Source organism: Rattus rattus, chromosome 16 (genome assembly GCF_011064425.1).
Source record: "Rattus rattus isolate New Zealand chromosome 16, Rrattus_CSIRO_v1, whole genome shotgun sequence".
In the NCBI taxonomy this organism is placed as follows: Eukaryota; Metazoa; Chordata; class Mammalia; order Rodentia; family Muridae; genus Rattus; species Rattus rattus.
The window spans coordinates 23,967,479-24,102,376 of NC_046169.1; the positions used below are offsets into that span (position 1 = coordinate 23,967,479).

Below are 134,898 nucleotides of genomic sequence, written 5' to 3' on the forward strand. Positions count from 1 at the left end.
CCATGTTCCTATGCTGGTTCCCGGTAACGCTAGACCTCCTGCTTTGGAAATGACCGTGATAGACTGAAGGAAGCCCTGTGTGTTAACTCTCACTGACTGTTAAGATCCCTTTCTAGACTCTAGAGAATACCAACTGGGCTACATCCCAACTTTTGGGGTTTGTTTTTTAGTGCTTGTCTTTATTGTTTGTACATCTATTTATGTAGCATGTGTACGTGTGTGTGTGTGTGTGTGTGTCCTGTATAAGCGTAGAGTTTAGAGGAACTCTAAATTTGGTGAAGTCACTCTCTTTCCACCATGTGGGTCCTGGGATCAAACTCAGATTGTAAGACTTGGCAATAAGCATCTTTCCCCGTTGAGGGATCTCACTGGATCCATCTTTTCTCTTAAGTACTGATGTATCGGGGGTGGGGGAGGGGAGTGTATGCACCGCTTGCCACAGAGCATGTGTAGAGGTTGGAGAACAGCCCTCTGGAATCCGTTCTCCCCCTGGAGTCCGTTCTTGCCTTCCCCCTTATTGAAGCAGGGCTTCTCTTGCGTTTGCACTGCTCCGAGTTCCAGACTAGCTGCTCCCCAAACTCCCTGACAGTCCTCCAGTCTTGAGTAGGAGAGCTGAGACAACGGATGAGCCCCACAGATGACCTTCCATAAAATTTCCAGGGATCGAACTCAGGTTGCCAACCTTTCGAGGCTAGCTCTTTTTGCCGAACCATCTCTCCAGGTCCTGCATTCAAACTCTCGACATCCCCACCTCAGGCTCCCGACTGCTGAGGTCACAGGTATGTGCTATCCCAGGAAACTTGGCATTTAGCAGTTCTCTTTCCACAGTCTGACTGACAGCCTTTTTTTTTTTTTAATATTTAATTGGAGATAGAGTCTATAACCCAGGCTACCTTGAGCTACCTTATGCAGCTTGGGATGACCTAGAACTTCTGATCTTCCTACTTCAATCTCCCGAAAGCTGAGGTTACTGGCATACACACCATGCTTCGTTAGTAGTCTGTGTTGGCCTAGAACCTGCAACAAGCCTTTTGCCTCAGCTTCCAGAGTACTGGAATGATCAGCATACAAAACCATACCTGATTTAGCACGTGACCTACCTTCTGCCCACTATTTTGAGACAGGGTCTCACTATCTAGTACTGGTTGGCCCATAACTCACTATGCAAACTAGGCTGTCTTAGAACTGGCAGATCCGTCTGTCTCTGCCTCCCAAGTGTTGAAATTGTTTTGAAACAGGTTCATCTGCAACCTAGGCCTGGAACTCCCAGCAATCTTCCTGCCTCGGCCTCCCAGGCGCTGCTGGGATGGCAGGCCTGTCATCTGTCTTCGCCCCAGCACAGATTTTATGTGCTTGCCCCTCAGTACAGCTAGTGCTGACTCCCTGAAAAATCACCTCTTCCTGCTATGAGTAGCTCAACCAGAGATAGTCCCGCCCATAGGCGTGATTGATGAGTCACACCCACCTCTCCCAATTGGTTCTATTCTCCCAGGAGGCGGGGACAAGGCAGAGGGGCAGCAGACGCCATCCGGACCAGAAAAAGCCAGGAGAGACCAGAAGGTGCCTGGTCCCTGAGAGTCTGGTCCACTAAGTCCAGGGACTGTGGGACAGAGGAACAAACAAGAGAGAACGCGAGGCCTCTCTGAGTGGCGCGCTTGTTGAGTGCTGCCACGTCCCGCAAGCTGAGCAGGTACCCCAACTCTGTTCCTGCCCGGTAGACCACCGGAGGCGGTGAGTGTGGTCTTGTCTTCCAGATTCGTAGGACAGAAGCTCCAGAAGGAGGACCCGCCCAACATGGCATCGGAGGTGTGTAGGACTGAGGGGACCTTACAAAGGGGCGGGGAGGAGCCGGTCGGGTTGAACCGCTTTTGGGGCCACCTCCTGCCACACAGGCTAGCAGTGATCTTGAAATTCCCGACCACACTTCCAAAGACTGGCTTTGGGATTAGACTCAGGGATGTCCTCGTCGTTAATCTGCCCATCGAGCGCCGCCAAGTGGTTCCTGTGATGATCTCACTACTGGCCACTATGCCCGGCTGTTTCCCCCTTTTTTGTTTCTGTTGTTTTGTTTTGTAGGGTTTTTTTTTCTTGTTTTGTTTTGTTTTTGAGACAGGGTTTAAATATGTAGTCCTGGAACTCGTTTTGTAGACCAGGTTGGCCTCGACCTCAGACATCCACCTGCTTCTGCCTCCCAGAGTGCAGGGTTAAAGGCTTGAGCCACTAAGCCCGGCGTTTTCCCTTTTTAAAAAATAATTTAAAGTTTATATCGGTATGGGTGTTTTGCCTGCACGTCTAGACGTCTGTGCACCACATGGGTAGCTGCTCCCTAGGGAGATCAGAAGAGGATGTGGGATCTAAAGGAACTGGAGCTGCAGATGTGGGAGCCACCATGTGGATGAGGACCAAACCTGAGTCCCCAGGAAGAGAAGCCACTGCTCAATGGCTGAGCCATCTCTTCCAGCCCCTGTTACTCTTTCTTTGAGAGAGCAGCTCACTTTAGCCCAGGCTAGACTGGGGGCTCACCTCTACCCAGACTGGCCTCAAACATCTGATAATTCTTCTGCGTCCCTCCCTGAGTGTTCAGATTCCATGTGAGCTAAAAACTTTCCGTTTACTTTCTTTTACTCTTAGCATTGTTTATTTGGTTGTTCGTTTGTACACGAGTGCATATACATCTGTGAGCACAGCACACATGTGGAGATCAGAGGATGACTTGTGGATTCTCTTTCCAACAGGCTTGGTACAAGGGCCTTTACCCAATGAGCTACCTCATCTTCCTCACACCCTGCTTTTCACCCCACATCCTTTTATCAGGCTCTAGAGGATACCTCCCATGCATTTGTTCCCACATATAGGAAAAGTTGAGCCCTTACCACCAGGAGATAGGGACCTCTCTCCATGGCCCCAGTGACCCCCTAGTGTCGCTGTCCTCTCCTTTGGGCCAGAAACTCCTGGCTTCTCTTCCTATTTAGTGAAAGGTGTGCAAGACATAGGTCTCCCGTGGACTTGACAGATTTGTCTGGTAAATGGGATAATTGCAGCTATTGGGTTTCACCTGTAAGGGACGTATGGTGGAGTCATTACTTTGAGCTCTTAGGGGAATGAATGGTGGCTGTAGGGAAGCAGATGTCTGCATGTCCAGTCCCTTCTGATCTTCACGTCCCCTCCTTTCTCTTAGCTCATCATTCAGATTAAAGATTTGACATCACGGGGTTGGGATTTAGCTCAGCGGTAGAGCGCTTGCTTAGCACGCGCAAGCCCCTGGGTTCGGTCCCCAGCTCCGGAAAAAAAAGAAAAAATAAAAAAGATTTGACATCACTAGAGTTACAACAGCCTTAGTTACTTAGCTGCCGGGTCATGTGGAGCGTCAGGAGCGAGGGCCGGACTTTGGAGCCAAACAGACGTGATTAGCACACCGGGGTCAGCCTTGACCTCTTAGCTCCTTTGTGAAGTAGGGGTGTTGGTGTCCACTTTGTAAAAGGATGTAATTGCAGTGTTAGCTGCAACTGCACATGCCTCTAAAACCAGCACTTAGGAGGCAGAGGCAGGAGGATCTCCATGAATTCAAGTCCAGCCTGGTCTATAGAATGAGTTCCAGGACAGCCAAGACACAGAGAACCTCTGTCTTGAAAAACAAACAAACAAAAATCCCAGAATTATTAACCCTCCTACGTCTACCTCCCTGATGCTGGTATAGCAGCTGAGTACCACCACGCCCAGATAACAGTAACTATCCTGTTGCTTCTCTTGTGCGTTTGAATTGAATCTTGCTCATGCCACTCAGCCTCCTCGTGTCCTTTGCCTCTTCTCTCAGGCTCCTAGCCTGTAGCAATGCCCTCTCTTCTCTGTCCGCACTGCTCCTTGCCCACTTACTGGCCAGCTGGCGACACCTCCCTCTGACCTCCCACGATCTTTTCACAAGTTTTCCAGAGCTAAGTGTGATGGCTCACACTTGTATCCCCAGCCACGGGGAGGCTGAAGCAGCAGGATCACCAATTTGAGGTCAGCTTTAACTTTGTAATAAGTTCTAGGTCAGCCTGAACTACGGAGCATGACCCTATCTCCACAAACCAAAAAATATGGCTGGGGTTGTAACTCAGTGGTTAAACACCTGCCTAGAATCTCCCTGTAAGGAGCTGGGGCGTGGCTCAGTGGTAGAGCCCCTGCCAAGAATCCCCCAGGGAGGGGCTGGGGGCGTGGCTCAGTGGTAGAGCACCTGCCTAGAATCCCCCAGTGAGGGGCTGGGAGCGTGGCTCAGTGGTAGAGCACCTGCCTAGAATCCCCCAGTGAGGGGCTAGGGGCGTGGCTCAGTGGTAGAGCACCTGCCTAGAATCCCCCAGTGAGGGGCTGGGGGCGTGGCTCAGTGGTAGAGCCCCTGCCTAGAATCCCCCAGGGAGGGGCTGGGGGCGTGGCTCGGTGGTAGAGCACCTGTGTTTCTCAAACAAGGCCCTAGGTTAAATTCCAGATATAGGAAGGAGCGGGGTCAAGGGGAGTGTGTGCCTGGAAGCTTAGAGTTCATTCCTAGAACACAGTGGTCTGCACTGCAGATGACCTCAGCTTGCCTTAAGCCATTTTGTGGGTTGGTACTAATTGTTCTGGCAGCTGTCCTGCTTATTAAGGAGATGTTATTACCAACAAACCAGGCACGAGGCCGGAAATCTGGAAAGGAAGGCAGTGGCAGGATCCTTCCTGAGCCTTCCCCTACAGGCTCCTGACTTGCTCCCCATTCTGACTGTCTGGCCCTGACCCACAGGCCCCAGGGACCCGTGGGGGAAGAGCTTTGAAGGAGATCCAGCTTTTGTTGAGGTTGCTAGAGGTCAGGTGTAGAACTTCTCTCGGAGCTGGGGGAAATGCTGGAGGTTGCTTCTGTGGCTCAGAGGCCTTTTGACTGTTGAGCACCAAGGGGGCGGATTCAAAGCCTGGAGCCGGAGCAAAGCGAATGCTCCTATGATATGCCTCAGGCTCAGGAGGCATCGTTGGTAAGGTGCAAGCGGTTCAAACGTAAGGGCCTGAATCTGGGTCCCAGTGCCAAAGAAACTGAACATGTTGACGGGCCAGCCCAGCCGTATTGATGAGTTCAGGATTAGTGAGCGATGGTGTCTCTAAGAATGAGGTGGTACGGGGTTGGGGATTTAGCTCAGCGGTAGAGCGCTTGCCTAGCGAGCGCAAGGCCCTGGTTCGGTCCCCAGCTCCGGGAAAAAAAAAAAAAAGAATGAGGTGGTACATTTTAACCCCAGCACCTGGGAGGCAGAAGGTGGCGATCTCTATAGTGAGTTCTAAGCCAGCCAGAGCCACATAGTGAAGCCCTGTGCGATGATTTGAATATTAACTAAGACACCCTGTCTCAAAAAATAATAAATATTAATCATAAGTAATGTGGTAGAGCGCAATTAAGGGAGACACTCAACACTGACCTCTGGTGTACACACAGCGAGTTCCAGGATAGCTAGTGCTACAGAGAGAAACCCTGTCTCGGAAAAACAACACAAAACAAAACAAAACACCAACAACCACACCATGTGATCTGTCAGTTAAAGAAAGGTAGTTTTGGTGTGATCCCAGGAAAGTCACCATCCCCCTGGTCCGTCCATGTGGTGAGAAAGAACCCTGACTTCTGTGTTTATCATATCCCTTACCCCCACTAGTTCCCGAGCCTCTGAGTTTCGGTCGCCCTATTTGCCCAGTGAGAATAATGTCTAATGCCTACACCGCCGTCGCTGCCGCTCCCCACCTTGCCCGGCCCCCGTCCCACCCTCTCTGACTAATTCTCCTAAGGGTCCTTTCTGAGAATCTGTTCTGTTCTGTCCTCTTGGCCAGAGCGGGAAGCTATGGGGTGGCCGATTTGTAGGCTCCGTCGACCCCACCATGGAGAAGTTCAACTCATCTATCGCCTATGACCGGCATCTGTGGAATGTGGACCTGCAGGGAAGCAAGGCCTACAGCAGGGGCCTGGAGAAGGCAGGGCTTCTCACCAAAGCCGAGATGCAGCAGATACTGCAAGGCCTGGACAAGGTAGTCACGAGTCACAAGCCACACCCTACATCCATTGCCATGGGTACCCAGGCTCCTGGCCAAAATCCCTAAGCACTACATTCAGTTATATTTACTCCTTCTGATGTTGGAGATCGAACCCGGGGCTGTGTGCGTGCTGGGTAAATGCTCTACGCAGAGCCACGCCCCACGCCCGTCATTGGGAGATTTCTAGGCAAGTGTTCTGTTCTATCACTGAGCCTTGGCCCGGCTCTCACATCCTGGGGCACAAGCTGTAGAATTCCAGGTTTGTTGTGTGACCTTATCGTAAGTAGATGAGTACTATACTTAACTGCTGCAGATGACTGGTGCTATAGTCTTTTTATTTATTAATTTATTTTTCTTTCACATGCATTGGTGTTTTGCCTGAATGTATGTCTGTATAAGGATGTCGGATACCCTAGAACTGGAGTTACAGACAGCTGCGATCTGCCGTGTGGGTGCTGGGAATTGAACCAAGATCCTCCGGAAGAGCAGCCAGTGCTCTTAACCCCACCCCCACCCCACCCCAAACTCTCTCTTTTAATGACTTCTCATTGCTCATGACCAAGGTGGACTGGGTCTGGGATCATCCCTCAGGGATGGGGAAGTATTCTATAGGTCAGCTTCCATACAAGGGCATTTAACCACAGCGGAAGCGGGACCAGGGCAGGGAGACGCCTGGCTCCTGATGCCTAATCAACCTGATACCCTGGGTTGCTGCTACGTTGTTCAGGTGGCTGAAGAGTGGGCCCAAGGCACCTTCAAATTGCACCCTAATGATGAAGACATCCACACAGCCAATGAGCGGCGCCTGAAGGTATGACATACCCTTCTTTGTAATTGGTCTCTCCCTATCTCACCTTATCCAGGCACTAGGCATCCTTGGCAGAGTAGAAATAGCAAGAGATTTGGGCAGGATGGGGGTCCCTGGCATAGGGAAGGAGAGCCACTGGGTTGGCGAGGACCCCCACCTTGACTTGAACGTCACCGCTTGAGCTGCGAAGAGGGAGCTCCTAACCTTCTGCCTCTCCATTCCAGGAACTCATTGGCGAAGCTGCAGGGAAGTTACACACAGGCAGAAGTCGCAATGACCAGGTGTCCCCACCCCTCCTGCCCTCTTCAACTGCGGGAACCAGGAGGCTCTTGGGTGCTCAGCTACCGCCCTGGTTCTCTAGGGGAGCAGCAAACTTTACTCCCTGAGTTTGGCCTTCTCCTCTCCACAGGTGGTCACGGACCTCAGGCTGTGGATGAGGCAAACCTGCTCAAAACTCTCCACCTTCCTCAAGGTGCTCATTGAAGCCATGGTAGACCGGGCAGAGGCGTAAGTCTCCCGGGGATACCGTCACAGGAATTTTCTCCTTGGAGGGGAGCTAAGCAAGGAGTCGAGTGTGGGTAACCCTAAACCAGCTATGCCAGAAGGTCTGCACACAGCATGGGTGATGGTTCCCCTAGGGCTGCAGAGTAGATAGGGGCCTGATCTTCCCTCGGCTTCTCTGGTCTGTATATTCTAGCTCCTCCTGGGACCAGAGGTGAGTCCATGTCCAACTAGGGCAGAATTGCATATGAGTGGCTGGAAGGAAGAAAATAATACTCAAGTGAAGGTCCAAATTTCCCACACCCTCCTAAAGGAAGAGAATGTCAATATTCCACAGGCCCAGTTGGGTTTGGGTTTTTGTTTTTCAGGGTATTTGTTTATTTTATATGTATAAGTTTTGTCTACATATATGTATGTGTGTTACCTGCATGCCTGGTGCCGATGGAGGTTAGAAGAGGGCATCAGATCCCCCTTTCACTCAAGCTGTGAATAGCCATGAGCCACCATGCGGGGTCTGGGAATCAAATCCCAAGTCTTCCTGCAAGACCAAGTGGTCTTAACCAATAAGCTGTCCTTCCAGTCCCACAGGCCCAACTGTGCCAGGCTCAGTTCTTCTCATAAACATGGCAGCAGTTTGGTTCAGAGGATAGAGTCTTACAGCAGACACCTGGAGTCCCAGAGGGCCACCAGGCTCTGTTCTCCTCTGAATGTAAGACCTAGATGGCATGGGTGAGGAGAATTGAACATGAGGCCCTGAGGTATATTAGATGGGCTCCGAGCTCCCAGGACAATAAGGAGCGGGGTGTGACTTACCAGCTCCATCCCCTACCTAGGGTGACCCAAAGGCCACCAGATGGCAGCCAGTGACTGTTTAAGGATTTTTGGAGACTGAAGCTCCAGGTGCCCAAGGAAAGGGCCTGACTGAGCCCAAAGCAGGCAGACACTCTTCCATCCAGACTGTCCCCTCTCACTTCGCACCCCACCCTACACGGAAGGCAAATGACAGAGCCAAAGGCTGCCTCCTGCCAGCCCCATCCCATGCATCCACGTTCTAATGTCCCTGGGACTGGCTGCGTCCCCCCTTCAGACTTGACAAAGGAGACCCTGAAATATCTTAGGTGGCATCAGAATCAGGGACAGCGTCTCCCCTTTCCTAACTCTGTGTCCCCTGTTCATAGACCTCAGCTAAGTGTGAATACAAAGGGACATGAACTGAGGTAGGCGTGGGCTGCTGGGAAGAATAGGGATGTGAGGGTTAGTGAATACAGGAAATCGAAATAGTTTTGGTTAGACAATAAGGGTAGCCTGGGGCTTGCTATGTAACCCAGGCTAGCCTCAAATGTCCTTTCTTCCTCTTTCTCACTTTCCTGTCCTGTCCTCTTCTTCTTTTTTTTTTTTTTTTAAAGCCCGCCCAAGCTGGCCCCAAATCCTATGTAACTGAAGTTGTCCTTGAACTCCTGGTTCTCCTGCTTTAGCCTCCCAATCGCTAGGATTACAGGTGTCTACCACCACACCAGGGTCTCCTCTGTAACCTAGGCTGGCATCAAACTCACCGTGCAGCCAAGGCTGGTCTCAATCCTATGGCCGTCCTCCTGCCTCAACCTCCCCCCCCCCCGCCCCCTTCTCCCTCCCCCCCGCACTGGGACCACAGACTCCATCATCATGCCCTCCCTGGTTTAGTCTTTGAATTGCTGACTCACTTTCAGGTTTTATCCGGTGGTGAGCATCTGATCCCTTTTTTTTTTTCTTTTTTTTTTTTTTTTCCGGAGCTGGGGACTCAGGGCCTTGCGCTTGCTAGGCCACCCCCCTACCACTGAGCCAAATCCCCAACCCCATCTGATCCCTTTTTTAGGCAGAACACCACAGGTCTATTCTTACCTTCCCTGAAAAGAGCATGCCCAAGGGCAAGGCCCTGGGTTCGGTCCCCAGCTCGAAAAAAAAAAAAAAAAAAAAAAAAAAAGAGCCTGCCCTGTAGGGGTTTCCAGGGGTCCTAAGCAAGTCCTGTTCCTTCCCCTACTACAGGGAGTGTGAAGTCCTCTTCCCTGGGTACACGCACTTGCAGAGGGCTCAGCCCATCCGCTGGAGCCACTGGATCCTGAGGTGAGCTGTGCGGAGCAGGGGGTTGGTAGGAAGCTGCCCCGACCAGGGGCCAAGGGGCTTTGATGGACGGGGAGGCTCCCTGGTGTCCGGCCACCAACCATCCACCCCTAATACCTATTTCCCACAGTCACGCCGTTGCGCTGACACGAGATTTAGAGAGACTGAAGGAGGTGCAGAAGCGGATCAATGTCCTGCCACTGGGCAGGTAAGGCAGTTGTCCTCCATGTCCCCCAAGGCCTGATGGAAGCTGAGGGCGTATCGCTACTCAATCAACAAGGCTGAGGAGAGCATGGTGATTAGAGGGGAGGGGCTTGTGAGGCCCTGCCCCTTCCTCAGGGTCTATATTAGGCAGTCGTGGTTGCTAGGGGAGGGGCATTTCTTCAGTGGTTAAGTTGACTATGCGCATGCGCCTGTTAGCAACCTTAGTGACACTCACTGGGTCACCGACAAAGACATGAAATATGGGAGTTGAGAAGAAGGACTCTTCAAGGTAGGAAGAAGACAAGAGAGGGTAATGGAAGAGCGAATATGATTAAAATACATCCTACATGTGTATGTAAATGCCATAATGAAGTCATATGTAACATATACACGCTAATTAAAAACTTTAGTGTGGGGGTTGGGGATTTGGCTCAGTGGTAGAGCGCTTGCCTAGGAAGTGCAAGATCCTGGGTTCGATCCCCAGCCCCCCCCCCCAAAAAAAAAAAACAAAAACAAAACTTTAGTGTGGGCCAGAGAGACAGCTCAGTGGTTAAGAACACTTGCTGCTCTTCCAAACGACTGAAGTTCAATTCCCAACGCCCATACTGGGCGGTGTACAACCTACCTGTAACTCCAGCTCCAGGAAATCCAGCGCCCCCTTCTGTCCTCCACGGGCACTGCACACGTGTGGCATACACTCACACATGCACATATACACACACATAAGTAAAAATAATAAAAACAAGTCTTTGAAAATAAAGCAAAACCCTAAAGCAAAGCCAAAAGCACCGGCTGCTTTCACGGAAGACCCAGGTTCAGTTCCCAGTGCTCACACTGGGTGGCTCACAAGTGCCTCTAACTCCAGTTTCACAGGCTCCGAGGTCCTCTTCTGGCCTCTGTGGATGCCTAAATGCAGACATACATACAGACAAGAAAGCACACACACACACACTATTTTTAATAAAAAAGAACTAGACCCCACTCTACCTTTCAGACATGGAGATAACCAAACAAGAAAAATGCTGACACCCCAGCCAGCTTCCCAGCCCACACCATGTTCCATGCATGGTGAAAGTCTTTGGGCCTTAAGGTGACCAGCCAAGAAAAGGGCTAAGAAACTAAGGCTTGCTTCTGGGGGTTGCATGTGTATGGTGCCCAGAACCTCAGTCTCTGTGAACCCTTGTCTCTACAGTGGGGCCATTGCAGGCAACCCTCTGGGTGTGGACCGGGAGTTCCTCTGTGCAGGTGAGGCACCTTGCTCATCCTTCTCTGGAGACTGTCACTCTTAGCTTCCGCTGGTCTCAAAGACACACAAGGTGACATGTGGGAGGCCCAGACAACTTGTGCCCACAGGAAAACACTATGGGACCAAAGAGTATCAAACACACAGGGCCGTAGGTTCAATACCACTCAGCAGCTAGTGTTGGTTCAGGCTTCGAGAGTTTGGCCCCGATGCTTTATCTTAGGCATATTTAAACACAGCACAGTTTGGTGAAAAATTTTCCCGATGACAACTAACTCAATCCTATGTGCACAATAAAACTTAAGAAACGATTGCATTGAAACTCTTTGTAAAGTTCATGCAACAGCTTCCATAAACATGGGTTCTACAGATTGACCAGCTCCTGATCAGGATCTGGGGGAGGATCCAGTGTGGTCTCAGCTACACAATGCAAAAAATCACCAGGTCACCAACCACAACCATTCCCAGGCTTCTGGGCAGAAAACAGGTTATAGTATAACCTGTGTGAAATTTCTGGGTCCCCAGTGCTTACCTGTAAGGACCAGAACCTCGGCTCCGCCCACAGTGGGAGGCCCATGGGTATTGAGATTAATGGAGTTGCCTATGTCAGGGGTCCCTATTGTTGAGAATATTTAGGCCCCCTTCCATCCTTGTAAGCTCTATATAGAGACGCTCTTCCCCACCTCATACCCTTCTTTGATTCCCATTTCTAAGAAGGGGTCAAAGGGTGAGGCCGGGCATCCAGGTTTGGGCACTTCTTGCCTTCCAGCTTAGCTGTTTTTCCTCCCTCACCTCCAGAACTGAACTTCGGAGCCATTACGCTCAACAGTATGGATGCCACCAGCGAGAGAGACTTCGTGGGTAAGACCTAGAGGTCCAGGGCTGGGGATGTACGTCAGAGAGTAACGTGTTTGCTTAGTGTGTGTGAAGCCCTGGGTTCAATTCCCCCAACATTGCATGAACTGCGTATAATGGTCCACACCCATAGTCCCAGCACTTGGGAGGTAGAGGCAGGGATACCGGTAACCGATGGGCATCCTCTGCTAATTCATCTGAGGCTAGCCTGGGCTATGTAAGACCTTGTCACAAACAAACAAAACCAAAATAACGACTACCAACCAAAAGGGACATGGAGATTATTACTCAGTGGGTAAACAGGCACATACATGCCACCAAGCCTGATGATGAACCAGAGTTTGATACCCTGAACCCTGAATGGCGGACGGAAAGATCTGACTCCTGCAAGTTGTCCTTTGACCATCTCTGAGTAAACACCCACACAGAGAATAAATGAAGAGAAAAGGCCTGCTGTCCCTTCCAGCTGAGTTCCTGTTTTGGGCTTCTCTGTGCATGACCCATCTCAGCAGGATGGCAGAAGACCTGATTCTCTACGGTACCAAGGAATTCAACTTTGTGCAGCTCTCCGATGCCTACAGGTAAGGCCCATATCTCGGTGGGTGCCAACTGGAACCTTTTCCTCCCATCCCATTGCACCCCAGCCTTTGTCCACATCTGCCCAGTGCCTCCGCCAGCAGACCAGCCAGGCACTAACAGACCCATCGGTCCTAACACCTCTGTCCCCCAGCACTGGAAGCAGCTTGATGCCCCAGAAGAAAAACCCAGACAGCTTGGAGCTGATCCGGAGCAAGGCGGGCCGAGTGTTTGGACGGGTGAGCTGAGCAGAGTTGGGAGCTAGGCTTCCTGACCTCAGACCCAGTGGGGGTCCTCAGGGGACTACATGTCTGGCTCTGCTGTCCCAGTTGCTCAGCGTCACTCTCCCCTTAGTGCGCAGGACTCCTGATGACCCTCAAGGGACTTCCAAGCACCTACAACAAGGACTTACAGGTATGAAGCTGGGGATGTCTGTACCACATAAATACTTCTCAGAGCTCCGAGAAGCCCGACAGACATTTCTAGAAGGACTCTGTCCAGTCCTGGGCACACAGTCTGTGACCACCCCCAGAAGTACCCTGCCTCTCCTTGGTAGCACGGAGAGGTACTAAGGGTACCCAGTGAAACAAGGAATGAGGCCTGGGTGAAGGGCGGGGCTGAGAATCCCTTATCTGCCACACCCCTCTCAGGAAGACAAGGAGGCTGTGTTTGAAGTGTCTGACACCATGACAGCTGTCCTCCAAGTAGCCACTGGAGTCATCTCTACACTGCAGGCAAGACTCGCCTTCCTCACCTCACCTACCTCTCCCCCACTACGCCCAGACAGGGATTTGCAGGGGAGGCAGTGAGGCCAGAAAACCTGGGAAGGGGAAGGCAAATGTGTTTCCAAGGAAGAGGGATGGGATGGGTCAGACACCAAAGCCCCAGGTTTGGGCTAGAGTAGGTTTTTTGTTTTGTTCGTTTCCTGGGACGTGGTTCCTCTGTGTCCCCCTGGCTGTCCTAGAACTCACTGTGTAGACCAGGCTGGCCTCAAGCTCAAGAGATCCACCTGCCTCTGCCTCCCTAGTGCTGGGACTAAAAGCGTGGGCCTCAACCACTGCCACGTTGCCAAGTCGTTCTTTTTTCGGAGCTGGGGACCGAACCCAGGGCCTTGCGCACGTTGCCAAGTCTTAACCCTATCTCAAAAGACAAAAGCAAACTAATAATAAAAACGTTCGAGCGGAGAGTGGGTTGCTTGGGGGGGGGGGCATAACTCAGTTGCCAAGGACACAGTAGGGCAGGCTCCAGGGGATCCCCCAAGCTCACCTTCTACTGGACCTAACGCCTCCAGATTCATCGTGAGAACATGGCACAGGCACTCAGCCCTGACATGCTGGCTACCGACCTTGCCTACTACCTGGTCCGCAAAGGGGTGAGTGTGAAGTAACCGGGCTTGGGGACAATGGTGTCCCCAAAGCCGGGCACTCGGGTCACAGGAGAAAACAGGCTCCTGACCACCCTCTGCCTATGTACGCAGATGCCATTCCGCCAGGCCCACGAGGCCTCAGGGAAAGCTGTGGTCATGGCAGAGATGAAAGGGGTGGCTCTCAACCAGCTGTCACTTCAGGAGCTGCAGACCATCAGGTATGGCCGACGCTTACCTCCAACCTCCCCTCACTCCCTACCCCTCCCAGTCCCACCTCTGCGAGGTGCAGCAGCCTGGAAGCTGGCCCTAGGTTAGGCAGTCACAGGCTGGGACGCCCTGGCTACTCTGACCCCGTCCTCTTTCTCCCCAGTCCCCTGTTCTCGAGTGACGTGAATCTCGTGTGGGACTACAGCCACAGCGTGGAGCAGTACACAGCCTTGGGTGGCACAGCACAGTCCAGTGTCGAGTGGCAGATCAGCCAGGTGCGGGCCCTGCTGCAGATGTAGCAGCCCTAGATTCCACCCAGCCAAAGCTGCGCCCCAATAAAGTGGAGCCCTGGAGAGGCCGCCATAAACATCTGCCTCAGCCTGTCGTCCTCATGTGTGGGCTTGGGGATTGGTTGAGCTGGTCCTGAAGGAAGTAGAGGAAAAAACTGAATACCAATGCTAAGAGAGACAGGAATGAGAGGCGAGAATCACATCTGATTCTGTCCTTTCATCCTATACCTTAAATCCCAGACACGCACGCACGCACGCACGCACGCACGCACGCACGCACGCCACCGCTCACTCCAGCTATGTGCAGGCAGCATAGCTATGAATGCAAGATCAACATAAGATCATAAACTTAAATCATCACAAAGGGGTGGTGAAGAGGTGCATCAGCGCTTACTCTTCCAGAGAACCCTAGTTAGGTTCCCAGGAGCCTCCCAAACCTCCGGGAACTCCAGCTCTGGAGATCTGATGCCCTCTTCTGGCTTCCATGGGTACTGCGCTCATGCCCATCACACACTCCTTATCACATACACATCCTTTTTTAAAATTAATAATCTTTTTGATCTAGGCTGTGGTGGCACTCTCTCTCTCTCTCTCTCTCTCTCTCTCTCTCTCTATATATATATATATATATATATATATATATATATATATATATATATATAGGCATAGGTGTGTAGGTTTATGTGCTGTTGGTGGTAGGCAGAACCCAGGGCTTTATGGATGCCAGGCAAGCATTCTACTGGCTGAATTACATCTCCAACCCTTCAGGCACACGTGTCAAAAAAGTAGACTGGGGGTTGGGGATTTAACTCAGTGGTAGAGCGCTTGCCTAGGAAGCAAAGGCCCTGGGTTGGTCCCAACTCAAAAAAAAAGAACCAAAAAAAAAAAAAAAAAAAGTAGACTGGGAAGATGGTTTCCACCAAGCCAGAGACAACCACTTACCAATCTTCATAGTCGTCCTCTAACTTCCACATGCATGCCACAGCCTGAGCACTCCTGGGCATGTAATTCAGCCCACACACAAAGGGTGGGTGGGTCGGTTGGTTGGTTGGTTGGTTAATGGCCCAATTAATTGCTCTTCCAGAGGACCCACATTCTGTTCTTAGAACCTACATGGCAGTTCATAATTCCAATTCTAGGAGATCCAACTCCCTCATCTGGTCACCATGGGCACAAATATGTGGCATCTATTTACACACACTCAACTAAATAAAACACTTCTTTAAAAAAAAAAAAAGTACTGGGTTGGGGATTCAGCTTGCCTAGCAAACGCAAGGCCCTGGGTTCGGTCCCCAGCTCCAAAAAAAAAGAAAAAGAAAAAAAACAGTACTAAGGGGGCTAGCAAGAGGGCTTAGCATTTAAGAGCACTTGTTACTGTCACAGAGGACCTGCGTTTGGTGTCTAGCACCCACCCAGTGGCTCCCAATCAACTCCAGTTTCGGAGGATCCAACATCCAGTTTTAACCTCTACCTGCACAAGGCACACGTATGATGCCCATACTTATACGCAGGAAAAACACCCAGACTAAAATAAATCTTTAAAAAAAATTTAGAATAAATAAGACTAGATAAACGACACCTACGATAAACGACATGCCTAGTATGTTAATTAGGGTTTCTTACCGAGACACGGGCAACTTTCTTACTTTTTTAATTTATTTGTTGGTGGTGGTTTGGTTTTTCAAGACTGTTTCTCATTATATAGCTCTGCTGTCCTGAAACTCACTCTGAAGCCTAGGCTGGCCTAGAACTCATGGAGATCTGGGATTAAAGGCATTAATCACCACCACCGGCTACGTGGGTCGTTTATTACTGGTCACTCCACTGAAATAAAAAGGCCCACACCCTTAGGGGATTCCTGCATGCTAGCCAAGCAGACAAGCTATGTCTTTAACCCTGAATTGTTTCCCTTTATTTTTATTTTTAATTTTTTTCCTCATGCTTTTTGTTTCCTTGCATTTTGGGGTTTTTTTTGTTTTTTTGTTTTTTTGTTTTTTTTGTTTTTCTTTTCTATTTTTCGGAGCTGGGGACCGAACCCAGGACCTTGTGCTTGCTAGGCAAGCGCTCTGCCACTGAGCTAAATCCCCAACCCCGCATTTTGGGGGTTTTTTTTGAGGCAAAGTCTCCTGTAGCAGAGGCTGGCCTTTCAGCTCAGGATGACCTTGAACTCCTGACCTTGATCCTCTTGTCTCCTTCTCCCCAGCACGGAGATCACAGGTATGCACCACCATGCCTGAGTTACAGAGTGCTGACAATATAACCCAGGACTTTCTTGCATGCTAACCCTGTTATAATGAATCATCTTTAAAAAAAAAAAAAGATTAATTTTGGCTTATGTATAAGAGTTTGTGTGCGTGTTCAACTAAAACCAGAAGAGGACATCTGTCCCCTGGTGCTGGAGTTACAGGCAGTTGGGAACCAAACTGCCGTCCTCTGAAAGAACATCAAGGGTTGGGAATTTAGCTCAGTGGTAGAGCGCTTGCCTAGCAAGTGCAAGGCCCTGGGTTCCGTCCTCAGCTCCGGGGGGCGGGGGGGAGAAATATCTCTCAAATAAATAAAGTTTATAAAAAGAAAGAAAGAACATCAAGCCCTTTTCTCCCCCATTTCCCCCCCCCACACTCACCCCCCAAGACAGGATTTTTCTGTGTAGCCCTGGCTGTCTTGGAACTCTGTAGACCAGGCTGATCTCGAACTCACAGCTGCTTGTCTCAGCCTCCCGAGAGCTGGGATCAAAGGTGGGCAGCATCACCACCCAGCTGCATCAAGCCCTCTTAATTGCTAAGTCATCTCTCCTGTTCAGCGTCCACAGTTCCTTCCTACACAACTTTTCTCTCCTGTCAGTCTCTAGTGACTTCCCACAGCTTTGCCTACCCTGCCAATTTTTACCAGATCTTGAACCAGAAGCATTTTGAATTGTTTGTCATCTGTAGTTACCTGACCATTCTCTTCCTTAAAACATCTACTTCACTGCTCACTTCAACAGTCAGCCACATTTGATGTTCCTAGCCAAGATTCAAGTGTGGATTGTCTCCTGCCCCTAGAGGCATTACGGGTGCAGCTGCTGCGAGTCACATGTGCGTCAGGAGGTAGCAGAGAGGAGAGAGGCCATGTCTATGCGCAGTGTTCTGATCTGTGAACATCTGGATGATTAGTAGCCTAACATTCCCTGAAGAAAGCAAGCCTGAGGTGACCAGCAGTCCAGCACCAGGAAGGCCCAGGCAGGCTCCCACAACAGGAAGCAAGCTGGAGGCGAGAAGAACCACACCTCAGACCGCTGGTCCTGGGCGGGAGTGTGCCTGAGACAGATGACCCTTGCCTGGGGCCACATGGGCAGGGTGAGAAGCAAGCCTGAGACAACCACAAGACTGCCACCATAGAGCCCCAAACAGGAAGCTACCCTGAAATGGCCACCAGTCTGGCACTCCACAGGCCTCAGGGGGCAGACCATGCCCAATAGGACCCCTGCTTGGCACCATAATGCACAAGTGGGATAAAACAATTCTAAGGCCACTGCTGAGATGACCCCAAATATTCAAGAGACCCTAGGAGCTACCAAGGGATGCAAGTAAGTGGTGGAGAAATGGAAGAGAGAAACAGAAGGATGTGGACACAAGAGAGGCAGAACTAGAGACCTGAGGGTAGTCAAGACTGGCCTGATGTGAGTGACCGATGATGCCATCTGGGACCATGGTGGGGTTCTAGCTGGGCTTCCACCAGGAGCCATGTTTAGATCCATGGCCTTGCAGCAGCAGGAGTCTGTTACCACCAAAAGCCAGGTGAATGTCCCTGATCTGGGCTGCCAATTGGGGACATGTTGCTATCTGAGGGCTGTGCAGAACTGGCCCCATCCCTCACCTGGGCATCATTGGAGACCTTGCCCTGGAGTCATGAGAGCAGAAGAGCTGGCCCGGTCCCTCGCCAGCTGGGAGAGCAGAGCTTCAGAGAGCAGGCCCTGCACCTTGCCTGAGCAGCACAGTAGAACTGACTCTGGTTGTGGGGATTTGAATGATCTGGCCCCAAGGATGTGAGCAAGAGCTAAACCTGCCCCTTGTCTGCCATGTGGTGATACAGGTGAGGGGGAAGCATCCCGTCACCTATGGCAGAGAGAAGAACTGGTCTGGAGGTCATCAAAGTGGGAGAGCTGGCCCTGTCCCTTATGTGTTGTAGCACCTAAGCGGTATGGCAGGGAGCCGGTCATGGACGTGGGGGTTATACCTGAGCCGCAAAGGTATGAGTATGGGAGAACTAGCCCCACAACTTGTCTGCCATGCCTTGTGGCAGTGGGGGTGAGAGAGAGATGCCTTTCCCTATCCTTGCCCCTTAACACCTAAGCAGGCAGGAGAGCTGGCCCTGAGATCATAAGAGCAAGAAAGCTCATCCTGGCCCTCACCTGCTGCAGTACTTGGAAGATCGGGTCCTGTACCTCACCTGGGCATCAGGGTAGAGCTGTCCCTGGATGTGGGGGTTGCAGGTGAGCTGGCATGGAGGGTATGAACACAGGAGAGCCAGTCCTGTCTTTTGTCTTCTGTACCATGGCACAGACGAGGGAGAGATGCCTTCCTCCCCGCCCCCTCACCCTTTGCCTTCTGTGGTAGCTGGCCCTGTGAGGTCCAAATTGAACCTCTTCTGGGACCTCTTGAATGAGACTCACAGAGGCGGGTGATCGATGCAAAAGCAAGAGGATTTTAATCATTCCAACACGTTGGGGTCATCACACTTCAAGGGGAATACGACCCTGAGCAGACTCTAACAGGGAGTTATATACCTTGAAAAGAATTGGGGCAAAATTCAAACAATTGGGGCAGAATTTGAACAGTGGTAACTAGGCAGGGTACTATTGGTGGGGTCCTGTACCTCAACTGGGCAACAGGGTAGAGCTGGCTCTGGCTGAGGGGGTTACAGGTGAATTGGACCCAAGGACAAGGACGTAAGAGTGAGAGCCAGTGGGCTGACCAGCTCAGATACATCTCAGGCCCAGATCCAGGCTTTGAATTGGCCCACCACAACATCTATGCCACCAATGAATTGTTGGGGTCCACAAAGGGACTGGTCCTATAGATCCAATACTACAGGACCTCAATGACACAGGGCAGCAAAAGGATATCTAAGAGCAGTCTCAGTGAGGTTCCAGTATTGATAGAGTAGCAGAAGCCAGAGGCCTCATACGAGACCTAAGAGTCATGGCAATGAACATTTGCAAACAACACTGCAACACACTATAGCTTCCACAATGAGATTGTTTTTCTCTGTCGTGGGAAGGTTCCAAGGGTGGAAGGTGGGTACAAGTCTAATTTCCTCTTCAGTGAACCTTTGGTATCTAATCATTTATGAAGCAAAGAACAGAGCACGTGTAAATTTAGCTGTGAGATTGGAGACCCAGTCCCTTCCTGTGGGGAAAGGACCCAGGACTCTCTCCAGTATCTGTTAGATGTAAATACTTTTGTTTGTTTTTTGTTTCATCCATATCTTCTTTTATTTTATTTAGTTTTTTATAATTGAAAATCATTTTTTTTTCAAGACAAGGTTTCTCTACGTTGCCCTGGCTGTCCTGGAACTTGCCCTGTTAGACCAGGCTGGCTCAAAACTCAGAGATCTCCCTGCTTCTGCCACTGACCACCTCCCATATCTCCTCCCAACTTCTCCCCACCCATCCAGGAGTCAAAGAAGAGGGAGTCTTTAAGGTCCTTTAAAAAAAATCTCTTAGGATATTTCATGGGATGTAAGATCCCACTTACTGTGGGCCTGGCAGAGCATTGGTCCCCAGGGTCCATTATTTGGCTAGATGTAGAGTATAGCCTCTTGTATCTTTTCTTAGAGTCAGCTTCAAGCTGCATACTTGCCAAACTCTAATTTTTCAAGTGAAAGGAAGAGGACATAGGTCCGTATTTTTATTTCTTCTCAACTTACCATGAGTCCAGGCTACCTTGAAATTTGTGGTCTTCATAGCTCAGCCTCCCATGTGCTGAGATAAGAGTCATGGATCAATACATCAGTTGGTGATAGAGACGCAGTGTCCCATGCAGCTCTTACAAGTCCTCATCCTGCTCAGTTTCTCTAGACCATGAGTCAAGCTAAATTAGGACTGTTGGGTTCAATATTGGAATGACTTTAAGGGCTAGCTAGTTAAGCAAGTGGAGTAGGAGAATATATTTACATACATACATACATGCATACATACATACATGCATACATACATATTTGCATGCATATGTACATACTTACATGCGTGCATACATATTACATACATACATACATGCGTGCATACATATTACATACATACACACATACATACATATTGTTCGAATTCGGGAATCATCACACAAACCATATGAACACTGATCTCAGTTGAGCAAGAAGAGTTTATTGAATGCACACCCCAAGACTGATTGATCAGAACCACAGAGAGGATAATTTTGTGGTACCAGTCTGTTGTCAGGACAGGCCTTTTGTAGGAAAAACCAGGTTGACCAAAAGTTCAAAAGGCAAGGCAGGGAAAGGATACAACATTTTGGCTTCCCAGACAGCCTATTATCAGCTAATCTTTAAGGTGATTGGTCCTGAGTGAGGTAAGCGGTGTGGTGGATGGGTGAGGAACAGGGGAATTCCAGAACATTGAGATAACAGAGCATGAGAATTATAATCAGAGCTTTTTGGCTTATTAGCAGCATTCTTCTATGTCAGCCATGAATAATTACATCTGGGAAGTGGAGTCTGAACCTGAGCTAAACTTCATCTTATGAGCAAGATGGAGACTGAATACAGAATTGCTACACTTATGTTAAAGGGAACAGGCTTCAACATACATGACTGCATAAACACACACACACACACACACACACACACACACACACACACACACTTCTTCAGTCTGTAGTTTCCTGACCTGGTTAGGTCAGGTCATACATATTGCAAGGCAGAGAGGATCATGACAGAGAAAAGCTGCTCATTTCACAGCAACCAGGAAGCAGAGGGAAAACAAAAGAAAGAGGAGTGGTCTGGGAATAAAATATAGCCCTCAAAGACATTCTACGAGTGACATATGTCTTCCTAGGTTCTGCCTCATTAAATTATGGTTCCTTCTGTAGGAATTCATGAACAAACTAATCCACTGGACATAGTGTGTCACCCCTCAGAAACACACGTCTTCCAACAAGGACACACCCAATCCTTCTAATCCTTTCAAATAGAGCTACTTCCTTGTGTCTAAGTTTTCAAATATAAGAGCCTATGGGGGCCATGCTTATTCAAACCACCTCATCCTCCTGCATCAGTCAATGAGATAGTTCCCTACAAACATGCCCACAGGCCAGTCTGATCTTAGGCAATTCCTAAGTCTTGGCTTTCCGCTTAGATGACTCTAGGACAATTAAAGGTACCTAAGACACCAAGCATAGCCTCAGATCTCCTCTTTCCCTAAGTATCACCAAGAACTCCCTAAGGCAGCTGTCCACATGGGCATTGCTCCTTTTGGCTGTCCCTTTAGAGAGACTCAGAAACACAGGCTCCTCTCTGACCCCACAACAGGCCCAAGTGTCTCCCCAGCTTGTCTGGTTTGAATACAAAAGTGTCTTCTACATGCTCATTCTTTGAAAACGTGTTCTCTAGCATAGGCTGCTGTTGTGGGGGTGGCCATAGAGCCTTCTGGAGGTGGGACTTACCTGGAGAAAGTGAATTGTTAGGGGCCCGTCTACAAAAGTTATATTTATTTTTCCTTTATCACATCTTTTACTTTGAATCTGTGAACCAAAACAAATCCTTCCTCCTGCAAGTTGCTTCTGTCAGTACTTTATCATAGCAGCATCAAAGTAACTAAGGCTGTACTCTGACCCCCTACCCCCACCCTAGGATATCCGTAGCCATTTTGTTCCATGCCCGCCAGCTATTTCATATCATTGCTGTAACATGTCTGCCAGTCACTGACTCAGAGAACTGACTCTGCTCAGTGCTGAACCTGTTGCCTGTCTGTGGATCCTGTTTCCTTAACTTGCCTGCCTTCCCTGGCCTCAGTAGGAGAGGATCTGCCTTGTCCTGCAGAGACTTACCAGGATGGGGTGATAACCCATGGTTGGGTCTCTCCTTCCCAGAGGAGAAGTGGGGGAATTGGGGGAAGAGCTGTGAGAGGGGATATGAGAAGGGGGCCAGGTGATTAAATGTAGAATGAATATATAAACTAATGAGAAATCCCAAACAAACAAATAATTGTAAGGATCTGTGATTCACCAAAGAATGATACCCAAGACTCAAATAGTATGCAAAGGTAAATAGTAAAGAACATTCTGTTCTGCAGATGTTCACCATGCAGGGTGGCACATTCACCAAGATGGTACTGCCTAGGTGAGCTCTCAGGCTCAATTTAAAGCAGGTTAGGGGGTCGTGGTGGGGGAGCTGAAAACTGTTGCTGGGGCAGCCTGGAAACTGTTGCTGACTCACTGCTCTTGCCTCGGGTCAGGTGGTGGGATAGCTTGTGATGGCTGGGCGGCTTCTGATTGGCTGTCCGTGGGCTGTGGCTTTTCCAATAACCGACTTGCCCAGTTTTGGGAAACAGAAATTTAAGCCGGTTTGAAACCTGTCATGGAGTCAGCCTGCCTCAGTCCTCTCGAATAAGTAAATAAATGAGTAAAATCACACGTGTTTACTTGTTTGTATATGGAGGTGTGTGTGTGTGTGTATGCCATGGTGTGAGTGTGGAAGTCATGGATAACTTGTGGGAGTTGAATCTCTCCCTCCACAGAGCCCTGGAGATTGAACTCGAGTCATGACACTTTGCAGCGAGCGCGGCTACCTGCTGGGACATCTCGTTAGCCCTGTCCCCGATTTTGAGCTGGGGTCTCATATATTTCCTACTGGCAGCAACTCAGTAGCTACTCTAAAATGACCTTAACTCTTAGCCCTCCTCTCTCCCACTCGGTGCTGAGATAATGGTGAAGCTTAAGTTAAATTACTCCAACAAACGCCACTGAGAACCAGACTCGAGAGGATTGATCAGAGTTTAAACTTTAAGCAGAGTTTAAAGGTTGTTTGAAAAACGAGCTTGCTCATGTATTCCTCTTACCTTAGAGAATTTTCTTTTGTAAGTTAAACTGTTTTCTTTAAGTTCCCCCTTCCCCTCTGGGGTGCACTGTTTCAATCCAGGCATAGAGAGCAGAGCCGGTAAGTCCAAAATCAAAGTCACAGACATTCTGGTTGTAAACAAGGGGTATTGGCTATTTAAACTCGCCTTTTTGAGATACTTCTTGGGAAAAATAGAACAATGTTTCAACAGGAAATCTTGACAGGAATTTGGACTCTGTCAATTGTGTCCAAGTTCTTGATTGGCCAGTTTGAAGCAAAAACCAGAAGCCAAGGAGTGTGTCATAGTTAGGGTTTTTAGTGGTGTGATAAAACCATCACCAAACAGCTTGGGGAGGAAAGGGAAGTTGGGACAGGAACTCAAGGCAGAAACTTGGAGGCAAGAACTGATGCAGACACCATGGAGTGGTGTTGCTTACTGGTTCCTCCCTTTCTCCCTCTCTCCTCTCCTCCTCTCTCTCTCTCTCTCTCTCTCTCTCTCTCTCTCTCTCTCTCTCTCTCTCTCTCTCCCTCTCTCTCCTTCCTTCCTTCCTCCTCCTCCTCCTTACCTCTCCCTTCCCCTTCCCTTTCTCCCTCTTTCTCCCTCCCCTTCTGTCTCACCATGGCTGTCCTGGAACTCAATCTGTAGACCGTGCTGGTCTAGCGCTCCTAGAGGCCTAGCTGCCTCTGCCTCTTCAGTACTGGGGTTAAAGGTGTGCACCACCACCCAGCTGTAGGTGATCTGTTCTGTCACACTTCTTGTCCCTCACTCACCAAGAGATGGGATACCAGATGAGGAGAATTAGGGATGAACAATCAGGCCCTTCCTTTCCTCAGTCTCCTTCTCCCACAAACTTTACACTCTACTCTTCTCCGTCATTTTAAATTTTATTGATTCTTTGTGACTTTCCCATCACAAACCCCAATCCCACTCATCTCCCACTCTTCCTTCCACCCTTGGAACCTTCCCACAACAGAGGAAAAATAATCAGGAAACAAGTTGGTAAAAGGAAAATGAATGAATTGATTTTTATAGTTTGGTGATGATGAGCACACACGAACACCAAGACCACATGCAGTTAAGTGAGAACGACACACCAATGGGCGGGAAGAGCATCTGGAAGCTTGGACGAAGATAGCTCTCCTTCAGGAGTTCGCCAGCTGTTTTTCCAGTGCGTTAACTTTCCAAATAAGTAATGGTGTTTTTTATTACTTACTTTTAACTTTTACAAAAATACGTACCCGGGGTGTTTTGCCTGCATGTATGTCTGTGCCAGATGCCCACAGAGGCCAAAAGGGAGTGTCAGATCCCCTGGAACTGGATCTATGGACAGTTGTGAACCTCCATGTAACTGAACCAGAGTCAGCTGCGTCTGTGTTCTGAGCTGCCTTAAAACCAAGATACGGGCACATGGTTCCTATCCCAACAGTCCACAGGACAGAACTGTGGATGGGTCTAAGGTCATCCTGGTCTCATCGACTTCCTGGCCAGTCTGGGGTATGTGAGAATCTGTCTCAGAAAAAGAAGTCCTCTAGCCAGATGTGGTGGTGCACACCTTTAATTCCAGCACTTGGGAGGCAAAGGCAGGCAAATCTCTGTGAGTTTCATGTCTCGGTGGGTCAGTTGCTCAGCTGCTGAGTTTTAGGGAGATGATTGAACATGACATAAGCATTTAACTTGAATAATGGCTTGGTATATTCATGAGTTCTCACTGAATGGACTATACTGAGGCAGGACCTCAGTAGAAGCATGTCCCTCTAGGTATGTTTCGAATGCTTATTCCCAGACCTATTCTCTTTGCTCTTTTGGTTTTGTTTTGCCTTTTTTACTTGTTTGTTTGTTTAGTTTTTCAAGACAGGTTTTCTCCATGTAGTCCTGGCTGTCCCAGAACTTCCTCTGTAGACCAGGCTGGCCTTAAAATCAGAGATCCACCTGCCTCTGACTCCTGAGTGCTGGGATTGAAGGTGTGAGTCACCAGTGCCCTAAAGAATTGGATCACTTATAAGATGATGGCACATTTGTGGAGACATAGAGAAGCAGCTCCCAGGCAGGGTCAAGTAAGGACTGGCGACAGGTGCAAGTAGGGGCTGGAATGAGAAGAAAATGTTTTTCTCGCTTGGCCTTAAACTGTGTTCTGCTGTGTCCTGTTTCTGTGGAAGCGGTTCTCACGCTCTCTTGGTAATGGCGAGTATACTTTGATAATAAGAAGAGGGGTGGAGGCTGGAGAGATGGCTCAGCGGTTAAGAGCACCGACTGCTCTCCCAGAGGTCCTCAGTTCAATTCCCAGCAACCACATGGTGGCTCACAACCATCTGTAATGAGATCTAATGCCCTCTTCTGGTGTGTCTGAAGACAGCTACAGTGTACTTATATATAATAAATGAATAAATCTTTAAAAAAAAAAAGAGGGGTGATTTGTTATGTGACTGTTTTGAGAAGCCTTTGTTTAGTCATATTTCTTTGTTTAGTTTTGCCTCAGTTGTTCCTGGTATCGTGGGAATAATGATCTCATGGTATCTTGCCAAAATGGAAATTGAGGTAATGCATATTCATATCTATATAAGGATTAATAAAGCTTGCAACTGCGTGCAGTTGCTTCTGCCTTTGCTCTGCATCCCCTGTGTCCTAGTGGTGTGCAACCCCACCCAGGGACCCCAACGTACTAGACGTTGACAACATTAACTTGTATGGCCTAATTATCCTTAACACTTTATGAGAATTTAGCAGCTTTAATAAGATTAGGATGTTACAATTTTTTTAAAATAATTTTTAAAGACGTATTTATTTATGTGTATGAGAACACTGTAGCTGTCTTCAGACACACCAGAAGAGGGCATCAGATCTCATTACAGATGTGTAAGCCACCATGTGGTTGCTGGGACTTGAACTCAGGACCTCTAGGAAGAGCAGTCAGTGCTCTTAACCACTGAGCCATCTCTCCAGCCCAGGATGTTACAATTTTTATCCCTATTAACTTTTGGTCTTAACATTTTAAATTCTGGAATTGAAGGTCTCTTAGGATAAAATAAAACTCTAAATCATAAATGTAGCCCAGAGAGTGATGAGGAAATTGATGAAACCATAAATATAGTCCACAAAGAGATAGGCTACTCATTTTACTATATTTCTTTATAGCACACCATTACAGAATATTATAGTTTCTTGTATGACTCAGTTTATCCAAATAGCTCAAACTTAATGAGTTTGCCAAAGACGAGGAGGCTAGACACACATCTTTAAATCAGTTACTCTCAATCCAAGTAGACCCTAGGGGTTTATAAACATTATTTATCTGTCCTGGAACTCACTCTGTAGACCAGACTGGTCTCGAACTCACAGACATATGCCTGCCTGTGCTCCCAGAGTACTGGGATCAAAGGCGAGTGCCATCAACACCTGCCTTACCTATATGGTTTTTAAAATTTTCAGAACAAAAGAGAAATCATCATATAAAAAAAAAATCTAACCTAATCTTACATATCCCAAGGACCTGTTGTCTTCTTATTCTAAAACAGAGATGACCAGAGTTGATTTTAAATTATGTATGAGCATGCATCGTAAATTAAGATTACCCGTGTGTAGATTATTGATTATTAATATATTGTTAACTTGGAAATTTTATGGTTTTCCTCTGCCCCACCCTCCTGAAATGGTTTTCCAGATCCCAAGAGAAAGAAAGTTTACATTTCATCAAGAGTTTTGACTATCCAGGACCTTGAATGAGGGAACAATGCGGATAAACAAGAACCAACAAGTGTAGATTGTTGTCTTCACGCCGGTGAGGGCGGGTACAGGTTAAAGCAAGGCCTGTGATTGGGCAGTGAAAAAGTAAGAGTGTTGAAGGGAGGAAAGAGGAAAAGAAGGAGACAAACCAAAATGGAGGCTGAGAAGAACGACCCTTAAATGGCCACAGGTAGCTTGAATATTTCTTTTTTCTCAGGGTGCAGGACAGGGTTTGGTTTTTTTGTTTTTTGTTTTTTTTTGCACATTGCATAAGCATATATACAGGGCATGAGCCAATCTCAAGCCTCTAAATCCTTCACTAATTGTATCTCGCCACACTGTCACCATCGCCATGTTCCCAAGGAAAGCCCTACCTGTTGAGGTGACTCAGAAGGAACGGGTAGTTACGAATATTTCTTAAGGGATGGATTTTTATGGGTCAATTTATCTTATTTAAGTGGGAGGTTTATATCCTTATCGATTGACTCTGAATTCACTGTGTGGACATTTTATGGAGTATAAATTTACCGAGATAAATTGCTGAGATAATGCTGATGACTAAATTGCAAGCTATTCCAGTTTTGATTTTTAACAGGTTGCTGGGAGTTGTGACTATAACCACTAGGGGACAGAGGCTGGGAATGTGAGCAGAGCTCTGCTGCAGAGAGCCAGGAGGACAGCCACTGTTGACACCAAAGACTAGCTAGAGGTAGCCTGGCGAGCATGGTGCCCTAGGACCGCCTGCGCCTGAGAGGAATATACCCTGCAAATGCCAAATGGCTCGAGCAAGGACTTGTGGTTATTCTTTATATTTACTGCAACAAAGAAGGGCTGGAGAGATGGCTCAGAGGTTAAGAGCACCGACTACTCTTCCAGAGGTCCTGAGTTCAAATCCCAGCAACCACACGGTGGCTCACAACCATCTGTAATGAGGTCCGAGGCCCTCTTCTGGTGTGTCTGAAGACAGGGACAGTGTACTCATATATAATAAATAAATAAATCTTTAAAAAAAAAAAAAAAGAACCAAGAAAGAGGGAGAGGTCAAAGAGTTAGACATCTGTAATTACAGTTAGCCATCCTAATTGTTAGGCCATAGCACTAACGAGTAAGTTTACCTCTTGTCGTAAGCAATTTTTCCTGAGCAGATCTTAGACAATATCTGAAGCCTCTGTGTGGCATATATAACAGCTTCTTCATTGTTGCATAGGTGGACTCCATCTTTCCTCTTAGCTTTCACTGGGCTTCAGAGATTGCCACACAAACCCTTGGAGCAAGAGATATCTTTTCCTGTCAGCATAGAAAGGAAAAGAAACACAATGAGTTCATATGTACATGCAGGAAGTGCTGCCCAATGGTCAGCTCTGACCCAAGACATTTGAAACATAACAATTTATATTGACCTTTGATTTCCTATGTAAGCTTTGTGGAATTTCTTTTTTTTTTTTTCAAGTATCATTCTGTTTTATTTGTTAACTGGAAAACTAGACAATCCTCCAGTGCAACAAGATATTAATTAATTAATCCTCTTCTCATTATCACCAGCTCCAGCACCACCCTGGCCTTTCTTGGCATTCTTTCTCTTCACTCTGCCTGGGCGGCCACCACCATAAGGAGAACGGAGGGAGAAGTCAATGTGCTTCTGAGAGTCCAGGCGAACAATGAAAGATGGGATGTTTGCCTGCTTGCTGACCCTGATGTGACGTTGGCGGATGAGCACGCGGGCGTGGTGAATAGATTTGGCCAGGCCCAGCTTAAAGACCCGGGTCTGCAGCCTTCTCTCCAAGAAATCCTCAATCTTCAGGCCCAGAATGTCATCCAGCTTCATCTTGCCCTCATCCAGCACCCCAATCCAAACAAGTCATCTCAGCAGAGCGTTGCCTTCAAACAGACGCCGAGGATCCTTCTCAACCAGCGTCAACAGCTCCCGGGCAGCCTTACGAATCTTCGCTAGGGTAAATTTGACCCTCCACACCTCACGTTTGTTCCGGAGTCCATACTCTCCAATCAACTTTAGCTCCTGGTCGAGACGCGATTTCTCAAAGGGTCTCCGTGGGGTCACATAGGTTTTGCGACAAACCCAGCTTCTGGCGACCGGTATGTTGACTAGGCTAGGCCCGCTGCGCCTACGAACTCAGGCCCGTGACAAAGAGAAACGTCGCTTTGTGGAATTTCTTAAGGTTACCAAACCACACACTGAACATTCAGAACAAAACAGGGGATATGGTCAGCATGTCCTGGCTCTGAGCCACTTCATGTTAAGTGTCAGTGACTGGCAGGCATGTTACAGCAACGCTGTGAAATGGCTGGCACACCTTCTTGTATAAGCACTGTGCTAAAATTGCAGAAACTAGGATTATGTCTTGGTTTTTGTAATAATGCTAGCAGAGTACACACGAGAAGAAGAGTAATTAACTACACTGGGTTCCAAAGACTGGGGTGGACCTCTTTCCTAATGTCCAGTGTCCTTTGTCATAAGATTCGGGGCAATAAGTCAAAAAAGAAGAAGGAGAAGGAGAAGGATGAAGGAGAAGGAGGAGAAGGAGAAGGAAGAGGAGAAGGAGAAGGAGAAAAAGAAGGAGGAGAAGAAGGAGGAGGAGAAGGAGAAGGAAGAGGAGAAGGAGAAGAAGGAGGAGGAGAAGGAGGAGAAGAAGGAGGAGAAGAAGGAGGAGAAGAAGAAGAAGAAGAAGGAGGAGGAGGAGGAGGAGGAGGAGGAGAAGGAGGAGAAGAAGGAGGAGAAGAAGAAGGAGAAGAAGAAAGAGAAGAAGAAGGAGAAGAAGAAGAAAAATGAATGAATGAATAAATAAATAAATGAATGAATGAATGGCTGGCACGCACGGAACAAATGGCTGCAGCTATGTTGGGGGTGTGGGCTAGACCATAACAGTTTTTTGTCTGGATATTCTTCTTTCTCTAGAAAACCTTGAAGCTTCATCCTATTGAACGCGTACAACCAGCTGGTAGGGGTGACTGGAAGCAGCTTAGGTGACAGTCCATTGACCTTGCCTATCTCCTTCTTTTGCAGGAATATTAAATCTCAACGAGCCCAGCTCTGACTCTTTGAAGCAAGCTCATCTAGGGTTATTGCTGAGAAATAATTGACACAAGTGATTTAGACACAAGCGTTTGTTTTATTTTATACCCAGTCTGTGTGGTGTCTACAGATGGAGGCAGACAGCCTGAAAAGCTCAAGTATTCGTCATCTTAGAACGTCGTTACGTTATAGGATAATATAAGTACCCACAGCCCAGAGGTTATTAAACTGGAAAGAAGAAAAACCACACATCTACAAGAACTCAGGAAAGGTCGGTATCAGGTTGTCTTGTTCTCTTTGTAGATTTTTGTTCTACAGATTTTTTTTTTCTTTTTTCTTTTTTTCCGGAGCTGGGGACCGAACCCAGGGCCTTGTGCTTGCTAGGCAAGCGCTCTACCGCTGAGCTAAATCCCCAACCCCTGTTCTACAGATTTTTAACCATATCCAACAAGCTCACGAACCTTCACGTACAGAGAGCTTGTATTTTAGCTTTTGAAAAATATATGGTGTCTTTTTCCTGGGCTGTTTTGTTTTCTTTCTCTTTGTCCAAGGGTCAGATGGCCTTATGAGCTGGGACAAAGATTTTGTAGGAGTTTTCAAACAACTGTGCTTGGGTTGGAAGAGGAGATCAGAACTCAAAGCCAACCAAATAATAAACTTCAGAGCCAGCTTAATAAGGTCTGGTCCTCAACTGAAAAAGAAACAAAAAAACAATATCGTATTAATAACCATACTGAAAAATACCTAGTATCTGCAAAACTAAACCCAGTGATTTGAGGGAAAGACCAGAGAAAGGTGAATACAAAGAAGGCTTGGAGATAAGAAATTCTGGGTACAGGCCAGCTGAGGCAGCTCAGAAAGCAGCAGGCAGTGGAACTCAGGGCCTATGGTGTCCAGGAGGGTTGCAGGCCCAGGCTGCCCATATTGTCCCAGCTTAATTCCGGGGAGGGAGGGTGGCCACAGCCAGATTTCCATGGTCAGAGCTCTGGGAACAGCTGGGAGATAGAACAACCTGGAAAAAAATCCTTTAGAAGCAGAATGAGGGAAAAGGATTTCAAACAGGAAGGTGTAGAGAAGTAGCTGTGGGACTTAAGCAGCCGAGTCCTGCAAGCCAACGAGAGGATCAGAGCCAGAGCCAGAGCCAGAGCAAGCTTCAGTGGGGAGCGAGTTTAGTCAGGAGCAGGTTACCACACTAAAATCCTGAAATGATAGCGTGCAACTCAGGGGGATTTGATTCCCATCTCTTCAACAAAACCTGAAACAAAAATAAACAGAAAACAGAGAACAACAGAAAGACAGTACAACAGTACAACACAAAACAACAACAACAAAAAACCTAGATGAATTTAGACATGTGGTGGCCACCTCCACTTACACACTAAAATCGGGACTTGAGACTGGGTCTAGAATCCCATCAGGTTTCACCTTCTGCCTTTCCAAATGTCTAACTAAACACCAAAACAGAACAATGGGTCGCTAATGGGTCCAAGCTTCAGAAGCCTGTTGGATAGCAATTCTTCCTTTCAAAAAGCAAGTTGGGGGGGTTGGGGATTTAGCTCAGTGGCAGAGCGCTTGCCTAGCAAGCACAAGGCCCTGGGTTCGGTCCCCAGCTCCGAAAAAAAGAAAAGAAAAAAAAGGCAAGTTGGGGGGGGTTGCAGTCTGACACCCCCAGGCCCTATCAAGTGCACTTTAGGTCCTCTGGGGGCCTTTTGAACCCACACCCTAATACTGGGCAGACCACTGCTCAGAATTATCTGACATATGACAAGAGATATCTTTTTCTGTCAGCTTAGAAAGGAAACACACACACACACACACACACACACACACACACACAGAGTTCATTTGTAGGTGCAGGAAGTGCCACCCAACGGTTGGCTCTGACCCATGTAGACATAACAATTTATACTGTCCTTTGATTTCATGGATCCTATGTAAGCTTTGTGGAATTTCTTAAGTTTACCAAACCACACACTGAACATTCAGAACCAAACAGGGGATATGGTCAGCATGTCCTTGCTCTGAGCCACTTCATATTAAGTGTCAGTGACTGGCAGGCATGTTACAGCAATGCTGTGAAATGGCTGGCACACCTTCTTGTATAAGCACTGTGCTAAAATTGCAGAAACTAGGATTATGTCTTGGTTTTTGTAATAATGCTAGCAGAGTACACACGAGAAGAAGAGTAATTAACCACACCGGGTTCCAAAGACTGGGGTGGACCTCTTTCCTAATGTCCAGTGTCCTTTGTCATAAGATTTGGGGCAATAAGTCAGAAGAAAGAAAGAAAGAAAGAAAGAAAGAAAGAAAGAAAGAAAGAAAGAAAGAAAGAAAGGAAGGAAGGAAGGAAGGAAGGAAGGAAGGCAGGCAGGCAGGCAGGCAGGCAGGCTGGCAGGCAGGCAGACAGACAGACAGACAGACAGACAGAAAGAAAGATAGAAAGAAAGAAAGAAAGAAAGAAAGAAAGAAAGAAAAAAAGAAAGAGAGAAATGGCTGGCATGCATTGAACAAAATGGCTGCAGCTATGTGAGGGGTGTGGGCTAGACCATAACAGTTTTTACTCTTGTTTCTCCAGAAAATCTTGAGGCTTCATCCTATTAGGGCCGAACGCATACAATCAGCTGGTAAGAGTGACAGGAAGCTTGGGTGGTGTTGTAACACCCTGAAGTGGCCCTACCTCAGGAGAGCAACCCACAGATCACAAATAGACAAAGCAACTGTTGCAATAGCAAGAGGTTTAATGATCCATGTACGTGGGGTTGCTCATCCACACAGGGAGAGGCAACAATGAACCCAAAAAGCACACAACTTTTATTCGTTACAGAGGGCAGACTTCAGCAACAGGGTTAGCTGGCTCATTCTCATTGATGGTACACAGGACAAAGATCTTGTCAGGTATTGCCTGGCCTACTCAAGGGGCTGTTCTTGGCTCAGTTGGTCACTTTCCTCATCCAGCCCCACGCCTGGCCTTGGAGAATCACTGGGAAAGGGCTAAGTTGGCAAGTCCCTTGGGGATTTGGGGGGAGTATCAGGGACCCAGTGGTCCGGCAGGGTCAGGATGACATCTTGTGGTTGTTCTTGGGATTTGCCAGAGGGAGGGGTAGGGGGGTCTTTCTGAGAATGGTTATCTTGGACTGGTCGTTCTTTTTTTTTTTTTTTTTTTTTTTTGGTTTTTTTTTTTTCGATCTGGGGACCGAACCCAGGGCCTTGCACTTCCTAGGTAAGCGCTCTACCACTGAGCTAAATCCCCAGCCCCGAGGACTGGTCATTCTTGACTCAGTATCTTGATCACCAAAACTTTGTCATAACATTAGGCAACTTGACATCAGATGTATTTCTCAAACTGTGTTTTTACAACTTTGTTTCTCATATTTATGAAACTATGAAACTTTATTTCTTCAGTGACAGTCCATTGACCTTGCCTATCTCCTTTTGCAGGAATATTAAATCTCAACGAGCCCAGCTCTGACTCTTTGAAGCAAGCTCATCTAGGGTTATTGCTGAGAAATAATTGACACAAGTGATTTAGACACAAGCGTTTGTTTTATTTTATACCCAGTCTGTGTGGTGTCTGCAGATGGAGGCAGACAGCCTGAAAAGCTCAAGTATTCGTCATCTTAGAACGTCGTTACGTTATAGGATAATATAAGTATCCACAGCCCAGAGGTTATTAAACTGGAAAGAAGAAAAACCACACATCTACAGGAACTCAGGAAAGGTCGGCATCAGGTTGTCTTGTTCTCTTTGTAGATTTTTGTTCTACAGATTTTTTTTTCTTTTTTCTTTTTTTCTGGAGCTGGGGAGCGAACCCAGGCAAGCACTCTACCACTGAGCTAAATCCCCAACCCCTGGTCTACAGATTTTTAACCATATCCAACAAGCTCACGAATCTTCACGTACAGAGAGCTTGTATTTTAGCTTTTGAAAAATATATGGTGTCTTTTCCTGGGCTGTTCTGTTTTCTCTCTTTGTCCAAGGGTCAGATGGCCTTATGAGCTGGGACAAAGATTTTGTAGGAGGTTTTCAAACAACTGTGCTTGGGTTGGAAGAGGGAGATCAGAACTCCACTTCAGAGCCAGCTTAATAAGGTACAACAATAAAACAATATCGTATTAATAACCATACTGAAAAATACCTAGTATCTGCAAAACTAAACCCAGTGATTTGAGGGAAAGACCAGAGAAAGGTGAATACAAAGAAGGCTTGGATATAAGAAGTTCTGGGTACAGGCCAGCTGAGGCAGTACAGAAAGCAGCAGATAGTGGAACTCAGGGCCTATGGTGTCCAGGAGAGTTGCAGGTCCGGACTGCCCATATTGTCCCAGCTTAATTCTGGGGATAGGGGCAGTGACCACAGCCAGATTTCCATGGTCAGAGCTCTGGGAACAGCTGGGAGATAGAACAACCTGGAAAAAAACATCCTTTAGAAGCAGAATGAGGGAAAAGGATTTCAAACAGGAAGGTGTAGAGAAGTACCTGTGGGACTTAAGCAGCCGAGTCCTGCAAGCCAACGAGAGGATCAGAGCCAGAGCCAGAGCCAGAGCAAGCTTCAGTGGGGAGCGAGTTTAGTCAGGAGCAGGTTACCACACTAAAATCCTGAAATGATAGCGTGCAACTCAGGGGGATTTGATTCCCATCTCTTCAACAAAACCTGAAACAAAAATAAACAGAAAACAGAGAACAACAGAAAGACAGTACAACAGTACAACACAAAACAACAACAACAAAAAACCTAGATGAATTTAGACATGTGGTGGCCACCTCCACTTACACACTAAAATCGGGACTTGAGACTGGGTCTAGAATCCCATCAGGTTTCACCTTCTGCCTTTCCAAATGTCTAACTAAACACCAAAACAGAACAATGGGTCGCTAATGGGTCCAAGCTTCAGAAGCCTGTTGGATAGCAATTCTTCCTTTCAAAAAGCAAGTTGGGGGGGTTGGGGATTTAGCTCAGTGGCAGAGCGCTTGCCTAGCAAGCACAAGGCCCTGGGTTCGGTCCCCAGCTCCGAAAAAAAGAAAAGAAAAAAAAGGCAAGTTGGGGGGGGGTTGCAGTCTGACACCCCCAGGCCCTATCAAGTGCACTTTAGGTCCTCTGGGGGCCTTTTGAACCCACACCCTAATACTGGGCAGACCACTGCTCAGAATTATCTGACCTATGACAAGAGATATCTTTTTCTGTCAGCTTAGAAAGGACAAAAACACACACACAATGAGTTCATTCGTAGGTGCAGGAAGTGCCACCCAACGGTTGGCTCTGACACAATACATTGTAGACATAACAATTTATACTGACCTTTGATTTCATGGATCCTATGTAAGCTTTGTGGAATTTCTTAAGGTTACCAAACCACACACTGAACATTCACAACAAAACAGGGGATATGGTCAGCATGTCCTTGCTCTGAGCCACTTCATATTAAGTGTCAGTGACTGGCAGGCATGTTACAGCAATGCTGTGAAATGGCTGGCACACCTTCTTGTATAAGCACTGTGCTAAAATTGCAGAAACTAGGATTATGTCTTGGTTTTTGTAATAATGCTAGCAGAGTACACACGAGAAGAAGAGTAATTAACCACACCGGGTTCCAAAGACTGGGGTGGACCTCTTTCCTAATGTCCAGTGTCCTTTGTCATAAGATTCAGGGCAATAAGTCAAAAAGAAAGAAAGAAAGAAACAAAGAAAGAAAGAAAGACAGACAGAAAAAAAGAAAGAAAAGGCTGGCATGCATTGAACAAAATGGCTGCAGCTATGTGAGGGGTGTGGGCTAGACCATAACAGTTTTTACTCTTGTTTCTCCAGAAAATCTTGAGGCTTCATCCTATTAGGGCCGAACGCATACAATCAGCTGGTAGGAGTGACAGGAAGCTTGGGTGGTGTTGTAACACCCTGAAGAGGCCCTACCTCAGGAGAGCAACCCACAGATCACAAATTGACAAAGCGACCGCTGCAATAGCAAGAGGTTTAATGATCCACGTACATGGGGTTGCTCATCCACAGGGAGAGGCAACAATGAACCCAAAAAGCATACAACTTTTTTATTCGTTACAGAGGGCAGACTTCAGCAACAGGGTTAGCTGGCTCATTCTCATTGATGGTACACAGGACAAAGATCTTGTCAGGTATTGCCTGGCCTGCTCAAGGGGCTGTTCTTGGCTCAGTTGGTCACTTTCCTCATCCAGCCCTACACCTGGCCTTGGAGAATCACTGGGAAAGGGCTAAGTTGGCAAGTCCCTTGGGGTGGGGGGTGTGTCAGGGACCCAGTGGTCCGGCAGGGTCAGGATGACATCTTGTGGTTGTTCTTGGGATTTACCAGAGGGAGGGGCTTTCTGAGGGTCTTTCCGAGAATGCTCTTTTTTTTTTTTTTTTTTTTTGTTTTTTGTCCTAATTAGGGCTTGGCCTTGGTCAATGAGGACTGTTCATTCTTGACTCAGTATCTTGATCGCCAAAACTTTGTCATAACATTAGGCAACCTGACATCAGATGTATTTCTCAAAACCGTGTTTTTACAATTTTGTTTCTCATATTTATGAAACTATGAAACTTTATTTCTTCAGTGACACTCCATTGACCTTGCCTATCTCCTTCTTTTGCAGGAATATTAAATCTCAATGAGCCCAGCTCTGACTATTTTAAGCTAGCACATCTAGGGTTATTGCCGAGAAATAATTGACACAAGTGATTTAGACACAAGCGTTTGTTTTATTTTATACCCAGTCTGTGTGGTGTCTGCAGATGGAGGCAGACAGCCTGAAAAGCTCAAGTATTCGTCATCTTAGAACGTCGTTACGTTATAGGATAATATAAGTATCCACAACCCAGAGGTCATTAAACTGGAAAGAAGAAAAACCACACATCTACAGGAACTCAGAAAAGGTCGGCATCAGGTTGTCTTGTTCTCTTTGTAGATTTTTGTTCTACAGATTTTAAGCATATCCAACAAGCTCCCCTGGTCTACAGATTTTAATCTTCACGAATCTTACAGAGAGCTTGTATTTTAGCTTTTGAAAAATATATGGTGTCTTTTCCTGGGCTGTTCTGTTTTCTCTCTTTGTCCAAGGGTCAGATGGCCTTATGAGCTGGGACAAAGATTTTTGTAGGAGGTTTTCAAACAACTGTGCTTGGATTGGAAGAGGGAGATCAGACCTCCACTTCAAAGCCAGCTTTTTAATAAAGTACAACAATAAAACAATATCGTAGGGTCGGGGATTTAGCTCAGTGGTAGAGCGCTTGCCTAGCAAGCGCAAGGCCCTGGGTTCGGTCCTCAACTCTGAAAAAGAAGAAAAAAAAACAATATTGTAACAATAACCATACCAAAAAACACCTAATATCTGCAAAACTAAACCCAGTGATTTGAGGGAAAGACCAGAAAAAAGTGAATACAAAGAAGGCTTGGATATAAGAAGTTCTGGGTACAGGCCAGCTGAGGCAGTACAGAAAGCAGCAGATAGTGGAACTCAGGGCCTATGGTGTCCAGGAGAGTTGCAGGTCCGGACTGCCCATATTGTCCCAGCTTAATTCTGGGGATAGGGGCAGTGACCACAGCCAGATTTCCATGGTCAGAGCTCTGGGAACAGCTGGGAGATAGAACAACCTGGAAAAAAATCCTTTAGAAGCAGAATGAGGGAAAAGGATTTCAAACAGGAAGGTGTAGAGAAGTAGCTGTGGGACTTAAGCAGCCGAGTCCTGCAAGCCAACGAGAGGGACAGAGGCAGAGGCAGAGCAAGCTTCAGTGGGGAGCGAGTTTAGTCAGGAGCAGGTGACCACACTAAAATTCTGAAATGGTAGGGTGCAGCTCAGGGGCATTTGATTCCCATCTCTGAAACAAAACCTGAAACAAAAATAAACAGAAAACAGAGAACAACAGAAAGACAGTACAACACAAAACAACAACAACAAAAAACCCTAGATGAATTCAGGCATGTGGTGGCCACCTTCACTTACACACTAAAGTCAGAAGGACTTGAGACTGGGTCTAGAATCCCATCAGGTTTCACCTTCTGCCTTTCCAAATGTCTAACTAAACACCAAAACAGAACAATGGGTCGCTAATGGGTCCAAGCTTCAGAAGCCTGTTGGATAGCAATTCTTCCTTTCAAAAAGCAAGTTGGGGGGGTTGGGGATTTAGCTCAGTGGCAGAGCGCTTGCCTAGCAAGCACAAGGCCCTGGGTTCGGTCCCCAGCTCCGAAAAAAAGAAAAGAAAAAAAAGGCAAGTTGGGGGGGGTTGCAGTCTGACACCCCCAGGCCCTATCAAGTGCACTTTAGGTCCTCTGGGGGCCTTTTGAACCCCCACCCTAATACTGGGCAGACCACTGCTCAGAATTATCTGACCTATGACAAGAGATATCTTTTCTGTCAGCTTAGAAAGGACAAAAACACACACACAATGAGTTCATTAGTAGGTGCAGGAAGTGCCACCCAACAGTTGGCTCTGACACAATACATTGTAGACATAACAATTTATACTGACCTTTGATTTCATGGATCCTATGTAAGCTTTGTGGAATTTCTTAAGGTTACCAAACCACACACTGAACATTCACAACAAAACAGGGGATATGGTCAGCATGTCCTTGCTCTGAGCCACTTCATATTAAGTGTCAGTGACTGGCAGGCATGTTACAGCAATGCTGTGAAATGGCTGGCACACCTTCTTGTATAAGCACTGTGCTAAAATTGCAGAAACTAGGATTATGTCTTGGTTTTTGTAATAATGCTAGCAGAGTACACACGAGAAGAAGAGTAATTAACCACACGGGTTCCAAAGACTGGGTGGACCTCTTTCCTAATGTCCAGTGTCCTTTGTCATAAGATTCAGGGCAATAAGTCAGAAGAAAGAAAGAAAGAAAGAAAGAAAGAAAGAAAAGAAAGAAAGAAAAAAAAAAGAAAGAAAGAAAAAACAAAGAAAGAAAAGAAAGACAGACAAAAAAAAAAAAGAAAAAGGCTGGCATGCATTGAACAAAATGGCTGCAGCTATGTGAGGGGGTGTGGGCTAGACCATAACAGTTTTTACTCTTGTTTCTCCAGAAAATCTTGAGGCTTCATCCTATTAGGGCCGAACGCATACAATCAGCTGGTAGGAGTGACAGGAAGCTTGGGTGGTGTTGTAACACCCTGAAGAGGCCCTACCTCAGGAGAGCAACCCACAGATCACAAATTGACAAAGCGACCGCTGCAATAGCAAGAGGTTTAATGATCCACGTACATGGGGTTGCTCATCCACGCAGGGAGAGGCAACAATGAACCCAAAAAGCATACAACTTTTATTCGTTACAGAGGGCAGACTTCAGCAACAGGGTTAGCTGGCTCATTCTCATTGATGGTACACAGGACAAAGATCTTGTCAGGTATTGCCTGGCCTGCTCAAGGGGCTGTTCTTGGCTCAGTTAGTCACTTTCCTCATCCAGCCCTACACCTGGCCTTGGAGAATCACTGGGAAAGGGCTAAGTTGGCACGTCCCTTGGGGTGGGGGTGTGTGTCAGGGACCCGGTGGTCCGGCAGGGTCAGGATGACATCTTGTGGTTGTTCTTGGGATTTACCAGAGGGAGGGGCAGGGGGTCTTTCCGAGAATGGTTATCTTTGTTTTGTCCTAATTAGCTTGGCCTTGGTCAATGAGGACTGGTCATTCTTGACTCAGTATCTTGATCGCCAAAACTTTGTCATAACATTAGGCAACCTGACATCAGATGTATTTCTCAAAACCGTGTTTTTACAATTTTGTTTCTCATATTTATGAAACTATGAAACTTTATTTCTTCAGTGACACTCCATTGACCTTGCCTATCTCCTTCTTTTGCAGGAATATTAAATCTCAATGAGCCCAGCTCTGACTATTTTAAGCTAGCACATCTAGGGTTATTGCCGAGAAATAATTGACACAAGTGATTTAGACACAAGCGTTTGTTTTATTTTATACCCAGTCTGTGTGGTGTCTGCAGATGGAGGCAGACAGCCTGAAAAGCTCAAGTATTCGTCATCTTAGAACGTCGTTACGTTATAGGATAATATAAGTATCCACAACCCAGAGGTCATTAAACTGGAAAGAAGAAAAACCACACATCTACAAGAACTCAGAAAAGGTCGGCATCAGGTTGTCTCGTTCTCTTTGTAGATTTTTGTTCTACAGATTTTTAAGCATATCCAACAAGCTCACGAATCTTCACGTACAGAGAGCTTGTATTTTAGCTTTTGAAAAATATATGGTGTCTTTTCCTGGGCTGTTCTGTTTTCTCTCTTTGTCCAAGGGTCAGATGGCCTTATGAGCTGGGACAAAGATTTTTGTAGGAGGTTTTCAAACAACTGTGCTTGGATTGGAAGAGGGAGATCAGACCTCCACTTCAAAGCCAGCTTTTTAATAAAGTACAACAATAAAACAATATCGTGGGGTCGGGGATTTATCTCAGTGGTAGAGCGCTTGCCTAGCAAGCTCAAGGCCCTGGGTTCGGTCCTCAACTCTGAAAAAGAAGAAAAAAAAACAATATTGTAACAATAACCATACCAAAAAACACCTAATATCTGCAAAACTAAACCCAGTGATTTGAGGGAAAGACCAGAAAAAAGTGAATACAAAGAAGGCTTGGATATAAGAAGTTCTGGGTACAGGCCAGCTGAGGCAGTACAGAAAGCAGCAGGTAGTGGAACTCAGGGCCTATGGTGTCCTGGAGGGTTGCAGGTCCGGACTGCCCATATTGTCCCAGCTTAATTCTGGGGATAGGGGCAGTGACCACAGCCAGATTTCCATGGTCAGAGCTCTGGGAACAGCTGGGAGATAGAACAACCTGGAAAAAGCCATCCTTCAGAAGCAGAATGAGGGAAAAGGATTTCAAACAGGAAGGTGTAGAGAAGTACCTGTGGGACTTAAACAGCTGAGTCCTGCAAGCCAACGAGAGGGACAGAGGCAGAGGCAGAGCAAGCTTCAGTGGGGAGCTAGTTTAGTCAGGAGCAGGTTACCACACTAAAATCCTGAAATGATAGCGTGCAGCTCACGGGCATTTGATTCCCATCTCTTCAACAAAACAAAATTTAACAGAAAACAGAGAACAGCAGAAAGACAGTACAACAGTACAACACAAAACAACAACAAAAAACCTAGATGAATTCAGGCATGTGGTGGCCACCCTCACTTACACACTAAAATCAGAATAACTGGACACTGGGTCTAGAATCCCATCAGGTTTCACCTTCTGCCTTTCCAAATGTCTAAACACCAAGACACAACAGTGGGTCAATAATGGGTCCAAGCATCAGAAGCCTGTTGGCTAGCAAATTCTTACTTTCAATATGCAAATTGGGTTGGTTGCAGTCCGGCATCCCCAGGCCCATTTTAGACTTGCATAGTCTGGGGCCTATCCCCAGACTAAGTTTGAGGTCTCTCAGTAACCTCGATGGGGCCTCCAAATATTATGGAGTTTGTGACCCATAGGAAAAGACCATAGACTAAGTCCAATTATAATTAACAGATTCATTGATTACCTACAAGCACAATGAACAGTCTCTGGGCCAAATTTGAGATTGCCATGCTGGAAGGGTATGGGGAAGGACGTTTAAAGGGGAAGACCTTCAATATCTATGCAAGGAAGTAAAACCTGTTGTGGTCTACCAAATTACATGGTGAAGGAAGTCAAAGCAGTCTTTGGGAATCTGCAGAAGCAAGTTACAGAAGCAACACCAGCAGTTCGAAATATTTTAACAAGTATATAGACAAAGCCATAGGGTGGGGATCCCCGAGTCAAGGTACCTGGGGACATACCTTCTAGGGACTGCAGTCAGAAGCAGATGGCTGGTGAGGATCAAGATGGATGCCCAGCCTAAAATGGAGCCTGCTAAGCCCTAACGTTTACTCGTTAGGGAGAGGAGTTGAGATTAGAACAGTTTGCTCATTAGGAACAAGGACAAGAGAGGAGAGTTTCCTCATTAAGGACAAGGATATAAGGGCTTCCGGGAGGAGGGAAAGGCAAAACCCGGAATCAGATCAATGTAGTCAAGCACGGGTAATGTTTCTATGCTGCCAACTGGGGTTGCAGTTTGAGAAAACACAGATTTACTTGCAATAGTGGGCTCAGTTTCTTTAAAGCAGCCCCATTATTTTATAGCTTAAATAAACTGGACTGGGGGGTCGCTCCGTTGGTAAGGTGCTAGTTGGGCAAGCATGAGGTGTCTGGATTTGAATCCTCAGCACCCACGTAAAAAGCGAGGCACGAAGCATCTGTAACCCCCGAGCTGGGAAGACAGTGAAAGGTGAATCTTTGGCTCCAAAATGAACTGGCTCCAAGCCGTCAGTTCAGTGGAAATCGTGAGCTCCAGGCTCAATCCCAAAATACAAGGCAGAGGGGTTTCTGAGATGGCTGCTATCGAGTCTGATGACCAAGTTCAGTCCCTGGGGCTTACAAGGTAGAAGGAGAAAACATTGGTTTTCTCCAGCCAGACGTCACCTGATCTTCACGCAATGCAGGTGCACCTGCAAATTCATATATATATATAATATGAGACGATGAATGGAACTGAGGAAACGGCTCCGTGTTTAAGAGCATTGGCTGTTCTTTTCAGAGGACCTGGGTTCAGTTCCCAGCACCTAAGTGACTCACAATTATCTGTAACTTTAGTTTCAGGGGATTCAGGGCCTCTTCTGGGCTCCACGGGGACACCCACACCTGGTACACACATATGTGCAGGCAAAACACCCACATGTGATGTATATACATACATACACATATACATATCATATATACATACATATACATATCACATACACACACATGCACACACACGCACACCCACATATATATATTTTTTTTTTTTCCTTTTTTTTTCGGAGCTGAGGACTGAACCCAGGGCCTTGCGCTTGCTAGGCAAGTGCTCTACCACTGAGCTAAATCCCCAACCCCACATATATATATATTTGAGACTACGATGTAGCCCATCCTTCTACCTCAACATCCTGAGAGCTGGTCATAGTTGTAAACCACCAGGTCCAGTTTTAGGGACGTTTTTTGTTGTCATTGCTGTTTTTAGGGTTTATTTTATGTGTCCAAGTGTTGTGCGGGCATGTGCGTGTACGCACCACCACATGGTACAGTGCCTTTGGAAGCTAGGAGAGCTAAGTAGATCCTCTGGGACTGGAGTTAAAAATGGGTATGAGCTGCCCTGTGGGTGCTGGGAATCAACCCGGGTCCTCCAGAAGGTCAGCGAACGCTCCTAACCACTAGGCTATCGTCTCTCTAGCCATCCCAGTAAACAAACAATTCTTTTTTTTTTTTTTTTTTGGTTCTTTTTTTCGGAGCTGGGGACCGAACCCAGGGCCTTGCGCTTCCTAGGTAAGCGCTCTACCACTGAGCTAAATCCCCAGCCCCAACAATTCTTTTTAAAATCGGGCCCGTCTGACCTTGGCGTCTTTGCCAAGGGTCACATTGAAGTCACGCTGCTCGGGGACAGTCTTTAGGAGTCAGGATGGCCGAAGACATCAAGACTAAAATCAAGAACTACAAACCCCCCCCTCCCCCCACCTTTGACAGCCGCTTCCCAAACCAGAACCAGACTAAGAACTGCTGGCAGAGCTACCCAGGTTTCCACCGCTGTGAGAAGGCAATGACAGCAAAGCGGGGTGATGTCTCCGTGTGTGAGTGGTACCGGCGTGTGTACAAGTCCCTCTGCCCCATCATGGGTCTCAGCCTGGGATGATCGCATAGCAGGAGGTACATTTCCTGGGAAGATCTGACCTGGCTCCGCCCACCTCTCCTCTGCTCTTTGACCTTCTCCCCGGATAGAAAAGGGGGACCTCAGTATATGATGGTTCCCTACCCTGGGAATCATGATGCAACTACTAATAAAAACCCACTGGAAAAGTTAAAAAAAAAAAAACCAATCGGGATTGACCTCTGTCCTCCACCTGCACATGGCCTTGTGCATAGACTACCTCTGAAGGCAGGCACAGGAAATACACTCCAATATAAACAAGTGCATTGGAAGCGAGCATGCTTGCGTTTGGTAATTCTACCCACGCTAAGGAACATCCCTTCTCATCACCTTCATCCCCAACCCCTTAACAAATATAATGATAATTGCAACAAAATTTAGGTATTTTGTAACAACAACAAAAACTTGGGAGTGTCTGTAAGAGTGGTTGGGAAACCTCTTATACTGAAGTTCAACAGGCTTTAATAACGCTCTAGGGAGCGGCCCTGATGTACAAACCTTTAATCTCCGGAGGCAGAGTCAGGTGGATCTCAGAGTTCCGGGCCAGCCAAGGAAAACCTCTCTGGAAAAAAACAAAATCAAACTGAACCAAATGAAAAATGTTTAGGGAACTCTCTTTTGGCTCATCTGAAAGTCCAAATGCACATCTTGGGGTAGGTGTTATCTTTAGTCGGGTTCAAAGATTTATGGTAAAACCTGGTATGCACCGCGATGTGGTAAGAACTGGAAACTCACTGGGCGGCATATGCCTTTGGTTCCACAACCCAGGAGGCAGAGGCAGGAGGATCTCTGTCATTTTTGAGGCCAGCCTGGTCTACAGAGTGAGTTCCAGGACCAAGGCTACAGAGGGAAACCCTGTGTCCCAAAACTAAAATCAACCAACCACACAACAATTAAGAAAAATGTGGGGGGTGGGGGGTTGGGGATTTAGCTCAGTGGTAGAGCACTTGCCTAGAAAGCGCAAGGCCCTGGGTTCGGTCCTCAGCTCCGGAAGAAAAAAAAAAAAGAAAAATGTGTGGCCACCAAGACTTGATTAACTGTATACTTATTTGCCCAAGAGGAAAATCTGAGCACTTAAAAGTCTGCTAGTAGGGCTGGAGAGATGGCTCAGTGGTTAAGAGCCCCGACTGCTCTTCCAGAGGCCCTGAGTTCAATTCCCAGCAACCACAGGGTGGCTCACAAGCATCTGTAATGGGATCTGATGCCCTCTTCTGGTGTGTCTGAAGAAATTTGTTAGCTAGAGGGGTTGGATTGGGGGAAGAGGAGGTAGGTGGTGCTAAGACCACAGAGGACCAGGGTGAGCCGGGAATGGCTGCCGCAGGTCATGTGACCCGCATTTGTGACCGGAATGACAGAGCACGGCCCAGGAGACACGTCTTTCATGCCCAGGGTTGTCAGTTCTACAAGGGTCTTGAACTTGGGTGTAGATGCCTCAACTCTGAGACTCTGAGTCCTAATGTTCCCTCTTTGCCTTGTAGGCACCAGGTCCTCCTGTGGCACACAACATGTTCCAGGCCAACTTAGGTGCCTTGAGACCCTGTCTCAAAAGGCAACCAAATAACACAATAAAAAGGACATATAACATATGCAAATATATACTAAATTATAAGATTACAATTGGAGATTGCTGTCATTTTGCTACTCATACTTTTGAAATTTTCCTAATAAAAATGCATTGTGAAAATAACTATAATCACAGCCAAACCATGAAGTGATTTCCAGAAAGCAAAGGGGTGGTGGGGAGAGTATCTATTTGTTCTCATAGATTAATTTTTTTTCTTGCTTTTTGTTTGCTTGTTTTGTTTTGAGACAGGTTTCTCTGCTCTCCTGGCTGTCCTGGAACTCACTCTGTAGATCAGGCTGACTTTGAACTCACAGAGATTGACCTGCCTCTACCTTCCAAGTGCTGGGCTTAAAGGCGTGCGCCAAAACCTCCTGGCTTGATGGCCAACACCTTTTTTTTCTCCATCCCCTTACTTGCTTGGGCATCAGGAGAGGTTACCTTCCTGTGAGACCTATAAGAAGAGACCCCGCCTCAAAATTGTCTGCATGTACTTTCCAGACCTTAATAACCCCTTTAATAAACTCTTAACTCCCCCAGTCCTTCTCAGTATCTCTTTTGAACCCTCATCCGCGACTTTTCACAGGAGTTGTGAAGAAATAGCGGGGTCAGGGACTTCAAGGGTCCTTTCAGCCTAGCAGTACTGGGAGGCACAGCCCCAGAGTGTGAGTGGGGGAGGGGGAAATGTTAATGGATGTGAAGCAGGCAGGGACTTTTGTAAGGTGTAGGGTAGGATAATCCAGAACTTCAGGTCTTGGGTGTTTCCTCTTTCTGCAGAGTTGTAGCCTTGGGGCCAGCAGCTGTTCCAGCACTTGCCCTCATCCAAGTTGGCGCGGGCCGCTTCTCTAGAAAACATGTGACCCTCCAAAGTCCCGCCTCCGCCTTGCCCCAGAGAGCGAGGCTAAAAAGGCCCAGCCGCTGGACGGCGGGCATCCCGGCCAGCATGTCCCCAAGATGGAGTGTGTGTTGGTTCGTACTGGGCCAGCTGCTGTGCAGCTGCGCGCTGGCGCTGCAGGGCGGGATGCTGTTCCCGAAGGAGACCCCTTCGCGGGAACTCAAGGTGCTGGACGGCCTGTGGAGCTTCCGTGCCGATAACTCGAACAATCGGTTGCAGGGCTTCGAGAAGCAGTGGTACCGGCAGCCGCTGCGGGAGGTGAGCGCTCCTCCGGACCCGGGGTCTGGAAGCTTTCAGAAGCGAGGGCATGGGCGGAGGGGTGCCTGGACCTGGAGATCCCCTAGTGCTCACCTAGAGGAGGTTAATATGGGTTTGCAGGCTGGGGAGGGGAGCGGCCAGAGCAGGAAGTGAGACCTGGCATGCCTCAAAACCGCTTGAACCCAGGGCTTCTGCTAGTCAGGCACTAACCCAGGCAGTGGCTTTTTTTTTTTTTTTTTTTTTTAAAGCTTTTCATTTTACTTCACAGTGCTGGGGGTTGAACCCAGGGCCCTGTGAGTGCTTGTCATTAATGAGACTTTTGTTTATGTTTGGAAGCCGTGTCTCATTCTACAACCCAGGCTGGCCCGAACCTCCCGCTCCTGCCTTCCTGGAAGTTCTCAGGCCAGCTAAAGTGTTGGAGGGGATGTTTGTGCACGCGCCTCCTGCATGCTCTTTCTCATCTAGTGAGACGCAGAGCCCTAGGAGATGCCACCCACCACAGAGATTTGGGGGTGGCTATAGAGGAGAGGAGAGCCAGTATGCTAGCGGAACATTGCCCAACCAAAGCCAAAAGGACCTTGGGGTTGTAAGATTCAGATAGAGGACATGACTTTGCACACAGCTAGCAGAGGACCCCATCCGCGCTCTCCCTTCCTACCTAGGTAGGCTTGGCGCAGAAGCAGGTTGAAGCAAACCTGTGTGCTCACAGCTTCCGCCTCTCTCCGATTCATTCATTCATTATCGTTCCTTGCTCAGTTCCTCTTTCCCTATTTTGCTTTCTCCTCTCCTTCCTGGTCTCTCTCTTCGTTTAAAATTTGTAACCTTTATGTATTTGTGTGCGCGTATGTGGGCACCCATGTGCTATGCAGTGCATGTGGAGGTGAGAGGATAACTTGTTGGAGTCTGGTCTCTCCTAGGTCCCAGGGGTATAATTCAAGTCATCAGGCTTGGTGGCTAGCGTCTTTTAGCCCACTGAGTCTTCTCACCAGTGTCTCTCTCTCTCTCTCTCTCTCTCTCTCTCTCTCTCTCTCTCTCTCTCTCTCTCTGTGTGTGTGCATGTGTGTGTGTGTGTGTGTGTGTGTGTGTGTTTGAGACAGTGACCCACGTTAGCCTCCAATCCATAGTAATCCGGCTACCCTAGCCTCCCAGGTTGCTAGGGTTACAAGTTGTGAGCCACCACACCTGGCTTAGACTCTCAGTTTTCTATGACACTGCCTGGCATTCAGCAAAAGAGGAAGTAAGGAGGGGACCTTGCCTCCTCGTGCCTTCTCTATTTCCTCAGAGGCCCCCGTTCCCTGCTGTTGGCCTTCCTCCTTGTAGCAGTGATCACCTGCCTTTTATGTCAGGGTCTGGTCCTTCCTGTTGTAGGCTGGCCTGTTACCCTTGGGCTCACCCTTTCCATGGAAATCTTAGCCCTGGTACCATCTGCCCTGTGGAGGAACTTGGTATTCACAGTCTTTTGCACCAACCGCTCCTGCAGTTCAATTGTGGACAGGTTACCTACCCATGCAGCCAGTATTTACAGAGGCTCTCCCCTGGGTCTCTACGCTCTTCTAGGGTGTCAGGGGTGCGGTTGTGTAGAATAGACCTGATCTTTCTCTTTAGCTGGAGTCTCCTGTTTACTCAGATACACTATGATATACTATGTAGCAGAGCATAGCCAGGGTATAACCCTGAACATCCATCTTCCTGGCTGCACCTCCCATATGCTAGGTTTACTGGTGCGAACCACCATGATTGGCTTATTCACCACCATGATTGGCTTGTGCGGTGCTGGAATTGGACCGGGATTTCATCCATGGGAGACCAGAGCTCTGCCGGCGCATGACTCTACTTCTTCTTTCCCTAGTCGGGCCCAACCTTGGACATGCCCGTCCCTTCCAGCTTCAATGACATCACCCAAGAAGCAGAGCTTCGGAACTTCGTTGGCTGGGTGTGGTATGAACGGGAAGCAGTGCTGCCACAGCGATGGACCCAGGACACCGACAGGAGAGTGGTGTTGAGAATCAACAGCGCCCATTACTATGCAGTTGTGGTCAGTGTAGGGAGAGGTTGGCCCGGGACGGGGAAGGCAGACTGGGCTGTGGAGGAGGGCACGGTGCCACCAGGTCGGAGCAAAGGTTGCTTCGTGGGCTCCATTAGAACGCCGTTCTTCCATTAGGCCTATGGCGGGGACCCTCTCCTGGAAGGGGGTACCTGAGGCAGCAGGGCCCTGTGGCCAGTTGCCCTCTGGTCGTAATTTCCTTGTGTCCGCAGTGGGTGAATGGGATTCATGTGGTGGAACATGAGGGAGGTCACCTCCCCTTTGAGGCTGACATCACCAAGCTGGTCCAGAGTGGGCCCCTGACCACCTTCCGGGTCACCATCGCCGTCAACAACACACTGACCCCTCATACCCTTCCACCGGGGACCATTGTCTACAAGACTGATACTTCCATGTAAGCAGCCCCTCCCTCCCTCCCCCTCCCTCCCCTCCCCTCCCCCCCCTCCTCCCCTCTCCTCTCCCGTCCCCTGACCAGTGGACTTCCCGTAGGGAGAATGACTCTAGCCCCTGGATCTGATGAGGAGAGCAGGGGTTGCATGCGAGGAGGAGAGTGATTTCTGGAAGTTCTCAGGCCAGCTAGATCAGAGACCCTGTCTAGGGAAAGAAGGCAAGAACCAGTGCCTAAGTTGTCTTCTAATCTGCACATGTGCACTGTGGTACACACACACACACACACACACACACGAGGGAGAGAGAGAGAGAGGGAGCAGGCATGGGTGTGTGTGTGTGTGTGTGTGTATGTGTGTGTGTGCTTGTGTGTGTGAGAGTGTGTGTGTGTGTGTGTGTGTGTGTGTGTGTGTGTGTGTGTGTAAAAAGTCACAGGCCGATGGATCTTTGTTTTCCCATCCTAGGTATCCCAAGGGTTACTTCGTCCAGGACACAAGCTTCGACTTCTTCAACTATGCGGGGCTGCACCGGTCTGTGGTCCTGTACACCACCCCTACCACCTATATCGATGATATCACTGTGACCACTGACGTGGACCGGGACATTGGTGAGGGCTCCTGGAGGGAGGCTCTGTGCTAGACTGGGTCCATTTTATCTCAGTTCCCAAGAGGAACAATCCCTAAGTGGGGGAGGGGGGGAGCTTCAAGCATCTTTTAGCCCTCCTCTGCTCAATTATCCTCAGAAGATAAGACTCAGATTGCCCAAACTGACACCTTTCTGGTGGATCTCCCTTTGCAAGGAAATAAAGACCAATGAGAGGTGGGGTCTTGTCTAAAGTGACATCGCTCAAGATATTGGGTCACGTCTCCCCTCTTGTACCATAACCCCTAATCTCTGCATAGTAAGATTTAAAAAAAAAACAAAAAACAAAAAAAAGGACAAACAGTTGTTCGCTAGGGTCTTGGGGTCTAAAGGAACTTCTGGGACTGATATGCTGTCTGTCTCTGTCCCCCAGGGCTGGTGAACTACTGGATTTCTGTCCAGGGCAGTGACCATTTCCAGCTAGAAGTGCGTCTTCTGGATGAGGATGGCAAAATTGTGGCCCGTGGAACAGGGAATGAGGGTCAACTTAAGGTGCCGCGTGCCCACCTCTGGTGGCCTTACCTGATGCATGATCATCCAGCCTACCTGTACTCCTTGGAGGTAACGGGGACTTTAGACTGGAGCTAAGGAAGGTCCTTTGCTGCCACCTGGTGACATCAGGAGGCATCCAGGACCGGTGGCTAACTGGGTATAGGCTGAGATTTCTGGCTTTTTCTATCCCTTTGTGGGAGAGTCCAGCTGGGAAGAGTAGCTCCTGAGATCTCGTAATTTCTGCATCTCAGGGGCAGGCTTGTGGAAGACACAGGGCCCGGGATATTGGATAATTGGATCAAATAAATGTAGTAGTTGAGGCCAGCCTGGTCTCCATAGTGAATCCCAGGACAGTCAGAGCTACACAGTGAGACCCTGTCTCAAATGATCAGTTACTATCCCTGCCCCCTGCAACAAAACCAAACCCAAAACCAGCTGGGCTGCAGTGGACCCAGAATTTGGGAGAGGAGGCAGGTGAATCTCCATAAGTTCGAGGCCAGCCAGGTCTATGGGGCGAGTTCCAGGACAGCTAGGGCTCCACAGAGAAACCCTGTTGTGAGAAACAAAACAAACCCAAAAACATAAACAGAAAACCAAGCCAAACATAAGGGTGCCTGCAATCTTAGCACTTGGGAGGGACAGGCAGGAGAATCAGGAGTTCAAGGCCCTCCTTAGCTACAAGTGAGTTTGAGGCCAGCCCGAACCACATGAGTCTCTAGTTTAGAAAAAAACAAAGAGCTCTAGTGTTATGTGATGTGGGGCGAGTCCTTGCTGTTGGGTGAGGCTCAGCTCACCTGGGTGCTTATATCTGGCACATCGACTCCCCCCAGGTGACGATGACAACACCTGACTCTGTGTCTGACTTCTATACCCTCCCTGTCGGGATTCGAACAGTGGCTGTCACAAAGAGCAAGTTCCTCATAAACGGGAAGCCTTTCTACTTCCAAGGCGTCAACAAGCATGAGGATTCAGATGTGAGTTGTCGCCGCGGCATCCCTACGTGGCATTTTGGGAGTCACTAATGTCTCCTTCCCCTGCCTCCGTGCCCTGGAGACACCATGATGGCCTGAGGTTTGTGGTGCGCCTAGATAAGGGTGTACCGGGTACCTCCAGGGGCTGGGCTTTTGAAGAAAGGGCGTATTCTCCAGTCACAAGGACAGAGGTCACGCAACCCTGCTGTCTCCTAGATCCGAGGGAGAGGCTTCGACTGGCCTCTGCTGATAAAGGATTTCAACCTCCTCCGTTGGCTCGGGGCAAATTCCTTTCGTACCAGCCATTATCCCTACGCGGAGGAGGTACTTCAGCTCTGTGACCGATATGGAATTGTGGTCATCGATGAGTGTCCCGGTGTGGGCATCGTGCTGCCGTGAGTGTCCGCCCCTTCGCTGCCCTCGCTGCCCCCACTGCCCAGCTTCCCAGCTCTTCTTAGAGTCTTTGGTGACCCTTTCCTCTCTCGCTCCACAGCCAGAGTTTTGGCAACGAGTCTCTTCGGCACCACCTAGAGGTGATGGACGAGCTGGTGCGCAGGGACAAAAATCACCCTGCGGTCGTGATGTGGTCTGTGGCCAATGAGCCTGTTTCTTCTCTGAAACCTGCCGGATATTACTTCAAGTGAGTGCCATTTCTCCCCTGGGCTGAGTCAGGCCTGTGGCCTTAGCCGTTTGGCCTGGCTCAACTTCTGTAGGCAGCCGGTAGCATGGAAGTCAGCTATAACGGGTTGGACAGATGCTGTGAATGTCAGTGTCCCGCTATCACTCTGGGGACCCAAATCAACAATTGTGCGTTTTCTACCCATTGACCCTCCTAAGTCATACTTGAAATGAAACCCAGAATTCCCTTTGATACAAGACAGGGTTTCTCTGTGTAGCCTTGGCTGTCCCGGAACTAGCTTGCTAGATCCACCTGCCTCTGCCTTCCTATGGCTGTGATTAAAGACATGTGTTACCACCCCCTGGCAGAACTTTGAATTTTATATAATTTTATTAATTTATTTTTGAGGCGGGCCACTGATCCCTTTGATCCCAGCTTCTGAGTGCTGGGATTACACGTGTGATCCACCAAGCGTGACAGATTTTTATTTATTTTCTTTTTTGAGATTGGTTTTTAATTTATTTCTGTGTATGCCGTGGCACCCACATGGAGGTCAGACCACAGCTTATAGGAACTGGTCCTCTCTTTTTACCGTGGAAGTCCCTGGGCTTGACGGTAAGGGCTGAGTCATTTCTCCAGCTCCTTTTCTAATTTTTTTGATTTTATTTTTTCCAGACAAGGTCTCAAATAATAGCAGAGGCTGGCCTGAAGTTTGCTACATAGCTGAGGCTGGCCTTGAATTCCTGCTCCTCTTGTCTTTGCCTCCTACTCAATGCTAGGATTGCGTATGCTCTCTCATGCATTCATGCATTCATGCATTCTAGACGGAAACACATGCTAAAACTATAGGAAATCACCTTGTGATGCTCTGGGCTCACCTTTATGAAACCGATGGCATGTGAACATAACTGGGATTGAAAAGTATTTTTGTGGGGTTGGGGATTTAGCTCAGTGGTAGAGCGCTTGCCTAGCAAGCACAAGGCCCTGGGTTCGGTCCCCAGCTCCGAAAAAAAATAAAAAAAAAGAAAAAGAAAAGTATTTTTGTGTGTGGGCATTTTGCCTGTGTGCAGGCTTATTGTCCTCCAAGGCCTGAAGACATCAGATTCCCCAAGAACTGGAGTTACAGCTCTTGTAAACTACCATGTGGGTGCTGGGAATTGAACCCAAGTCCTCTCCAGGAGAGCAACCTCTGGGTTCTCTCTCTAGCACTATAAAACTTTTTTTTAAATAAAGATTTATTCATTTAATGTATGTGAGTACACGGTTGCTCTCTTCAGACCCGCCAGAAGAGGGCATTCATGCCTTACAGATGGTTGCGAGCCGTCAGGTGCTTGCTGGGAAGAGTAGTCAGTGCTCCTAACCGTTGACCCATCTCCCCAGCCCTAAAGGAAACAAATGCTTCAAAATGTTTTAAATGTATTTTCTGGTGCAGGGATCTAGTCCAGGGCCTTGCTTCTGCATGCGAGGCGACTGCCCTCTACCTTTGAGCTCCACCTTCAGCCGCAGCCTTTCAGCTGTCTTGAGACTGTCACAGCCTTCAGGGTGAATTCTACTTCTTGTCACCCAGAGGCAGCTGAAGCTTCTTGATCAGTGGTTCTCAGCTTTCCTAAGGATGTGGCCCTTTAACACAGTTCCTCATGTTGTGGGGACCCCTAACCTTAAAATTATTTTTGTTGATACATTGTCACTGGAATTTTGCTACTGTTACGAATCTCCATGCTGTGGCTGCATCCCAACTCTACACAGTATTTTAGGCTCCAAGACTTTTTGAGGAGAGGGGGAGAGAGATGCATTCATTAAGGGACTGTGGGAACCCAGGACTGGGTAGGCTGGAGTACCCCAGAGTGGCTTTTGCTAATTTGGGCTGTTTTGAGAGGGCAGGTTCAGGACTTAGGTCAAAAGGGCATTACACAGCCTTTGTATAAAGAGGAGTAACGATCAAAAGGACATAAAAGAAAAGAATAGGAGTTGGGGATTTAGCTCAGTGGTAGAGCGCCTGCCTAGGAAGCCCTGGGTTGGGTCCCCAGCTCGAAAAAAAAAAAAAAAAGAAAGAAAGAAAGAAAGAAAGAAAGAAAGAAAGAAAGAAAAAGAATAGTCTTTGATGGTGACTGACAGTGATCTGTGCTGGCAAGACTGGGAGTAAGTAGGTCCCAGGGACCAAACCCTAACCCTAGACTCGTCCTTCCATTGTGTCCTCTCCTCCGTTCCTCCTGGCTCAATGGTTAATTCAACTCAACACTAATGCTTTTTCTTCAGGAGGTTTCCCTGACTCTTAAATCATGGCCCCAGCCCCCCCAGCCTCAGAGGGAACCCACCCCTTCATTTCTTTCTTTTTTTTTTTTTTTTTGGTTCTTTTTTCCGGAGCTGGGGATCGAACCCAGGGCCTTGCGCTTCCTAGGCAAGCGCTCTACTACTGAGCTAAATCCCCAACCCCACCCCCTTCATTTCTGCTGCCTCTTGGCATTTCGGGTTGTGCTCATCTCTGCTCTCATAGTTCCGGGCAGCCTTAGCCGTGAGCCACCACTGATGGGGAAAGTGGGAAGGAAGGGGAGAGATGGGTGTCTGAGAGCTCTTCCTAGATTGATGAGCCTGTCTTCTGCCTTCCGTGGATAGGACGCTGATCGCCCACACCAAAGCCCTGGACCCCACCCGTCCTGTGACCTTTGTGAGCAACACCAGATATAACGCAGACCTGGGGGTGAGCCTGTGTGTGTGTGGGGGGGGGTTGGGCCTCCACATTCCATGCCTCTGCTTTGGCCTTTAGGCTTATGCTTACTACCAGGAACCAGCGGTGGACAGTCCAGCCATTTTCACAAGTGGTTTTCTGGTTAAAGGGACTAACTTCCTGTTAATTCACACTGCCTAGATAGGGCAGCTTCAAAGCCCAGAAAGGCTGGGCTCCATCCAAGGCAATGTACTTGTTTAACCCTGACAAGAGAAAAGGCCTGGTAGTCAAGAGCACTTGTTGCTCTTACAGAAGACCAGAGTTAGGTTCCCGGTACCCACATGATGGTGGCTCCTAGCCATCTGTTTCAGGGGATCTGTCACCTCCTGACACAAATGTAAAAGGGGAACATTCACTTATAAATTTTCTAAAAATAGTTAACAACAAAGGCCTTGTTAGCCCTGGCTTCTCTATGCCTCAAAAGCCCACTCTTCAAAGAAACAGAGGCTGCAGTGAAGCCCCGGGTGCTGGCCCCTCCAGTGCTTGCCCTGTCTTCTGTGTGGTCTTGGGAAGGTTTTACTGGGCGCCCCATGCCTGGCCTCTTTACCTGGAGTGTGCTTTACAAAGTAACGCCACTCGATCCTCTGTGGCTTACACCTTCCCACCCCCACAGCCTGGAGAGGGGCCTGTGGTTCCTTGGAAAGACCTCATCGTTCCAAAGGTGGCTTTGAAGTTGAGCATTGTTGCTAGAGAGACATGCTTGGGTGACACCGGAGGCTTGTCAGCTAGACATTTTTTATTTTTTATTTTTTTTAATTTTATGCGCACTGCTGTTTTGTCTGCATGTATGTCTCTGTGAGGGTGTCAGATTACTCACCTGGAAGAGTGGCCAGTGCTCTTAACCACAGAGCCATCTCTCCAGCTCCCTAGACACAGAACTCTGATGCTGTTTAGACCATGGACACCCACCCGTGCCTAGAAAGAAATCTAGCCAGCCTGCCATTCACAGCACTGCCTTCTCAATTCAAGATCAAAGGAGACTCTTTTAACAGGCTGGGGACGTGGCTCAGTGGTACAGCCTATGCTCAGCGCGTGCAAGCTGTTGGGTTGCACCCCCAACCCCAGGGCCAGCCCCCAAATTCAGGAGCAAGAGACATAGCTCAATTGATGAGTGCCTCAAATTCCCAAAACCCTGGACTTGGTCCCCAGCAAGGCAGAGAGCTAGGTGCAGTCAGTGCACGCCCATGATCCCAGCACTTGGGAGGTAGAGACTGGTGGGTCATCAGTTCAAGGCCAGCCTTGGACACATAGAAGTTTGAGGCCAGCATGGGCTATATATGTCTGCTCAAAAAACTGAACTGTAAGGAGAAAAATGTATCCACTCTATCTGTTGGATCACAGCCCCAGGCAAGGCCACAGGAGACCAGGAATAGGATTAGAAAGAAGTAAACTCCAACAAGGTCGGGGCAGGCTAGCTGGATGATGGGCCTGTATTGCTTCCAGCCAAGGCCCCCGTCAGCAACCTCAGCCTAGCATTATATATTAGACATATTTGGGTCTGGTCTTGACTTTATTTCCTGCCTGGGGGTGGGCTAGCCTACATCGGCTGCATTCTATTCTGACCTTGAAGAAGAGGCCCTCAGTGGGAGGAGTAAACTCACTTGACCGCTCTTGTCCTAGGCCCCGTACGTAGACGTGATTTGTGTGAACAGTTACTTATCCTGGTATCATGACTACGGGCATCTGGAGGTGATTCAGCTGCAGCTGACAAGCCAGTTTGAGAACTGGTATAAGATGTACCAGAAGCCAATTATCCAGAGCGAGTATGGAGCGGACGCCGTCTCGGGGCTTCATGAGGTAAACAGTTCATTGTCATAACGGCGGCCATGTTACCTAGTGACTTATCTCTTTGTGTTTTCCCTGCCAGTGACCCTGCCTCAGCTCTCAGGCACCTTCCTAAGCCTACATACTGTGGCCGCTGCATGCAGGCCTCTGTTTGGCTCGTGTGCATCCCAGAGACAGCCCATTATTGGCTGTGTTTCCACACAGCGCCCCCACCTACTATCCGCATTTTTTGGTTCTGTTTCTCTTTTCCCCTAAGGTCTCTGTTTGATGCCCAGGCTGGCCTCAGATTCACGCTCTCCTTTAACCTTGAGTGCTGCTGACATGACAGGTGTCCCTCCGTGCCTACCCCAATCGCTAAGAATAAAATTCTTAGCCGGTGAGCTGGAGAGCTGGCTCAGTGGTTAACACTTGCTGCCCTTCCAGTGGACCTCAGTCTGGTTCCCAGCGCCCACACTGGGTACTTTAAAACTCCAGTTCCAGAGGCTCTAATGGCCTCTTTCGACATCCATGGGTACCTACATGGCAGTTGGGCACACAGACACACAATTTAAAAAATTAAAAACACTGTACATGCTACCCCAGCACTGTATAGACCAGCCATGGTAATCCATACCTATAGTCTAGTGCTGGGGAGTGAGGGGCCGATTCAAGGCTAGTCTAGGATACAGAAAACCCTGTCGAAACAAAAAATTCTTCCCACGTCCAGACAGATGTTAGAGGATCCTTGACAATGATGGAAATATCTGTCTGCCCCCCACCTCCCGGGATAGGTAGCCACCAGCCTCGAAACAGCCACAGGGGATTTGAAACGTGGGTGGCATGACTGAATTGATTTAGTGTCATCCAAATCCTGATAGCCACATGTGGCTTGCAACTACTGTATTAGTGTGGCTATGGAACTATTCCCATTAAAAAATATGATGGGCAAAGTGGCCTAGGTCTGTACTACCACTTGGGCGGAGGCGGTTGAGTTTCGGGGCAGCCTGGGCTACGTGAGAGGACTCTCATAAAGCACTTGCTACACACGTGCAATGAGCTGAAACAGCAAGAGACCCCCCCAACTCGATTAAGTTTGCATAAAACTAAGGATCACCTGATTTCTAACACAGGGGAATGAAAATAGAGGTGACAAAAAACACACAGTTACTATCTAAGGTTTTTACTTTTTCGTTCCGTTTTGTTTTCCAGACAGGGTTTCTCTGTGTAGCCCTGGCTGTCCCGGCACTTGATCTGTACACCGGGCTGGCCTCGAGCTCACAGAAATCCCTCTCCTCTGCCTCTTGAGTGCTGGGATTAAAGATGTATGTCACCACCACCACCCTATAGGTTTTTACACTTTCAAAGATTGCTTTTAAAACAGGGTCTCACAGGGTAGCCCTGGCTGGCCTTGAACTCTTGATCCTTCTTGCGTTGGCCTCTTGAGTGAGTTGTGGGATTAAAGACATGGGCCACCTTGATGATGGTGTTTTGTTTTGCTCCCTCCCTCCCCCAAAACAAAGTTTTTCTGTGTAGCCCTGGCTGTCCTGGAACTCGTTCTGTAGATCAGGCTGGCTTCAAACTCAGAGATCCTCCTGCCTCTCCAGTGTCGGGATCAATGGCATGTGCCACCACCGCCAGGTAGCCTTTAAAGTCCTTTTCAGACCCCAGGGTCTCTGAGGCAGCATCAGTTAAGTCCTGCGGTTAGTACAGCCCTACATCAGCTCTTTTAGCTGTGGTCAAGTGGATCTCACGCCCGGCCCAGCTCTGACATTCTCTGTGCGTTAAATCCCAGGATCCACCTCGCATGTTCAGTGAGGAGTACCAGACAGCTCTCCTGGAGAATTATCATTTGATCCTGGATGAGAAACGAAAAGAATATGTGATTGGAGAGCTCATCTGGAATTTCGCTGACTTCATGACAAACCAGTGTGAGTGGCTGTTAGGCTTACATTTTCAGTCCTGAGCATTTGTGAGAATACTAGACATGGGGTCGGGGAGATGGCTTAGGTAGGAAAGTACTTGCTTTGGTCTATTTTTACAGGGGTTAAAAAGGAGAAAAGTAGGCTTCCCATTGGGTTGCCCCTCCCTCTCCCAGTGATGGGCGTCTCACTGTGCAACACTGCCTGACCTGTAGACCAGGCTGGTCTACAATTCATAGTAATCCGGTTGCCTCTGCCTCTGGGGTGCTAGGATTAAATGTGTGCGCGCCTCCATAGACTTTTAAACGTTATTACATTTTTTTATTTAGTCGGGTCAGGGAGTGGAGTATGTGTGTGTGCCTGCATGTCGCATCATATAGGTAAAAGTTGGACAACTTCTGGGAGTCTGCTCGCTCCCTCCACGTGGGTGCCTGAAATTGGAACTTGGGTTAATTAGGTTTCACAGCAAGCACCTTTACTTTGGGAGCCAGCTTATCAGACCCCCTTGGTTTATGTTTTTGTTTTTTAGCACCACTGAGAGTAACAGGAAACAAGAAGGGGATCTTCACTCGACAGAGAAACCCCAAGATGGCCGCCTTCATTTTGCGAGAGAGATACTGGAGGATTGCCAACGAAACCAGAGGTTACGATTCAGTGCCGAGGACCCAGTGTGTGGGAAGCAGACCGTTCACATTCTAAAGCTACGACTACCTCACCGCAGACAGGGCCTGATGAAGTGAAAGGTATTCTCTCAGCAGAAGAGTTTTTCCTCTGGAGTTTGTGAACCAACACAAGGGGGACTTTAGAAGTGACATTGAAGTTTTCCTTGTGTGGGGATAATGACTTGCAGTGCCTTAGGCTCAGTAATGTGTCCTGCTGAGAAGTGTCCCAGGTCATTTCTGTCAGTTTTTTTTTTTTTTTTGGCCTTGGCTTTGTGCACTCTTGAAAACCTGCTGTGTGAATACTCACACTAAGAGCTCCTGGTTACCGGCTGAGGGATGGCTCACAATTTAAGAATACTGACTGTTCTACCAGGGGTTCCAGATTCGATTCCTAGCACCCACACGGTCGTTAACTATGAGCTGTTGCCCCATTTCTCAGGTGATGTACGAACATACATGTGGGGGGAAAATAGTCATACGTGTCAAATGAAAATAAATCTAAATAAAACTGTTTTCTTTCATTACTATTGGTGTTCTTGTTGTTGTTTGAGGCAGGGTTTATAAAAAAGTTCCTGGCTGCCCTGGAACTTTTATGGAGACCAAGCTGGGCTCAAAATCAGAGATCCGGGGCTGGGGATTTAGCTCAGTGGTAGAGCGCTTACCTAGGAAGCACAAGGCCCTGGGTTCGGTCCCCAGCTCCAAAAAAAAGAACCAAAAAAAAAAAAAAAATCAGAGATCCATCTGGCTCTGCCTCCCAAGTGCTGGGATCAAAGGTGTTTGCCACCACCATCACCACCACTACACAGCAAATTTGCTTTAAAGTATGACATGACATTGTTCACTGCCCCGGGCTCACTCCTCATGCTTGGGCATCTAAACAGTAGTCTTGAACCAGTAAGAGAGAAAGAGTCACTCATCAAATGTCACAGAGGAGCCGGGGGGTGGCACATAGTTTTAATCCAGCACTCAGGAGGCTGAAGCAAGATCTCTGAGTTCCAGAGTCAGACCTGTCTCAAAACAAAGGCCCCACAGATTAGCCATAGCCCATGGGTATTCACACGGGAAGAGAAGTCCCAAACAAGGCAGCAACCGACAGACCACTTTCTGTGGTTGAGAAGACAAATGCTAAGAGGCAAATGCCGCATCTCTGAATTGTGAGCGCAACTCCAGCCTGGTCTTCATGTGCATATGCATGCTTGTGGGGGCCAGAGAACAAAGCAGCTATCCACCTTGGTTTTTTTTTTTTTGGTTCTTTTTTTTTTTCCGGAGCTGGGGACCCGAACCCAGGGCCTTGCGCTTCCTAGGTAAGCGCTCTACCACTGAGCTAAATCCCCCAGCCCAGCCTTGGTTTTTTGAGACAGGGTTTCAGATTAGGGGAAGACTAAGTAAACTAGGCTGCTGGCCAGCAAGCCCCAGGGTTCTGCCTGTGTCTACTTCTAGGTTGAGATTGCAAGCCCAGGTTACCAGTCAGTCTAGCTTTTAAGCATGAGTTCTAAGGACTGAACTCAGGGTCCTCATGCGTGTACAGTAAGCTCTTTACTGACAAAACTGTCGCCACAGTCTTCCCTGTAGTTTAGTGGGCCCAGTGGCTCTCACCAAGGCCACTGACTAGGACCTGCCTCTTTAAGCAGGGCCTATATAAACTCGTGTTCTGTGTCCGGTACCTCCGGCGTGATGACCTATTGTCATGCTAAGTCTTCTTTTGGGGATGTGTCCCAGTTTCCCTGGTCCAGAGGTTCCACTGAGGCAAGGGTCTATATAGCACACTATTCTTCCCCAACATCGATCCTGGTTTTCTGAGGAGCTCTGCAGTCAGACGGAAGACAAGAAGCCATGTGCAGAGTGGGAGACGGCTGTCTTTTCTCAGGGTCAGTTCCATGACTCTACACATACCCATCCCTTCCTTTCCTTAGACCTCTGAGTAGAGCACCTATACCTACTCTTGAAACCCTTTAAAAAAAAACGAAACTGCAGAAGCCGGGTGTGGTGGCACCGCCTTTAATCCCAGCACTCCAGAGGCAGAGGCAGGTGGATCTCTGTTGAGTTTCAAGTCAGCCTGGTCTACAAAGGAAGTTCTAGGACACCAAGGGCTACACAGAGAAACCCTGTCTTGAAAAAACGGGGGGGGGGGGAGTCTAATGTTAGTTCAAGTAGGAAGAAATTTTAGGGGTTTTGTATTTCATGTCACCATGGACCTCTTAAATTTTTCAAAATACCCAAGTTTTAGGTCTTAGTTTAGTAAGTTTTAAAATATTTTTTTTTTCTTTTTCTTTTTTTCGGAGCTGGGGACCGAACCCAGGGCCTTGCGCTTGCTAGGCAAGCGCTCTACCACTGAGCTAAATCCCCAACCCCCAAGTTTTAAAATATTATTTATTATAATATATAATTTATTATTTTGTGTGTATTTGGGAACCACGTTCTAATGTCATAAAGACCAGAACATATTAGATCCTCTGGAGCTGGAGTTATAGGTGAGCCACCATGTGGATGCTGGGAATTGAGCCCCAGTCCTCTGGAAGAACACGTCACTAGGCTGACCTTGGATGCTTTGGTCCTCCTGCCTGCATGAGGTGGGATCACAGGTCCAATCACCCCATTTACACCAAGCCTCAGGCCTTATGAATCTACCCATGCAAGCTACTAAGAGGACCATATCCCCAATCCAAGTCCCAAAGTTACATGCAGAATGCGTCGTTTATTCAGGGGAGGATAGGATAGATTTCAAATAGACCCCTCTTGTTTACAGACGCTTCCTCTGTAGAGGACTGAGGAGTGGAAGACTCAAAGCTTAAAACGTTCTGTGTAACATCTATTGCCCATCCCCGGCCCCAGCCCTTTTTTTCCTTTTTTTTTTTTCGGAGCTGGGGACCGAACCCAGGGCCTTGCGCTTGCTAGGCAAGTGCTCTACCACTGAGCTAAATCTCCAGCCCTTGCCCCCAGCCCTTTTATGTGTATGGGTGTTTTGCCTGCATGTATGTCCTGGCACCACTGTATTTGCATCAGATCCCCAGGAGCTAGAGTAACAGATGATTGTAGAATGCTACATAGGTGCTAGGAGTCAAGAGCAGCCAGTGTTCAAATCTCATTACAGATGGTTGTGAGCCACCATGTGGTTGCTGGGATTTGAACTCAGGACCTCTGTTAGAGCAGTCAGTGCTCTTAACCATGGAGCCATCTCTCCAGCCCCAGCCAGTGTTCTGAACTGCTAAGCCATGCTCTGTTCAGTTTTTTAAGACAGGGTGTGACACAGTCTAGGCTGGCTTCCAATTCAGTATGTAGCTGCAGATGGCCTCCAACTCCTGATCCTCTGACTTCTGTCTCCTAGGTACTGGGATGACAGGCATGTGTCACCAATACCTAGCTGGCACACACACACACACACACACACACACACACACACACACACACACACACACAACCTTTCCCCCTTTTCCTGTTAGGAATTAAACTTAGCCTGCTAAACAAGTGCTCTCCTACTGAGCTGTGACCTCAGCCCTATCATGGCTTCTGTTTTACTCCTGGAGCTATACTTACATGTGGTTATGAGACACCATGTGGGTGCTGGGAACTGAACCTGGGTCCTTGGCAAGTGCTCTAACTACCAAATCCTCTCTCTACTCTTGCATTGATTTTTTTTTTTTTTTTTTTGAGACAGGGTCTCACCAAGTAACTCTGGCTGGCTGTCCTACAAACTCATTATGTAGATCAGGCTGGCCTCGAACTCACACAAGTGTGTCTGCCTCTGCTGTGATTAAAGGTCTAAGCCACCACAGTATCCAGCCCTGTCACACATTCTTGACAATCACGTGTGTAATAAACCCACAGGAATCCAAGAACATAACTAGAAATCTGAATAAAGATGTCAGAGAAAAGGCTCTAAATCAGTCCCTGTAGGGATGGGGTTTCAGCGTCATAGATGCTCAAGTCCTCTCTGACGCTAGACTCTGTCTCATCCGGATTCATGGTTTTGAAGACTCCACACTGAAGTAAGAACGATGGCAGCACAATATCCACAGGTAATGTCTACATTTATTTTATACCAAAAAAGTTATGTGCAACAAATAAACATTCTTACATATTTACATCTGTTTTTATTTACCAGTTAGCAAAATGGTATCCTAAATCTCTGATAAAGAATATTTCTATCTATATTAAAGAGGGAATCTTCCCAGTGAACTCCTTTTTACACGAATGTTTACTCAGGAGCTTTCGAAGCAGGAGTAATATTTTAGATGGTACATACTTCACAGGTCATACACACCTACGATCTAGGCCATGCTCAATACAGCCTCATAACACTTCGCCTCTCCTGGGCCAGTTAGTTTAGAAGGGGGAGGGGACGTTTGGTCATATTGCCTGGAATCCTACTCTGCTCTTTTGACTCAGGGTTCTTACAAAATTAGGATTCATTAATGTACTGCAGAAAATGCTAGAAGGTGGAGAGGGGCAGGAACACCGACGGATGTGCACTGGGAGGAAACAGGAGTGGGTGAGGTTCACAGCCTCAGACAGGTTCCTGGATATGACAGTGGGGAACTTCACTGACATTCTTCTGACTTCGAAGGGCAGGTCACCCACCACACCTCCCAGTACCCATCGGAATCAACTGTGGTACCAGCTGGGGCCTAGCAAGGAACTGCTGAGCAGTCTCTGTGGTTTGAGCTTTGTCTTTTCTAGAGACAAGGTCTCAAAATAGCCCAGACTGCTCTTGAACTTCTGGTCTTCCTGCCTCTACTCCCCAAGTGCTGGGATTACAGGCATGTGCTACCATGCCTGGCTGTACTTTTAGTCTTTTGAATATAATTATAAATAAAAGAAAAAAGCAACAATATTAATTTTATTGTCCTATATCTTACCTCACAGGTTCAAGGACCTTTTGTACCAAATGAAATACTTTCCTACGTACATGGGTGTTTTGCCTGCATGTATGTCTACACACCATAGGCATGCAGTGCCCTCAGGGGCCAGGAGAGGGTGTCAGATCCCCAGGAACTGGAGGTGCAAATAAAGGTTAAGCAGAAATGTGGGTGATTGGAGCCAAACCTGGGTCCTCTGCAAGAATGACAAGTGCTCCTAACTGCTAAGTCACCTCCCTGGCCCCTCAAACTCGTCTCTTTACATGAAAAAAAGTCAATGCTTTTCACCATTCCTTATATATAATGAATTTGAACCACTCATCCTAGCACTTGGGAGGCTAAGGCAGGAGGAATGTCAAGTTTGAAGCCAGCATGGGCTATGTAGTATGTTCTAGGATAGCCTAAACTACAGAGAAAGATCATGTGTCTCTTTAAAAACAAAACAAAACAAAAACCACAAGAGAAGAGCTGGAGAGGATAAATGGAACAGAAATAATTCTTGGCACACAGCTAGTGCAACCAGTTAAACCTGAGTTGTACCAGAAGTTTACCCTCCCTGACAGAAACTAGCTGTGGGAAAGGACCAAGGGAAATCCCACAAGCCAAGCACAGGCCCTGGAGCATACCTAGCCAGAACTTCTCTTACTCCCTCAAATATTGTTGCTACGAAGTGAGAGGCTTCCTTTGTTAGGATCACTTCAAACCCATGAAGCACAGAATTACTGTAGGAGTCATTTCCCCCCTAGTCTGCCTCTCCGTATTTCCTGTAAGCCAACTAGCAGTGTTCATTATTAGTCTTGTGGGTAGCTTTTTGCGCCAGGGTTTCACTATATAACCCTGGCTGTCCTGGAGCTATCTAGGCCAGGGCAGCCTAGAACTCAGAGATCCTCCTGCCTCTGCTCCCCAAGTGCTGGGCCGCCAGCCAAGTGTGTGTCACCAGGTCCGGCCAAACCCTGCTTCTTCAGTGTTTAAATACTCAGTCTGAAACGGTCAGAACAGTATTAGCAGTTTTATAACACAGTGTTTTCTCCCCCACTCCACTAAGTTTAATAGAAGGTACAGAGAGAAGCCTGAATTCCCTCAGGGCAAAACTACCAAATAAAACACAACAGGCTCACTTACAGAGAACATATATTTTAGCAAAAAAAAAAAAAAAAATTTTTTTTTCAAAAAGATAGGGTCTCCTGTAGCTAATGCTGGTCTCTATTTTGCTATGTAGTCAAGGATGACCTTGAATTCCTGATCCTCCTGCATCTAAATCCCAAGTGATGGGACCACAGGCAAGCAAGAGCACACTGGTCGGCAAATGCTGTTTTTGCAACAGCACCTGTTAACTCTCAGTGAGAAAGGGGTATTCATTCTATTAAGTCACAGGAATGTAACAAACAAACAAACAACCAATGATGGCAGTACTCCCAAGAGTTAGGAAAGCAAAGGGAAGCTCGAAGGGTTCGGTGGATGGAACCCTCGCACATTTTGAGTAAGGGTTGGAGACGTCTATAATGTCAAGACAAGCTTTAAAGCCACTCTGCTGAGTGACAAAAGACAGAACAGGTCATTTGGAGTTGGGACCCAAGGGACATGTCTAGCAGAGCCTTGATATGTAAGCAGCAGAAGTCAGCTATTAGCCATTCCACTGCCTTGGGAGACCTGGACACAGGGCTATGAGATGACCTCACTGTACAGTTCTCCAAAGAGGACTTGGTTTACCATAAATCCCATTCAGTACTTTCTAGACGTCCTTTAACTACTTCAGACGACAACAGCAATGCGTACACAGTAAGATAGTCACGGAAATGTTCACATTCATGGGGAAACACCTTTGATGAGATCGGAATTGAGCTGTCTGTTAAGACACTGGTTGGAACCTCCTAAGTAAGAGGGCTTTACAATTCCTATTTTATAGCTGTCCCGGCCAGAAATCCTATGGTACATCAGTGACGATGGAAGGTCTTAAACCGCCCCACAACTGCGGTCTCAGAATTTGCTGTCTAGTTTCCTATTTTTGAACATATTAACCAAATTAAACAAAAACACTGCCACTTTTCAACCCGAGGAATACAGTGGCCGCACAGACCCTTCTGGTAGAATGCAAGTGCTCTGCTTCGCGGTGAGGAAGGAAAGGAGGGTTACTTCTGCCCCAGTTCAACACACAGAATGATTTGGTTTGAGATTTAAGACAGAAGGCACTTTTAACATCTCCTTTAAGATGCTAACCAGAGAAACACAGTCGCTATGCCACCAGGGTTTATTCAGATCACCTCTGGGTTTCTTCTCACTGCTTCTGTGTGGCTACCGGAGTGGGACAAAGTTTCCACATTTCTCTTCCAGATCTTTCTACGTGTTGTGTTTCTTCTGAGTCAGCAAACGATTCCTCACGACAGCCCTAAGGTTTACAAATTCAGTATGTGATTCTGAAACACTTACTGACAATCCTTAGTGCAAGAAGAAAGGACAAGGGGAAACACTCTGGACTGACCTCGGAGCACTTGGCTTGTGCCAGCTTCAGTCTAATACTGCTGAGCTCACGGGCACCGGAAGCGAGGGAACACACCTCTACTGAGGTCAGCTACTGTGTAAGAGGCTTTGCCCAGAAATGCCATAGTGGTTTCAGTTTTTCTCCAAAGACTACATCCACTTCCCACGGTCAGTGTCCTGAGATCCTTGGAATTAAAAGGTCTAGTCACGTGACATCCCGTAAGGTCCGATCCATCCAGTTCTGACTAGTCAAGCTTGACTTGGATGTTCAGACTTAGTTTCTTCCTCTCAGAGGAGGAGATGGAAGGGAACCAACCACCCTCCTGTTTCTGCTGTCAACACTGCACCAGGGCTGTCAGCACGTTTCCCAAGATGGTCTGTCTGCGTCTACTCCCTCCACTGTTTACCAGTCCCGGTGAGCTGACAGTCCCTCACTACTCTTTAACTAAACTGTACAGTAAGTTCTGCAGGGGTGGATCCAATGTTTCTACCTTTATTTACAAATATCACACGAATGGACTCTAATTGAATCTACAGGTTTAAATCCATCGGCTAAAAACATATTACATATTGTAAACATGGCAATATTTAATACAGTATCTATTCTAAAATATTTTCATGTTCATGATCACATTTTGTTATACCTGAAATTGAATTTATACACATTAAAGAATTACTAGCAATGGCTGCTCACTTTACGGTTGAGGACCGGGGGCTAGGGCTACATTTTATTATCTCAGAAACATCTTCAAGGTAAAGGTAAAGCTTGTCTTTGATTGGCTCGGCGTATCCTTTTTTTGTATCCAGATTTAAAATGAAGACTGACACAGGAAATAGCTAGGGCCCCTTCTAATTTACAATATTTTAAAAAAATCAGTTTAAGATTCTCAGGGAAAATGTCTGTTGTGAATTTAAAAAAAAAAAAACCTTGCAAAATAAACTTAATGAAAGAAGTGTTGGAGACGGTTGGGTGGAGAGCCCTGGCCGTCAGTCTTCCTTAGGCTGCAGCTGTCGCTTCCAGGCCTCATTCAAGTAAACCAGTCGTTTGTAGTTGATGATGAGGAGAAGGAAGTTCAGCACATATGTGGTGACGCAGATGATGCAAAACTCCTTCAGCACAAAGTACAGAATGTAGGCCAGGTACAAAGACCCCACCACGGACACGATGGAGGAGGTCATGAGGACCAGAGCTGCAACTGCGCTGGCTGTCATGCCTGCAAGAGAGAGACAATGGCTAGGTCAGAGTCCGGCCTGGACAGAGGCTTCTCCACTGACAAGTGACAGGCTGTGGCTAGAAGCAGTGTAAGAATACTGACCTTACCTTCTTGACTGTGAAGGAAAGCAGAGTGCAAAAACTGCCCATCTGTCTTAACGCTAAACAGGCTGAATTTTACTGACAGGATAGTGTCATAGCTGCCAGGGCTCTGATTTGTTCTTACTGCACAAGAAACCGTGCACATGAACTATGCAAGCTCTCGACCGTACCGAGCCAAGATGCTGGAGCACAGGAACGAGGGCAGCAGCTCTCCATCCAAGTCATGGGCTGGGTAAGGTCCGCTCCTGTCATTTCCCTACAGGTTCCCTACCTGGGGGAGACGCTGCCTTTCATGTTTAGATCAAATTTACCAAAAAGCCAGAGCAGGTGATGATGCCCTTTCCTACACTGTGCCGAAAAGGGAGAACATGCTGACACTTTAGAATGACTAACTGGTGGAGAAGGGAAAGTGAACCAGGCCAGTAAGCCACATCTGCATCAAAACACATCAGGCAAAAAGGGAGCTGGAGAGGGTATGGTGGCCTATGTCCATAATCCCAGCACTCTGGGGGCTGAGGCAGAAGGCTCAGAATGGAGGTCTGCCTGCATACATAGTAAGACCCTGTCTCAAGGAGAAAAAAAAAGTAGTCAGGTAGTAAAAGCCAAGTCTCAAGACAAACGTGTCTGGAGTCTTCACTCCTTCACACACACTGTCCTGTAACTCCCTAGAACCAACGACTCAAATGCTATACGCATTGATTTTTCAAGGCCAGAAAAGGCCAAGAGCATATTAAACTCCTGACCTATCTATCTAATTACCGACGGGCCAGAAAAGCCTAGACAGTAACTCCACTCACCTGTGTTAAATCATTTGCGCTCAAAACCTAAGCCTGAGTAATTAGTGCCGACACCTTGACTTGATCAAAGAAAGTTAACTTTAGATGCCGCAAGAGGCAGGCGTGGCGATCCACTCCGTGATCCAGTACTCAGGAGACTATGGCAGGAGAACATCTGGGGATCTAAGGACAGCCAGCCAAGGCAAGGAATGATTCCGGCCGAGCTGCAGACATGTCCATAAATATTTTGAAAAATGACACTTGTGGGCTAGAGGCATAGCTCAGGAGTGGAGCTCTTGCACAACCTAGATGCACAAGGTTGTGGGGTTCAACTCCCTGCACAGCAAGCAAATGAACAAACACTGCATACACACAACATGTGAACTCTTTACTGTGTTTTTCTCTGCTCCAGGTTAAAAAGCAGACAGCTCCAAGCACCTCTTAGGTCTGCTGTGGGATGAAGCTTGACTCTGAAGACCCTGCGAGGGCTGCTACTGTACTCATTGCAGGGTCTGAGGGACTCGTGATTTGTAGAAAATCTGTGGACTTTATAATGTGCCATGACTGTAACAATAGAGTATCTTATAGCTGTGAAAACATCAACCACAAAAACAAAAACAAAAAACCATTTAATGTATCCGTTCCATATAAAAATGCCATTAAGGTAGATCAGTCAAAAAAAATAAAATAAAAAGAATAAAAAGGGGGAAAGGAAAAAAAATAAGCTGTAGGAAGGACAGGGAACACAGCATTTGCTTTTTCTGTTTTGAGAGAAAAGAAAATTAAGACCACGCGTTTCCATTTTCTTAGCTATTTAAAAACTAACTCCAGAACCATTGATGGGGCAGGGGCAGGGGCAGGGCAGGGGCTGGGCAGGGGCAAAGGAGATGAGACTGGATCTGGGGTGGGATTCCCTTCACCACACAGCAGCCTGTTTCTTGAAAAAGCTAACTTTCCAAAGATGACCGTTGCACAGTCTACAAGGGAGTGGGGTGGCAAGCTCTGGATGTGTTAGATGACTCAGAGGAGCTGACATTAGGGAGGCACGTGGAAACTACAGTCAGCAAATGTGAGTGGGATGGGGTTCGCATGTGGAATGGAGCCAGCACATCAGTATTACAAAGGCAAGCCCTCCTCACCTTGGTCTCCCACATGAACCTGGATGACTTTTGCTCTAAGCCCTTTCTTTCCTACTAAGGGAAAATGAGCACTCTCGATGAGTTTGTACTGTGGAAATTACACAGAATCAACAAGTTGAACATGAACTTCTCCCCTCCCGCCATGGTACCCCTCACTCTGCTTTTGCCTGCACAAACAAGCGTGATTACCCTACAGTTTTAAACCCTGTTTTGCTTGTTACAGAACCTTACTCTCTTCACACTCACTTCCTTAATGGCCACACACAACTCTCTAAGATGGAGATGCCTGCTAGCTCCGATTGCTTCCTGCTGAGCCCAGGAGTAGCTTGCTGTGTTAAACTGCACTGTCTTGAGTATCGGTCTACACTGTCCTCGGCTGCAGGGTAAATGCATACACTTAGAATTGGGCAACCTTGCTAATACTTCTCAGAAAAACTCATACTCCAAGTATGAATGGCAGCAAGGCAACTCCAGCCTTAGGTTAACCAATGGCTGCACAGGAAAGCTAACAAACAATAGGATAATTTATTAATAGCTGAACTGCGAAGCACAAACGGGAGCACAAGGCTCGCCACAAACTAATGTTTCAAGGCTTATCACAAACACGCTTATTGGGCAGTAAGAGAACATCAAAGTACAACATTCAAATGATGGCTACTGATACGCGACACCTAGAAAATCTGACACAAACAAAACAACAACAAAAAACAAAAACACTTCTAAATGGGCATTAGATGGAGACCAGACAATTGAAGAGGGGAACAATTTGGCAATAACTGTTAAAATCCTTAAAAAAAAAAAAAAAAAAAAAAAAACCTGGTCTTTTTTTTTTTTTGACTCATTAACCTTGTGTCTGGAAATTTGTTTCCGGGAAATAATTCAAGGATGGGAAGGCGCTTTAAAGAAAATGGATCCCCATGGCATTGCTTAGTAAACTGTGACCCTGAGATTTCCACAGACACTCAGGGCAATAACAGTGAAAATAAGAGGCCACACCAGTTGTTGTTTTCTTTTTCCTTTAGCAAAAGGCAGGGCCGAGGATGCAGCTTAGCTGTCCTGTTCTGGGCCTGATTTCAGCACCAAGGGACAAGCAGAGACCACAGGACAGGGAACAGCAGACACGGACATGTGAATTAGAGCAGCTCACTGTGCTGCTCTCCTAAGACGTGACACTAAGATAGCTGAGTCAGCACAACTTTATAAAACGAGCTTACGGGGAAGGCTAGAGTCATGGCTCCCATGAGTGGGGCTGGGCTTCTGGACATCATGACATGCTACTAGCCATGACTAACTGTCCACTGATACCAAGGTCACCACATGATAAAAAGCAGTGACTCACACGTCACAATACAAAACTATGCTGGGCCTTGTGGTTCTTTCTCTATTGTTAGCTCGTGCTTTTTACTGTGAAGACACACTAGGGCAAAGACACAAGCACTGAAGGGTATAACAAGCTTATTTCTGTATCTCTGTATCAATACTTACCAAGTAATAACTGTAGTATATAAAATATAAGTCCAAAGACACTGTTTGGCTGGTTTAATACACCATCTTTTCCAAAAATGGAACCCAAAAGACCAAATCCTCGACCCCATCTGTAAAATAAGGAAAACCAGTAACCCTATATTTGAGATTCCCTAATTTTTTAAATGTAAAATTATTTGAGAATCTTATCCAATTCCACAATCAACTACGTTGACAAAACACTTAAATATCTTTTGTTCCATGACTGATTTGCCCAAGGGGAAGGCCAAACATTAAGTTTCTCTTCTGTATCTGAATTGAATTGACGGTTTCATACAAATATTCCTAAAACTCTGTTTTTCCACCTAAGACTCTCTAGGGCCACCTTCTCTTTTCCTAAGGTAGGTACACAATTTCTTTACTGACAGTATTAGCATTTGCAAGGGTAAAGCCTCTCTCAATTCAGGTCACCCTTAGACCTTTCCAACTAGACAGCTCTCAGCTGTAGGGCTGTTCTTGCATTACAGTGCTTAGCAGGGCCCCTGGCCTCCACTCATTCCATTTCCCACCCTAGGCTGTGACCTTCAACAAAGCCTGCAGCCACTGCGAAGTGCGGCAGCTGAAAACTACTCTGTGGCCCATTCCACAGCTGTGTTCAAACCAGACAGGCCTGAGAAGCTGCTTACTGGACATTTCAGCGGGGTCTGCATGAGGAGACACCCTGACTTCTGAATGCAGGGAAGTATCAGAAACCATAGGTCTCTTTTAGAATCCTGTTTCCAAAGTAAAAAACCGGTATTTCACATTCCATTATACATTTCATTCAACGTTTAACTTCAAAATTTGTATGTGACTTCACATTTTCAGAATCTTTTAAAGTAAGTTTTATTGAATTTGTTCTCTGACAATTTTATTCATGTATAAAGTTCATTCTGTCACCCCTTTAATACCTTTCCCACCTCTATGACCCTCTAAAATCTTACTTTAAATAATTATTAAAATACAATTTAATAAGGTAATACAAACACACCAACAGTAACTGGATAAAGACCTCATGGCACTTCTGCTTTAACCCAGAATGACAGTGCTTCCTAAGTACAAAAGGAACTTCTGAGAATAGGAACAAACGACTGAATCATGCTGGTTTAAAGGAACCATATCCAAGCAACAGAACGAAACCCCTCCCCAGTCACACTGAAACAATAAACCGTCCCAACCTTGGAACTGAGAACTACAGAGGATTTTTATCACACTGACTTACACATTTCAAACACACAAAGCAAGTTCCATTCCAAGCACGGATCCAAGCACGGATCTCTCACCCACCAATACTCGGTGAGCAGTAGAGCGGTTCACCTGAGGAGCAGCCCCTGACAGGCAGCCCTCACAGGGCTTACATTCTAGTTATGGCCAAAAGAAAAAAAATTGCCAAGTACATTACCTTCAGGATTGGACAAGCCTACTCAGATAGACAGAAGAACAGGGGTGGGACATTCCAGGTCAGCACTTGGTAAAGCGAAGTCACCTAGTGAGGACTTGTCAAAATGCAGATTTTGCTTCAGTGGGCTGGCAGTGAGGCTAAGACTGCATTCAACAAAAGGCTGGGATGCATATCTGTAATTCCAGCACTCTGGAGGCTGAAGCAAAAGGAGCATCATGAGTTTGAGGCTAACCTGAGCTACACAGTGAGTCCTAGGACAGCCTGGGTTAAAAAAGGAAACCCTGTGTCAAAACACCAACAAAAACAATCGAGTAGAACTAGATCTCCCATTGAGCTGTAGCACTCACTCCTAGATATTCATCAGAATGAGTCTAAGCTTGCACATCAATGTTTACTGCATATGTGGGTAATTACATACATGTAATTACCTGAGTTCAACCCCCAGAGCCCACATAGCCGACTCTATAACCTTGTCCTTTGACTTCCACATGTGTGCCTTGAAGGCATGGACCTCCACAACCATCCCTGCGCACATCACGTATGCCTATACGATATTAATAAATTTTAAAAAATTAGGGCCAGTAAGATAGCTCAGAGGGTAAAGGCCTTTTGTTACCAAGCCTGACAGCCTGACTTCAATTCTCAGGACTTACTTTGGTGGAGAGAACTAACCCCCAAAAGTTGTCCTCTGACTGACACACATATGCCATTTACATACATACACCCATAGGTAAACAACACACCAATCTTGTCGGAAAAATAGTCAAGGAACCGGTATGGATGGAACATGAAAGAGAAGGGAAAAAAAAAAAAATCAAAAAGTTTTTGTTTGTTTTAAAAAAGATCTCACTGTATAACCCTGCCTGGCCAAGAATCATTATGTAAACTAATAATGGCCTTAAACTCATAGATTTGCCTGCCTCGGCCTGGGCCTCTGCCTTTGCCTCCTTAGTGCTGAGACTAAAGGTGTGTGCCACCGTGCCTGGCTTTATGCCAGTGTGTATTAAAGATCATTTTGAAACAGGTCTCCTATAAATAGGTCACCTCTATAACCCTAGGACTTGTCAAGCTGAGAAGGAGTATGAGCAGTTGAGGCCAGCCTGGGCTACACAGAGGATCTGTGTCTAAAAAAACAACCCAGAAGCATTCTAGAGGGCTGAAAGAGGATTCAGCAGTGAAGAGTATGAACTGTGTTCAGTCTCCAGCACTCATGGTCAGGTGGCTCACAACTATGTAACTACAGCCCCCGGGGAAGCTGACACTCCCTGGCCTCCATGGACACTGAACCAACAAGCCCTCCTCCCCACCCAGCACCCCCCTCATGCACAAAACTTAAAATAAAAATAAGGTGGGGGCTGGAGAACTGGCTCAGCCATTAGGCATACTGGCTGCTCTTCCGAGGACCTGGGTCTGCATCCCAGTGGTCACACAGCAGCTCACAACTGTCTGCAGCTCCAATGTCAAGGGCATCTGACATGACTCTCTCGTCTGGTCTTCTCAAACACCAGACATGATAGCATATGGTTCACAAACATACACATCCGTCGGCAAAATACCCATACACATAAAAATACATAAAATGTATAAAAATAAAAATACTAAGATAAAAATAATCACGGAGTAGTGGTACATAGCTCTGATCCTAGCACTCGGGAAGCAGAGGCAGATGGATTTCTGGGTTTGAGGTCAGCCTAGGGGTTGGGGATTTGGTTCAGTGGTAGAGCGCTTGCCTAGCAAGCGCAAGGCCCTGGGTTCGATCCCCAGCTCCGAAAAAAAAAAAAAAAAAAAATAGAGGTCAGCCTAGTCTACATGGCAAGTCTGAGGACAGCCAAAACTACATACATAGTGAGCCCTGTTTCAAAAAAAAAAAATAGGTAAATAAATGAAAGAATTTAAAGTTTGATTTTGAAAGGCATTCTAGCTTCAACATTGACAATAGACTGAGGGGACAGCAGTGGGAAGATGGCCATTTAACACCACTGAAGGGTTACCAGCAGTGTGCGGCTGCTGCGGCCGTGAGCGAGGAGATCCAGGCTATCGGAAGGTGCAGCTCCCACAGCCTGCTCGCAGATGGGACATGCGGTATGACACAAAGAAATGGTGCAACACGACACTGAGGACTTTGACTTGAGCAGCTAGGCAGAGAAGCTGGGTTTCCTAGCGGAAGGAGAATATGAAACTCCACTCTGGACACAGGTTTACACGGCCTTTCGCGGCTACGGAGAGACGGCAGATAAGCACGTATAAACTTGCAGTGTAAGCTAGAGGTAAGTTTGATGGTAGGATCTGGGCGGTAGTTTACCGTCAGGAGACTTCTACAGCAACAATAACCTTGGATAAATTAATGGCTATCAGTCAATAGCTGACATATGACTCAGCGTCACAGTTGGCAAGGGTGGACACGTGGCATAGGACTTTGGTGGCTTATGCTTCTGTTGACGTGGACCACGGCTGTTCCTGTTTCAGTTGTCAAACCTTTGCCTTCGGATGTTCTCATGTGCACTTCAGTAAAACAACACCCAAGCGACATTAGAAGGCTGAGTTTCCTCAAGAGACTCTAGATTTATTTAGGTGGCTTTCCCTTTAATTGGCCCTGAAAGTTAAATGCACATGGATACATTTCCTCAAACCTGCCCGCGGGGATAGGGAAAAGCTCAAAGGGTAAAGTGGTTGCCATGTAGGCAAGGGATCTGAGTTCAAGCCCAAGAATCTACGTAAAATGCTAGGTGTGGTGGCACCTATGATCCCAGCCAGGGGTGGAGAGGAGAGGCCCTGGCAGACACACGCCTGCAGCTGGCTGCCTAGATGACCTAGCCAAATCCCTTGCAGTGTCCCCAGACAGTGAGAGAAGGTGAAGCTATGGAGATGGGTCGGTGGTTAAAGGTGCTTGCTGCGAAGATTGACAACCTAAGCCTGAGTTCTATCCCTGGGACCCACATACATGGTGGATGGAAAGAACTGATACTACAAGTTGTCCCTTGACTGCCAAATAATTCTGTCGTGCATATACACAAACACATAAATAAAATGACAAAAAAAAGGAAAGTTGAGGAAGTCATTCAACAGTGATCCCCTGCCTTCATGAGCACTGTCCTGTACACACACACACACACAAACAAACATAGACAGACACACACACACACGACCTAGCTGAGAAACGTTCTGTGAACGCATCTCAAAGTCATTCCAGCCGCTCATTTCTTTTTTTTTTTTTTTTTTTTTTGTTCTTTTTTCGAGCTGGGGACCAACCCAGGGCCTTGCGCTTCCTAGGCAAGCGCTCACCACTGAGCTAAATCCCCAACCCCAGCCGCTCATTTCTTATGGGCTTTAACTTTTTAAGTTTTAATACATGGTCTCTCATTTTGTAGTCTATACTGGCCTAGAGCTAAGCTATGTTCCCCAGGCTGTCCTTAAACTTGACAACCTCCCTGCCTCAGCCTCCCAAGAACTGGGATTACAGGTATGAGCCACCATGCCTGGCTGAGTTTCACTTTGAATTAGCCATAACCACCAGAAAACTGTCTTTGGACAGCACTGTCTTTTATCTGCAACTGTTTCCACGGAGTTTAATGCTGGAATTATGTCTTAACTACTAAAGGAACATCTGTATGAATACTTCATTTGCTAAAGGAACATTGCCAAAACACCTACATCTATATATCCTTACATTAAACTTTTAAGGAGATTACTAATTAATGGAAAGAGAAAGCCTTGCCCTGTCATGCAGCGAGCACCAACTCACTCAGGACAGTGTTGAACTAGGGGTAATGACTTGCCCCCATCACAAGTCCTAGGACTATGGACAAGGTCCCATACCTGTCTTTAATGCTTCCCTCTGCCGGCAGCCGCCAGCTGGGCATGAAGATGCTGCCCTGTAACCCCAGCACTCTGGAAGTGAGGCAGAGTACAGGGTCTAAGAGGAGTCCCATGCTGTATATAAGACTTTATTCTTTTTATCATCTTTATAGAAAACAAAACTATAGTGCTAGAGGGAGAAAGCCCAACAGTAATTTCCTCTAAAGGCTGGAGGCAGACTCCTGGGATTAAAGGTGTCTACCACCATGCCCCACCATTGAACCCCGAGTTTGCTGAGCCCCAAGAATCTACCTGTCATGACTTCCCCAACCTCCAACATTTTGTGTGGGTGCTGAGGGTCTGAACTCAGTTCAAGCTTGCATGGCAAGCACTTTGTTCACCGGGCCATGTCCCTATGGGAATTCTCCAGAGAGAAAAGATAAAGGTGACAGAGCAAACAGGGAGGAAAGACCTCGCCATGTAGTGTTTAATGTTTTTGAGACCGAGTCTCATTATGAAGCCCCTGATGGTCAGGAACTCATTATACAGACTAGGAGGGCTTCAAACCAGAGTGCTGCCTGCCTCTGCCTCCCGAGTGCTGCTATTAAAGGAGTGCGTCACCACACCTGGCAGACTTATTTATGGTTTTTAGCATTTGCACACATTTTTCTTCTCTGCCTTTGAGTTTTGCTATGTAGCCCTGGTCTGGAACTTGTTGTACTGCTGGCCTAAAACTAACGGCAATCCTCCTTGCCTCCGAATCCTGAGAGGTGGGATTACAGTCACACACTGTTATGCTGTTTAATTTATAATTTGACACTATCTCAACTAGAGAGATACATTTTACACATGGACAAACACTAGCACATTGCACCAGCAGCAGCGACCCGAAGAGGCTGGAAGGAGAGTCCTAGCAGACGAAGACAAAGTGTGATCCTCCCAAAAGCTCAGCCTTGGTGCCCAGAGTGAAGGTGAAAGACTAACAACACAGGCAGCAAAACTGGTGTGTGTGGGGGGGGGGAGGGGTTTGGGTGTGTGTGTGGGGGGGGTGCTGGTAGTGAGGTAGCTCAGCTGGTAAAAGTGCTTGCTATACAAACATGCCTAGGTTTGGTTCATCAGCATTCAAGCAAAAGCCAAGGGTAGTGATGCACACCTATAATCCCAGGACTAATGAGCCACAAGGATCCCTGGGGTCTGCTGGCTACCCTAAGCCTCCCTGCTCAGTTCAGGCCAACAGAGACCCTGTCTCAAAGAGTCTCACAGAGGACTGTGTCAGAAGAACAGCCATGGTTGGCGCTGAGGCTGAACGGTTAAAGTTACTCGCAGTCAGGCGCAGTGGTGAGCACCCTTCATTCCTTTTTAATCTGTTTGAGATGCCATTAGTTTTATTTCATGTGTGTACGGACGGGTGTTTTGGTTTGTGCACTCCGTGCAGGCAGTGCCCTTGAAGGCCAGAAGAAGGCCTCATATTCCCTGGAACTAGAGGTACAGATGTTGTCAGTGACCATGTGGCACTGGAAAAAGAACTGAGGTCATTCTCCGGAAGAGTATTCAGTGCTCTCAACCCCTGATCAATCTCCGGATGCCCCGGCCCCTACCCAATTTCTAACAGAAGGTCTGGGGACAGAACACGATTTCTGAATTTTATTCCTAGCTATCTTTATCTAATATTCTTTAAAATAATTGTTTTGAGTATTTTGGGTCTGTTTTTGCTTGAGCTTATTTTTATAACTTTTTTTTTTTAAGTGCTCCCAATACTAGGTGGCAAAGGCAGTCAAATTTGTGAGTCCCAGGCCAGCCAGGTACTAAACAGTGAGACAGTGTCTCAAACAAACAAAAAGTTGGTTCTAGCTTGTCTCCTATCATCAGTCCTCCCAGAGATCTTAAGACTTTCCTGTCAGTGGGAGACAAGTTTAAAGAGTGAAAACAAGGGACTTTCAAGGTGGTCCTGCAAGTATTCTGGCTGGTTTTAATGCCAACTTCCTAGAAGCCTCCCTCACCTGAGAGCATCCCCACAGCAGCAGACAGAAAGGCTGCCTGTGGCTGACGGAGACTGTTCACCTTTTGCTCGCTTGGCCTTCTTTCTTACCAAAGAGCTGATCTGCCCTGTTGCTGCTACTGATTCCTTCACTGATATCAGAACCAGTATTTCTAGGCTCCCCTCATGGACAGTGGCTCTCCAGGAACCTTCCCGATTTTCCGCACCAAGCTCTAAGTGCTCAGGCTCACAGCCTTGTGGACCAAGCACCACTGAGTTGACCAGTGAGAGACTACCAGAGACTGTAGCTCTGCTCTGGGTGCCAAGTCACTCACAAAACCTCAAAAATGAACAAGCCTGATGTGGTTGGTGGTCCACCCCCTTAGGGCAGCACTCAGGAGGCAGCTGCAGTTCCTGCGGAGGCAGTTGGATCTCTCTGCATTGGAGGTCAACCTAGAACAACGAGTTCCAAAACAGCCAGGGCTATGTAGACATTTGGTCTCAAAAAACAACACAATTTTAAAAAGCCTGAGCAGCAACTAAAGGTTCTCAGCCTCTAAGGGTGTGATTGGATTGTTACTGTTTTAACACAAGCTCATTTAAATTCTTTAGTATATACATATGTACTGTGTAATACACATTGTATACATTGAATCTCACTGATTACTGTGTAATATACATTGATACACTGTAATCCCACTGAATCCAAAAGTCCTCCAGAGAACCCTGAAGAATACAAGTAAAAGCGCCTGCCACCAATCCAGAAGCCTTGAGTTTGATTCCCGACACACATGGTGGAAAGGGACTGAGTCCAGAAGGCTGTCTTCTGACCTCCACAGGAATGCTACAGCACATGGTGCCTCCTGACCTCCATATAAAATTAACATGTAAGGAAAAGAGTTTTTAAATAGCTAAAACCGGAAGCTGGTTAGCTCAGTTGGTAAGAGTGTGGTGCTGATAAATAGCTAAAACAAAAGCTAGAAACTTCAAGGGAAAGGAAAAAAAGCTCTGAAAAATGCTTCTCACAGATTATCACCACCTTATAAATTCAAACTTCACTTTTCCGGTCAAATAGACCTATTTATTTGAAGTAAGGACTAGATCTAATCCTTTCATCTAAAGTTATTTTATTTACACCATAAACTCTAGGAACTGTTCAAAGATGAGGCTGCATTAGAGGTTATGATGTTACTTTATTCTGTATAAAATTCAGATTAAGTAGTCTGCATAGAATTCAACTGTTAAGGTCTCTTTCCCAATCCTATAACAGAACTTGCTAAGAGTGGTTTGGGACTTATGAGGATTATTAAATTAATGCACTGCCAAGTTCAGTGGTCATCCAAGAGTGGTAATGTACTTGGATAATCAACCAGAGACAGTCTTGGTTGTCAGATGCAAGCTTTAACTACTGCAAGGAGGACTGCATGGGGAGAGAGGACAGGGAAGGGGAAATGATGGATTGTATCACAGTTTCAAAAGCAAAACGTAAAAAATTGAAGAAACCTTTTAACTGTTGATGAAACAGTATTTGTTAATATCAAGTACTGTTCTTCTATAGTTCTCATTGTTACTCCTGCAAAATAACTATGCATGTGACCCTATGTCCGGCTTTATAACTCTTCATCTTGCTCTATGTATTAACCATTGAGACCTGACTGTCAGTAGATTAAACTACTTGAGCCTGTATTTTGCATGCCTGCTTTTCATTGTTTCAGTGATACATTTTATAAACATATCAGTCCATAATGGATTAGGAATTAGTATTTGTGTGTGTGTACAGTACATGTTCACATGGGTGCAGTACATATGCACATGCACACATGCTTGTGTGGGGGAAGGTCAGAAGTCAACCTCAGGCTATGCTCTTCAGACACTTGTCACCTTTCACCTTTTATTTTTCAGACAGTCTCTGACTGGAACCCAACACTTTCTGACTGTGTAAGGCTGGCTAGTCAGGGAGTCCCAGGAATTTGATGGTCTCTGCCTTTCCAGCACTGAGCTGACAAAGGCTCACCATACAGCGCAGCCTTTTTATGTGGGTACTGGGGTTGAATTCAAGTACTCATGTTTGCCTGGCAATCACTATACCACCTGAGCCATCCCCATCCCCCACCCAGCTGGATTGGAAATTAAAATTTGTATTAGATTTATTTTACGAGTGTTTGCCTATATGTATGTCTGTGCACCCACAAGTGTTGTCTGGTGCCAGAGAGGATTGGAAGAGGGGGTGCTGCATTCCCAAGAGCTATAGTCACAGATGATTGTGAGGTGCCCTCTGAGTGCTGGGAACTGGTCCTGAGTCCTCTGCTCTTAACTGCCCCACCTGGAAATTTTACAGACTTCACCACAGTTTGGGAAACTAGCCATAAGAAGCTACATGAGTCTTTAGATGGTCAGCAGATTAAGTATGGATAAAATTCTGAATAAATCTCTATCACTTGAGATTATGTTAACACATCAAGTAATTTGAAATTTTAATATTGAAAAATTAGAAATGTGACGTTTACAGGAGCATATTTCTAACCATGTCAACATTTACATGTAGAATAATAGTACGGTCTTCACAAACCAGCAAATTAACAATCACACACAGTTTCCCTGTTTCCCCAGTTAAGTAATAAAAGCAGAACCAGGACACAGTGGTTCCTATTTAATCTAGCATTGTGGCCATAAAGATTGCTGAAGAATTGAGTAATAGAACACTTATCTGAAAAGCCGGAAACCTTTATGTGTATGTGCTATGTGCCTGTGATGGCAGAGGCTGACCTCAGGCATCTTCCTCAACCACCCCTCTAGATTTTTTTGAAACAGAGTCTTTAACTGATGCTGGAGCTCCCTGACTGGCTAGACTGGCAAGTCTAAGGGATCCCCCAGCCTCTGCCTTCCCAGTGCTGGGATTACAGACAGGTCTCACCAGCCATTTCTGTGGCAAGCATTTTACAAACTGAGCCTCCTTCCCAATCCTCCCCAAAACAAAACTTAACTATGTCAGACTACTAACAAGTAACAGATCATCTTTGGAAATACCAGAATGTTCTGTTAAGCCTAGACTCCCTAAAGTTTAAGTACATTTTAATTCAAACAATTAACCACCCGGCTCAAAGATCTGAGGATGATTAGCTCATCAAGCAGCAGTGAAAATATTCTTTTTCTTCGAGAGAACACAGTAGTAGTGTTTGTCATGTTCCAAGTAACTAAACAGAGGACGGTCGGTCGGCCTACAGAGGCTTCTGCTGGGATGAGATTGCAGCTTTGCAGGCTTCTCCAAGCTAGCTACCAGGAAGAGGATGTCAGAACACTGCCACTATGAGTAAGTTCAGGTATGAGGGAGGAAATCAAAAGCTATTTGAAGGATGACTTTTCAGCGAGACCTCTGACACTCTACGCTTAGACTGAGGCAGAGGGTGGAACACTTCCCTGTCACTCCCACTCGCCTTCAAAGAATCCACTGTGAGTAAACATACCACTAGTTGAATGTTCCATCTACATAGGAAGTCTACTTAGCACTACAGGAGGTGTTGGGAGGGGTGGTATGAATGAGAATGTCCTTGTACCAAGTCCTCTGCCTTAGCTTACGCACTGCTTTGTAATCTTTGTCTCAGGCAAGGAGGTTATGTAGGGCCTTGCTTGTCTAAGCTAGCCTCAAACTCAGCAGAAATAGGCCTTAAACTCTCACAGCAATCCTCCGGCTTCAGCCTTCCTATGGTTGGGTTTACAAGTATATGCCACTCAACCCAGGTGTGATTCATTTTACTCATAGATGAAAAATCCCGTTACACCGAAACAAAATCCCAAATTTCCACTCTGCATAAAATCCCTTCTAAGCCAGGTGGTGGTGACGCCTCTTTAATTTCAGCACTCAAGAGGCAGAGGCAGATGGATTTTTATGAGTTTGAGGCCAGCTTGGTCTACTGAGAGAGTTCCAGGTCTACATAGAGAAACTTTGTTTCAAAACACACACACACACACACACACACACACACACACACACACACACACACACACACACACACACACACAAAATAAATAAAGTAAAAATAAATAAATAAATTTCCTTCTTGCTCCTCAATAGAAAAATACAGGCTGTGGGGGCTGTGAAGACGGCAGTGAAGAGTGTGCACTGCCCTAGCAGAGGATCCAGGTTTGATTCCCAGTACCTGTGTCAGGTGCCTTACAACTGCCGATAATTCCACCTTGAGGGCATCTGAAACCCTCTTCTGGACTTTGCTGGTACCAGGTATTCACATATATTCACAGGAACAACATTCATACTCATAAAACATGTTAAATACGTCTTAAAAACTAGAAATTAATGTTTTGGGGACATTTTCCTATCTGTAGATCATCATAAAGTGAGAGAGTAAGCGAGAGATCTAGGAAGACTTTAGAGGGATGAAAGACTATTCAACCTGGGCTTGGTGATGTCTGTAGACCTAGGCATTTGGGAGGCTGGGGTGGGAGCAAATTCAAGGCCAGTCTAAGAAACACAAAGTGGAACTTCTTCTTTTAAAAAACATCCCACCTGAAAAGCATGTTTTGACAAGTTTAAAACAGCGACAGAAAGTACAGAGCAGATACAATCTAAAGAAACAAAAGCTAGGCAGTGAAGTTCTTGCTTGGCACAAGGCCCTGGCTGCGTCTTGGTGTGGTCACCTTTCTGTTGAGCTTCTTGGAATCTGTTCCTCTGCAATTTCCTTGATCTCACTTACAAGTGTTTGACACTTAATTCCTAATTCTTTTGGGGGCTCCAGATGCATATGTTAGACTGTTATTGTCTTAAACTGTTGCCCCTGCTACAGTGCCTGACAGTTTATTACTATTTCCAGTTTTCTAACATTCCATTTCTGCTTAAATTGTTACACTGTCAATTCACTGGTTTAGAGGCGCCTCCCTTACGTGCTCTTTTCCAACTCTCAATGTTTTATTTGAATAAAATATAAATTCTTATCTCCATGTGTTAACCATTTCATCTACCTTCACAAACAAACAAACAAACAAACAAACAAACCATTGTTTCGAAGTCTTAACTCCAACACGTCATCTCTGAGACTGATTTTTCTCCTCATCTGAAGCACATTTTCCTGGTTCTTTCTGTGCTTGGTAATTTTGAATGTTAAAACACTGTTTTCTCTTTTGAGTGCTAGGTTTTTGTTTTAGCACAGTGTTTTAAGTTTTTTGGGATCAGCCTTCAAAACTGCTTGTGTACTGAGAGGGTGGGTGCAGCCCAGCCTTTAATTAGGGTTGAGTTGGCCTCACCCCAGGGCCATACATACCCTTTGATGGCCTGCAAACACTCTGGCTAGTAGGAACAGTCTATGGCCAGCACTGTGTGAGGTCCTGGATCGCTCTGCCTAGGGCTTTCCCGGTGCTGAAGCTGCTCCCTCTCAAACAAATACAGATCAAACTAAGGCCCTTGGCCTGTCTAGAGTTCTCTATATCTTTTTCCCCTAGGTGATCTACCTCTAAATTTTCTTCCTCCTCCCCTACTCTACCCAACTTTTTTTTAAAAGAATTATTTATTTTATGTATATGAGTACACTGTAGTTGTCAGACACATCAGAAGAGGGCATCGGGTCCCTTTACAGATGATTGTGAGCCACCATGTGGTTGCTGGGATTTGAACTCAGGACCTCTGGAAGAGCAGTCAGTGCTCTGAACCACTGAGCCATCTCTCTAGCCCTCTACCCAACTTTTATGTCTAGCTTCCCATCCAAGTTAAGAGCACCAAATTTTATTTGGGGTCATTTAATTCATTCTGCAGCCTGCAAACTTATATGTGAACTGGAACAACCAGAGAGCTTAGGTTTGCCTCCTTTCTCTCAGAGATCTCTGGCCAATGTAAGCCAGCACATACAAACTGTTATCTACTACAACTGTCTAACTTCTTTTTCTCTTTCCTTTAGTGTTGAGGAAAGGACTAAGGGCATTGCATTGCCTAGGTCACACACTATACCACTGAGCTAGTTTTCTGGGCTTGGTGGCTCTGGCCCAGTGGGAACTCACTGCCCTCACGGATGCTCACCACAGTACCTAGGCTCTTCCTCTCTTACCCTTCCAAGGGCTGGCATTACAGGACAAGGCCAGCTAGTTTTCTGGTTTTTCTTTCCTCTTTACTACTTATTTATAGGGAGAGGCACATATGTGGATGTCAGAGAACAATTTGCAGGAGTCTGTTCTCTACTTTGACCATGTGAGTCCCAGGAATTGAACTTAGGTCCTCAGGTACCTTCACTCCCTGAGCCATGTACTTCACCTGTTTGCTACTTTCTTAGCAAAGCATGATGAGTTCGCAGCATCACAGGATGCAGACTCTCCTGGAAGATGGCCCTTGAGCATGCCTGCAAGGGATCCTCTTGATTATGGTGATGGGTGTGTGAAGACCCACTTCACCTGAGGTTGGACCAGCCCCTGATCTATATAAAATGGAAAGAGTAAGCTGAACTCTGGCATTCACCACTCTCTGGTTGCAGATAAAGCATGCCTGATGCTTCAAGTTCCTGCAGACTATACACTAGAATAAACCCTTTCTCCCTTAAGTCACTTTTGTCAGGATGTGTTCTTAGCCTTCAGTCCACATCAAAAGCCTCTGTCTTACTCAACCCAACCTGTCATGTTTGTAATGTCTGACCAATGACTTCTCTCCTTTTCCCTGACATTTGCTCTACTTCCATGTCTGATACTCAACTCTTGGAATTCCCTTGCCTCTCTTTCACAGTGCCTCAGATTTCTTCACTTAGCAACAACACAGACAAGAAAAACAAACTTTAGCATGAAATCAATTATTTTTTAAAAATCATCTATCTTTAACACATACATAACCAAAAAAATAACCAGAAGTTAATTCCCTTCCAATGTTAAGAAAGATGACCTGTTCTAGGTATTTTTGTTGTTGTTTTGTTTTGACACAGTTTCTTTGTGTAGTCTGGTTGTCCTGGAACTCCCTTTTTGTAGACCAGGATGGCCTCAAACTCATAGAGATCCACCTGCCTCTGCCTCCCAAGTGCTCTGATTAAGGGAGCACACCACTAAAGCCCCACTGTTCTGGGTTTTTTGCTGTTGTTTTTAAATGTACATGAGTATTCTGTCTTTACACACATCAGAAGAGGGCATCAGATCCCATTACAGATGGTTGTGAGCCACCATGTAGTTCCTGGGAATTGAACTCGGGGCCTCTGGAAGAGCAGTCAGTGCTCTTAACCTGTGAGCCATCTCTCCAGTCCCCACCCCACCTCCATTCTGATGATGCAGAGCCCTCCAATAAGCTTCAGTCATTTCAACTCTTTCCTCTGTTTCCACACCCACTCAAAAACTCTGCCATAGCTGGGCTTGGTGGTGCGTGCCTATAAATTCTAGCACTCGGGAGGCTGAGGCAGGAAGACCACAATTTGAGGCCAGAAAGGACTACATAGTGAGATGATATCTCATGAAAGCCATTTTTCTTTTTGTAACTAACAAAAGCCAGACTTAACCTACCATAAATAGTTCACGGAACAGTGAATATGACAGAGGGGGTTAGAAGAGTGGTTTCAAAGTAGTATATAGAAAGTCACTTTTTTCCAGGTCAGAGAGTCAGAAACCATCAACTAGGAAGCAATGACCCTGGCGTACAAGATTGTGTAGGGAGAAAGACAGGCCCAAAGCTGGACAAGCCCAGAGGAAAAACTATTGAGCGGGTCGAGAGGCTGGGGATACAAGCCTGCCTTTTTGCTTGGTGCCTACTGATAAAGGAGAGACACACAATGAAATCAGGCTTCAATAGCAGTTTGCCACAAGCTATTCTGACAACCAACTTGACATCACAATGGCTGACTGAATGATGAACACCAGCTATCAACTTCTTAACCTCAGAAACTGGCTCTGAATGACAATGGTATCTTTTTATGTTCTTTCAAGTACTAAATAAAAAGAACAAGGTAGAGAAAGAATTCAAAAGTTGTAAAATAGTACAGATGAAGTCTGAAGTATTGTACAAAGTGAGCTTTTCAGCTAGATGTGGAGCACATGCGTGTAATCTCAGCACTCCAAAGGCAGGAAGGTCAGGAAGACTGAGGCTAGCCTTGGCTGTATGAGACCTTCTTTCAAAAAGAAAACAAAACTTACTCACAAGAAGACAACTATTAAATAAGCCTCACTGTTTACATTCTACCTCTACTTTTAATTTTTTCACTATTAAATTCTTGAAGTTTTATTTTATTAAACATGTTAAGTTTTAAAGATTTATTTATTTATTCTATATGAGCACACTGTAGCTGTCTTCAGACACACCAGAAGAGGGCATCAGATCTCATTACATGTGGTTGCTGGGATTTGAACTCAGAAGAGCAGTCGGTGCTCTTAACCCCTGAGCCACCTCTCCAGTCCATAAACATATTAATTTTTAGGACACTCACATGTAGCCCAGGTTGGCGTTGAGCTATGTAGCAAAAGATGACTTTGAACTCCCGATTCTTCATCCTTTACCTTCCAAATCCAAGTAAACTCCATATCCAGCTTAAAATTTTCTTCTCATCAATTTTGTCTTTTTTTCTTCTTCTAGTTGCCTTTTGAGATGTGGGCATCATTCCATCCTGCATACTTGCCTCAAATATATGGCAATCCTCCTGCCTTAGCCTCTTGAGTGCTGGCTTAATTAAAGGCATGAGCTACCACACCTAGACGAAGGCTGTGTTTTAGTTTTGGGATTTTTTTTTTCTTTTGATTTATCAAGAGACAGGATTTCTCTGTGTAGCCCTGGCTGTCCTGGAACTCTGTAGACCAGGCTGGCCTTGAAATCAGAGAGCCACCTGCCTCTGTCTCCAGAGTGCTAGATTAAAGGCTTGCTCCACCATCACCCTGATACCAGCTAGTCGTCATGTTACAAAATACTATGCAAAGAACGTATCTTTCAATTCTGCCTTCCAGCCAGTTCCAGACCTTTCCATAATACATTCTACTCCCTCAGAGATCATCTGTACATGTTTGTATGTCTTTTATTTTTAAAAAGAGTACATGTAAACTTAAGGAAAAGAAAGAGGGGCTAGGGAGATGGCTCAGTGGTTAAGAGCACTAACTGCAACAACCACAGGTGGCTCACAACCATCTGTAATGAGATCTGAAGACAGAAACAGTGTGAACACACACACATATAATAAATCTTTAAAAAAGAAAAAAGAAAAAGGAATTCCTATGAATATGAGATTCCAAGGGAGGAAAAGAAGGCTTCATAAAACAAATTACAGAAGTATGCTACTTAATAGTAATATATCTATTGTTTATGTACCTTGGTCTTTTCATGTAATCTATCTCGGAGACTTCTGAATTAGTTCATATAGGAGTACTACTCTCATTCTAAAAGCTAATTCGACACATGACCAAATCATTTTCCTTATTTTTTTTTTCTTTTTTCTTTTTTTCGGAGCTGGGGACCGAACCCAGGGCCTTGCGCTTCCTAGGCAAGCGCTCTACCACTGAGCTAAATCCCCAACCCCCTTATTTTTTTTTTTTTATTGACAGCAGTTAGAATGTGTCCAAACGTTTATAATAACCAATGCAGCATTGTCTGAACACTATTTAACCCCTGCAAACATTGTACATACGCCTACAATGGATTTACTGAAACACAAAGTAGTTGTTTTCATGTTGCTACACTAGTGAACAGTATTTTTCACATACGATTTTTACAGGTGGCCCTTGTAAGCTCTACATCTGCAGGCTAACCCCCCCTGGGGTGGGGGTGGGGGATTTGACCAGGCTTTAAGTGGCTATAATCCCAGCTCCTTGGAAGACTGAAGCAGGAGGATCACAAGTTCAACGTCTGTCTGGGCAACTTAGTGAGACCCTGCTTCAAAATAAAAACTAAGAAGGCTGGATACAAATCTAATTAGAACACCTGCCAAGCACATCTGAGGCCTTAGTTTAGTATCTGGTACCATAAAGAAATCTACTAAACATGTATTCCATCATTCCTGAAGCAACACAGTGTACTAACAACTGTTTTACAGTATTTACACTCTACTAGGTATGACAGTGAACCTATAGATGTAAAATAAACAGAGGCTATGTGTACGTTATACACAAATACTGCTGTGATGTATATGAAGAACTGGACCATGGCGGGGACGGCCAGAAATGACACTAAAGGACAGCCATAGAGCATACTCTCAGAAAGTACACAAATCTTAACGTCACAGAGTGATAAATAGCCCAATGTAAATACACCCAAGTAAACAGTACTCAAAGAAAGAAAACATGAAAAGCCTGCAACGTCCGTATGCTTCTTAGTGTGCTCCCCAACTGTGTGCTCACCTCTAACAACAGCGATCCATTAATTTTGTGGCTCTGAACTTATGATCTTGGCCTGGCTCTTTCACGGAACATGATGCTTTTGAGAACTTTGTGAACTGTCTTTTATTTGTGTTGCTCTGTAGTACCCGAGTGCAAATCCATCAAAAGTAAGTTACGATTCTCAAGGTGTGAGCACTCCTACTGGAGATTATTGGAGTATTTTCATGCTGTTTAGAATTTTACTATTAATACACAGAAGCAGCTTGTTTTCTACACACTGTACACAATGACTCTTGACCTGGACCACTCTGATATAAATTCCTTCTATATAGTTTGTTTGTTTTCCTCTGAAGGACTGAATTTGTGGATCAATTTATGTTAAAGAGGTATGAAACGTTCCTTGGCCGTATCTTAAATGTTCAGTGCTCACCTACCTATTTTCCAGAATCCAGGGCTGCTGCATTTTGTTATTCTTACGGAAACCCTTTGAACATGATACAAATATTTTCTCCTAGTCTACACTCTGTTTAATCTAGCTTTTGCCATGGGTAAGTTACCTTTCGGTTTGGTTTGGTTGATTGATTTTTCAAGACAAGGTGTTACTACGTGCTCTGACTGTCCTGGAATTCACTACACAGACCAGGCTGCTCCCAAACCCACAGAGATCTCCCTGCCTCTGCCTCCCAAGTGCGGGAATATACAAACCCATCAATTCTTGTCTTTATGATTTCTGTAAAAAGCAAAGCAAGGAGAACTCTCATGCATCAAAGTGGGATTATAAGCTGGTACCTATCTAAAAATGTATTTAGAAATATACACTAAAACTTGGGCTGGAGAGATGGTTCAGTGGTTAAGAGCACCAACTGCTCTTCCAGAGGTCCCGAGTTCAAATCCCAGCAACCACATGGTGGGTCACAACCATCTGTAATGAGATCTGATGCCCTTTTCTGGTGTGTCTGAAGACAGTGACAGTGTACTCATATACATAAAATAAATAAATAAATAAACCAAAAACTTAAACATCCATGAATTCAGCAGTTCCACTAATTTCAGCAACACCACAAACTAGTACTTCTGTCTCCTAACCGTGCACAAGGCGAGCAGTCTTCCTTCTGCACGCTAGTACACATTCACAAGCACACTTTCCATCAGTAAGGTGAGCAATGACAGGGTAAGACCTAACACTGAAGAACTGCAATACGAGTTCATAGACGACATGTTAAACACAGGCAGTAGACATGAGAGAGGATCTATTCTAAGATTCACTTTACTCAAAAGCAAAAAAAATGGAAAAAACCCTAAGGTAGGGACGGAAGCCAGGAATGTGGTCCTCTTAGGCGAGGTGACACAAACTAGAAAGACAGTAGAGAACATGGAGAGCTGAAACTGTTCATATTTTTATCTGGTTGGGAGCTACTTTTGTGTATTCATATATAATAAACACTTACTGACAAAAGACAAATAAATAAAAAGCCATGCCTGGCTGTGGTGATGCACGTCTTTAATCCCAGCACTCGGGACAGAGGCAGATGAATCTCTGTGAGTTAAAGGCCACCCTGGCCTATAGAGTGAGTTCCAGGACAACCAGGGTTACATGGAGAAAGTCTGTCTCAAAACAAAAACAAAAACAAAACAAAACAAAAAACCTAACCAAACAAACAAACAAACAAACAAAAAACTTACTCATTTGGTCTTGAAAATGCATGTACTATCATATCTCAATTTTTTTTTTCTTTTTCCCAAACTGGTATTCAGACTGACAAATATAATTTCTTGAAGAACTCACTTTTTAAAAAACTATTTACTTTTATTTATGTTCGGCTTTCTTTTCTTGTTTTTCCCCGGAGCTGAGGACCGAACCCAGGGCCTTCCACTTGCTAGGCAAGTGCTCTACCACTGAGCTAAATCCCCAACCCCTACTTTTATTTATGTGTATGTGTTTGAGCATATGTCAAATGTGTGTGAAGGTGTGACCACGGAGCCTAGAAGAGGGAATCAGATACCCTGGAGCTACAATCACAGACAGCTCAAGCCACCTGAGGTGGGTGCTGGGAACTGAACTCAGCTGTTTTCTGATCAGCTATGACAGAAGCAGCGGTGTGATTAAATAGGAGAGCAGCACCACTGAAGTGAAAGCTCTGCTTTATTAGGGCGACTGCAGGGGGTTAGCTGGGGCTGAGGAGTCTGCTGTAGTTAAAAGGGACCAGCAAGATTGAGACAAAATCTGGGAAGTGGAACTTCCTCTGGGTGAGTACAAAGAAGCTGTAGAACAGCGGGGATCAAGTCTTTTGGGTATTTTCTGCATTAAAGATTGAAAGGGGAAGGCCCAGTCCCCTCCCAGGAGAGCCGGGATGGTGTAAGAAAGCAGGCTGTGCAAGCCATGGAGAGCAAGCCAGTAAGAAGCACTCCTCTGTGATCTCTGCTTACATTCCTGCCTCGAGATCCCTGTCCAGCCTTGACTTCCCTCAATGATGACGTGTGACTGAGATATGTAAGCCAAATAAACCCTTCTCCCCTAGGTGCTTTTGCTGGTGGTCTTTATCACAGTAATTAAAAAAACCTAGGACCTTATGTAAATTATTTTGACTTGGAAGACTCTCTGAAATGGTCTCAGGAACCCTATGTTCCTCAGGAACACTTTGAGAACTCTTGAAATAGAGTACTTAAGAACATAAGACATAAGCCCAATTTAAAAGAATGAAGAGGTGGTTATACAATCACCTGATCTATGACAAAAGCGGCTCTACAGAGCAGACTAATGATTGTCTTAATTGTATAATACTAATACAATATAGAAAAAACAATTGACTATCTTATTCCAATAAAAAGATTTTTACCTGTCTCAAGAGGGGAATGGGGGAGAAAGAAAGAAAAGCCAGGCATGGTGGCACATGCCTTTAATTCCAGCAGTCAAGAGGAAGAGACAGGCAGATCTCTGTGAGTTCAAGGCCAGGCTGGTTTACACAATGAGCTCCAGAACAAGGGGGCTATGTAGATAAAAACCCAATCAATCGGGGCTGGGGATTTAGCTCAGTGGTAGAGCGCTTACCTAGGAAGCGCAAGGCCCTGAGTTCGGTCCCCAGCTCCGAAAAAAAAGAAAAAAAAAAAAAAAAACAAAAAAAAAAACCCAATCAATCAATCAATCAATCAATCAATGCCAAGAATACACTTGCAATCCTAGCACTGAACTCAGGAAGCGGCCACAGGACTGTGATTTAAAGGATAGACTGAGCTATACGGTAAAAACTATCTTGAGATGCAGGGAGGGGAAGGCTAGAGAGATGGTTCAGCAGGTTCCTAGCACCCACCTTATCGGCTCATAACTACCTATAACTCTAACTCCAGGGGATCTAACATCCCTGATCTCGTTGGCGCCTGCACTCACACACATACCTTCATGCAGACATATGCATACCTACACATGATTTTATTTTTATGTATATAGGTACACTGTAGCTGTCTTCAGACACACCAGAAGAGGGCATCAGATCTCATTACAGATGGTTGTGAGTCACCATGTGGTTACTGGGATTTGAACTCAGGACCTCTGGAAGAGCAGTCAGTGCTCTTTAACCACTGAGCCATCTCTCCAACCCCAAAATTTTTAAAAGTTCTTTTAAAAGGGAGAATAAATCCTATAAATTATCACCTAAATGCAAAACAAAACACATTAGAAGACAAAGCCCCTTAATTTCAAAGGGGAATGTTGATAATTTAAGGATTTAAATTGGTTGGATACGATAGCATAGGCCTGCAATTCCAGCACTCAAAAGAAGCTCTAGCTGGGGACCGGCAAGATGGCTCTGTGGATAGAGGCACATGCACGTGGGCCTGACAACTTTGGTTGGATCCCTGAGTCTATAAAGTGACTTGAGAGAACTGACCCCCAGAATTGTCCTCTAACCTCTATAAACTCACAGCGGAAACACGCAGACACAAGCATGCACGTACACACGTGCATACTCACAAAAGCAAAACTGTCATCCCAGCACCTGGGAGGAGGAGGAGGAGGAGGCAGAAAATCAAGAGAACAAGTTCATCCTCTGCTAAAGGCCAGCCTGGGCTACAGTAAGTTTCAAACTAACCTGAACAACAACTTACTGAGCCCATCTCAAAGTAAAAATAATGCTGGGAATGTAGTTCAGTTGTAAAGCATTTGTCTAGCACGGGTGAAGCCCTACGTCCAACCTCCAGAACTGCAGCAGGGGGTGTGTGTGTGTGTGTGTGTGTGTGTGTGTGTGTGTGTGTGTGTGTGTGTGTGTGTGTGTGTGTGTGTGTGTGTGTGTGTGGTGTGTGTGTCTGTCTGTCTGTCTGTCTGTCAAAAGGTGATCTTTAAGGGAGAAGAGAAGGCAAAGCCATGTACAGGGGTGAGTTTGAGTGGAGTGCTTGCAGGCTTATGCCTGTGTGTCTCCCACACACGAGTCACCCACAATGACAGAGTAACCGACAGGAAAAGAAGCATGAGATTTTAATGAGTCTTTCGAAAGAGACTAAAGAGCCAAAGCCCAAGTGAAAGGCGGCTCAATTTTTTTAGTAATCAGGGAAAAGCAAATTAAAACCAAAAAGGAATGTTAACTAGTACAATCACTTTGGGAAATTGTTCTATAGTTTCTAAAGAACATTTACTCTCTGACCCAGAAACTATTCCCACAGACATACCCAAGAGAGATGAGAAACGTATGGAGAAAGGTTTGCAAGTGATTGTTCACAGCAGCTTAGTTCACAACGGCCACACTCTTAAAACCAGCACTCAATAAAAATGAAGAGAATAGGGGATGGGAGGGGATAGGAGGTTTGTGGAGGGGCAACTGGGAAGGGGGATAACATTTGAAATGTAAATAAATGTAAATAAATAAAATAACCAATTTTTAAAAAATGAAGAGAACTCAGAATAGTAACAATGGCTTTAAAAAATGACACAGCCGACAAGTTCAATGAAAAATCATTATACTGAGTGAACAATGCCAAAGAGCAAAGAGTAAACACGATCTGACCCCGTTTATAAGTTTAAACTACGGAACGAACTGCCAGTGTTAGACATTTACTTGAAGCTGAAAAATGGCTTAGAGGTTACGAAGAGCACGTACTGCTCTTGCAGATGATCTGACTGTGATTACCAGCACCCTCACAGGAGCTTACAACCTCTGTAACTTCAGCTCCAGAGGGATTGAAACCTCTGGCCTCTGAGGGCACTGTGCATGCATGCACATGCACACACACACACACACCCCTTTTAAAAAGAAACAGAAACACATCTTTTTAAAAATATTACAGTTTCAGCCTGGTGGTAATGGCACACATCTTTAATCCTAGCACTCAGAAGGCAGAGGCAGGAGAGTATCTCTGAGTTCCAGGCCAGCCTAGTCTACAGAGTGATTACAGGACAGCCAGGGATACACAAAGAAACCCTGTCTGGAAACAAGCAAACAAACAAAAAAGTAACAGTTTCAAGGGTTTGTAAGAACAAATAGGAATTCCCACACGTTACTGGTAGAAAACTATTAAAAACAACCACTTGGTTACTTGGTCTGACATTACTAACCAACACTGAATAAACACAAAAATGTTCATACACGCAGTGTTCATACTGCTGTGAACTAGGAACACCGGAAATATCCATCAAAAAATAATAAATGGGGTTGGGGATTTAGCTCAGTGGTAGAGCGCTTGCCTAGCAAGCGCAAGGCCCTGGGTTCGGTCCCCAGCTCCAAAAAAAAATAATAATAATAATAAATGAGGGGCTAGAGAGATAGCTTAGCAGTTAAGAGCACTGGTTGTTCTTCCAGAGAACCTGAGTTCCAGTCCTGGCACCCACAGGGTGACTCACAACTGTCTGTAACTGTAAAGGAGTCACCACTCTCTTCAGGCTGCCAGAGGCACCAGGCACACATGTGGTACTTAGACATACTTGGAGGCAAAACACCCAACATAAACCAAAAAATTAAATGTATCAATCAACTATACTATTCATAACAGAATTTTATCCAGCAATGACCAACGAATAGGTCCATAAACACAAAACCTTACAAAGATTTACTGAATGAGGTGAGCATAGAGGCGTATACCTTTGAGCCGTTAGCAGATCTGAGTTTGAAGCCAGCCTGGTCTACACAGAGTTTCGGGATAGCTAGAGCTACAGTGAGACCTTGTCTGCCTATCTCCCCACCCCCTACCCCTCTCTCTCTTTCTGTCACACACACACACACACACACACACACACACACACACACACACACACACACAAAATCACTAAGTGAAGGCAGAGAAAAATAAACAAAATTAAAGGTTCCAGTAATAGAGTTCAATGAGGTAGGCACAGTGATACACACCTATAACCCTGGCACTTGAGAGCCTGAAGATGAAGAGGGACGACCCCATGCTCAAGATCAGCCTGGACTACCCTGTGAGAGCATCTGAAAAAGTCAACTGCTGCCTTTCAGCTAAGCAGTCATCTTCCAGAAATGCACCAAAATGACAAACACACAGGGAAAGAGGAGAGTCACACATGTAAAAACAAATAAATCTGTTTTTCCTTTTCTTGTTTTTTTCTTCAAAGGCCTGTATTTGGTTTTTATATTTTTCCTTTTCTTGTATCTCTCTAGCTGCCCTCTTTAAGGTATAAAAACCTATGACTATTAAGATTAAGATAAATATCAGCATATAATCACCTTATTTGTCTTATTTCCCTTATTAATTTTAAATTTTCACCTGTCTATAATTTTTCTACAGCCAGTCTGAATTTTTTCACATGTAAAGATAACTTTAAACATCTCTTACTTGGTCAGAAGCTTCATTGCTTTGGATTTTTCCTTCTTTTCCCTCAGTCTCTCTTCTCTGTTTAGTCAGACCTCGAGCTGTACTCGGCTGCCCCTCTCTTTTGGTTCAGCAGGAGAGGCATTTTGCCTTCCTCATACAACCATACCATTCATCGATTACTGGGAGTTGCTTCTCTCCCATTCTCATTCCTCTCATCTCCCTGAGACGTTGTCTTAAATCTCCCAGGCGGCTCCTGGGGCACAAACATTTTAGGCCAGCCCAAGCCCCCTCAGCTCCAGCCTCCCACACGCCTCTTAGCCTCCCACCCAACTAGGAAACTGCTTTGGGAAGTGCTTGTCTATAGATAGGGCCAAGCTGGTTCTCTTTCTACTCAGCCTGGTCTTCTTAAAAGCACCCAGTTTTCTATTCATCAGGCTTTATTTAAAAGTGTGGGAGGGTTGTTTTTTGCTTTTTTTTTTTTTTTTTAAATAAATGCCTAGGCCATAAACTTTGGCTCATTCTGTGACTAGCCTGACAAATATTTAAACTATTCTGTGTCTACCAGTTGGTTAGTTACCTCCCTTCAGTTCTTCTGAAGGCTTCTTCCTTGGAGCTTCTTCTGTCCTGTCTCCTCAGCATCTCTCGGTTCTCCCTGGGTTCATCTACCTGATGGCTTACAACTTGCCCCCTGCAGCTCTCTCTTTCTCTCCTAGCGTCTCCTTTTATTCTCTACTTCCCAGAATCCTCTCGCTTCCTGACACATGGCCCACCTCCTTTTTCCTGCCTCAGCTTACTGGCCATCTGCTTTTTTATTGACAAGTGATGTTATAAAAGATTCTCTCTACACTCCCATTTTTATGTTCTCCAGGCTTTCAGAAAATATGGAGGTGCCTCTTTGGCCACATGTATCTGGACCTCAAGAAGGGTGGTGTTACAGACTTCAAGGGAATGGGTACTATTGAAAAGGAATGGCCCATAAATGTTCACAAGGCAAAACTGAGTCAGCGGTGCCAACATCATGTTAGCTGGCACTGCCGTAAACAAGCATGTTAATGAAGGGCAAGATTCTTGTCAAGAGAATTAATGTGCGGACTGAGCAGATAAGCACTCTGAGGGCAGAGACGGCATTCTGAAATTGGTAAAAGTAAATGAGAAAATTATATCGAAACTAACAAACTAAAGGATGCTGAAGGGAAAGGAGCTGGGTTCACATGAAGAAGACAGAAAAGCATATTCTGTGAGAACCAGTGAGTGGGAAAGCCAGAATGCTGGACATTATGAAGCAATCCATGGCTTAAAAAAGAAATAAAAGACCGAGACTATTAAAAACCAACAGAGCGGGGTTGGGGATTTGGCTCAGTGGTAGAGCGCTTACCTAGGAGGCACAAGGTCCTGAGTTCGGTCCCCAGCCCCGAAAAAAAAAAAAAAAAAAAAAACCAACAGAGCTGGGAATGGTAGCACACACCTTTGGTCCTAGAACTCAGAAGGCTGAGGCAGGCAGATCTCTGAATTTGAGGCCAGCCTGGTCTATGTTGTAAGTTCCAGGACAGCTGGGATAAAGAGAACTGTCTCAAAAAAAACCAATCAATCAAACAAAAACCAGCAGCAAAAAACAAACAAACAAACAAACAAAAAAACAAAAAACAAAAAACAAAAAACACCAAACTTTCAAGTTTGGATGAAAATTAAGACAGATACCTTTTTGACCTAGAGGTCAGGTGATCGGGAGAAAGCCCTGCTCTTACTGGCCTTACTGTCAGTTATGGGTATAGTATGCCTTATAAATATTACAATAAAGGGACTCAAAGCTCAATGACTTTTACACCGTTTTAACAAGTTTAAAAGACAGCATCTATTGGGCCTGCTGACTCAACTGGACTTGGTAAGGGAGGGGGCAGAGCCTCAAACAAGCCACAGGTTACTTACTGGCTTGTGCAACTGCCTGAGAAGTGATGCCTTCACTGATAGCGTTTTCACGGGAGGAGTACAAACTAATCTTGGGCATGCTGAATTTAAAGTACTTTTATATAGCCAAGCAGAGAGGTCCAGTAAAAACAACAGGCGTGCAGATCTGTGCTCAGAGGAGGGGCCACAGGAGGAGATCACAAACTTTGGATTCCTAATTGAACCTGTTAGAAACAATGGAGACATAACTGTTAAGGAAAAACAGAGTCACTGGAAGGCCCAGAACTAAGCCGCTCCAACATTTAATGACCAGACACAGAACAAGCCAGTAAGAAAAGGGAAGGGGGGGTTGGGGATTTGGCTCAGTGATAGAGTGCTTGCCTAGTAGCGCAAAGGCCCTGGGTTGGATCCGCAGCTCAAAAAAAGACTAGAAAAAAAAAAAAAAAAGGAAAAAGAAAAGAAAAGGGAAGGGACCAAGTGGTAGGAAGAAAATCAGAGGGACGTCATGAACTATTGAGCAAGATAACATGGCATGAGAAAGTCACTCTTCAGGTTGCTGCATACTTAGAGAAGACACAGATTACGGGTAATACTCAGCAAGCCAGTTTCTACCCCACCCTTTCTGATTGACTCAAGACAAGCAGCATCCCACCAGAAAACAAGTGCTTCTGAGAATGGATGCATAAGCAGTTCTTGGTTATCTTGTGGAGACAAATCACAGCTCTTTTGCTCTGTTCTGCCTCTCAAGGAAGGAGATGGCAATCTTCGAAGCACGAAGTCTGCGCAACTGGAGAGTGTCACTATTAAAAGGTCAGCAAGCAGGGGCTGGCTCGCTTTCTGTTTCTTCCATATCTGAAGTAGCCTGAGAAGGTTCAATACCTCCCACCCCCACTCTTCTCCAGGAGACACCCAAGGCCAAGGCTACTGCTTGTGCAGAACAGGCCTGGGGCAGGAGGCCAAGGCAGGTCAGCAGTCAGCCAAGGCAAATGGGCTCCTCCTGTTACATGCCCCTGGGCAGGTGACAGGCCCTAATGAAATCAGGCTTTGCTGAGACCTCCAGGGAAGAGCTAGTCATATTTGAAAATTAGATGGTTCACCTCACGTATTTTAGTTTGAATTTAAGCCAGAGTCTAAAAAATACCATTCCTACATATACCAGCTGAGCTCATGCCAGTCTTCTGTCCTAAAGTTTGGTGCCAAAGTCTTAGTTAAGAATAAAACAGGGGGTGGGACGGGGGGCAGGGCGGGGATGGTGAAGCTGAAGAGACAGCTCAGCAGTTTACAGCACTTGCTGCTCTAGTAGAGGACACAGATTCTGGATCCAGCCCCCACATGGTGGCTCACACTATCTGCAACTACCCGTTCTGGGGGAATCTGATCCCTTTTGTGGCCTCTAAGAGCACTGGGCATGCATATGGTTCACATACATACATACATATGTATATACATATATATGTAAGCAAAATATTTACATACATAAAGTTTTAAAACACAAACAAACAAACAAAGCGGGGTCAGTAAAATGGCCAGGGGACTAGCAAGTTGCTGGCTATCCTGAGCTATAAAGCAAAACCCTGCCTCAAAATATGGTATGTAACAACACAAACCAACTGATCCATCGGTATGTGAATTCATAATTCTTAACACAAAAGGTTTGCGGAATACACCTTTTTCCCCCCTTTTCATTTTTGAAACAGGTTCTCACCATCTCTACAGGTTCTAAGACCCTCTGGTCCCAGCACAAGTTAAGCGGGAGTGAGCTCACACACCAAGCCTGCCTGCCCTACACTCCTTCAGTAACCTTGTACAAAACTACCACACAAAAAATAGTACAAACGATGTAAACCTATGGAAAGGAGAACAAGGAGGCACGTGGTGCTGGATTCCACTCACATCTCCAGAGGTGGCACCCTTCTTTCTTACACACTGCCACAGAGTGTGCACCGTTCACAACCACAGGCTACCTAAAGACTTTTCTTTCTTTTTTTACCTTTTGAGATGTTTTCCAAAAAACTAAAACAAGCTCTTGCAGTACACTTTAAAGTAGAAGTGTGAACAATATTAGTTTGCACTATCAGGACTTGGAAGTGAGTCTGGAGAGGTGGGGCAGTAGACAGAGCATTTGCAGTGCTTTTTCTGCTGAGTCTGAATCCCTAGGACACATGGAAAACTGTGCAAGCATGGGGGGACCCTGCAATCCAGAGACAGAAGACTGTTAGGCTGCACTGCCACAAGTGGGATGTTCCCGATTCCTGGTCCTGTCTGAATAAAGTGGACAGCACTTAAGGAAGACACCCAACATGCACTTTGGGTCTCCAACCACATATGTGAACACATATACATGCATGTACCCCATACAAACACACGCAAAAAATAAATTAAAAAAAAACAAAACACAAAAACTTAGAATTATCCTTAATATCCAAAACCAAAAAAGTTCAGTAATCAACTTGATGAATATCCTTAATCATGTTAATAAATGACATTAAGAAAATAAAAAGAGGGGGCTGGAGAGATGGCTCAGCGGTTAAGAGCACTGACTGCTCTTCCAGAAGTCCTGAGTTCAATTCCCAGCAACCACAGGGTGGCTCACAACCATCTGTAATGAGATCTGATGCCCTCTTGGCGTGTCTGAAAACAGCTACAGTGTACTCATATAAATAAAATAAATTTTAAAAAGAAAAAAAAAAAAGAAAAAGATCATAGCTAATCATAGAGGTGTGTGCCTTTTAATTCCAGTACTGAAGAGGCAGAGGGGAGTGTGAGGCTAGCCTGGTCTACATACCAAGTTCCAGGACAACCAGGGCCACATAGAGACTTTCTCAAAGAAAGCAGGGAAGGAGGGAAGCACAATCTGGTGCCAACTAAGAGACCTGAGTACAGATTTCACAATAAATATCTCTCTCTCTAGGCTGCAAATTAAAAGACTACAGAAAGCTAAGTGGCGTTTTCCCCAACTGATGGACCCTAATAGCTCTCTTTTTAATACATTTACTTAAGAGCAAAATAAAGCCATACAGGGAATCTACACTAAAAAGTCATCAAATAAGCAACTCAAGCAGAGGAAGATGGAAGGATTAGCTGAAAATATTGGAGAAAATGGACTCCTTCCAAAGCCATCTACAAAGCCAATACAACTCTAACCAAAACTCTCAAAAGGGACATTTTTAGAACCCAGATCTAAGATTCCCATGATAGTATATGCATGCAAATAGCTCAGAAAGACTTGAAAACAAGCACATTTACACTATTAAATAACAAATTTACTATGTAAAGCCACAGGGGGCCCAGGAAACTGTGGTAATATAATACAGATTAAAAAAAAATGTCTTATCTATCCAGGAAAGTCTGTACTAGCTCAAATATAGACAAGTCTGTATAGCGTGCGTGCCTGCGTGCGTGCATGTGTGTTCGAGCATGTTTGTAAATGGGAGTTAGGAGTTAGGCAAAGTCCTATCATCTATTTAGAAAAAAATAAGCCAGGTCTCTACTTAACACTAAACATAAGGACTGGAGAGATGGCTCAGAAGTTAAGAGCACTGACTGCTCTTCCAGAGGTCCTGAGTTCAAATCCCAGCAACCACATGATGGCTCACAACCATCTGTAATGGAGATCTGACACCCTCTTCTGATGTGTCTGAAGACAGCGACAGTGTACCCATATATAATAAATAAATAAATCTTAAAAAAAAAACAAACACTAAACATAAAAGTTCTACACACAATAAAATTGTGAACATTTTTTTTTCTTTTTTGATTTTTCCAAGATTCAGTTTTCTCTGTGTGGCCCTGGGTGTCCTGAAACTTGACCTGTAGATAGACTAGGCTGTCCTCAAACTCAGATCTGCCTGCTTCTGCCTCTCTCTATGCTGGAATTAAAGGGGTGTCCTATCACACCCAGCTAAATTAAAAAGAAAGAAAAGAAGAAGAAAAAAGAAAGAAAGGAAGAATGATGGATGGATGGAAGGAAGGAAGGGAGGAAGGAAGGAAGGACTGATCTTAATATTCTAAATTTGGCTAAATACTAAAGGAAAATAATCAAAACCTATACAAAAATAAAAGATCTAACCAAATATTTCACACTTCTATATAAACAAAGGCACCATAAACAAAATTAAAGGGTGACAAACTAGGAGAAAAACAAATGTATAATCCAAATGTAACATTCCATACAGTTACTGGGTATGGTGGGGGCACAAGAGTTTAATCCTAGTACTCAGAGGCCAAGCAGTTTATAAACCAGTTTATAGGCAAGATAGGTGTACCTCTGTAAGTTCAAAGCCAACCTTGTCTACATAGTAAATTCCAGACCAGTTAGAACTACAAAGTGAGATCTTGTCATTTAAAAAAAAAAAAAATTAACTACAACTATAATCATACCTTAAAAAAGGATCTACAGGGTTGGGGATTTAGCTCAGTGGTAGAGCGCTTGCCTAGGAAGCGCCAAGGCCCTGGGTTCGGTCCCCAGCTCCAAAAAAAGAACAAAAAAAAAAAAAAAAATTAAAAAAAAAAAGGATCTACAAAAATAAAATATTCAAATTCTTTAAATACAGGATGTCCAAATCAATACAAAAGATCTCTATAGGCTAGATTCACAAACAAAAAACTCTAAAATACAAACAATAAAAACATTTAAACAAAAATCAGTTGGTAGAGTGTTTGCCTATTTTTGGAGTCTTAGGTTCCATCCCAGTACAAGTATAAGCAAGCCCAGTGGCTTATGCCTGTAATCCCAGCACTTTGGAGAGAGAGGCAGGAGGATTACAAGTTCAAGGCCAGCCTGCACAACACAACGATTTGTCCCAGGACCCACGTTCACGTTCAGTTCAACGCAAAGCAGCTCCCAACCATCAGTTATTGCTGTTCTAGGAAATCCATCACCCTTTCCTGGCACCACACAGTTGGACATGCACGCACACACGCAAAACACATAAAATTAAAAAATAGATTTAAAAAAAAAAAAACACCATTAAGCTTTACAGATCCTTGGGGAGGGAGAAATGCCAATCAAGACAATGAGAGAGGGGTTGGGGATTTAGCTCAGTGGTAGAGCGCTTGCCTAGCAAGTGCAAGGCCCTGGGTTCGGTCCCCAGCTCCGAAAAAAAGATCCAAAAAAAAAAAAAGACAATGAGAGAACATTTTTCATATAGCAAACTGGCAAAGACCTAAAAAGTGAGACTGTCCAACACTGGCAAGGGTACAAGGTTCTCTCACATTTCTGGTGTGACTTTCTGTGACAAGGGAAAATAGCTACGGTGTGCTAGTGAGAGGAAATGACATTAAATACACATATTACTCAAGTACGTTCTAGAAAAATTATGAAGAGTACTTTATGCAGGCACGGTCCTTAGTCACTTTCCATACACTAACTAGTGCCCTTCCCGTTCCCAACAGTTCTGTGAGACAACACTATCACTCCCCTGATAAGGAAAAGGAGGACACAGAAACAGTGATAGAGCCAAGGTTTCAACCCTGCTTGACTGATGTGGACACTCCATGCACACCGGACAGAAATAAATCAAATTGTTAACACAGTGGCATCGACTTTACAACCTAATTTAGTTCTTCATTTTGTCATAGATTTTCTACTATTTTACTTCTCAAATACAATGACATTTTGGTTGACAAAAAAAAAAAAAATCAATACCCACCAGGCAGTAACAATATGTTCCTGGAATTCCAGTAGAGAAACTGATACAGAAATAAGTTTATAGGTCAAGTATGGTGGAGCTCATCTGTTAATACCTGCATGGGGAGGTTGAGGTAGAAAGGTGGAGAGATCAAGGCTAAACCTGGGCTAGGCTCTTGTCTGAAAATAAAAGCAAAGAGAAAAGTGAAACAAAAAATGTGAATGAAATTTTATGTGGATTATGAATTTATGAGAAACAAAGCAGTTTTTATTCTAATTTCATCTTTAAGTTTTTAAAATGCATTTATTTATGTGTGTGGGAGAGCATTTATTTGTATGGAGTTCAGAGGACAACTTGAACGAATCTGTCCTCTGCTTACACCATGTAGGTCCCAAGGATCAAACTCATTCATCAGGTTTGGCGGCTAGTGCCTTAACCCGTAAGCCATCTTGCTGGCCCTTTTTAAAATCAGTGCACTTGATAAAATCTGTAACATTTACAGTGAGAACAATAAAGTTCTGATGAATAAAAACTAAATAATGATGAATGGGGCAGTCTATGTCAAATGTGTTTTGATCACATAGCATCAAGAAAAGCCTAATTCATCAGAGACAAACAGCTGCAAAGGATGAGTATTTTGTTCTTTAAAACAACAAAAGCAAGCCTTTAGTCCTGGCACTTAGGAGGCAGAGGCAGGCAAATCTGTGTGAGTTCAAGACCAGCCTGGTCTACAAAGTGAATTCCAGAATAGTCAGAGCTACACAGAGAAACCCTGTCTCCAAAAAAAAAAAAAAAAAAAAAAAAAAAAGGGCATTAAGGCTAAATTTACACCTGTCTAAAAGACTACAAAAAATATCTCCAAGTTAAAATTATTATACATTATGGGCTGGAGAGATGGCTCAGCAGTTAAGAGTACTGACTGCTCTTCCAGAGATCCTGAGTTCAAGTCCCAGCAACCACACAGTGGCTCATAACCATCTGAAATGGGAAGTGACATAACCATCTGAAATGGGAAGTGAGGCCCTCTTCTGGGTCTCATACATAAAATAAAATCTTTTTAAAAAAATTACACATGGGGTTGGGGATTTAGCTCAGTGGTAGAGCGCTTGCCTAGCAAATGCAAGGCCCTGGGTTCGGTCCCCAGCTCCAAAAAAAAAAAAGAAAAAGAAAAAGAAAAAATTACACATTATTTAAAAGTGTGAATTGCTAAACATTTGGGGTTGAGGATTTAGCTCAGCGGTAGAGCACTTGCCTAGCAAGTGCAAGGCCCTGGGTTCGGGTCCCAGCTCGAAAAAAAAAAAAAAAAAAAAAAAAAAAAAAAATAAAAAGTGTGAATACACTAACTGCAAGTATTTTGGTAAAAATAAGTATGTGGTAACTGTGATGGAGATACATGCATATATGTTCATATTATTGCACTATGCAATGGCTGAATTAGCCCTGAATTAGCTTATATAACTTAACATGAGCCAACAACCACAAGTGTGATTCTTCTTAATAAAAAGTCTCCCTAGGTGGTGCAGGCTGACCTTGGGATCCTCTTGCCCCAACCTCCCTAAATGCTGGGATTCTAGGGATGTGCCACCACTCCTGGCCTGAATTCTTTTTTTTTTTTTTTTTTTAAAGATTTATTTATTTATTTTATGTATGAGCACACTATCATTGTCTTCAGACACACCAGAAGAGGGCATCTGATCCCATTACAGATGGTTATGAGCCACCACTCCTGGCCTGAATTCTTTTTTTTTTTTTTAAAGATTTATTTATTTATTTTATGTATGAGCACACTGTCATTGTCTTCAGACACACCAGAAGAGGGCATCTGATCCCATTACAGATGGTTATGAGCCACCACTCCTGGCCTGAATTCTTAAACTACTACCGTAAGTCAGTCTTTACAGTAAAGACTAATCCCAGGTTATGCACAAACTGAGAAACTATTCCAGGATGCTTTTCCTGAGTGGTAGCAGCATTACAGAGCATTGAAACTTTCTTCTTTTTGCTTGTTTTTACTTGCCTTCCAAATAGTCTAAATACATTGCTCTTTTCTTTTTAAATTTCTGTAATTATAGACACAGAAACTTGCAAAAAGAAAGAAAAATTCTGGAAGCACCCTTCAGCCAACCTCCTTGATGACACAACTAGTTCACTCTCTCATAACCAGGCCCACGACCTTGATGTACTGCAGTGTTACTCAGATCTCACATCCGGCACAACTCTGTCACATTCATCCCTTTGTGCAGTCACAGCTAACCCAAGCTGGTTCTGCCCCTCAAGATCCTTTAAGCCTCTTCTTCTAAACCACACCACCTCATGGCTTCCATTACTAACTCCTTGCTGCATTGACCCTTCCATCTCTAATCTTGTTATTTCAGTGTTACATAAATGCTCTCATAAGGCATGACATGCACTCTTTCAAGACTGGTGCTCCAACTTTGATGTAACTCTATTGTGATAAGCTGGCAGTACAAATTGGTGGTTCCCAATGCATTAAAGGACAGTATGATAATGCATGTGAGCCTACATAAATGCTTACAGTGTTTAAGTTTAAAGCACTAAAATAGGAATCAAACACTTGTGAATTCTGACACGGAACAAGGATTCTGAGGAACAAATTGTATAAAGATGTTTGGTCTAGCAGTTTTGCACAAGTACCTTTATAAGAGAACAATCCAAGGCTCGGTGCTCATGTTTCTTACATGAACATGATGTAAAAGAATGACTGGCTTTGCATTTTTCTGTTGGAGCTCTAGAGTTCAGTCCTTTCCTGAGGTAGGTCTGTCATATTCAAAAACAACACATGGCCAGTTTTCCAATGTTCATGCCTTTCCAAATGTCATTTCCTGCCGTCGTTTCTAATCATGCAGGAAACAATGCCTGTAGTTTTACCTAGTGATTCAGCCAGCTTACTTACCAAGACCCCATCCTCTATGCTCACAAGACTCACCACTCTCAGAAAGGGAAAACTCCCAGTGGTTCTCAACCTGTGGGTAGTGACCCCCAAAAGACCATCAGAAAACAGAGATTTTACTATTTCTTTTTTTTTTTTAAAGATTTATTTACTTTGTGTATATGAGTACATTGTCACTGTCTTCAGATACACCAGAAGAGGGCATCAGATCCCACTGCAGATGGTTGTAAGCCACCATGTGGTTGCTGGGATTTGAACTCAGGACCTCTGGAAGAGCAGTCAGTGCTCTTAACCGCTGAGCCATCTCTCCAGCCGATTTTACTATTTCTAACAATAGCAAAACTTTAGTTATGAAGTAGGAATGAAAATAACTTTATGGTCGGGGTCACCACAACATGAGGAACTGGATTAAAGGGTCACAGAGTTAGGAAGGGTGAGAACCAATGGCTTACCCCAACACAGATTCAAAACTTCCCCTTCCTTGCAGGTGTCTAGATTGTTTTATCTTTCTTCACAGGGTTAACCTCCTAAGTCCTCATGATAGCTACTTCACCGAATTTCTGTTAACTACTGGGTGTGACAAAGGGCAGGCCTTCACAGATCTAGGCTTAGAGGGCAAACACTCCACAAACTTTCTTCTTGAACACCACACCTTCTTAGTAACGTCCTTGTTTTTCCGAAAGACTGCTGTAGTCATGTAAAGCTATACTAAAAACTCAGACATTTTCTTATGCATTTCTGTAGAAAAAATTGTCAACACTTCTTACAGTTGTTTTTTTTTTCCCCCTCCCTTTGGTTTGCTAATATAGGTACCACACTATAAATTAGTATTCCATCTAAATGGAATTTAAAGTTATGGAAAAGTCTAGGCATGATGGCAGAGGCTGAAGCAGGAAGATGATAAGGTTAAAGCCTGAAAAGACTATATAGTGAGACCTTACCTCAGATAACTTGGGCCAGTGAGATGGCTCATGGGTAACCATTGATGAGCAAGCCAACAACCTAGATTTAATCCCTAGAACCCAAATAAAGGTAGGAGAAAAACCACTTCACAAAGTCCTCTAATCACCACATATTATCTCCAATAATAAGAAAGTAAGAATTTAAAAATAGTAAGTTCCTGGAGTCCTGAACCAGTCTGCCTGCATCCAAGTCAGTCAGGCCTTTATCATTACCCTCTGGAATACATTTCATTCATACACTGTGTGCCTCAGTTTCTCATCTGTAAAGCAGTGATGAGTTATTGAGCTCAAAAGACTGTTCCAAAGATAATATATGTGAAGTATTTAGATGACTGCCCAACACAGAACAAACCCACCCTGTAAGCACACATCCATCTTTACCACAGGGCAGCCATTCACCTCTTTCTATTCCTCGTTTGGCTTCAGTGGCTTCTGAGATATATGTTACAAGTCACGGGGTTGGGGATTTAGCTCAGTGGTAGAGCATTTGCCTAGCAAGCACAAGGCCCTGGGTTCGATCCCCAGCTCCAAAAAAAATCTACAAGTCACAATAGCAACACAGCAATCTGCTTCTTAAATTCACCTGAATTCATGAAATTAGGAAGTTTTCTCTCACATACTCATAGTTACTAACTTTTCACTGATATGAACACAAAGTACAGAGTGGTAGAAATAATGCTTATTAGCAAAAAGCAAGAGGCAGGTCAGAGCCTATGATGAAAACTTGTTTAAATTTTTAAAATTCTTGGCATGGTAGTACACAGCCTCTGAAGATTCTGTTCTTTCAAATTGCTTAAAATACCTAAAAATGAACCAGTTATGGTGACAGACAGTAGCAGCATTACCACTTTTTGCTTTTTGAGACACGGTCTCTCTAGGTAACCCTAGCTGCCTTTAAGCTTGCTACGTAGCCTAGCCTAGCCTTGAACTCAGAGACCCAGTCTCTACCTCCTAAGTGCTGCGACTAAAGACATGTGCCACCATGCCAGGCTCCTTTGCTACTGTTGCTATTGGCAATTCTCCTGCCTCTGAACATTGGGGGAAAGATCTCTTTTGAAATCCAAAAGTCTGGGGCTACTATTATATAATTGTACTGCCCAAAACACAGGCCTTAGACACACAGACTGCGCAGAAATCTTCTCTTCTGTTAACTTCCTCTACCATTTACTCTATTAACTCTTGGGCTCAAACTTTCTTTTCCTGAAATAGCTAGACTACTACTGCTATCTGGCGGTTAATTTTCAAACTAATTAACCAATGTAAAGTCTCTGACAACGCTTCACTTAAGGGCTGCCACACTGTCAAGAGCATCTTGCAGATTCTACCCAATTTCAAAAGAAAATCAGTTTATAAAGGAAACCTTGTCTAAATCCTTTTAACTTCATATCACACACACACACACACACACACACACACACACACACACACGTTAGTTACTAAAAGGCTATTTCCTGAAAACAGTTTTAGTGTACATATGAGATGTATTTGCTTTCATTAGAACGCCTTACTTCTTACCTATCCCCTTTGGCAGACATCACATTTTAAAGGGTTAACGACTTTATGTTTAATTGTGTGTATGTGTTTGAATGTAGGTATGTGCACAAAAGTGCAGGTGTCCTCTGGGGTTGGCTCAGAGGTTAAGAGTACTTGTTTTTACAGAAGATCAGGGTTTGATTCCCAGCACCCACATGGGCTGTTCGCAAATGCCTGTTAACTCTAGTCCCAGGAGACCCAATGCCATCTTCTGATCTCTGTAGATACCAGGCATATACATATGTACAGGCAAACACTCATACACATTAAATAATAAAATACATCTAAAAAGAAAAAAAGAGCGCATTGAATCACCTGAAGCTGAAGTTACAGGTGGCTGTGAACCACTCACATGAGCGCTGGGCATTGGACTTATCCTCTAGAATGGGAAGCCATCTTTCCAACCCCTAATTTAAGTATTTGTGTACATCACTATATAACTAAACATTACTTTTAGCCACAACATACTAAATTCACCCTTTATATATTATAGAGATATGATGATGCACACCTATAATCTCAGAACATGAATGAACAGTGGAGGATCTCAGGAGTTCAAGGCTAAGGAGGCTAGCTTGGGTTACTCAAACAATGCCAGGCATGGTGGGATAAACCTTCCATCTAGGCACTTAGGATGTAGAGGCAAGCAGAGCTCTGTGAATTCCCAGCTAGTCAGTGCTACCTAGTAAGACTCTGACAAAAAAGTAAAATGAGCGAGCTGGGGATGACACTCAGTCACAGAGAGTTTGCCTCATTGGCCAGGCCCTGTGTTCAATCGCCAGTGCAAGGGACAGAGAGATTTTCAGTCTAACATACTTTAAAATAACTAATCCGTTAATTGATGTCACCAAATATTATACTATCATGTTCTATTAAAAAGCAAAAATGAAAACTTGACAGATGTGTAGGCAAGGCTCTAACTCCAGGACTCAGGAGACTGAGACTGGGGGACCGCTTTCAGTTAGTTCAAAGTTAGCCTGATTCAAGAAACAATACGCGTGAAAATTTGTTTCTTGTGGTACATATTAACTATAAGAGCATTTAGTGTATAATTAAATGGTTCAGAAACAGTCTCTTAAAGAAAAGCCCATTTGAAGAACTTAAAACCTACAGTAAATTACTTTTTACATGGCCAAGTAATAAAAGGCCCAGTAAGATTTTTTTTTTATAGACTGCATTAAAAAAAATTCTAAAGTTGGTAATAATAACTACATTTCATATTAACCTACCCCAGTCATCTTTATTTCATGGCTTCTAAGTATTTGAAATTATGCTGCTGCATATTCCTCTTATTCTGCATTTATTCATTTAACTAATTTGGGGTGTTATATTTAAGTTTAAAAATCCTTTCCAAAAGTGCAAAGAACATAAAAAAAAAAAAAAATGTGCGCATAAAATATACTCATCGGGCTCAGCTGGTAAAGATGCCTGCACCAAGCCTGCTGACCTGAGTTCCACCCCTAGGACCCACCTGGTGGAAAACTGACTCCCACATGTTGTCCACTGAACTCCACAAGTGTGTGTGCTCCCCACACCCCCAACATAAATATGTGCAATAGAAAGAAGCAAGATACGCTCGGCAGTTCTCAAAGTGTCTAAAGAAAGTCAATGGAAATAAAACTCCCGAGGGCTCTTTGTCACACTGATACATTCTGCAACATACATTCAATGCATTTTAAAAAACGCTTAATGAGGCCATAACGACAACCATTTTTCTACTAAAAAGCTACAGGAATTCTATTTAAGAGCACAAGAGTTAGCCTAGCCTACCTGGTCTGAAAAGAGATAAGTAGAAAAGATCAACAGCCTTAAGTCTACAGATAAACCACAGGAGAAACTCCAAATTCAAATACTCTTCCACCAATATGGAGGTCAAAATAAACTAGTGAGCTATCCATTTGTGTCTCCCTGGCAATTTATCAAAAGGAGGGAAAGGAATGTAGTGAAATTTAAGCATTGTTAACAAACTCCAAAATATTAGGGGTCGGAAGTCTCTATTAAAATAACAAACTATCAATTCTGCAAGAATTCTTTTCCCTTTTGCTGGTTTTGATGACTGCTATCCTTTTAAAAAGAAACCTTTAAAAGTGTAAAATACTTTTTTTTCCCCAAGAAAAAAAATTAGCATACTCCATAAAATGTTAACAGGGAAAAAAAATCGATTGTATCTTCAAGTAACAAAAATTGTTCAAATAAACCAGCTTAGCAAAATTGCGTAAATTTAATCTTTTGCGGATTAGCCCGTTAATACTAATCAGAAACATTTAAAAGTCATTGTAAGTCACCCACGGTGGTGCATGCTTGTATTTCCCAACTCAAAAGACTGAGGCAGGAGAAGAGCTGTGGGGGTTACAGTCCGACGAGTTTCAGGCCAGTGTTGATTACAACTCAGTTCCTTTCTCAAAATAACAGTCATCGTAGTACCTAAAACATCACTACACACAGGGTGCTCACCTTTAATCAAAACTTAAAGTAGACCCAAACTCTGGCCATTTTCCCCCTGCTGGGCACACTTCATTAAATACACGAGGGAGAAAAATCCAAGAATCATATAAGGTTAAGTGCTGGTACCTTCCACTTCCAGAGTAGGGTCAAATGCGTGTCTACCCGCAAATGTCACTGTCGCCTCCAGAAGGCTGCCAATTCTCCTTAACTCTGAGTACAAAGAGGCCGGAGCACCGAAAACACCTGTCCCGAGCAACCCGGAGGGTGGTGATGAAAGCCACCCCCGGGAGCGGACATCCGGACACATAGCCCCGGGGTAGGAGAGGTCCGAAGACCCTGGGGGTGAATGCTGGCTTCCCTGATCCCTGCATCGGGGTCTTCACTCGCCTCGCTCGGCGACAACAGGGAGAAAAGTCACACCGGCCAGGACGCGCCCGCGCCCTCCCGGCTACACTGTGCCACCTCATCCCGGAGGCCTGCCCTCGGCCGCCGCCCCCCGGTCGCCGCCGTCCGTGTCGCGGCCCGGGCCCCGCTCCCTCAGGCCGGAGCTCCCCGCGCGCTCCCCGCCCCCCGCCGCCGCCCGCGTCGCGCTCCCCTCACTCAAGCCGGGCTACCTGGAGGCCAGGGCGGCGGAGCACTTCACCCAGGGCCCCAGGTCGCAGAGGGCCCGGTGCTCCGGGTCCCTCTCCTTCTCCCGCTCCACGTGGTAGGCGTAGATGGAGAGCAGGATCCCGGCGTCACACACTGCATACCGGGCCACCCGTTCCCACCTTGGCACCGACACTCTCAGCAGGACGGGCGCCGCCATCTTCCCCCCTCCGCCGCCGCCGCCGCCGCCTCCCTCCGCCTCCACCTCAGACGCCGCCGCCCGTCGGGGCCCGACCAGCCGCCGCCGCTGCCGCCACCGCCTCCGCCGCCGCCGCCGCCGCCACCGCCACCGCCGCGCCCCATTGGCTCGGTCGCCTCCTCCGGGCCCCGCCCCCACAGGCGCGCGGCCCAACCGCCCCGAGAGGAGTGAGGCGGACTGGGCGGGGAAGGCGCGCGCGGGCACGGAGGGAGGGGCGGAGCGCGCAACCGCCAGGGAGGCGGTGCGGCGCATGCGGAGGGCGGGGTCTAAAGGAGGGAAGCGCTTGAGAAGGCGGGGTTTGATCAGAATTGGGCGGGGCTAGGAAGGCGCACATAAGTGTGGAGGGAGGAGGCGGAGCGCGCAACAGCAGGGAGGTGGTGCAGCGCATGCGGAGGGCGTGACTGGAAGTGGGCGTGGTTTTGTTTAAAAGGGGCGGGTGAGAAAGCCGCGCGCGGGCGGGGAAGAGGCGGAGGTTGTAGCCAGCCAGGGTTGCGTGGCGCAAGTGGAGGGTGGTACTGAGAAGTGGGGTTCGTTAGACTGGAGGGCGCGGTCAGAAGAGAGGCGGGACAAGGTGGGGCGGGAGCGGAGGGAAGGGGCGGAGCGCATAAACGTGTGCTGGATGGGGCAGGGGCGTGACCAGGAGAGGTGGGGGGTGTGGCCTGGGAAGGGGTGAGGCGCTAGGTGGTTTGGCTTAACCTTGAGAGGGGGGTGCCGTTACAAGGGGATTGATTTCAAAGATGCTACTGTAGTGCATGACTGGGCAAGCCCTTGGCCCCTGGTAGCAATCAATTGCCTTCCCCCACACACACACATTTTCGTCGTTATCACTTGATATTTCTTATCCAATCCAAATTATCCCTGACCAATGGCTCCAGAGCTCCAGAGACACGTTTGTGTGACATGATCTTCCCCAGGCACCACCTCCAGGCGTCTTGCGTTCGACATGTGAGAAACTTTTTTCTTAAAATGTGCCAAACTATTTTTACATTTAAAAAAAAACTATTTTTAAATGGTTTCATGAATACTTCTCTATAATTTGGATTTGATGTGGCTTAACATAATCCATACTAAAAGGATAAAAATGAACTAGGAAAAAAAAAACCAAACCCGAAGACTTGGAAAAAGGAAAACCAGAAGAAAACGAAAGAGGAGACGGGAGGAGGCAAATTAGCAGGCCACGAAGGCTTGCAAAATTGTTGAAACTGAACCATAACTGATTCTGAGCTTCCTGGTTAGGAAAACACACATGAGGGCATCTGTGTCTACGAAGAAACAAGCAGTTTGTGGAGATCGCTAGCTTTTGCTCCAATGCAGCCGTTGGGCTTTGGGGGCATCGCATAGTGATTTTAATTAATAAGTAATGTTCTTCAATTAATTATACAATGTTGGGTAACAAATCCCCCCAATCTTTTGTGGCTTTAAACAAGCTAGTAAACTTTTTCCCCCTGTTTCTCTTCCAGGAATCTTCCAGCTCAGAGTATCCCCCCTTTTCCTCTCTTTTTTTTTTTTTTTTTTTTTTTTTTTTTTTTTTGATTCTTTTTTTTGGAGCTGGGGACCGAACCTCAGGGCCTTGCGCTTCCTAGGCAAGCAAGCGCTCTACCACTGAGCTAAATTCCTCTCTCTTTCTCTTCCCCTCCTCCACCTTAGATCGAATTAAGATGTGAGGCATGGCTGCGGTTATCTCAGACCCTGAGAGTCCTCTTTCAGCTTCACTCCTATGGCAGTTAGAAGGCTGCAGGCCCTCCCTGGATGCTTGGCAGTCACAACAGTGCCAATTTGCACCTCCAGAAAACACACCCGGGCTTCCACTCCACCCATCCCCCAAAGTAAGGGGTTAAAGAAACCAAGATTTAGCTCAATAGTAGAATACTTGACTACTCTATGTGACGCTCTGGGTTAAACCTCCAACAAAGGAGAAAGAGGGAAAGGATGAGATCAGAGTCTTTAAAAATATTATTGGGGTTGGGGATTTAGCTCAGTGGTAGAGCGCTTCCATAGGAAGCGCAAGGACCGGGGTTCTATCCCCACCTCCAAAAAAAAAAACCAAAAAAAAAAAAAAAAAAAAAAATTGACCTGTGTGGGTGTGTTCACGTACGTGTGGGTACAAAGAAAATCATTGACTATAATGGACGGCTCTCAGGCTTATCTCCTTGAGACAGAGTATCTCACTGAATCTGGAATCAGTGGTTTGCTTAGCTAGGCTGGCTGGCCAAGTACTGAGGATGCATCCGTCTCTGCCTCTCCCCACCTCCAGTGCAAGGGTTACAAGTGAGAACAGCCACATACAACCACGTCAAATAGGAGGAGCCAAAGATTTGAACTCAGGTCCTCACACTGGGGCAGCAAGCATTTTTCCCAAGTGAGCCATCTCTCCAGCCTCAGTCTTCTCTTACTACATGATCTCGGAAATAATATTTTATGACTTTCGTACATTCTGTTACATAGAAGGTGGTCTCACCAGGCGGTGTGGTATGTGCCTCAAGCCAAGCCCCCTTAAATGCCTATGACTCCAGCTCAAGGAATCCAATGACCTCGGGGTTGGGGATTTAGCTCAGCTGTAGAGCTTGTTTAGCAGGCGCAAGGCCCTGGGTTCGATCCCCAGCTCCGAAAAAAAAAAAAAGGAATCCAATGACCTCTTCTGACTTCCATGACCCAGACACATAGACCTCTCTCTCTCTCTCTCTCTCTCTCTCTCTCTCTCTCTCTCTCTCTCTCTCCACACACACACACACACACACACACACACACACACACTAGTAAATTTAAAAAGCAAGAGTAGTTCAGGACTTAAGTTCATCTGCTTGCTACAGGAAAGCGAAATACTTGAGAGAAAATTGGTTGAAAGAAGTCAGGTTCACAAGCAGAAGGAGCTGGAGAGATGGCTCAGTGGTTCAGAGCACTGACTGCTCTTCCAGAGGTCCTGAGTTCAAACCCCAGCAACCACATGGTGACTCACAACCATCTGTAATGGGATCCGATGCCCTCTTCTGGTGTGTCTGAAGACAACTACAGTTACTCACACACATAAAATAAATAAATCTTTATTTATGAAGAAGAAGAAGAAGAAGAAGAAGAAGAAGAAGAAGAAGAAGAAGAAGAAGAAGAAGAAGAAGAAGAAGAAGAAGAAGAAGAAGAAGAGGGGGGTTGGGGATTTAGCTCAATGGTAGAGCGCTTGCCTAGGAAGAGCAAGGCCCTGGGTTGGGTCCCCAGCTCCGAAAAAAAGAACCAAAAAAAAAAAAAAAAAAAAGAAGAGGAGGAAGAAGAAGAAGGAGAGGAAAAGGAAGAGAGGAGGAGGAGGAGAAAGAAAAGGAGGAGGAGGAGGAGAAGGGGAAGGGACTCAGGACCTCGTAGAGACATTTATAGGAGAGAGGGAAAGAAACAGTGGACAGAACAGAAAAGCTACAAAGATATCAGAGCGTCTCTCTTACTGGGCATTCCCCAACTCCGTACCAGAGATATGTCTTAGGCAGGGATACTGCCTTTCTACAGGTTAAATTCTATAAAGGAACAAAGTGCTATTTCCAAAAGCAGTGCGAGACAACCAAAGAGAGACCCGGCTGAGGTATATAGTCTGTGGTCGAGTGCTTGCCTAGCAGACACAAGGTAGAACCGCAGGTGCACACCACCACACCTAACTGCTGCTTCCGAGGTCCCTCCACCTTTCTTCCTTTTCTTTTGAAATCAGGTCTCACATATCCTGGGCTAGCCTGGAACGTACCATGTAGCTGAAGGTGACCTTGCAGTCCACCTCCACCTCCCTGGTACTGCGATGATAGGTACCCACTCCCATACCCAGTTTGTGTAATACTAGGGATTGAAGTGAGGGCTTCCTGCATGCTGAGAAACCACTCTGCAAACCGAGCCACACTCTAAGCCCCAGGTCCCGTTTCTATTCAAAACGGTCTTTTCCGTAGAATACTTAATCCAATATTCCTGTGTTCGTACAAAGAAAGAGATGACTGTTCCAGAACAAAACTCCCAGAAGCTTCCTGCAAGCGTCTTCAATGACCTCTGACTCCGTTGGCTGAATTAGAATGCTGCGCTTTCCCCCCAACACTTTGAAAATATTCCCAGCAAGGATTGAGCCAGAGCTCTGAGGTGGAAAAATAGCTGGGCTAGAAAGCTTTCGAACAGAATCTAAATGTCCAAGGCTGCCCAGGTCCCTTCAGGAAAACAGCCTATGGAGAGGAGACAGGTGTTATTTTCATATTTGAGAGATGCTTCATTCTGTTATCATTCCATTAATGTGAGTACGGCTGACTTGTCAATGTGTCATATTTAAACGTAATAGGTATAGTGGTACCCACCTGTAAACTGAACACTCAGAAGGTTTAAGACAGGAAGATTGCAAGTTCAGGGCCATCCTGGGCTACACTGAGAGACCCTGTTTCCCCAATAAACCTTGTCAAGGAAAAAAGAAAGAAACAAAAGAAAACCTATACCGTATCTAATGGACATCAAGAATTAGGATTTTACCACTATATAACAACCAAATATTATTCTTATTTATCTTGATTTCTCCTCCTCTTCTTCCCCCTCTCCTTCCTCCTCCACCCCCTCCTCTTCATCTCCTTCTTCTGCATCTCCCCCTATGCTACAAGTCCCCCAGATGAGACTTCTCTGTCTCGTCCACTGTCTTGACCACTAGGTAGGTCAGGAAGACAGGATCTGGCCAAAGGGTTGGGACCTGGGAGGTGGATTTTGAATGAATGAATAATGAATGATTCCTTTAAAAAGCTAGTTTACATGCAAATCATAGTTGAAGAGCGAACGGCAGTGGTTCACAAGTGTAACCTCGGAAAGTGTTCCATTGCTTACGGACACGGATTGGGACTCTGACGTTTCCCCTCGCTCTGCGTCTGACGAGCTTCTTGCTCCCTCTGTTCCCATTGTCTTCGTTTATAAATTGTTTATAAATTAGGAGGGCTGCGCTACTGACCTAGAGGGCTTAAGGAGGATTAAACGTGTGGCGCCCGGGCACATGGGAGTGTTCAGTAAATACTCCCTATTGTTACCTTAATCCTCTCCACGGGCGAAAAATGAAACACAGCACTAGGTGAGATTAAAATCTTCCAGAACCAATGGCCTAAAATAAATATCCGAAATGTAACTGATCTGTAATTCAGCAACTATGGGATACATAATTTAAAACGCGATTCCTAGGGCAGAGGCCTAGAAATGGTTTTTGTTTTGTTTTGTTTGGGTTTTTTTTCTTTGTTTGGTTGGTAGGTTGGTTGGTTGGTTTTGGTTTTTGTTTAGTTAGTCGTTTGTTTGTTTTCCTGAGACAAGGTTTCTCTGTGTAGCCCTGACTATCCTAGAGCTCATTCTGTAGACCAGGCTGGCCTCGGATTCTGAGATCTGTCTGCCTCTGCTTCCCAAGGGCTGGGATCAAAGGTGCACGCCACCATGCTCGAATGCTATAGTTTGTTTCTTGCTTGGTTTAAAACAGGGTCTCCCTAAGTTCCAGAGTGACCTCAAATTCATGGTCCTCCTGTCTTAGCCTCCCAGTAGCTAGGATTACAGGATGCTTTCAGACAGGTACGGTGGCCGGAACCAGTATTTGAAATGTGGAAGTAGCAGGATTAGGCATTCAGAATCATCTTCAGCCTCATCGTGAGTTTGAGGCCCCCGTGAGGTGCATAACACCTTCTCTCAAAAACAACAAAAGTAAAAGAAAAACCACAAGAAAACAGCAACGACAACAACAAAACCTAAGCAAACAGGATGAACAGATCAGAGACTGGAGGTGACTCCCACGTACGCCATGGCATGTACGCACACACGTGCACACATGTGCGTACACACACACACACATACACACACACACACACTAAAAAATAAAAGTAATTTTAAAGAAACTTGCTGGGCAATGGTGGCGTACATCTTTAATCCCAACATTTGGGAGGCAGACACATTCAGATCTGGGTGAGCGAGTTCCAGGACAGCCAAGGCTGCACACAGAAACCATGTCTCTCGATAAACCAAAAGGAAAAAAAAAAAATCAGGACTCAAATATGGTCACATCAACATTATACCTGTCATAAAATGCCGCATAATTGCGCAAGATTCTGTTCCCTTTCCAATGTGCCACCCTCAAATCATGTGTTCCAAACTTGATCATCTGGCCAGCTGTGGTAACTTCTGTGTATAATCTCAGCACTCAGGAGGGAGAAGCAGGAGGATGAGTTTGAGGTCATTCTGAGTTACATTGTGAATTTGAAGCCAGCCTGGGCTACCTAAGACCCTGCATCAAATAAAAACTAATAAACTCGTTATCATTGGTCTCTTCAAGTTCCCAGAAATCTAAACTCTTCAAGATTTAGGGAAAAGGCACAGTTCACTTCCCTTAAAAAAATGGGGGCTGGGGATTTAGCTCAGTGGTAGAGCGCTTACCTAGGAAGCGCAAGGCCCTGGGTTCGGTCCCCAGCTCCGAAAAAAAGAACCAAAAAAAAAAAAAAAAAAAAAAAAAAAAAAAATGATAGAAATGCCAGACACTTTGTTAACCTCAGTTCTGTTGGAGGGAGACAATGAGGAGACCCACAAACACTGTGTCTCCACAGGGAAGGAAGATGCAAGGGGCCCCATCTATAGTGGGGTTCTGGAGGTGTCAGAGCTATTCAGAGGCAATGTCCCCAGCATTAGCTCCCCCCACCTGAGCTGAGGACTGAACCCAGGGCCTTGCGCTTTCTAGGCAAACGCTCTACCACTGAGCTAAATCCCCAACCCCCAGCATTAGCTCTTCATTGGTGTGCCCAAAATATGAGAATGCATTATCTAGCAAATGGTTTCCAAGGGTTCAGCCCATGGCCACTTAGCCCCATGCACTTGTGTCACGACACTAGAAGCACACTGTAGAAAAAGAGATTCTTGACTTCATGGTGCCTAGGAAGTGGAGAGAGAAGACAAGACTAAGTTATTAACATTCTCTTCAAAGGCACACCCCTGGTGACCCTTCATCCGGCTAGGCCTCCCTTCTCAAAAATAGGGGCTAAACTCCCAGAAATCTACAAGTTACCTGTAGTTCTCTGTCATAGTGTTTTCTCATAACACCGTACTCTTTTTTTTTAATTTTTATTTATTTATTGTATGTATATGAGTACATTGTAGCTGTCTTCAGACACACCAGAAGAGGGCATCAGATCCCATTACAGATAATTGTGAGCCACCATGTGGTTGCTGGGATCTGAACTCAGGGCCTCTGGAAGAGCAGTCAGTGCTCTTAACCGCTGAGCCATCTCTCCAGCCCAACACCATACTCTTAAGGTCCACCAGAGGCATAAATTGTTTGCAACCCACTTTTTTTTTTCTTTTTTTTCGGAACTGGGGACCGAACCCAGGGCCTTGCGCTTGCTAGGCAAGTGCTCTACCACTGAGCAAAATCCCCAACCCCTGCAACCCACTTTTAATAAGGGTTCAACCTCTGCTCCAGCCAGCTACCCAGCAGAAGTAGCAGAAGAGAAAAGTTATTAGGATTTGAGGGAAGTGGACCTCTTCAGCAATAATTCTTTGGGGGCAAACCTGATCTTCTTGGGCAGCAGTTCAGTCCCGTAGCAAACACCAAATATGATCCAGCTGCTGCAGACCAGTCCTCTGGGCGGGCAGACACCAGGCATGAACCAGCAACTGTAGTTCAATCCTGAAGAAACTGCTAGGCTCACCAAACAGCCTGAGGCAAGGCCGCAGAAGCTGCGAGCTGCTGCAGGAACCTCACAAGTAGTTCTTGGCGAGTTTCTCTCCATGGCGTCACTATCACAAATTGAGCTCAACAATGCTGTATAAGGCAAACCAATACATGCGTGTCTTTAGGGAAGAATAGTGAAGCGAAACAAACCAAACCAAAGTTCAGTGCTCCCACTGTCTCTGGGGTCCTATTTATACTCCTTCATCAAGACATCCTTTCACCTGTGTGCCCCAGCAAACCATCATTTGATATAACTAACTTTCCACAGAACTAGACGTTTCCTCATCAGTCCACCTGCAGAAGAACCAGGTTCAAAGCCAGCTCACATGCTCTGGTCTTAACTCCTCTGCGTGTTCAATGGACAATTGTCTCAAAGTTGTAATGGCAGTGGCTGTGAAACTATCCCCTCAGTTCCTAGCCATCTGATCTTCCAAAATTGTGAGCAAGGCAGGTGGTGGGGTGAGAGGAAGACAGACAGGCAGACAGAAGCCTTAATCTTTCTTTCATAATCAAATCATCAAAATGGCATCCTATCGCTTCCATTTAGTTTGTTGCTTAGGGGCTGGAGAGATGGCTCAGCGGTTAAGAGCACCCGACTGCTCTTCCAGAGGTCATGAGTTCAATTCCCAGCAATCACATGGTGGCTCACAACCATCTGTAAAGAGATCCGATGCCCTCTTCTGATGTATCTGAAGACAGCTACAGTGTACTTATATATAATAAATAAATAAATCTTTAAAAAATTAAAAACAATAGTTTGTTGCTTAGAAGAGAGAGGGCAAACAGATCTGACCTACACCAGTGAGGAAAAGATTACAATTAAAAGGGACTGCCAGGGGGTAGAGGCTACTGGGAGCCATGTCATAAGGTGACAACTACAGATTGTACATAGGAGAAAGGGAAGGAACCAGCACCATGGTTTGGATATGGGCTTTCTCCCAAGAAGACTCATATACTGAAGGCTTGGTTTCCAGATAATAATGGGTTAATTTGCTGATTAAACTGTCTGGGCTACAAAGAGTCACACCTTCCTGGAGGAGGCAGGTCATTGGAGGAGTGTGTTTGAAGAGTATGCTTTGCACATGCATGCACAAACACACACACACACACACACACACACACACACACACACACACTGTCTTCTCTCTGCTTTCCTGGCTGTCATGAGATGAGGAACTTCATTCTTTCATGTCTTTATTTATTCATGTCTTTCCACCAGGGTGTTCAGCAGCCCCCATGGTCCAAAGCAATGGGGCCATCCAACCATGGCCTGTGACCCTCAAAATCATGAGCTCAAATCAACCCTTCCTCTTTTTTTTTTTTTTTTTTTTTTTTTTTTTTTTTTTTTTTTTTTTTTTCGAGCTGGGACCGAACCCAGGCCTTGCGCTTCCTAGGCAAGTGCTCTACCACTGAGCTAAATCCCCAACCCAACCCCTTCCTCTCTTAAGCTGTTTTCCTCAGGTATAAAGTTAGGAAGCTAGAAAACTTGCACAGTGCAGGTCATAGAAATAGTGAAAAGGCCACATAAATTCTGCCACTCCCATCATGCCTGTATTTCACAATAGTCCCTGTCAAGTAGCTTTTCAATCTACATCCACAAGGCCCTGATTGGCATCATGGGATGCTATGAGCCAATGTGATGACTTAGCCAGTAAAGGTGTCCTGTGTGTCCTGGCTAATCTTACTTGGAATGAGAGATGTGTGAAAGAAGGAAACCTTAATTGAATAAAACAATGTCTCCATACAACACAAGGCATTTTCTTAATTAGCGATTAGGGGGAGGGCCCAGCCCACTGTGGGGGGTGCCATTCCCTGGGCTGGTGGTCTTGGGTTCTATAAGAAAGCAGACTGAGCAAGCCATGGGGAATAAGTAAGCAAGCAGTATCCTTCCACAGCCTCTGCATTAGCTCTTGTCTCCAGGTTCCTGTCTTGTTTGAGTTCCTGTCCTGACTTCCTTCAGTGATGAACAACAATGTGGAAGTGTAAGCCAAGTAAACCCTTTCCCTCCCCAACTTGCTTTTTGGTCATGATGTTTCATCGCAGAAATGAGAACCCTAGCTAAGACTGTGTAAGCCTGACAGCTTGAGTTCAACCTCTAGAACCCACAGTAAAAGGTAAGAACCAAAACCCAAAAGTTGTCCTTCCTCCTTCACATGCACACTGTGGCATGCATGGGCCATCACCCATATACTCATGTATCACATACAGGTGAAATAAACTTTAAAAGAAAATAAATAGGGGTTGGGGATTTAACTCAGTGGTAGAGTGCTTGCCTAGCAAGCGCAAGGCCCTGGGTTCGGTCCTCAGCTCCGAAAAAAAAAAAAAATAGAACCCTGTGTTAGGGATGTTACTTAGTGGTAGAGATTGCCTAAAGTCTCCCAGTGAGGGCCTGGGGGGCGTGGCTCAGTGGTAGAGTCCCTGCCTAGAATCCCCCAGTGAGGGGCTGGGGGCGTGGCTCAGTGGTAGAGCACCTGCCTAGAATCCCCCAGTGAGGGGCTGGGGGCGTGGCTCAGTAGGAGAGCCGCTGCCTAGAATCCCCCAGTAAGGGGCTGGGAGTATGGCTCAGAGGCAGAGCACGTCTGTTATTATCAAGGAAGCCTTTGGGTTCAATCCCCAGCACTGAAGACAGACAGACAGACAGACAGACAGACAGACAGACACAAAGAGAAAGCAGGAGTGCAGAATGGAGATTTAGCCTAGTCTGTAGAGTGCTTGCCTAGCGTGGACAAAGCCTTTGGTTCATTTCCCAGAACCACATAAAACTGGGTGTGCGTAGAACATTCTTGAAACCCTGTACTCTGGCGTTGGAGACAGAGGATCAGAAGTTCTAGGACATCCTCAGCTATGTAGTAATTTCGAGGCCAACCAAGGACACATGAGACCCTGCCTAAAATGAGAAAACGAAAAGAAATGGACTTCTCGTTATGCGGGGGCAGAAACGGTGTGCCTGCGACATTCGCCGTGCCTGTGCAAGCATCTCTAGGCTGTGGAGCTGGTGAAAAAGTCAAAATGTACTCCATTCGCTTAGCAGTCTGGATGAAAGCTAAAGAGTATGTTGCCTACCACTTGAAAGGTGAGGTAGGGACAACCAGCTCAAGGACAATCCTTGCTGAATAAATAAATGTGTAGGGGTGGTGGTGGCATACACCCAGCACTCAGGAGACAGGGGCAGGTAGATCTCTGAGTTCGAGGCCACCCTGATCTACAAAGCAAGTTCTGGGGCAGCCAGGGCTACACAGAGAAGCCCTGTTTCAGAAAAACAAACAAACAAACAAACAAACAAACAAAAAAAACCCAGTAAAGCAGATATGATAAAATAGAAGACAGGGAAGGCTCCCTTATACCCTGAACTAAGTTGACTAAAGACACTTTTATTCAAAAGTACTGACCAAGGCAGGAAGGTGACCTGTGACCTCATGACCAGCAGAGCATGATTCAGCGTCACGCCATACTCTCTGGGAAACCGTGTTAGTCAAATTTGACAGATCTCATCGCTTTCCAGTCACTGCTTTATCTCACAAGACCTGGCTCCAAGCTAAGGTCTCTAAAACTCAGCTCTAGGCTCAAGAGCCAAGAGGCCACGGCTCTGAAAGTACTCAGTTGTTAGGTATGCGGACACACACCTGTCATCCCAGCGTTAGCAAGGGAACAGGCTGGAGGATCAGAGCCTCAGGGCAAGGCTTTGCTAAAAAAAAAAAAAAAATGCAGGTTAGAAGTCAGCATTGGGGGTTGGGGATTTAGCTCAGTGGTTAGAGCTCTTGCCTAGGAAGCACAAGGCCCTGGGTTCGGTCCCCAGCTCCGGAAAAAAAAAAAAAAAAAAAAAAAAGAAGTCAGCATTGACTACACTAGAGCCTGTCTCAACAAAGCAAATTCAGGGTCAACGAGATGGCTTACTGAATAAAGGGGCTTGCCACTAAACCTCGTGACCCGAACTTGGTCCCTAGAAGCCACACAAAAGGGTGGAGAAAAGTGACTCTAAGAAAAGTTGTGCTCTGACATGTGCACTTTGGCCCACATGCACCCTACATATACACATATTCCATGCAAGTATTAATAATAACAAAAAAACTCTTAAAATATAAATAGCTGATAAAGAAATAAAGTAAAAATATTTTGAAAAAGATATTTAAGGTTATTTTATTTTATTTTATTTTTTGGTTTCTTCTATCTTCCTTTTTTTTTTTTCGAGCTGAGGACCAACCCAGGCCTTGTGCTTGCTAGGCAAGCGCCTACCACTGAGCTAAACCCCAATCCTTTTTCTTTTTTTTTTTTTTTTTTTTTTTTTTCGGAGCTGGGGCCCGAACCCCGGGCCTTGCCCTTCCTAGGCAAGCGCCCTACCCCTGAGCTAAACCCCCACCCCCCTTTTTTTTTTTTTTTTAATTTTTAATTTAATTTTTTAAATTTTTTTTTTTTATTTTTTGGTTTCTTGAGAGACAAGGTTTCTCTGTGTAGCCCTGGCTAACCTGGAACTGGCCCTGTAGACCGGTCGGGCCTCAAACTAAGAAATCCTCCTACCTCTGCTTCCCTCAGGAGGTGGTGGCCTCCAGGATTAAAAAAAAAGCCACCACCACCCAGCAGTAATTAAGGTTATTAAAAGGTAATGAAGGGGGTTGGGGATTTAGCTCAGTGGTAGAGCGCTTGCCTAGCAACGCAAGGCCCTGGGTTCGGTCCCCAGCCCGGAAAAAAAAAAAAAAAAAAAAAAGAAAAGGTAATGAAGGGCTGGAGAGATGGCTCAGCGGTTAAGAGCACTGACTGCTCTTCCAGAGGTCCTGAGTTCAATTCCCAGCAACTCATGGTGGCTCATAACCATCTGTAATGAGATCTGATGCCCTCTTCTGGTGTGTCTGAAGACAATGACAGTGTGCTCATACATAAAATAAATAAATAAATCTTTAAAACAAACAAACAGAAAAGAATAAAAAGAGGGCCCTGAAAGGGATAGGAACTCCACAGGAAGACCAAGTCGAACAGGGGCTATCCCAAAAGCTGTTGTCTGTATGTGGGATGTGTTCTTCTAGCCGGGCTGCCTTGTCAGAAGAGAAGGGGAGAGGGATGGGGGAAGGATCGAGGGAGGGGGTGACTGGGAGAGGGGCAGTGAGCCAGATGTAAAGTGAATAAGTTAAAATAAATTAAATTAAATTTAAAAAAAGAATAAAAAAAAGAGCCACGTCATTTTTTGTCTCTGCTTCCTGTATGCAGTTCACCATGTGAGAGGAGAGTCCTCAGTTTCTGCTCTCAGCCTCCATTTCCTGTCTCATGGACTCTGAGCCTCTGGAACCATAAGCCCAAATAAACTCTTCCATTTGTGAGCTGCCTTGGTTTGTGGTCTTTTAAAAAATACATAGCTGGGGGGTTTGGGGATTTGGCTCAGTGGTAGAGCACTTGCTTAGCAAGCGCAAGGCCTTGGGTTCGGTCCCCAGCTCCGGAAAAAAAAAAAAAAAAACATAGCTGGGTGGTGGTGGCACACGTCTTTAATCACAGCATTTAGAAGGCAGAGACAGGTCAGTCTCTGAGTTTGAGACCAGCCTGGTCTACAGAGTGAGTTCCAGGACAGCCGGGACTACACAGAGAAATCCTACCTCAAAAGAATCAAGAAAACAAATCAAATCAAAACAAAACAGAAACTAATACCATAAAGTACCAAGTAAATTCCAAGTCAGAATATATAGCAAGACCTGTATTTATTTATTCTGTTAGGTTTTTGGGGTTTTTTTTGTTTTGTTTTGTTTTTTGAGAACAGGTCTCACTGTGTAGCCCTAAGCCCACCTACAACTCATTATACAGACCAGGCTGGCATTGAACTCCAAGAGCTTCAGGAGGGCTGAGATTAAAAGATGTGCATATTCACCTCCACTTCCAGCTAGGGCTTGTGGCACCTTGAATCCCAGCATTTGGCAGGCTGAAGCAATCAGATCTCTATGGATTTGAGGCCAGCCTCATCTATATCGTGAGTTCTCCGTGTAGCCAGGACGTTTCCAAGAAGTAAGATGACCACAGAAACACCTAAAACTTAAGTCAAACATCCTTCCCCCACCCCCTTTTGTTTCTTCATTTTTCTTTGTTTCTAGACAGGATTTCTCTGTGTAGCGCTGGCTGTCCCAGAACTTGCTTTGTAGACCAGGCTGGCCTGGAACAGAGATTCACCTGCCTCTGTCTCTCGAGTGCTGGGATTAAAGGGGAGCGCCGCCACCACCTGGCCCCTCCCACTATCAACGGACTTCGATTACGCAGAAGGTCTGATTTGCCAAGTAGAGGAGGGCAGTTCTTAGGTCCACTGTTATAATGATGACTCTGTCACTGGACGACGCCTAGTGAGACTAGATCCTGCCTCCATTTCCAGAGTTCAGTGGGAACTCCTCCCCTTCAGTGAAATTCTCCCCCCTTCAGAGGACTGACAAGTCACCACGTCCTTTGCCTTTCTTACCCCCTTTCCTAAAAGTGCTATTTCTCAACCTTGTGTTTATGCAAGCCCTTGAACGGCCCTGCCTGAATGGGGGAGACACACTGCTTTGGTTTGCAATGGAGGCCAAAGGCTGGAATGGGTTGGCCACTCTCCAAATGCCTTCCCCTGAGGGCCGAGGTGGTAGGGGGAGGATCGGGGGAGGATCAGGGGAGGATATTTATTTATTTATCTTTTGTGCAATGTACGTGCAGGCTAGGTTCATCGAATAGAGGTAAATTTTGCTTTACTCATTTTTTTTTTTTTTTTTTTTTTTTTTTCTTCTCTGTCTCTTTGGATGTGTATAGATGTCTCACTCCGTTCCTCCACTCTCCCCTCCTCTCTGACGTTTTGAGGCAGGAGCTCATAGAGTGCAGGCTGGTCTCTCTGACTTGCTATGTAGCTCAGGATGACCTTGAACCCTGGTCCTCCTCCATAATTCGAGGACCGCAGGGATATCCCACCATGCTGGGTTACACTGCTGAGGGTCAAACCCAAGACTTCATTCACAGGAGGCAAGCACTCTACCAACTAAGCGAAAGGCCCAGTTTCAATTGTCTTGCTCTTAACGTAAAAGATTCAGATGAGGGGGGTTGTCGTTGATTAAGCAAATAGCCTGGGAGTGGGTGGGTGTGTCTTAAATTCCGGCACTCTGGAGACAGAATCAGGTGGACTTCTGTGAGTTTGTGGTCAGTCTGCTCTACAGGGTGAGTTCCAGGACAGCCAAGGCTACACAGAGAAACCCTGTCTCAAAAAAAATAAATAAATAAATAAAAAATACAAACGAAAAATTAAAAGTTAAATCAAAACAATTTATTTTCCTTTTGCTTTAGAAATCCAATTAAGGGGTTGATGAGAAGGCTCAGCAGTTAAGAGCACTGAGTGTTCATCCAGAGGTCTTGAGTTCAATTCCCAACAACCACAAGGTGGCTCACAACCATCTGTAACGAGATTCGATGCCCTCTTCTGGTGTGTCTGAAGACAGCTACAGTGTACTCATATAAATAAAAATAAATAAATCTTTTAAAAAATTAGAAATTTGGAGTTGGGGATTTAGCTCAATGGTAGGGCCCCTGCCAAGCAAGCAGAAAACCCTGGTCTCGGTCCCCAGCTCCACAAAAAAAAAAAAAAAAAGAAAAGAAAAAATTAGAAATTCAATGAACGAGCATGGTGGCCAATGCCTTATCGTCTTAGCACTCAAGAAGCGAAGGTAGGATTACTGTGAGCTCATGGCTAGCTTGGGCTACATTATGAATACAAGGTCAGGGTACTTTTTGAGAACAAGTCTCAAAAAATTTTAAAAAGAAAGGAAGGGAAGAAGGCAAAATCGAAGATCGATCGGAGAAGGCAAGGAGGAAAAAGAGAGTCTAAGAAATATGTTTTACGGGGTTGGGGATTTAGCTCAGTGGTAGAGCGCTTGCCTAGGAAGCGCAAGGCCCTGGGTTCGGTCCCCAGCTCAAAAAGAACCAAAAAAAAAAAAAAAAAAAAAAAAAATATGTTTTACACCAGCGATTCCCAACCTTCCTAATGCTGCGACCTTTAATACAGTTCCTCCTGTCGTGGTGATCCCCAGCCATAACATTGTTTGCATTTCCACTTCCTAACTGTAAGTTTGCTACTGCTATGAATCTTTTTTTTTTTTTTTTTTTTCTTTTTTTTCGGAGCTGGGGACCGAACCCAGGGCCTTGCGCTTGCTAGGCAAGCGCTCTACCACTGAGCTAAATCCCCAACCCCTGAATCTTAATGTAAACATCTGTATTTTCCAATGGTCTTAGGTGACCCGCATGAAAGGGTTGTTCAACCCTCAGGCTGGGAACTGCTGTTCTGCACGAAAGAGAAAAAGAATGAGAACAGAGACCGTGCTTGCTGTAGTCACGGTGAACTGAGAGAACAAGGGAAACCAGCGAAGAGACTGGGATGGACCAATAACTGGAGACATTGGGCAGGGCGGGACTCGGGTGGGCTTAGCTAGCTCTTTTGGGAAAGCACTTGCCTTGGGTGCACCAGGCCCTTGTTAGGTGCCCCAAATCACAAAAGATCAAACAAAAAGACTCTTTAGCCAGGTGTGGTCACATACGCTTGAAATCACAACACTCGGGAGACAGAGGCAGGAGGATGGAGACTTCAGGATTTCCCGTTTCGCGTTGAGCTCAAAGTTAGCAGGAGCTACAGGAGACGCTGCCTCAAAAACCAAACCCAAACCCAAACCCAACCCAAACCAAAGGAAAACAAAAAACCCTGAGGTTGTAGGAGGGATCTGGAGACAGAAGAAAGAGATATGGTCAAGATACATTGTATATGGGTTGGGGATTTAGCTCAGTAAAGGTAGAGCACTTGGCTAGCAAGCGCAAGGCCCTGGGTTCGGCTCCCGGGGAAAAAAAGAAAGAAAAAAAAAAGATACATTGTGGGGCTGGGGGATTTAGCTTTAGTGGTAGAGTGCTTACCTAGGAAGCGCAGGCCCTGGGTTCGGGTCCCCAGCTCAAAAAAAAAGAACCAAAAAAAAAAAAAAAAAAAAAAAAAAAAAAAAGATACATTGTATATGTCTATGAAACTGTCACGCAACAGATTTTAACATTACTATGTGCTCTGTTTTGTTGTTTGGGTTTTCCCGACAGGGTTTTTCTGTGTAGTCCTGGCTGTCTTGGAACACACTTTGTAGACCAGGCTGGCCTTGAACTCCGTGATCCACTTAACTCCTGCCTCTGGACTGCTGGGATTAAGGCACGCACTACCACCACCTGACTAAAAATATTAAAATAAATAAATAAATAAATAAATAAATAAATAATAAGTAAAATCGGGGTTTTTATTTGGTCACACACACACACACACACACACACACACACACACACACACCCCAACAGTAAGAGAACCTAAAAACTAATCAGGAAATTTCTGTAGAGCTATAGAAGAACGAATCCTTCATCAAGGGACACATCATATGCTTTTGGGGGGTTTAGGTTTCCTAGGCATGGGACCATGAGGAGGAAGGAGAGAGAAAGAGAGACAGAAGAGCTGCCAGGGGATAGAAGAACAGAGAGAGTCGCCATGGGCTAGGAGGGGCCCAGAGAACGTGGCCCAGAGGACTACCTAATTGGAGCTAAGAGCGGCCCAGATGAAGCACAGTAACTAATAACTTGGGTTATGGATAGGAAGGTAGATTCTAACAGCATGGAGGGCAGGCAGCTGCCCAGCTATGGTGCTGCCTAAGGCATATTAAAATATAAAGGCAGAGAGAGAGAGAGAGAGAGAGAGTGTGTTTCACTCAGGAACATAAATGGTCATGGTCAGAGGCAGGAAGGAAGGAATCTCACACCAGGATTTTGAAAATATTTTTTACAACAGTTCCTGCCTCCAGCTTCCTGCTCTGCTTCTCTCCCTGGTGGACTTTAAACTGCAAAGCGAAATAAAGCCTTTCTCCCCCAAGTTGCTCCGTGTCTCATGACACCAAAGAGGCTTTTTTTTTTTTTTTTTACACACAGAGGCATCTCCTTAGTCCCACAAAAAATTATGTTAGCAGAGTGGTGGTGGCACGTGCCTTTGATCCCAGCACTCGGGAGGCGGAAGCAGGCAGAGCTTCAGGTTTGAGGCCAGCCTGGTCTACCTAGTGAGTTCCAGGATAGCCAGGGCTACATTGCAAAACCCTGTTTCAAAAAACAAAACGAAGCAGAACATTTTAAATCAAGCATGTTTGGAGGATAAACCAAAAAAAAATAGTTGTTTAGTTATATACTAGATATCTTGCCTACACTGGATTGTCTAATCTGCAGATCAGACATTAATGTACCAATTATAATCATTTCCCAGAATAGCAAACTGAGGTTCATGAGTAGTTCCTTAAAATTTTAAAAATGATTTTATTATTTTATGTGTACGTTTTGTCTATATGTATGTTTGTACACCATCCGTGGACAGTGCCCTTTGAGGCTAGAAGAGGGTGTTGGATGCATCTGGCATTGGAGTTCTAGACAGTTCTGAGCCACGACGTGGGTTCTGGAAACTCGTTTTCTGAAATAGCAGCCAGGGCTCTTGACCACTGACCCATCACGCCGGCCCTCGTGACTGCTTCTTAATTTTCTGATCACTCAGTAATGAGGGCAGAGGTCAGACATTGCTTGGGGCCCAGACCTTCTGCCAGCTTCATCAAGTTCAACCCTCACGTGTATACTTAGCTGCACCCATGTGCTTTACCCACAATTATCACTTCTGCCCAGGGCAGGAACCAGCTACGGCCAAACAGATACAATGCCCACTTCCTGACCGAAGCTGTTACTCAATAGCTCCGTGTTTGGCAAAAAGCTGTTGATTCCATTCTGACCATGGTTTTAAAGGAAGCAATTAACTGGAGGGCCTCTTGCTCAGCTGGAAGGATATGACATTCAGACATTCCAGCTCTTTGCCATGCTTTGCTGGGAGGTGAGTAAAAGGCAAAGCAAAGTCCTGTAGACCCGTGACTTCCTTCAGCAAATTTCACTTTCATTACGCTACATTCTTCTTATTTAGGGGTGTGTGTGTGTGTGTGTGTGTGTGTGTGTGTGTGTGTGTTTGATGCTTTTTTTTTTTTTCTTTTCTTTTTTTTCAGAGCTGGGGACCGAACCCAGGGCCTTGCGCTTTCTAGGCAAGCGCTCTACCACTGAGCTAAATCCCCAACCCCCAGATGCTTTTTTTATATAAATGCATATACACCTTTGCTTTTTTAAAAAAAGATTTATTTATTTATTATATATGAGAACACTGTAGCTGTCTTCAGACACACCAGAAGAGGGCATCAGATCCCATTACAGATAATTGTGAGCCACCATGTGGTTGCTGGGATCTGAAGAGCAGTCAGTGCTCTTAACCACTGAGCCATCTCTCCAGACGTTTTTTGTTTGTTCGTTTTTTAAAGATTTATTTAATTCATTTATATGTGTATACTGTAGCTGTCAAGACACACCAAAAGAGGACATCAGATCCCAGATGGTTGTGAGCCACCATGTGGTTGCTGGGATTTGAACTCAGGACCTCTGGAAGAGCAGCCAGTGCTTTTAACCACTGAGCCATCTCTCCAGCCCCTGTTTTGTTTTGTTTTGTTTTGTTTTTTTAAGGCAAGGACTCTTCACTCTATAGCCTGGGCTGGCCTGGGACTCACTACTGAGTCCAGACTGACCTCAAATTCATGAAGTCTTTCTGTCTTCGCCTCTCAAGTGCTGGAGTCATAGACATGTGCTATGACTTTTCTTTAACGTTTGCTGATAGTGATTTCAAAATCCCAAGGAAACGTATCTGTCTCTCTTTGTGTTTAAAATCCTGTTACAATGCACACACACACACATAAAACCGTCCTTCAATCCACTTCATCCCTTGTTATCCATGGGGGATAGGTTCCGGATAAAGTCAGCCGATGTTCAATTACCTTAATTAAGTTGGAGTAGTGTCTATAAAATTTGGGCCTATGGGATGGCTTCATGAGAAAATGTACCTGCCAATCAACGGGGTGACCCGAGTTCAGTCTCTGGCGCCTTCATTGTGGAAAGAAAGAACTGAGTCCTGCAAGTTGTCCTCTAATCTCTATAAGCATGCCATGGCATACATGTACACATGCACGCATACACACACACACACACACACACACACACACACACATGCACATACACACAAATGCATATACACACGTGCATGGGTTCATCTTCATTGTCAACTCAATGGGATTTAGAATCATCCTGGCCATATATCTCTGAGGGTATCTATGAGGCTATTTCTAGAAAGGTTTAACTAAAGACTCAGCCTGTGTGTGGACAGCACCATCTATGAGCCAAGATCCTGCACTAAATAAAAAAAGGAGAAACTGAGTCAGATATTCATCCTGCTCTGCTTCGTGACTGGGGAAGAACTATGGCCAGCCCTCTCCTGCTCCTTGAAGTCTGCCTTCCCCTTCCTTCAAACTCTGAACCACAGTAAAATCTTTCTCCCTTCAATCAATTTTCGCAGATCTTCAGCCATAGCAACGAGAAACATGACTAATAAAGTTACCAAGATGGGCCTGGAATGGGATAGCCTCATGCTTCCGACTCCTGAGTAGCTGGAGTTACAGGCACACGTACATAGTACATACGGACCCTGATTCCCCCTATATACTTTACATGGTCACTAGATACTTACCTCTAGATCCTTACAGAACTGAGTACCATCATCATCATCATCACCACCACCATCATCATCATCATCATCATTGTATTGTTTAGGGAGCAATGAGAAAAATATTCAGTACCCAACTCCCCCCAAAATAGATACATAATTATATCTTTGAAGATTTGTTGTTAATCATGTGTACTTCGTGTGAAGTATATGTCACGTATGTACTTGTATGTGTGCGCCCTCAGAGGCTAGAAGTGTTGGAAGTTGGAGTTACAGGCATTGTGAGCTGCCGGAGATGGGCGCTGGGAATTGAATTCAGGTCCTCTGGAAGAATAATATGTTCTCTTAACTACTGAACCACCATTCCAGTAAATATTTGTTTACTTTGGTGTGTATGAGCGTGTCATTATCTATACGTAAGTACACCATGTGTGTGCTTGCACAGGCCAGAGAGGGCATCAGATCCTTTGGAACTGAAGTTACAAATGGCCGGGAGCTACCATGTGGGTTCTGGGAACAAATCCAGTGCCCTCTGCAAGAGCAGCAAGTGCTCTTAACCATTGAGCCACATCTCTGGCTCCTTCCCAAATATTTATTTTTATTTTTATTATTTGTTTCTCTGTGTGTGTGTGTGTGTGTGTGTGCCTGTGTGTGAGAGACTGTGCCGGTGCCTGAGGAGGCCAGAAGAGGGCATTGGCTCCCGGAGAGCTGGAGTAGTCAAAGGGTGTCTATGTGCTTTGGGTACTGAGAATTGAGCTCTGGCTCTCTGCAAGAGTAGTAAGTTTTGGGGGCTGGAGAGATGGCTCAGCAGTTAAGAGGACTAACTGCTCTTCCCGAGGTCCTGAGTTCAAATCCCAGTAACCACATGGTGGCTCACAACCACCTGTAATGAGATCTGATGCCCTCTTCTGGTGTGTCTGAAGACAGTTATAGTGTACTTACACATAAAATAAATAAATAAATATTAAAAAAAAAAGAGTAGTAAGTGTGTTCAACCACCGAACCCTCCTCTCTAGCCCCGGTCCAGATTATTTTTGATCTATGTTTGAGTTTACAGGTGCAGAAGGAGGATAAAGGGAGCCACAAATGTATATACTATTACTGGTAAAAGCGAAAGCCACTGATAATCTGGAAAAATCAACCGACAGTAAAGGCAGAACCCACAACTCCTACAAACACCAATGCTCAGTCAGAAGTCAAAAAATGGGGCTGGAGAGATGGCTCAGCGGTTAAGAGCACTGACTGCTCTTCCAGAGGTCCTGAGTTCAATTCCCAGCAACCACATGGTGGCTCACAACCATCTGTAATGGGATGCTCTCTTCTGAAGTGTCTGAAGAGAACTACAGTGTACTAATATGTAAATAAAATAAATAAATCTTTAAAAGAAAAAAAAGAAGTCAAAAAGCGAGGACACAGTCATAATCATAAAGGAATGTCATTGGTCCTGTCTTCACTGTACTCACCTTCTGGAAACACCTTAGGGCATGAGTCACACTGTTCTTGGCTGTTCCCAACCGGATCTTCCTCCGATATAGCAGTTCTTTCCTTTTCTTTTTTAAGACTTTCTTCCTTCCTTAATTGTATGTGAGTAGTACACGGTTGCTCTCTTCAGACGCACCAAAAGAGGGGATCGGATCCCATTACAGATGGTTATGAACCACCATGTGGTTCCTGGGATTTGAACTCAGGACCTCTGGAAGAGCAGTCAGTGCTCTTAACCACTGAGCCATCTCTCCAGCCCTAGATTAGTCCTTGTAAATTACATTTTAACTTATTTCCTTTTGGGGATGGTGCACACACATCATGTCGAGTGTGTGGATCCTAGGGCCCTAGAAACGGGGACAGGGGGATCTCTGTGAGTTTTAGGCCAGCCTGGTCTACATAGAGAGTTCCAGAGCAGCCGAGACTACAGACAGAGACAGCTGTCTCAACACCAAGGGGCAGAGCCAGGCAATCTCTGTAAGTTTGAGACTGGCCTTAAGTACATAGCGAGCTCTAGGCCAGAACCAGGGCTAAACAGGGAGAGAAAGAGAGAGAGAGAGGCAGGCATATAGCCTTAAAGTAGGCATGGTAACACACACCTATAATATCAGCATTTCAGAAGGCAAAAGAAGATTAAAAAGTTTGGCTGGCGCTTGCCTAGCAAGCGCAAGGCCCTGGGTTCGGTCCCCAGCTCCAGAAAAAAAGAAAAGGAAAAAAAAAAAAGTTTGGCTGGAATGCACTTCAGATAGAGCACTCATGTATTAGACCCTGGGTTTATTCCCCAGCCATGAATTAATTAATTTTTAAACACTAACGTCTACACCAGTGGTTCTCAATCTTCCTAATGCTTCAAGTTTTTAAGATAGTACCTCATGTTGTTTTGACATCCCCCCCACACATACAAAACTGTCTTTGTTGCTATTTCCTAACTGTATCTTGCAGCTGCTGCTGCTGTGAACTGCAATGGAAATATTTGATATACAGAATATCTAATGTGTAACCATTAAGAAAAAAGTCATTTGGGGTTGGGATTTAGCTCAGTGGTAGAGCGCTTGCCTAGGGCATAAGGCCCTGAGTTCGGCCTCCAGCTCCATAAAAAGAACAAAAAAAAAAAAAAAAGAAAGAAAGAAAAAAAGTCATTATACAGAACAGGGTCGCAACCCCTAGGTTGAGAACCATTAGCTTATGCTACTAGACAAAAACAGCTACTGTTCCTAAGGTGAGAAAGGAAGAATGCCCAAGAAGTGATTCATTTCGCAGAGAAGTCCGTGTCGCCTTAGAGAGGACACAGTCCTAAGATAGAATGTCAGAGAAGAATCAGTATGAGTCAAGGAGCTAATCCACCCTGTGAAATTTACCACAAGCCTACCCACAAAGATGCTAGATTAAATCTCGCGAAATTGAAACACTGTGTCAAGAGTGAAAGTCTCCCTGGGGCACTCCACTAGAAAAGTGAACCGATGCTGTGGAAAACTGCTGCCGGGTCCTACCCACCTACACACTGCAGGAGGCTGGACAGGTATAAAAGGTAAGGTCACTGCTCATGTGCTTCCAGCTTATCCGCTGTAGGCGAAGTTTAACGACAGCTGCCGTCTGCAGACGCAATATTTTATGGAAGGCGATGGGGGAAGAGAAGGAGCAACTGGACCTTCCAGTTTGCTGACAGTGGGAGGAGGGCAAGAGTAAGATCACGTAGAGCTGGAGAACTAGCTGGAGAGAGCGCTTAAAAAGACTGGCTTGCTCTTTCAGAGAACCTGAGGTCGATTCTCAGCACCCAGCAAAGGGTGGCTTCCAACCATCTGGAACTCTGGTTCAAGGGTCTCTCATTCCTTTACAAGCACTGCCACATGTGGTGTATAGACATATAGGCAGGCAAAACACTCTCACACAAAATAAAATCACGTGGAGCCGCTGCCTAATGTTATTATATACGCTACCCTTCACTGGACCATTGACGCTTCTGAAATGGCAATGTCTCTCGCCAGCTTTTGTCTTTGATTTTGAGACAGCCTAGGCTGACTCCATCTTGCTATGCAGCTGAGGATGACCTGGAAAACCTGATCCTCCTGCCTCCGGAGCTCTGGGA

At 45.6% G+C, this 134,898-nt stretch overlaps 4 protein-coding genes, 6 non-coding genes and 1 pseudogene across 14 annotated transcripts in view; 9 read left to right on the top strand and 2 right to left on the bottom strand.

The window, feature by feature from the left end:
• Asl (argininosuccinate lyase) overlaps window positions 1-14,246 on the top strand; it is a 17,972-nt gene extending 3,726 nt beyond the window's left edge. For 2 of the 3 annotated variants that reach the window (XM_032886658.1, XM_032886660.1), the window contains exons 2-18: window positions 722-779; window positions 1,493-1,806; window positions 5,818-6,012; window positions 6,746-6,829; window positions 7,051-7,107; window positions 7,236-7,333; window positions 9,350-9,427; window positions 9,555-9,632; window positions 10,821-10,873; window positions 11,670-11,732; window positions 12,193-12,307; window positions 12,457-12,541; window positions 12,657-12,716; window positions 12,953-13,036; window positions 13,594-13,674; window positions 13,780-13,886; window positions 14,039-14,246. In XM_032886658.1, the coding sequence (XP_032742549.1) occupies window positions 1,795-1,806; window positions 5,818-6,012; window positions 6,746-6,829; window positions 7,051-7,107; window positions 7,236-7,333; window positions 9,350-9,427; window positions 9,555-9,632; window positions 10,821-10,873; window positions 11,670-11,732; window positions 12,193-12,307; window positions 12,457-12,541; window positions 12,657-12,716; window positions 12,953-13,036; window positions 13,594-13,674; window positions 13,780-13,886; window positions 14,039-14,174 (1,386 nt within the window). In that variant the 5' untranslated portion in view covers window positions 722-779; window positions 1,493-1,794 and the 3' untranslated portion in view covers window positions 14,175-14,246. Of the gene's footprint in view, window positions 1-637; window positions 780-1,492; window positions 1,807-5,817; window positions 6,013-6,745; window positions 6,830-7,050; window positions 7,108-7,235; window positions 7,334-9,349; window positions 9,428-9,554; window positions 9,633-10,820; window positions 10,874-11,669; window positions 11,733-12,192; window positions 12,308-12,456; window positions 12,542-12,656; window positions 12,717-12,952; window positions 13,037-13,593; window positions 13,675-13,779; window positions 13,887-14,038 lie in introns of those variants that run through there. The other variant, XM_032886659.1, reaches the window with a different exon arrangement.
• Window positions 14,247-17,195: 2,949 nt separating this feature from the next.
• LOC116886004 lies at window positions 17,196-17,329 on the top strand. Its single transcript, XR_004386076.1, has one exon. It is a non-coding gene; the product is annotated as a small nucleolar RNA SNORA17 (small nucleolar RNA).
• An 11,047-nt stretch (window positions 17,330-28,376) lies between these two features.
• LOC116885798 (40S ribosomal protein S9-like) lies at window positions 28,377-29,089 on the bottom strand. The gene has a single exon (XM_032887130.1). It carries the CDS (start codon window positions 28,760-28,762, stop codon window positions 28,451-28,453), a length of 312 nt encoding a protein of 103 aa, XP_032743021.1. The 5' UTR covers window positions 28,763-29,089; the 3' UTR covers window positions 28,377-28,450.
• Window positions 29,090-29,247: 158 nt separating this feature from the next.
• LOC116886014 lies at window positions 29,248-29,429 on the top strand. Its single transcript, XR_004386083.1, has one exon. It is a non-coding gene; the product is annotated as a small nucleolar RNA SNORA81 (small nucleolar RNA).
• A 2,630-nt stretch (window positions 29,430-32,059) lies between these two features.
• Window positions 32,060-32,241, top strand: LOC116886015. The gene has a single exon (XR_004386084.1). It is a non-coding gene; the product is annotated as a small nucleolar RNA SNORA81 (small nucleolar RNA).
• Window positions 32,242-35,441: 3,200 nt separating this feature from the next.
• On the top strand, window positions 35,442-35,623 carry LOC116886016. The gene has a single exon (XR_004386085.1). It is a non-coding gene; the product is annotated as a small nucleolar RNA SNORA81 (small nucleolar RNA).
• A 2,993-nt stretch (window positions 35,624-38,616) lies between these two features.
• On the top strand, window positions 38,617-38,796 carry LOC116886017. Its single transcript, XR_004386086.1, has one exon. It is a non-coding gene; the product is annotated as a small nucleolar RNA SNORA81 (small nucleolar RNA).
• A 4,618-nt stretch (window positions 38,797-43,414) lies between these two features.
• Window positions 43,415-43,718, top strand: LOC116885231 (annotated as a pseudogene).
• Window positions 43,719-46,108: 2,390 nt separating this feature from the next.
• Gusb (glucuronidase beta) lies at window positions 46,109-59,123 on the top strand. Of its 2 annotated transcripts, XM_032886333.1 has the most exons (12): window positions 46,109-46,374; window positions 48,224-48,409; window positions 48,631-48,812; window positions 49,270-49,412; window positions 49,821-50,008; window positions 50,770-50,913; window positions 51,127-51,305; window positions 51,404-51,550; window positions 54,143-54,227; window positions 55,875-56,051; window positions 57,811-57,946; window positions 58,467-59,123. In XM_032886333.1, exons 1-12 carry the CDS (start codon window positions 46,165-46,167, stop codon window positions 58,634-58,636), a joined length of 1,947 nt encoding a protein of 648 aa, XP_032742224.1. In that variant the 5' UTR covers window positions 46,109-46,164; the 3' UTR covers window positions 58,637-59,123. The 2 variants fall into 2 exon arrangements, with proteins under 2 accessions (XP_032742224.1, XP_032742225.1); XM_032886334.1 differs by lacking the exons at window positions 46,109-46,374; window positions 48,631-48,812; window positions 49,270-49,412 and having other exon boundaries at window positions 48,343-48,409.
• Window positions 59,124-62,608: 3,485 nt separating this feature from the next.
• On the bottom strand, window positions 62,609-111,106 carry Vkorc1l1 (vitamin K epoxide reductase complex subunit 1 like 1). 2 transcript variants are annotated; one of them, XM_032886335.1, is made up of 3 exons: window positions 110,861-111,100; window positions 70,649-70,758; window positions 62,609-67,147 (listed from the first exon to the last, which is right to left on the bottom strand). In XM_032886335.1, exons 1-3 carry the CDS (start codon window positions 111,052-111,054, stop codon window positions 66,921-66,923), a joined length of 531 nt encoding a protein of 176 aa, XP_032742226.1. In that variant the 5' UTR covers window positions 111,055-111,100; the 3' UTR covers window positions 62,609-66,920. The 2 variants fall into 2 exon arrangements, with proteins under 2 accessions (XP_032742226.1, XP_032742227.1); XM_032886336.1 differs by lacking the exon at window positions 70,649-70,758 and having other exon boundaries at window positions 110,861-111,106.
• Trnaa-agc lies at window positions 106,728-106,800 on the top strand. Its single transcript has one exon. It is a non-coding gene; the product is annotated as a tRNA-Ala (tRNA).
• Window positions 111,107-134,898: the final 23,792 nt, after the last annotated feature.

Bases quoted from the DNA above. Each gene is read 5' to 3' on its own strand.
- LOC116885798 (XM_032887130.1), bottom strand. From the start codon at position 28,762: ATGAAGCTGGATGACATTCTGGGCCTGAAGATTGAGGATTTCTTGGAG.
- Vkorc1l1 (XM_032886335.1), bottom strand. From the start codon at position 111,054: ATGGCGGCGCCCGTCCTGCTGAGAGTGTCGGTGCCAAGGTGGGAACGG. The intron at 70,759-110,860 runs GTAGCCCGGCTT...CTTATTTTACAG, and splicing joins TCCGCCGCCCTGGCCTCCAG to ATGGGGTCGAGGATTTGGTC. The intron at 67,148-70,648 runs GTAAGTATTGAT...TCTCTCTTGCAG, and splicing joins TATACTACAGTTATTACTTG to GCATGACAGCCAGCGCAGTT.
- Gusb (XM_032886333.1), top strand. From the start codon at position 46,165: ATGTCCCCAAGATGGAGTGTGTGTTGGTTCGTACTGGGCCAGCTGCTG. The intron at 49,413-49,820 runs GTGAGGGCTCCT...TCTGTCCCCCAG, and splicing joins TGACGTGGACCGGGACATTG to GGCTGGTGAACTACTGGATT. The intron at 57,947-58,466 runs GTGAGTGGCTGT...TTTGTTTTTTAG, and splicing joins TGACTTCATGACAAACCAGT to CACCACTGAGAGTAACAGGA.